This window comes from Acipenser ruthenus, chromosome 2 (genome assembly GCF_902713425.1).
Source record: "Acipenser ruthenus chromosome 2, fAciRut3.2 maternal haplotype, whole genome shotgun sequence".
Taxonomy (NCBI): domain Eukaryota; kingdom Metazoa; phylum Chordata; class Actinopteri; order Acipenseriformes; family Acipenseridae; genus Acipenser; species Acipenser ruthenus.
In genome coordinates, this window is record NC_081190.1 from 83337036 (window position 1) to 83481214 (window position 144179).

At 38.4% G+C, this 144179-nt stretch overlaps 1 protein-coding gene across 2 annotated transcripts; it reads right to left on the reverse strand.

Moving 5' to 3' along the window:
- Positions 1 to 19807: 19807 nt before the first annotated feature.
- Positions 19808 to 96557, reverse strand: spock3 (SPARC (osteonectin), cwcv and kazal like domains proteoglycan 3). Of its 2 annotated transcripts, none has more exons than XM_034013743.3 (11): positions 96418 to 96557; positions 96137 to 96268; positions 71496 to 71535; positions 69023 to 69137; positions 59994 to 60111; positions 50647 to 50755; positions 31994 to 32113; positions 24784 to 25005; positions 24193 to 24255; positions 21746 to 21883; positions 19808 to 21544 (listed from the first exon to the last, which is right to left on the reverse strand). In XM_034013743.3, exons 2-11 carry the CDS (start codon positions 96266 to 96268, stop codon positions 21381 to 21383), a joined length of 1221 nt encoding a protein of 406 aa, XP_033869634.2. In that variant the 5' UTR covers positions 96418 to 96557; the 3' UTR covers positions 19808 to 21380. The 2 variants fall into 2 exon arrangements, with proteins under 2 accessions (XP_033869634.2, XP_058858672.1); XM_059002689.1 differs by having other exon boundaries at positions 96361 to 96502.
- Between the last annotated feature and the right edge of the window lie 47622 nt (positions 96558 to 144179).

A 144179-nucleotide genomic window follows, 5' to 3' on the forward strand; every position in this document is an offset into this window, starting at 1 on the left:
ATTTAAATCATAATACAACAAATACAAAATGTGCACGGGGTGGGGTGTACCCTGTCACAATGTGCTACACCACCGTAGTTCTTTAAGGCTGTAAAATAATCTTTTCGTAGAAAGGTGAAGGTAAATAATAAACAGATTTAGCCATAGTACCAAAAATATTAAAATAATTACGGTAGGGCCTACATAACAAAGTGCTTTTTTTCCCAAACTATGTTTTATGTGTGAACATTCAGGGGAACTTTATCTTTTGCCATAAAAGGGCACGGCATTATACATGTACCTTTCACAAACAAAACACTTTGCAAAAGAAAATGGCACGGTGGCCAAAACAAACACACAGCTACAAAACAAGTAATGTTCTGGTTAATAGCCATCACGAGTAGAATTATTTCTTTATCTCACGACTCGCGTCTTCTCTCGTTCTCCACTCTGAACACCAGCCTCGTTCAGCCAAAGCTGCAGGTTTTTATACTCATGCTCATATTCTTCATGAGTTCAGCATGGATGAGGCATTTTAACTCTATCCATGTTGCAAAACAACAATAACCAAACATTGTGTTTTTAAAACACCAACCCATACATTTAAATAATAATAATAACACAACACAAATACAAAATAATACTTATACATTCCTTCATTACACATACTTGTTCCCTTATAAAAGTTTACCTTTTTAAAGTTTTAATAAAGCATATTTAAAGTGTGAGAAAGGATATTAATAAACATGGCAAACCAGGGTAATCTGTGGTAAATGCATAGCATAACCATAGGAAAAGCATAGTAAAACTACAAAAATGCAGTGCAAAAATGCAGTAGGTTCTTCAATGATCAATGATGATGTTTAGTCAAACTCGCTCTTACATGTAATTATTTACTGTACTCTTTATTTTGCTTTTGTTTGAATTTTATCTTTTTTGCTATTGATTTGATTGTACTTTACAATTGCTCTTATCTGTAATGTGATATTTTGCAATGTAATATTTTGTACTGTGATATTTTGTAACAATTGTAAGTCGCCATGGATAAGGGCATCTGCTAAGAAATAATTATTTTTGTTAAAAAGAAGCAGCCTTTTCGTGAACCTCATCTCATTGTATTCACTCTAAGTCTATTTGTCATCCATGACTATAAAGATCCTCTACTGTTAACGTTTTGACTCTACTCTTGGGATATGAATTGCACTAATTCCCCAAACAAACTTTATTCACAGTATAGGGTTTACAAATGAGCAGTTTAAAGATAAACAAGAAGGATCAGCTGCTAATATATGGAAATTGGAAGTATATAAAAAAATTAAAAGCTGTGTATTTATTTTAAAATAATTAAAGTAATTTGTAAATGAGTTCAACTTTAACACTTCATTTAACTTTCATAATGCACTTGTGTTGACTAGAACCACACATTTAATATCAAACAACATGTAAAAAGAAAATCGAATCAGGAATGTTGCAGGGTTAATAAATGTGGAGCAGAAAATGAAGTGTTGTAAGCAATTTATTCAGTCGATTTAAGAATTTGAAAATGGTGTTAAAAAAGGGGTCTATCACGGAAAAATGTAAAGGAATGTACCAGGGGTGATAGATTACACATGTCTCCATACACCTCCACATAATGATTTTATTTTAGAAAGCAAAAGGAGTATTTTAACAGGAACAAGTTTGACAGAGAAGTGTAACAAATGATCCATAGAGTAAGCATGGAACCAAAGAGGTTGGCTTTGAAGCTGCACTGTACCTCTAAATGACCTTTTTAACCTTTCTACACAGTTCCCATTCTTTACTACAAAGCCCATACTTTTAAATTGTGTGAACCTTTTAAAGACATATGTCTTCGGTAAAGTACAAATCGGTAAAACAGAAACCTTTTTACTGTGGTCTTATGAATCCCAAATACATACTGTGAACACATACCAAATACTTTACTGTGTTGCCAACTCTTGGTCTGGTAATGAAGGTTCCATGTTACATCTTAAATTTTGAAAACAATACTGCAACCCATTGCTCCTGAGCACCGTAAATTGTTTTTGAGCATCTCATTTTCACCATCTGGATTGGCAATAATTTGGCAGAAGATTGATTTTACCTCTGAGAACCATAACCATTTTCTGTCTTCTTGCTACGTATGTTTCCTATAAAGCCACAGGATCAATTGCAGAGCACCGAATTAAGTCCAAATTGATGCAACAGACTGAACTGTGCATGAGAGCTCTGCTCATGATACAAAGCTAATCAGACATACTAACCTCTAAACATATTTATATTAGGGGTTAAGACTTACTTCCCCTCAGTCACCACAGGATTAGGATACCGATCAACATCTAATTTATTGAATACCTTATACATACATGACCCACAGCATTATATTAAACACTGTAAATAATTTGTATGTAAAGGTTTAATAGTCATAATCATACTGATAATCAATTTATAGATATACAGTATGGGTTTATTGAATTCTGTTGAGATAAGGTTGATACCATGCTGTCTGCAATTGGTTGTATTTTATTTGAAGCTGTTACAAATATTGGCTTTATGAGATACATTACTGCTAAACTGTTGGATTTGTAATATATACAGCACTTCAAAGATTGGCAACTTTCATGTTGGCATATATTTGAGGTTTCCTCAATAGACCACTCAGAAGATCTGCTTGTAAGCTTCATTTTTAATCTAAAATAAGCAATAAGTAAGGACTGTTAAGTTCTTGTTTATTTTTAAAATAACAATGGGATTCTAGCTTTTTTAAAGCGATACCGAACACCCTATTGTATTAACAACCATCCCATTAATATGTTTAATTAACATACTGTACCTTGTTTAATTTAAACCAAACACATGTTACAATAGTATTTCCACAATCCTAAGCACAGTGTCCAGTATCTGGTTTAGCGTCCAAAGTAAAGCTCACTCCAACAACAAGGAATGACAGATACAAGAATCTGTGCTGAAGATTTTTCTTATCTGGCCGAACTCTTGTATCATATTTTAAAATGTGTTTTTCCCAGTTGATATATGACCTATAGCAGTGGTGCGCAAACTTCTTATAAGACATCCCCCTTACTTAGCATACATAAATCTGGGTTTTCACAAAGTAAATATTTATTTTGCCAGCTAAATCTGAAGCTAAATGAGCCCCCGCCCATTGAAGCGTTTGAGTTGGCATTGTATGCTGCAGAGCTGCCCTTACACTCTGAGAGCCAATGTCTCCGCTTCCCCGCCTCCTCTGCATGCTACAATGCCAAAAAAATTACACATTTCAAAACTTTTAAGAATGTGTTTGTTAACATTTGTGTATTAAGCTAAATCAGAACTTTCTTTTTGGTTAAATCTAGGAAAAAATACACCATTTACATTAAATCCAGGAAAAACACTTAAAATATTAATGGTTTATTTTTACACTTGTCACCCCATACATGGAAGCTGCCATTTCGGCTCTGTTCACTGCAGTTTCACTGACACTCGCCATATCAAACACCATTTCTCCAGTTCTACAAGTCCTAGAGTGATCGTCAATGGCTCATTTGAAAGGTAATAACTTGGACTAATTAGCTGTAGTTTAAAATAATATATTTTACATTTTTACAGAACTGCCCCTTTAGTCATGGTTGCGCTCCCTTACTGACTCGCCCCACACTTTGTGCACCACTGATCTAGAGTATGTGTACAAAAATATCAAAACAAACATGATTATGTTGAAAACATATTTTTACACAATATGTACATGGCAGGATTAGCAACAGTAAGTAATGTCCTTGTTCTAAACAAAATAAGGTTTCAGTATCTCTTTAAATAATAATCCTTCATGATCTTCAAAGATCACTTAGCCTCTCTGTTTTCTGGAATTGCTTCTTACTATCACAAAAATCCAGTGATGAGATTTGAAATGAGCACAGCTTTTATTTCAGGATTGCCAATTCAACAAAATAAAGTTGGACACAGTTTAATAAAGAATAGTGCAGACTCTGGATCGCTTATCCCTCAGGTAAATAATCCATTCATTATAATCTATTGAAATCACACTGTAGGATGCTAGGGTACCAGTGCAGTGAATGAGTACTTTTATGAATTCTACAAGAAGACAAGCAGCTTTTACAAAGTATCAAAACAAAATCAATTTTGCTTAACTATATCATAAGCAATGCAGTAATTGGGTCATTTGTTAAAATATAGCTTGGGTAGTGACAGCAGGAAACGCTGGTAATGTTTTATTCTGAGGTGTAGCTCCAAGGAAAAATGAACACAGTCCTCCGAGACCCATGATAACCTACAAAGAGGGCAACAGTAATCATACTGCAGACACAACAGATAGCAGTATGGTTTCCTCTCTTTCAGACACAGGTCACAAAGCAGTTGCCTGTAGGATCTAATATTCTAGTTTACTACCTTCTGGGTCGCCATCCTGTGAGGTAATTCTCTTATTCCCATCATTTGTAACCCAAAAGGTGCTTGATTCACAGGGCTTGCGGTACAGTTTAACATCCACCTGTATTCCAGAGGAAGACAGAATAACTGGTACAATCAATAAGATTAAACTTGCATGCTCTATCTTGAGCCCTGGAACCACTGAATAGGATTTTGTCTCAAAGCAACATGAAAAAAAAAAAAAAAAGATCTGAGGGGTTAAGGGGGTTAACATATGTTGAACACATGTCATACTGTAAGATTTACACAGACAAGTATTATAACACTGAATTATAACATTTACAGAGTCCTGAACCCACATCTTGGCTCTTCAGTACCCCCAAGTAATATGGAATAGAGGGTTTGTACCAATAATGTTTTATATTTGGAATACACAGTTAGATTAAATTTACCTAGTAAGTCATATTTGACTCAATAATATGTAGTACATGATCTATCTGTTAAAAGAGTTCACATGATTAAATCATTTAAAATTAGTAAAATGTGGTCCTTGAGTATAAAATACTCAAAATAACTGGAGATGAGTCCATTTTCCACCGTCTGGGCTATAATGAATTAACAAAATTCTATATCTCTTTATAGTCTATACATATTTTAAAAATAAATTGAACATGTTAGTTTATTGTGAATTTCTGCATCAGAAGTGCCATCTCACTAGAAACTAGAGGACTGAGCACAAGCTGTGATAATGGGTGGAGTTTCAAATGACACTAAGGAAGTAAGGGGAGCAGCTGCGATGGAGACTGAAGCTGGATCTTGAAGTGAGTTTGTGAACTCGTTATATGCGAGGCACACATATTCTAGTATGTTTTCATCCTTTTGGATCTCAAAATATGTTTTTGTTAGTTGTCGGACATCTTCGCTTCCAAGTCGTGCCAGATTAAGTTGACGATCGAACCAGACTTTACGCACCAATCCGACCGCGGTGTCAGGGGACAGTACCTCAGTTTCCCACAGACACTTCAAATCCAGGCTGGTAATTCAGGGGGTGGTGTTTGGCCTTGTCTTCACCTGCTTTTCTAAGAGTTTCCTGACTGACAGGAATACATTATTGCTGGTTTTAAACTCGCTGTCAGCAGAGATGTTAAAACTTCTACTGTTAAAATATGTATTTAGTCCAGCTCAGCGTTATAAAACTAGAGACTGAATACTAGTCCCCAATTGAACTTCTTGCACTGGCATAAATTTCCCTTAACATTGTTGAGATTTTTTGGACTTATTTCCATAAAATAAATGTCCATATTTTTTTTCTTTAAGTACATTAACCAGCCCATGCTGTAGTTTTTTTTGGTTGTTTGTTTGTGTTTTTTTCAATCTTTGTTTTCTTCTATTTCATTTATCTGTTCCTCATCTACTGGTATGTGTTTACTCTTGCTGGTGCACTTATTTTATTTATTTATTTTTTTCAGATGGACTGCTGTCTTCACTCAGAAAGTTTGTGTTGTACCAGTTACAGTATGTGGAGTTTCATTCCCAAATATATAAAAGGAAATAGGTGAAATGCCACTCATTTTTGGCTGTGGTTTTGTAACTAGTAACAAATAAAATGGCAGTTTGTCATGGAATTTAGACTGTAGCAGTGCGTAGTGATTTATTCAGTGTGAAGCGGCTCATTAGTATGCAAGCTGTGCTATACGCAATATAGATATACGGACGGTCATGTGATGCTGTTTAACCAATCAGAGGTTATTATTTTTCCATGCAGTGTGTATATATATATATATATATATATATATATATATATATATATATATATATATATATATATATATATATAAACACCAACTATTTTTTATAAAAAGCTTACAAACTGCAAAAATGTGTTACTCACAATTTCTTAAATAGGGAGCATTTGTAAAACTTTGTATTACAGAATTGATAGCCTCTAATAGTGTATTACAGTACATACAGTCGGAGTACCGTCCAGGTATACCCTGTAATTTAAGTATTGTATTAATTAAAATGTTACTTTCTCCATTGAGTAAACGAGTATTTACTGCAGATGTACCATACCCATGGAATATGTGAGTATGTATGCAATGTATTTAGAAAATAAATCACATGACGTGATGCCAGACTGCAGTCAGATTTACATAGATTTTTAGTCAGACAAGACTGATATGTCATCGCAGATTGTTGTGCCATTTACACGTGCAATCTATGGTTGTGTATTATTATGTTGGTTTATTGTTAATCTTCTAACACACTGTTAAATAGCAACAAGTGTGGGCATATGACCAGAGGAAAGGTAGTATGTAAAGAGAGTTGGAACTGTTATGGTGTTACTGTAAACTAAAGTTGTGGTTTCCGTTCTAATTCAAGGCCAGTATAGTTAGTTAAAGTCATCAGCCCAAGTCAACCAATTCTTTCCAGGGAAGTAAGTTTTAGGCAAGAAACATTTAAAAAAGCAAAATATAATCTAAAACTAAAATCCTTTATAACAAAGTAATAAAAAAAAATACAAAAATACAAAAATAAATTACAGTATATTGGGGGGGGGGGGGGGGGGGGGGGGGGGGGGTGAGGATACAGTATCTTTACTTGATTGAGGATATATACACTCAATTATGCTCTCACAAGACAGGCACGCCATGAATAAAAACGGTCATCACCGTGCAAAGAGAAGCAAAAATAAATAACTGAAATATTATCACTGAAAAGGTAAAATTACATAACTTAAATTAAAAAAAACCCCTTTAGAATCTTTTGTATTAATATTGAATTCTAATCACTACTTGTGAAAGTATTCTATTAGACAACTGAGACAACTGAGGATAGCAGGAATGGTTTACGAGACTGTACCTCCAGTGTTGTCTTTTAATTCACCAGCCTTCCACAGTTCAGCAGGTAGAGTAAATGCACATGTACATAAATACCTACGTTTATAATGATTAAGGTGCCACAGTCACCACAATGAGCAGCTTGTCTGTGTTGTAAAATACTTGCCCTAAACCATTACAGGATTTTAATATTTGGTTGTACATTCTATAAAACTATAAAATGATTGCATGTTGTTTTTAACAGAAAGTATAAATATAAATCTGTACTTTTGATTACAAAGGCCCGTATAAAGCGATGCTAATCAAAGACCATGTGCCAACTATGTGGAACAAATATAATGTCCAAGTTTACTAGGTTCAGGAATTACTCGAACTGTAAGTTTAATGAACCCCTCAGCAATTTATATATACTGTAGTAACAAACCTCTAGAGTGCACTATGGTGTTTTAAAACTAAACAAAGAGCAACTATCAATCTGATGGCAACTGCAAGAAATAGAATTCCCAAACAGAGGCAAGACCACCAATATAATAATATAACCCATTTATATACATGAATGTACATTAACATACAGAACAATCTGTTAGTTTGTGACCCTTATCAGATGGTAACAGAAACAATTATAGATAATGATGATAGCACTATTGATCTTAGTAACTCGGTAGTTTGTTTTGGTGTCTTCTACAATGCTATGTTCTGTTGCTATTGCATTCTTAGTTGCCAGGCTAAGACTAAAACAGCAGACTAAAACATTTGCCCTGAGATTATATACAAATGTACACAAGCAAGTACTTTAAATTTTTTTTAATAAATTTACAGGAACTTTATTTTTTTTACATGTGGTAACATTGGAACGTGAATTTAGTAGTTTACACAAGAATTAAAAAGTTCTATTATACATTAAATACCTCTTTGCTATAAGTCATTTAAACAAAAATCTAATTTCCTCAAATCCCTAACATTGTTAAAAGAGCAGGCACATGTTATTTCAAAACAAACACAAGTCAAATATTACACCGCGTAAAAAATTTGCCCGTTTTCTCATTGGAAATAGGTAAATTTCAAAATATCACTGTCCTGGTCACAAAAGCAAAGTTTGTGGGGAATAATAGCCATTTTCTATACTTTTGAGGCATAAGCAATTAGGAAATAACACTTACTACCCAGGAACAAAAATTGTGTTACATAGTGTTATCAGTAAAAATAAAGAAAAAAATAAACAAATAAAAACAGCAACCAAATCTCATATCCAAAAATATAAAGGGCACTAATACAAAAAATTATCAACTACCACAAAGCAACTGGTACTTTATATTTGTCAGGCTATCACATTAACAAACTGTATCAGAATCAATGCACAGTAGTAATACATCACGGTAAAACTACAAGTTTAAAATAAGCAAGTCCTTGTTGTTGCGACAACCTTAAAATAGTTACACACAATAAGTAAAAACACATATATGATACACATTGCCTTAACATGGAGCATGAAGGGTAAGGCTGTTCAGTAATAATTTGAATTTAGTACTTAAATATACAGAATTCCTCAGCTGTGGATCTCTATGAGGTTACAAAATAGTGCAACTGGCACAAGCAGAGAGAACATCTCAATGCAATTAAACAGAAGCCGGTTCCCTTTCAAGTCGAAAATAACCATCAAGGTATGGTATAGGTAAGGTATGGGATATTGCCATCAGGCAGTAGGGATTGGCTGAGCTTTTATAGCAAAGCTGCCGATAGGCCTCTGCGTGAGCTGCCACGTAAGCCCGCCCCCCTGGGAGCTTACTATACACAGCGCGCAGAGACTCTCTTCATCTTTTGCCTTCAGCCTTTGTAGGACATTGAGCTGGTAAGTTTTCTCTCTGAGAGATTTACACCACTGATTGTACTCGTCAGCCTTGAGCTTGAGAAGCTGGCTACCACCCCTTCTCTGAGTTGATTTCAGTGTTCGCTCTACTGAGCATTATATATATATATATATAAAATGTTTATATATATTGTATTCTCTTTCACGCTTTGCTTCGGCATTGCGTTCTTTCCGTGTTGGCTCTCCGTCTTTCTTTCTTACATATATATATATATATATATATATATATATATATATATATATATATATATATATATATATATATACAAATATATATTTTATTGTATTGTTAACATTTGTTATTGGATTTTGGTATTGTCTATTCTCTCCGTAGGTGTAGAATAGAGTTTAGAGGACACGTTGCGCGCCTGGCTAGGCCCGGAGTGCAGCCTGCTGCTAGCAGCCACTCCAATAATTCCACCCCGCGGATTGTAACATCGCCGCGTGGTTGCTGTATGACTGTAGCTACGCTACAAATATAATCTGCACTTTAGTGCGGCTGCAGTTCCTCAAAAAAAAAAAAAAATTCCCCATACAATACATTAGAAAGACTACCGCCAACTACACTTTTCAGTTGCCCCTTTTAACAACAGGTAAGTATAGCACAACACCAGTGTCTTTTAGACTGAGACACTGTACTAGCACTTAGCGTCTCCGCTCTGCGAGTCAGCTGACGTTTCAGGGTCTAGTGCATAGCGCCTTCACGCTCAGTACACGCGCTCCGGCGCACAGCGCTTCGGCGTTTTCTGGTGTCAGCGCCTTGGCGCTTTGGTGTAGCGCTTCGGCACTTTGTGCTTAGTGCCTCCGCACTTGGGGCTCGGTGCACGCACCTCGACGCTCGGCGCTTCGGTGGTCGACGCTCGGTGCACACACCTCGACACTCGGCGCATCGACGCCTTGACGCTCGGCGCATGCACCTCGACGCTCGGTGCATTAACGCCTCGACGCTCGGTGCATGCACCTCGACGCTTCAGCGCTCAGTGCATCGACTCCTCGACGCTCGGTGCACGCACCTCGACGCTCGACGCTCGGTGCATTAACGCCTCGACGCTCGGTGCATGCACCTCGACGCTCGACGCTTCGGCGCTCAGTGCATCGACTCCTCGACGCTCGGCGCACGCACCTCGACGCTTCGGCGCTCGGTGCATCGACGCCTCGACGCTCGGTGCACGCACCTCGACGCTTGACGCTTCAGCGCTCGACGCTTCGGCGCTCGGCACACGCACCTCGATGCTCGACACATCAACGCATCGACGCTCGGCGCATGCACCTCGATGCTCGACGCTTCGGCGTTCGATGCATCGATGCCTCGTCGGTCACGGTCTCGCTCCGTGTCACCCCGCCATAGGGGACGCTCCCGTTCCCCTCGTCGGGACAGGCGTTATAGGGACAAGTCAGGCGTGGCAGAGCTCACGTCAAAGATGTCCCAGTTTATGGACGTGATGATGGGTCAGCAATCACTACTCATGTCTTTGACAAACATGGCACCACAACCCACTGACGCACAGGTTGGGCCGACTGCCAATCAGCCGGCGTTTTCGCCAACAACCCCAAGGTGTGTGGGACACAGATGCCATCTCAAAGGATGCTTCAGAAGGGGAGCCTCTCCTTGAGGAGGACAGTGTGGAAGCTGAACTAACCTCCCAGCACTCAGAGCAAGACACTGAGTTGGAGGTGCTGGACACCAATGATCCCTTGTGGTCACTGGTGGAGCGAGCAACTCGCCACCTGGGGATTGAGTGGCCAGCCGTGGAATTACCTCGGCGGTCACTGTTTGAGTCACCGTCTGTACGGTCTCCACAGCCCAGGACGTCCCCAGCCTTCCCTGATTTTATTAAGGAGGTACAGTCCACCTGGGGGGCCCCAGCATCTTCACCAGCAGACAGTGCAGGACCACGGAGGTTCATTTAAAGAAAGGTTATTCAGCGGCTACAGAGGCAGTTAGGTTGTCCAACATGGCCAGCATCCTTTCAGTTTACCAGGCGTCGCTGGTGAAGTATCTCCCGGAGCACCTATCGGTGTCTCTGAGGGCGGAATTGGCGTTGGACGCTCAACTCCTAGTCAAGATAGCCCAGCTAAATGCACGGGCTCAAGGCAGGAGTATTGCATCCCTGGTAGTCGCCAGAAGGCAGCTCTGGCTCTCACAGGCGAGAGTTCAAGAGCCTGACAAGGCCCCATTATTAGATGCTCCCATTACACCGGGGCACACGTTTGGCCCAGCGGTTGAGGAGATGCTACAACGCTCTGTTAAAGCCCGGGAAGCATCTCAGCAGATGGCGAAGATGTGGCCGCATAAGCCCTTCCAGCCTAAGTGCCAACAGGAGCACCAGTGGCGTAGAACACCACCGCAGCACCAGCCGCGGCCATGGGGTGCTATGACCTCTCCCTCAAGTACAGCAGCGCGCGGTCAACCTCCATTTGCAAGACTGCAGCGTGGAGGGAGGCGCCCTAAAGGAGGTGGCAGGCCACGCCCTCGTGGCTCTGGCCAGGCCTCTCGCGAACGAGCACAGCCTAAACAGCCCTGAAATCTCCAGGCAGCTGTTAACCCACCCCTACACTGTCCCACAGCTCCAGTTCTGGCAACAATGCACCAACGACATCTGGGTGCGCAAAATTATATCCACCGGGTACACCCTTCTAGGGAGTGGTCGTAACTGCAGTGAAGGACTTGGTTCAGTCCTCAGCTCTGAATGTGGAAATACAGGCATTGCTCAAGAAGCGTGCCATTCAACAAGTAGACCCTGCTCTGATCGACCAGGGGTTCTATTCCAAATACTTCCTGGTGCCCAAAAAGAGCGGCGGGCTCCGCCCTATTTTAGATCTGCGAATACTGAACAAATACCTGCGGGTGTTATTGTTCAGGATGCTTACGCACAGGCACATCATCCAGTCAGTCCGACATGGTGACTGGTTCACCACCGTGGACCTGACAGATGCATACTTTCACGTTCCCATCTGCTCGGGTCACAGGAAGTATCTGCGTTTCACATTTCAGAGCAGGGTATACGAGTTTTGTGTCCTTCCATTCGGCCTGTCACTAGCTCATCGAACCTTTTCGAAATGTATGGATGCCATTCTAGCTCCCTTGCAGGCTCAAGGCATCCGACTGCTGAACTATCTGGACTACTGGCTCTTCTGCGCGCAGTCGAAGGAGCAGTTGGCACAGCACACAGTGATGGTTACAGACCATCTTCAGCGGCTAGGTCTGAAGGTCAATTCAGAAAAGAGCCGCCTCGTGCCGAGCCAACAGACCGAATTCTTGGGTCTGCATCTGGACTCAGTGTCCATGGAAGCGACCCAGTCGACACAAAGAGTTGCCTCGCTGGAGCGGTGTCTCTCCCTATTCAGGTTGAGAGAAACAGTCAGCATGGAGCTGTGTCAGCGCATGCTGGGGTTGATGGCTGCCGCCTCACAAGCCCTTCCTTTGGGCTTACTACACCAGAGACCTCTGCAGGCCTGGTTCAATGCCTTCAAGTTGCATCCGCGGAGAGACAAACATCGCAGGTTGACGGTATCCCGAACCTGCTGGGAAGCACTGCGCTGGTGGAAAGTTCAGTCGAACATCCGCCAGGGCGTACGCTTGGGTCCCATCTTCCGATGGGAGGTTATTACGACTGACGCTTCCAACCAGGGTTGGGGAGCAGTCTGGAACGGGTCAGGGACTCGCGAAGTGTGGTCAGGACCCTGGAGGTCAGCCCACATCAATGCTCTAGAACTCAGAGCGGTGGACCTCGCCCTTCGGCACTTCTTGCCAGTGCTTCTAGGCAAGCATGTGTTAGTGCAGTCAGACAACACCACAGTTGTGGCGTACATCAACCGCCAGGGTGGCTTGCGGTCCCCCGGTCTTCACCGGATGGTAACACAGATGTTGCTATGGGCACAACCGCGTTTAACCTCTCTGCGTGCGGTTCACCTACCGAGTCAATTATCTCCTATCCAGAGGAGGCCCTCTTCCCGGAGAATGGCGTCTTCACCCTCAGGTGGTAGAGCACATCTGGGAATGGTTTGGCACAGCGCAAGTAGATCTCTTCGCTTCGCGAGAGACCACGCACTGCCCCCTATGGTTCTCGGTGAAGGACCTCGACAGCCCCCTAGGAGTCGATGCACTGGCTCACGAATGGCCACCAGGGCTCCTATATGCATTTCCACCGATTCCGATGCTTCCCGCCTTCTTGGAGAAGGTCAGGGTAGAGCAAGCGACAGTGATTCTGATCGCTCCTCGGTGGCCTCTGAGAATATGGTTCCCGAGTCTCAGTTGTTACACGGTCGCCCGAGGGAGCTCCCTCTGCGAGCGGACCTGTTGTCCCAAGCCCAAGGAGGTCTATGGCACCCGAACCCCAAGCTCATGCAGCTATGGGCTTGGCCCCTGAGCGGGAGCGCCTGTCAGCCCTAGGGCTTTCTACGGCGGTGATTTCGACCATTCAGAGCGCCAGAGCACCCTCTAATAGGTCGCAATACACGTACAAATGGCAGTTGTTTCAGGATTGGTGCCTGGCAGAGGGCCACGACCCAATATCCTGCCCTATGGCAGTGATATTACAGTTTCTACAGAAACTGTTAGATGAAGGGAAATCTCCCTCTACACTTAAAGTGTATTTAGCCGCCATATCGGCTTGCCATGTATGCATTGACGGTTTATCACCAGGTTGCCATTTTCTGGTATCGCAGTTCCTGAAAGGCGCAAGACGTTTGAGGCCTCCAGGGACGACCAGTTTACCGTCATGGAGCCTTGACGTGGTGCTAGAAGCCCTTACCAAGGAACCGTTCCAGCCTCTCCACAGCGTGGATATGAAGCTCGTGTCTATAAAAACTGCGTTTTTGCTGTCAGTGGTATCAGCCAAACGCGTGAGCGAGTTACATGCACTCATCATGACAGTGCATTCATCATCGTTTCACAGGAGACGGTTCTAAGGTCACCATGCGCCCAAATCCAGCCTTTTTACCCAAGGTCATATTCCCGTTTCATATGAACCAACCAGTCGAGTTGATGGCGTTCCATCCTCCTCCTTTTTCTTCTCCAGAGGAAGAACGGTTACACATGCTCTTCCCCGTGCGGGCATTGAGGTGTTATATTGACCGTACAATGACTGTGAGGCAAACAGAACAATTGTTCATATGCCATGGTTCTAGATCTTTGGGTCAGCCATTGTCTAAACAACGCCTTTCCCATTGGATACTGGATGCTATTAAATTAGCTTATGAATCTGCAGGCCTTCCGCCACCAGGGCAGTTGAAGGCGCATTCCACTAGGGGTATGGCGACATCCTGGGGAGGGGTGCCGGTGTCTGACATTTGCGCGGCAGCCAGTTGGGCTACACCGCATACTTTCATGAGGTTTTACCGGTTGAACGTACTGGATTCCTCTGCTCCACTATTTGGAGCATCTGTGCTACACTGTATGACGCCTCAGGATGCGGACGTATAGAGTGGTTGAGAACATGGTGTTGACTATTCCACCTCAGGACAGGTGTCATTGTGAGCATAGACGCCGAGGCGCAGCTCCGCATATGCGTAGATATATTGCCTACGCAGTTGTGTTATGATGTAAGTCTGTCCTACTGCCGAGAATCCTCCCTCGCGACGGCTTGGGTACATTGTTCCCATACCTTGATGGTTATTTTCGACTTGAAAGGGAACGATAGGTTGCGGATGCAACCCCGGTTCCCTGAAAGAGAAAATAACCATCAAGCCGCGAGGTCGCTCCGGAAGCCTTCACGGCCTGAAGAGCAAAAGAGGAAGTCTCTGCGCGCTGCGTATAGTAAGCTCCCAGGGGGGCGGGCTTACGTGGCAGCTCACGCAGAGGCCTATCGGCAGCTTTGCTATAAAAACTCAGCCAATCCCTACTGCCTGACGGCAATATCCCATACCTTATCTATACCATACCTTGATGGTTATTTTCTCTTTCAGGGAACCAGGGTTGCATCCGCAACCTATCGTTTTCAAGTACTGCCATAAAACAAATCAAAAGTCCTCGCGTCTCCCACTGTCTCCACACTCCGTTCACAAAAAACGTAACAATTAGAACACTTAACAAACAGCCTGTGTTCTCAATTGGCACTTAAGTTCTTAAAGGTATAGTATGCATTTTTTTTCCTCCAAAACCGGAGAGGCAGACTCACCAGTTGTATTGGGGTTTGCAGCCATTTATTGTAAATCACACGTTTTTTTTTGTTTGTTGTTTTTTTTGTTAGAAGTGCAAATGACCTTTACAAACGCCCAAAGAACTAAATATAGACAAGTCTGTTCATTACCATCCTAGTTGATATTTTGCCTAGTCAATCAGCACGTTAGTGACTACAGGGTTCGAAAATGACACCTACATTGACACGTCTAAATCCAATGTTACCTGTAGGAGAGAATATAGTTATCTAGACGAGCATTTTCTAATTCCTTATAATGTTTCAAACTAGTTATGTTCGTACAATGTCAGACAACCAAACCGATATCTTGTTTCAGGTCTGCCGATAGTAGTGTTGTATTTCAATCACGGAAACAAAGCAAATACATTGTGTCAAGTTTACACAGCAGTTAACTCGTTTACATTTGCACATGATACATACACACAGCACTAGCAACAACCAGGGAAAGGAAAGACAGACATACGCATACAGATAAGAGAAGTGGCGCTCCTCTTATGCTGCTCTCTATAAATATTTTCACATAAGTTGGGCCAACGGTGACTTTTTAAGTCTTGTTTACCTTATTGCCTGTGCCCGTTTTCTCCCTACATCCCTATCACCGCATATTTTAGCCATGATTTTATAATTAGAACATTTTATAATTAGAAAGTTTACAAACGAGAGGAGGCCATTCAGCCCATCTTGCTCGTTTGGTTGTTAGTAGCTTATTGATCCCAGAATCTCATCAAGCAGCTTCTTGAAGGATTCCAGGGTGTCAGCTTCAACAACATTACTGGGGAGTTGGTTCCAGACCCTCACAATTCTCTGTGAAAAAAAGTGCCTCCTATTTTCTGTTCTGAATGCCCCTTTATCTAACCTCCATTTGTGACCCCTGGTCCTTGTTTCTTTGTTCAGGTCAAAAAAGTCCCCTGGGTCGACATTGTCTATACCTTTTAGGATTTTGAATGCTTGAATTAGATCACCGTGTAGTCTACTTTATTCAAGACTGAATTGATTCAATTCTTTTAGCCTGTCTGCATACAACATGCCTTTTAAGCCTGGGATAATTCTGGTTGCTGTTCTTGTAACGAGGTGACCAGAACTGAACACAATATTATAGGTGAGGTCTTACTAATGCATTGTAAAGTTTTAACATTACTTCCCTTGATTTAAATTCAACACTTCTCACAATATATTCAAGCATCTTGTTGGCCTTTTTTTTATAGCTTCCCCACATTGTCTAGATGAAGACATTTCTGTGTCAACATAAACTCCTAGGTCTTTTTTATAGATTCCTTCTTCAATTTCAGCATCTGCCATATGATATTTATAATGCACATTTTTTATTGCCTGCGTGCATTACTTCACACTTTTCTCTATTAAATGTAATTTGCCATGTGTCTGCTCAGTTTTGAATGCTGTCTAGTTTGCTTACTATACCAGAATCTAAATCGTTAATGTAGATTAGGAATAGCAGAGGACCTAATATTGATCCCTGTGGTACACCACTGGTTACCTTGCTCCATTTTGAGGTTTCTCCTCTAATCAGTACTTTCTGTTTTCTACATGTTAACCACTCCCTAATCCATGTGCATGCATTTCTTTGAATCCCTACTGCGTTCAGTTTGAGAATTAATCTTTTATGCGGGACTTTGTCAAAAGCTTTCTGGAAATCTAAATTAACCATGTCGTATGCTTTGCAATTATCCATTGTCGATGTTGCATCCTCAAAAAAATCAAGGTTAGAAATGATCTCTCTTTCCTAAAACCATGTTGACTGTCTCCCAGGATATTGTTACCATATAGGAAATTTTCCATTTTGGATCTTATTATAGTTTCCATAAGTTTACATATAATAGAAGTCAGGCTTATTGGTCTGTAGTTACCTGGTTCGGTTTTTTTCTCCCTTTTTGTGGATCGGTATTACGTTTGCAATTTTCCAGTCTGTCAGTACAACCCCTGTGTTTAAAATTTGTACAAGATGTTTGTGTCACTGCAAATTTGCATATGAACTTTTGTTCAACTTTCCAGTTACAAAAAAAAAAAAAAACCTCATTAAGAATGTTGAGTGATGAAGCTTAATTTAAAAACAACTGGGTGTAAGCTCTGTAGAACAATAAAACATACTAATAAGCTTTGGGTTAAACTGTTATACATCACATCCATTCTAATAATAATTTTTCTAAACATTTATGGTGTAAATGTCCACTTATACTGTCAAAAACTTAAGGTTCAATTTCAGTAAGTTTTCAGCACTAAGGAGTTACACTACCCTAGGATAACTAAACTATCCATACTGGAAGAAAAATGAAAACAACCATATATATATATATATACACACAGTATATTAGATCGGTTTACTGCTGTTATTTTTCCTAGACCTGTATACAGGTCTGCAGTGTTGAAAATAGTTAAAACAAAATAATTTGCCTGGGGCCACTGATGCAAACTGTGTACATTCATGCTGTCCCTGGAATAAAAAAAAAACAAAACAAAATAACAACAACAAAAAAAAACACTATCCAAAGTTGTTTGTTTCTGCCTTTTCAAATGAGATGCAATACACTGCTACTGCTGTCAGTTAAAACAAGAAAAGGGTTAGAGGAATAGCTTTACATGATTTGCCTACATCGTTATAAACAGCTATCTACTGATACAATGCATCACACATATTAGTTACAAATCTGATTAACTACTGTGACACAAGTGGTTTGCAGTGCGCAGGTGTAGAGGTGATGCAGTGCTCAAGACAATGACAAACAACAAAGTACTGGTGAAATTATGGTTTATTTGTAATCCAAAGTTTAATGAAAACAGTAAAGAATAATGAGAACTGGCAATACACAACGATGTGTATTGCTCAGTTAAATCCACAGGTTCAGTCCTGAAACAATACGGTATTTAAACACATACAGTAAACACAAACACGGTCACAAGTCCAAAGTGAGTGCTGTAGTGCTTGTGATGAAAATACAATTTATTGTGAACAAGTGCAGTGTTGTCCGGGTTTAGTGCTGACCTGTAGCGACAGCTCCGGATCGTGTTAGCCATCTAATAACAACAAACAAGTAGCTTTTAGACAAAACAAACAAAACACTAACAATAACAATACGCTTCTCCTTCCGTTTCAGCGTTAACCATAACAAAGAAACAGATAACCTCACTACGTCCCCTTATATACCGTCAGTCATGACCCCTTGGTTAGCAATTGCAACTGTTTCTCCTCCAATCTGCGGTTGCCACATCGCTTCCCTTCCGGGTCGATGACTTGGTGTACCGTAGCTCAGCCCCCTGGGAATTAATTGTCGGGCCATCCAGTCCAGGGCACTTTGTTCCCTATACACAGCACCATCACAGGTCGGGAGATTCATCACCAAGAATCGTTTTGTCTCTGTCACACTACTTATTTAAAGAAAATGTAAATTAATATATATATATATAAAAAAAAAAACACCAGAACACGAACCTGATGAAACTAAACTTAAAGTTAAATGGATGTAGATGAACTCTTACCTTTGAGTCTGGTTCATTTATGTATCTACATAAGACGTAACTCCTTGCACGTCCTAGGCTAATTCTCATCCCCGTGAATTTTAGCATAGCCTAATTCTCACTACGGGGTGAGAATTAGCATAAGATAAATTTCACGGGGGTGAGAATTAGCCTAGGCAAAAATTCACGGGGGTGAAAGTTAGCCAGGGGGGAGCATAGGGTGTGACACATATGAACTGTTGCATAATTTGAAATGCTCTTGTTGGTTGCTAGTGATGACGTTAGAACATTTATAATTGTTACATATTACCAGAGTTAAGCAAATAATGGTCTCTCTCTTGCTAGCCTTTAATTATAACTAATGGTAAAGCTGTGTGCAGTGACAGTGCAGATTAGGCAAAAATTAGTTGATTATGCAATTGGTTTTTCAAAACATTTAATCTGGATAACAGTGATCCGGATATTACAGGCCAAAGTCAGATTCTGCCTATTTGCTGCCACTAAGCGCCCCATAATCATATGCCAACGACCTTTGCCTTAGTGTTAGTGCTTTGCCCTGCGATCAAAATTGAGGCCCATGGAGTGTAAATCATCCTCTGCATAGTTCTTTTTTTTTTTTTTTTTTTTTAAAGCAGCCATTGAATATAGATGGTGAAACATATAATATGTTATACATTATCAAACAGTATAATACAACCATTTTGTTAATACGCTTTCTAGAGATGTCACCTCATGTAAACTGATGCAAAATTGTTTCTGTTATAATAAGTGACACCTTACACACACTGCTCTTCAGATTTGGTGCCTGCATAAATCTGCCAACTATCGTGCCTAATTTTGGAGTGTGCGATTTACTCAAATTTTCAGCAACCCACAGCATGATTTTCTTTTTTAAAGACCAAGCAATCTTTTCTTTGCAAACCTCCACATTCATAAAACATACATGAAGAATAATGCAGCTTTTGTAGTGGAAGAAGTATGCATAAAGTAAGCATCATTAACATTTTGTTAAATAAATAAATATCTCTACAAATTTTGGGGGGGGGGGGGGGGGGTTATAATTTTTTTTACGATACTGCCTATGGTGGTGCCTACCATACCGTACACCTACAGTGGCAGAGAACAGGGCAGACAAAGACAACAACATTTGGCTAACATAATCTTTATTATTGCAAATTATACATAAACAGTACAAAAATGCATTATGGCCTTAAAACATAAATATTAATATTCAAATAAACTGGAATTTATTATGATTTTCTTTGTTAAAAATGCAAACAGAAATGGAAAATGACCATCAATACATTTCAGTAACAACCAAGTGTGTAAGGATACACAAGTTGATAAATTCAAATGTGGGCACAAAGCCCAAAGACTTAGGCAGTGGAGTTCCCATGTTTTTACAATCAATTAACATGCTGATAAAAAATAAGACAAATAACTGTGATTAAAGTAATTTCCTCTATATAGTTCAATTCTAGGAGCTACTGCTACACACCATTGTATAATAATAGCCAGCGGGTTAATCAATGTAACAATCAAAAATAACATTATTTTCTTCATTCCAGCAGCAGTAAGTGTATAAATCAGAACTTCTTTAAACAGGGTGTGTGCTTAGCTATTGTCTAAATTCTAGATGTATTATGCATGCTAAAACCTTTCTAATTCTCATCATGAAAGGCATCTTATATTATAGCCTCTAATTATATACCTAGGATAGATTATATTTTGGGTTTTTTTTAACAAAAAAGGGCAAATCTATTGTTTTTATTGGGTCTACCAATTTATAATTAACATTTCTAAACTAACTGAAAAGTTTATTTACCCTAATCACTTTTTTTTCTTTTTAATGTATGCATATTTGTGTTTAAACTCTATATTACTACATAGAATCCCACAGAGGGATACGGGCAAATAAAAACAACACAAGCAATAAACAAAGAGTATCATATAACCTGTTTCATGCTGTTTATTTTAATAACATAACTAATGTATTATACTCCATACTGACTGTAATAAGACATCTGTAGGGTTGGTCTTCCATCTGAAAAGAGAATACCTTTCAGTCACTTGTTATTACATAACAAGTACCTGGTGTTTAAAGGTATTACCCATTTGACAATCCTCTTTAAATTCAGGATAGATTGCATGAACTTTAACAAGTGTCCTATGACTTCTTCCAAAATATCCTTAAGTGGGTGACCACACAATAATTAAGACTTGAAGGACAAAGCATGGTGAACAAAAGATACACCTTTTGTATTATGAAGGCATTTGTAAGGCTGCTAAAAAGTATTAGGAATTCTCACAGAGGGATGGACTGCGTCAAAAGACGTGAAAGTAATTGCATGTTAAAAAAAAAAAACATTTAACATAATTCTGTTCTGTTTTTGTGATGCTGTTTCATATGAAGTGTTGTTTTTCATTCTCACCCCTTTTCTTTTTCTGAGTCCCAACTCATTTGGCCATTCTGTTTGTTTTTCACAACTTGAAAAGGTACAACCACATGGAACCACAACCCACACTTTCATAGAAATGAAAAAATACCTTTGTTGGAGCTTCAATGCCTTTGTTGGAAATACTGGAAGTTAAATTATACATGTTGAGTAGAAGAATCCTTGGGTTGTTAGTATGTTTAGTAAGCTGCATGGGATGTCACCTTAGAAACGTGCAATTAGAAGAGTTTATCATGTGCAAGGACTACGATATGTATCCTCCATCATCATCTTCATCATCATCATCACCCTCATCTTCATCATCATCTTCAATTTCATCTTCTTCATTAATCGCATCTTCCTCACCATCCTCATCATCGGATAAGTCATGGAAATCACCACTTCCAAAGTCACCAGAGGTCTCCAGCTCTACACAGAGAAATATAAGCCCCATTTTAAAGTTAGTCATGTATTCTGATATACAGGAAACAACATTTTACTTTTTTGTACACCTCATTAACACATTTTCTTATGTTGCTTATTTTCACTTTTCTATTTTATTCATTAAAATCTACATTAAGGTGTTTTTTTAATGTAAAAATGCATTTTAATGATTGTCTTTATTCATACCACAGTCTGCATCCCCTTGTGTTTTGGATCCTGTTACTTCATTTCCATATCTGTCAACACACCAACACTGACCCACACTTCCATGGCACTGGTTAGGTTTATAATATCCATCCTCGTCACAGGATGGGATATATAACCCTAGAAAATAGAATTGTGTGAAATAATTTAAAGTACTGCAATATTAAGTGATAATATATTTTGATTAATATGTTATTTTATATATGCAACGTTTCTTAAACACAGCTTTTTTTTTAGGTTGAACAGCAGTTCTAAATAATCTGTCCACAAAAAAAAGAAAAAATGAACAGGAATGAAAACAAATCATTAAAAAAATGCAGTCTTAAAATTGATTTAAATGTTAAAAAGGTGACTAACCAAGTTTATTTCTTGTATCTGGAGTTGTCTGGTTTCTCCAGAGAGCACACAAATTAATATCTTTTTTTAAAGTATTTTAAGCCGTTACAGCCAACCATTTTTTTCAAGGCATCATCCCTTAGCCAATCATTTTTTTGAATTTTAAAAGTACTTTAAACAACCTTTTTGAGGCAGAGATTTAAAAAAAAAAAGAATTTCTTTTTTTTTATTTCCAAAGACTTGTCAGAACAAAATGCTTTATTTTCAAACAAACAAACAAACAAACAAAAAAACATCTAAGGTCATAAACGAGAAGAAAAAACTATAAGGCTAGACCAAATAAATAAATAAATCGTTTTTCAGAATCGCAGCTCCTCAAAACATGATTTTTTACCTTTTGTTTTTCAAATGAGTGCATTCCAAACGTTCCCCTACATTGACCACAATTACTGCTATGAAAGTGCCATCACAATCTCACTGATACTGTATTTTATTTCCCATTCAGGCACTTGGTTCAACACAGCCAGTAATAGTTTGATACTATCCTTTTTCTCCTTTCTACAGTGTTGCTACAGAGTTTCAGATAAATCAGAAACAACCCTAGATATTTGCACCAGGTTAATGTTGTTTAGGCTTGCACATAAATAGGCTTGGTATGAAAGGTTTACATTTTTTTAAAATTTTGCTTGCCATGTTTTGAAAATTTGCTCCAAAAGTCCAAGGAGTGTAGTTTTGCCTTTTTGTTGCATATTAAGTTACTTTAGGTACCCTGGGGGTAATCTGAAAGACATTTTGGATAATTTAACATACATTACCTAGAGTAACAAAACTCAGCATACCAAATCCACCACATGATGAAAGACAAATGTCCATATCAATGCCAATACACTGTATTTTACACAAGTACTACCACGGTATGTACTGCAGGACCCTTCCTAAATTCTGTTACCTATTACAATACAATATGTATAGCCTTAATTATAATACATATCCAGAAGAAAAACAATGTCATCGTAGAAGTCATCCTATTTCCCAAAACACTGCATTCCATCCATGCAATCTATGGTGTTTGACGATGATATACCAGTTTCACAGCTAAAAAGGGAGTCATAGCATGGAATCAAACATAGACACTGGCGGCTGAAAAGGGGTTAAAGTCTTTGGTTTGTTTTTGGTCTGAACCTTATTGAATATTTATGTCTTACTTTTTATGTGTGTGTGTGTGTGAGAGAGAGAGAGAGAGAGAGAGAGAGAGAGAGAGAGAGAGAGAGAGAGAGAGAGAGAGAGAGAGAGAGAGAGAGAGAACCGTTTGTTTACAAATTATCTGTTGGTAGGGAATGGTCAAGAAGTAGGACATTAAACTACTGATTTTTTCCCCCATTCCTACATATGAACATGCAAAAATCTAAGATTTCATTTTTTTTTTGTTTTTATTTGAATAGTACAATTAGATAAGCCACCTGTCAAAATTTTTATATTTTCATGATACATTTGTAATTAAAGCACATATTAAAACAACCATGTTGTTCATTTAAAGTGATATTTACTGCAGAAAAAATTTGAGTATATCATTTGTAAAATGACAATGAGATTAGAAAAAAAATATATATACTAAAAACAGAATAAAATCAATACATGAATACATGAATAGTGATGTAAGCCCCAGAAAAATAAATGTCATAGTGTTTACCATTTCAGATTTGATTACTACGATATGCTGGTAATTACTTTAGCATGTTTGCTATTTAGGCTGGAATCATTACTGCCATATGTTGCTGTAAATATTGTTTTTGTGATTGCAATTTGCAGAGGCTTAAAGAAAAAACTATTTATTTGGGACATATAATAGATAGCATACCATAGTTTGCAAGACACAGGTGGACATAACTGTCTAGTGAGGTCATAAAGCATGTTTAATACCATTTAGAAAAGGGTAATAAAAACAAATGCAATATCATTAAAAGAATGTAACATATTTTGTTACAAGAATTTTATTCAGTCTTTTATCAGTTATTATTGATTTTACATTCTTCCATCACTGGGTGTATTTACGAGTATAATAAAATCTTGCAAAACACTGATATATGACTCACCTAGGAGTTTCTTCCCTGCTTGCTGCTTCTGAATATTGGTGAGTTCTGTCTGGCATGGAGGGTCTGGAATGACATTCAAAACGTTATGTGAAGAGAGACACTTGTGATCAAAAACAGTGAGTACTATGATTGATTCATCTTAGGCCTACAATATATATTTGGTTACTCTGGGGAATCCCAGTACAGGAATATCTCTCAATGATAAGACATTAGGTTAAAATATGCATAACAGCAGACACATGTAATTCATAGTATAGACATAGGCTGCTTTAAAAGACATGTTAAATTATTTCAGCTTTAACTGCACTCGAGTTAAAAAACCTGTTACAAAATGCAAAAAACCTCTTACAAAATGCCTCCTAACCAATTCCTTTCCATAAAACTAAACGAAAAACTGAGGACTATATGAGATTAGTACAACCTTTGAGTTTTAGTACTTAGATCCCTTAAAACATAATTACTCTTGGATGTGTGGGAGCTATTACTGTACGATTTATGTTCTTATGTTATTGCACCAATAAAAGACAAAAAATAAAACAAAAACAAATGATAACAGCAACATGAGGTTGAAATAAGGTTGGAGGTACTTACCTTGCTGTCTCTGAAAGCAGTAGCACCATTCGTTGTTGGAAATCAAGCCATCTCTGTACGTGTCACAAGAGTTAAAGAATGATTTTGTGCAGTGCTCATTCTTGTCAAGGTAAAGGCTTCCAAGCTCTGACTGATCCAACAGAAGGTCATAGTTTGTGTCCAGTCTGTTAAACATCCATCCAAGAGAGTCCTTACAAATAGGCAAGATGCTTGTATCAAACCCTAAAGCGTAAATAATCGAATAAATACATGATTAGAAATACAGGGTGGATGGTGAAGAAAGTCTCCAAAGAAAAAATGCCCTTATCATAGTTATTAAAATAAAAACTTTGGCATAACTTTGTATTAAGGGCCTGGGCGTGTATGTGTCTACACTGTATATAACTTACTGCTTAAAATAATTGAAATTTATCATTTACTTGGGTGATTTATATGATGCCTTAGCTAAAAGCCAATTTTGTGTTGATGAATCATATAAACTGTCTTTGCTAATTTTTCATCCAAATTCAGAATCTGAAGTTTCAAGTCAATGTCTCTTTCTAATAAGATAACTTTTTTTTCACTAAAACCCATGTTTTATTATGTTTTATGATCATGTGTAGGAATAGTGTCAGTCTACTTGGGACAACACTACGGATGTATTAATCTGGCAGGACAAACATTTCCATAACACAACTTTTACGTTATAACTACCTTTCTCTTCTCTCTTTTAATCGGACTGTAGGGCGCTCAAGCGATGTGTGTCAATGATCACTATGTGCAGTCATGTTCAGCTTCCTTAACAAGATTAGAGTTTTTTTATTTTATTTTATTTTTTTAACAGAGGAAACCCCAAATCCATAAAGTAAAGAACAATCGTAAAATGGAATTGAAAAAGACTTCCAGTCAAAACATTTACTATCATTTAGCATTGCAACATCTGTGAGTGTAATCTGGAACTGTAACAGAAAGAAATACACTACACTTGCAATGTGAGAGGTGTTAATTGTCTTAATGATTTAAGTGGAGGTGGTATAAAGATCTGACTATGTTTAGATTAACTGAACACATATTGTGAAATAAAAACATACAAAACACACTATATTATATATACCCTTATATATATCTGTAATACACCATACAACTGTGGGTGCAGCAGTTACATTTTCGTAGAAAACGTACAATATAAATGAAATAGAATACTGGTACAAATCAGCTAAGATGTGTAATATAATTATTAATTAGTCACTTAGCAGACGCTTTTATCCAAAGTGACTTACAGACAAGAGGGTGAACTATGCATCAACAACTGCTGCTGCACAGTCATTTACAACAGGACCTCGGTTGTATGTCTCATCTGAAGGATAGAGCACAATGAGGTTAAGTGACTTGCTCAGGGTCACTCACAGTGATTCAGTGGCTGAGCTGGGATTTGAACCGGGAACCTCCTGGTATCAAGCCCTTTTTTGTAACCACTGGACCACCAAACCATATTTAGAATAAACATTTGATTGTTTAAAAAAAAAAAAAAAAATAGTCAGAAGCTTTACTTTGAATGATTGTATTTGAGAATAGTGTGTAAACTACATTTACAGGTCTCATTTCATTTTCTGATTTTTGAACCATTTGTAGAAATGCATGATGGATCAAATCATAAACCTTCTAAATTGTTTTCGATTTATATAACAGTTCATAGATTAACCTGTGGATTTAAAAGGGATTTATATTTGTGCATAGCACCTCGCTACATACGGTACCCCGGTGCAATCGGTGCCCATAGCGCCCCGGTGGGTACAATACCTGGTGCACACGGTGCTCAGTGCACTCGGTGTGCATAGCGCTCCAGTGCACACGCTACTCGGTGCAAGGCGCTCGGTGCACACGGTGCGTATAGTGTTTCCCGTACGTATGGTGCTCGGTGCACTCGGTGCAAGTGACACTTGGTGTACACCACGCTCTGTGCAATTGGTGCGCACAGTGCTTGGTGCACTCGGTGCGCTTAACGACTCGGTGCATACGGCGCTCAGTGCACGGGGTATCCACCATGACGAATCTTCCGTGGTCCCAGAGCTGCACATCCTGCAAGGCAAACATGCCGCACAATGCTGGGCACTCTCTCAGCATGTGGTGCCTAGGGGTCCAACATGCCACCGAGGCCATTGGGAACGAGGACATCTGCGACATCTGCTCGGCTTTTCAGACCAGAGTCCATCGCAATGGGCTAAAGAGGGCCATGGGGATAGACGTTCCTTCCCCCACGGGGAAGCCATCAGCAGCCCTCAGGCCCCACCCACACTCCTCCAACTGTCGCAGAGCCCCTCGTAGGAGATCCCCTGCACTCAGCCTCCTGCGCCGACACCCCGTAGTCGCTCCCCATCTCCGCACGTGAGAAGAGTGAAGCGCTCAAGGCAGGCGAGGGACATTATGGACCTCAAGGCACAGTTGGCCCAGGTCCTTGAGCTACTGTCTAGGCAGCAAGCTCCTGTGGCGCCGAGGTCCCGGCCCCAATACCACTCGCACCAGCTCCGGTTCCTGGGTCTCCCATGTGAGCCAAGGCCAAGCCGGAACTGCAGCCTTTGATGGCGAAGGAGGATACGCTGTCTATAGCGGCCTCCTGGGGTGAGAGCTCCTTCCCCATGGGATGGAGGAGGGAGAGGAACTAGCGCCGTCGACCGAGGCGGAACCTAGTTCTGAAATTGCCTCGGAGGCTAGTTTGCCACCGTTGTCCATCTCCATCTTGGCATTGTTGGGATGTGCTGCACACTTTTTGCAGATACCCTGGGCGACATCGACAGAGCCCCGCTGGTCCGTGTTTCGGATGCAGGCAGTGGCTCCCAGACTGCAGTCCTTCCCACAGTACCCTGATTTTATGGAAGAGAAGCGCTCCTCTTGGTATCAACCGGTGTCAGCGCCGAGTGTGTTGAAGCAAGCCATTTGGCTTGCTTCACTGGAAGGCGCAGAAAAGCTGGGCCTGGCAGGACTTCCCCCGGTTGACTCCACCATTGCGGCCTTGGTTAAGACTCCGCTGGCGGAGGGATTGCCGAGGGACCCAATGTGGAGGCGCAGGTGACCCGCCTGGCTAACATGGCTGGTATACTGACTGCATATTTGAATGATGTGCTCACAGAGGCCCCGCTCTCAGAGCTGTTGGCAACTGAGTTTCACCTTCTTTGAAGCACGCTGCTCCAGATCTTTGGTCTTCAAGGGCAAGCCCTAGGCTAGAGCCTGGCAAGCCTGGTGGTGGCTTGCAGACAGCCATGGCTGTCGCAGCCAAGGGTACCTGACGCGGATAACGCGGCGTTGCTGGACGCGCCGATATCCCTGGGACATGAGCAAGCTGTGGAGAAGATCTTACAATGCTCTCAGCGAGAGCGCGAAGCATCGCAACAAGTGGTGGCGTTGCTCCCTCCACGTGCTGCGGCGCTGAGTAGGTCAAGCCGATGGCAGGCCCCCCAGTCGTGCACCTTCACAAGGACGGTCCTGGTGCCCACGGCTCCACTGGGTGACTTGAGGCATCGCCTACAGGCCAAGGTGGCGGCAGGCAACCAAGCCCCTCCGCAGGGCAAAGGGAATGCTGGGCGCTTTGCGTCCACGCAACAGCACTCCAGGAGGCAATTCCAGGGCCGTCACCCTAGGCAGCCGCCTCAGCGTGTTCTGCCCCAACCTCAGCAGCCCTAGCAGGGGCCCTGAGGGCTTGCAGCTTCAGACCCATCCCTTCTCCACACACCAGCTGCAATACTGGCGCGCTTGCACTTAGGACAACTGGGTGCTCGCTACTGTGCACAACGGTTACATGCTGCAGTTCCGTTAGGCACCTCCCCCCTTCCGAGGAGTCACGCACACATCTGTGACGGACCCACTTCAAGTGTCCATTTTGCTGTGCAAGTGAGCCATTCATCTCGTAGACCACACCTACTGTGGAGAGGGGTTCTACTCGAGATATTTTCTGGTACCCAAGAAAGACGCCAGCTTTCGCCCCATCCTAGACCTGAGATTCCTCAACAAGTTCTTGAAGGAGAGGAGGTTCCAAATGTTGACTCACCGTTACATTCTCCAGTCAGTCTGGCCGGACGACTGGTTTACCACCATGGACTTATGGGACGCGTATTTTTACGTTCCCATTCGTCCACAGCTTTCAAGGAAGCATTTACTAGTTCTCCGTGCTGCCATTCAGCCTCTCCCTAGTTCCTTGTACGTTCTCAAAGTGCGTGGATGCTATCCTGGCCCCCTTGCAGTTGCAGGGGATCAGAGTACTAAACTATCTCGACAACTGGCTGATTTGTTCTCGGTTGCGAGAGGGAGCAGTGGCCCACACGGCGATTGTGACACAGCATCTGTCGAGGCTGGGCCTCACCATCAACAATGCAGTCGGCTTATAATGGTGCAGTGCACGACATACTTGGGGCTCCAGCTGGACTCCACTATGATGCGCACTTACCTGTCAGACGACAGGGTAGCAGTTATTTAGGGTTGCCTCTCCCTGTTTCAACAGGGATCACAGCTCCCTTTGGTGCGGTACCAAAAACTGTTGGGTCTGATGGCCGCAGCTGTATCAACCATCGAGCTGGGTTTATTATGCATGCGCCCACTCCAAGCGTGGCTCAATGCTTTTCATTTATACCCCAAGTGTGACAGACACCGTCGGCTGACACGTGCTCTCACACGTGCTCTGTGGCCCTGCGATGGTGGAGGATGCCCTCTTACCTGCGCGAGGGCATGAGGATGGGAGTGGTATTAACTTGCCAAGTTGGTTGAGGGGCGATCTGGGAAGGCAGAGGAGTCCGCGGCACTTGGTCGGGCCGTTGGATAGCCCTGCACATAAATATGCTGGAGCTTCAGGTTGCTTTCCTGGATCTCCAGCACTTTCTTCCGGTGTTGCAAGGAACACACATGCTGGTCCCAACCGACAACACATCAGTGGTGGCGTAGGTCAACCACCAGGGTGGTCTCCGATCCCCGGGGTTGCATCACATCGTTCTGGTCTCTGAATTATCTGTAGTATTTTGTACTTAATCATATCCTGATGTAACTATCACTATTTAATCATATCCTGATGTAACTTTCACTATTATCTGTTGTATTATTGAATTGTGGTTTGTCACACTTGAGAATTATTGTATTTCTTGTTCTTATTGTATGACTTATATTGTAACACTTGAATGTATTTGTATTTGCTTGCGATTGTAAGTCACCCTGGATAAGGGCGTCTGCTAAGAAATAAATAATAATAATAATAATAATAATCACATCGCCTTCCGGCTCCTGAATTGGGCACAACGGAACCTGCTTTGTATACAGGCGACACATCTTCCTGGAGTGGCGAACTGGGCAGAGGACCTCCTGTCGAGGGAGGGTGCACATCCGTCAGAGTGGTGACTCCCCAAGGTGATCACAGCCTTTTATATGAATCAGTCTGTGGAACTGGAGTCTTTCCATCCACCTCCGTTTTCTTCAGAGGAGGATAGGAGATTGAACTTCCTCTGCCCAGTACGGGCGCTGAGATGTTACGTGGATAGAACAAGGGCTCTACGTCATTCTACGTCTCCCAGGAAGGGGCCTATCGGCATCTCTTGTATAGAGAGCTCAGATAATAACTACCAATAGGCAGACATATCCCATACGTAATGTTTTGGTGGTCGTCTTCTCTTTCAGGGAACCAGGGTCACGGTAAGTAACCTAACGATATTTGCTCTGCAGTGATTCAATTTGGCGCTGCTTATCTTGCAGGTTAAATACATCAATTAGCTCACACATATTCAAAAACATAATTTGCACAAAAAATAAGGAACATGAAATGAATAGATTTAAACAAACTCAGTAACATGGCAAGCACGATACAGCCAAGTATTGAACACTTTAATTAAACCAGTGGAAATAGAGTCAACATATCTTGGGAGCAAGTCAGTCTCTGCATATGAACCTGATCAAACTTGCTATCCGTCAGAAATGTTCACCTAGACCCGGCAGTGTTTCAGCCCTCAAGATTGAATGATGGAACAACACACTCCAGTATAAGATCTCATTCAGGGGATGCCTGATCAGTCTGTATTTCACGTAAGGTCAAAGGACATCACAAGGTATTAACCCTTTCAGGACCAAGCATTTTTCAGTGGGATGCTCCCCCAGAACCAGGTGCTTTTTGGCTGTAGTTGACTCTTCCTACAAAAAAATCACTAAAAATCCATTTTTTACAGAACACTCTAGGGAACATTTTAAAGTACTTCAGAAACCATACAAACTTTTCACTTTTTTTTTTAACACAATATTTTTTTGTTTTTAGTTAAGTAATTTTTTATTATGTATTCTGCTTAGAGATGCATGTATAAAAGCGTGTTATTCTATGACCCGAGGGACCTTACAATACTTCCTGAAAGTTTTGTTGAAAAATATTGATGTTTGGGCAGATTACAAGACATTGTTTCACCTGAGTGACTGCAATGACATAATACACTTTTATTCTCATGGGCTTTATAAGCAATAATGGACACTACTCGATTTATTTTCTCAAAATAAATATAAATAAAATAATAGTTACTCATTTCATTATTATCAGTAATAAGGAAAAAAAAGTACCTGTTACATTTAGTTCATGAAATAGTATATGCTTTTATTCACTCGTTTTTTGATATTTATAAATGTTGTAAAAACATATATATTAAAACACGAGACAGAATAAATGTTCTATTATAAGTCAAATACAGATTTACAGTGTTTCCACTTTTTTATTAGCTCTAAACATGTTCCTGTGGTGTTTTGTTTCTGCTTTTGTCTCTTCCTGGCTGCTGTAAACAGTCTCAGCCCTTTAGACACCAAATGCCACTCTCAGTGATGTCACACGAAAAAAATATATATCAGGAAGTGAACGTTAGTCTCTCCCCTATCCATTGATGTGTGTTTCAAACCTGTACTGAAAAGTATGGTGGCCCTGTAAGTCTAAAAACAAAGTGCTTTTTTATCGTGTTTATACGATTGCAGTCCCAGAAGCCCATTTTAGTATGATCGTGTTAACACGATCCCGGTCCTTAAAGGGTTACTGGTACCTGTGATGTTGCCTTGGTTACTTTATTTTCCTTTCGATATGTCTCTGTACTGCAATCAATGTCCATTTACATTTTCAAAAACGTATGCTGCTAGCTACAACATTATATGAGTATGTCAATAAGGTTTTTTTTTGTGTGGCACAGTAAGTGCTAAGAGCTTTTTTTAAAATAAAGACAATGTTGCAACTTACGACTTCGTTCTGGTCTCTGAATTATTCTGGTTTTCTTGTTCTGGTTTCCATTATCGTGCAGCACCTTGAACCAGTCCCTCAATCTGTTCACCACTTCCCTGAGTTCCACATCACTACAAACTGGGATAAAAAGAAAGTTATCTACGGTCTATGCAGTTTTCTGAGTATTAGTTTAGAAACAAAAAACAAAATAAAACAAAGAAAAAAGCATTTCATTCATATATTAGTTTTGTAAAACCTTGAAACACCATGAAAACCTTTCCATTAAACCTTGAGGATGTCTCTGTCTCATCATTTCACTTTCACTTCTGTAAAATAATATCTTAATTATGAAACTTATTTTTATTACTAACAAGGGGTTATGCATATCAAGGTGTGCTGCAAGAATGATCACTCATTTATCATTTAATAAATACTTGTTGGGAATACATCTGAAGAAACGATTTATTTTTTAGTTTGTACTGTTACTGTAGGCTTCTACAAATTACAAAGGGAAATGGGGATAATTAACTTTTGCAGGCACTTTGTATGGTGGCATACTTTTTCTGGTGCAAAAAATAAATAGGAATTTGAAAAATGTTCCTACTCAAAAGTGCTTACAGGGCAACTTGCTATAGGTAGGAAATGTCTTAACTAATGTAATTTTTGTTGCTTAGATTTGTGTAAAATTCAACAAATCTTGGAGACTAAAATGCTAACATTGAAAGCTCCCCTTCAACTCTTAACGTGCCAGGTAGTTTTCTCATATCAGACACTTATCAGAATGTTATTATTCAGACGCTGAGCAAAATAATCTGTTGTACAATGACATTAGAAATGCGTGAAGAAAAGGAGAAGCCATACTAATGGGGGATTTCAACTTCCCCCATATAAAATGGGAAAACCCAATGGGGGGCAGGACGGACGAAATTGAAATGGTGGAAATGACAAATGACTGCTTCCTAACGCAATTTGTCAAGGCACCGACTAGAGGGGAGGCATGCCTTGATTTAGTCTTTTCAAATAATGAAGACAGAATAACTAAAACAGAGGTCAGAGAGCCATTGGCAAACTCAGACCACAACATGGTCTCATTTGAAATATTTTTTAAAACCCCAAAAGTAATGACTAAAGCTAAGGTTTACAATTTTAGAAAAGCAAACTACGAAGGTATGAAACAGAGACTAATAGAAGTAGATTGGAGTAAAATAGAGAAAACATCCACAGAAAAAGGGTGGCTGTCTTTTAGAAATGTAGTACTAGAGGCACAAAACAATTACATCCCAAAAGTAGACAAATCTAAATCTAAAACAAAATGGCCAAAATGGTTTAATAGATCAATTAAAAAAAATATTCAGCGAAAAAAGGCACTTTACAGAGCGTTTAAAAGGGACCAAAAACAAAGTACACAGAAAGAGTACTTGGAACTGCAAACACAAGTCAAAAAGTTAGAAAGGCCAAGAGAGAGATAGAAATCAATATTGCTAAGGGGGCTAAAACCAATTCCAAAATGTTTTTCCAATATTATAACAGCAAGAGAACATTCAAAGAGGAGGTTAAATGTCTAAGAGACACAAATGGCAAAATCATAGATGAAGAGAAAAAAATAGCAAATATATTAAATGATTACTTTTCACAGGTTTTTACAAAGGAGGACACAGACAACATGCCTCACATGTCGACCTGTTCCTATCAGCAGTGTGGAGTAGTGGTTAGGGCTCTGGACACTTGACCGGAGGGTTGTGGTTGTGAGTTGTGGGTTCAATCCCTGGTGGGTGACACTGTGGTTAGTTAGACAATTTTCGTTTGCAATTTTCCAGTCTGTCGGTACAACCCGTGTCAAGAGACTGTTGCATGATCTTGGTTAGCGGTTTGTAAATAACTTCTTTCATTTCTTTGAGTACTATTGGGAGGATCTCATCCAGCCCAGGGGATTTGTTTATTTTAAGAGCTCCTAGTCCCTTTAACACTTCTGCCTCCATTATGATAAAGTTATTTAAAATTGGATATTATTATTATTATTATTATTATTATTATTATTATTATTATTATTATTATTATTATTATTTATTTCTTAGCAGACGCCCTTATCCAGGGCGACTTACAATTGTTACAAGATATCATATTATTTTTACATACAATTACCCATTTATACAGTTGGGTTTTTACTGGAGCAATCTAGGTAAAGTACCTTGCTCAAGGGTACAGCCACAGTGTCACCCACCAGGGATTGAACCCACAACTCACAACCACAACCCTCCGGTCAAGTGTCCAGAGCCCTAACCACTACTCCACACTGCTGATAGGAACAGGTCGACATGTGAGGCATGTTGTCTGTGTCCTCCTTTGTAAAAACTTTTGAAAAGTAATCATTTAATATATTTGCTATTTTTTTTTCTTCATCTATGATTTTGCCATTTGTGTCTCTTAGACATTTAACCTCCTCTTTGAATGTTCTCTTGCTGTGTATTAAGTATGGGTATTTTATTAAACCCTAATAACCACGAATGAAAGTAAAGAAAGTCTATTATTTATTTTGTTTAAAATAATAATAATAAAAAAAATAATTGCTCCTTTGACTATTAAAACACATTTGTAATTAATCAAGTTGAACCACAGATGTTTGTAAGAATTGTATTTGCTTAACATTTTTACATTATTTTACACTCAGTGTCAGTTTGAAATATCAGTCAACAAAGCAGCACAGCTTGTATAAAACTTTATTACAACTTATCATTAATAAACATGGATTACATAATGGAGCATGTTTTCAAACTAAAAAGCCCTAAGGTGACAAAAGTTAAAGCATTATTGTACTCGATGTACTGAGAGCTAGACATGATTCTGAGGGCTGTATTGTGGCCACAGTGTGCTTTAAACTTCACATCCTGGTGAGTGTTATGAAGTCACCAGGATGTGATAATTGGAATAGAAAAGTACTGTACAACAAAGATTGAAATACACCTACAAATCCTATTTTTTGTAATCACATTTTCTAGTTATTCAAAATTATATGGCTAGAAAGTGAGTGAAGTTAAAACTATATACTGATTTAGAATGACTAGAGGTGACAGACAGATGAAGCTTTAATGGGAAGAGAGAGACAGAGACGGTTGAAGGTTAGATGGTAATCATTAAAATGCATATGAAATCAGTGCTTCCCACTCAATCACTTTGCCAAGAAGTACTCTCCTCCAACTCACAGCAATTACCAGTGCAAGACACTTTTGTTATGAAAATCATTGACAGCACATGGTTTAGTTTCATCCTTAATTATCTTATGTGATTAAATTTGGTTCCATTGTGAACATTTACAAAATGTACTTATGGCCACAGAACACACTTGACTCCCTAAATTAGGAAATATAAAAGAAAATGAACAGCAAACATAGACTTAGACAAGTTAATCTCTGTTTTAAAAATAATGAACCACTATAAACATTTACAATTCCTTAATTACATATACAATACAGAACTTTATAATATTATATTATTACTGTAAGGTTTTTAATTCACATTTCTGGATAGTTGTACATTATTGTATGTGGTAAAAGAAAATGCAGCATGTTAGGTGCTTTTTTCTTAAAACTGTTTTTTGTTGTTTATTTTGCTGTTTACTTAATTAGCAATTTTCTGACTACCCTTTCCATTGTGAGAAATTATATTCAAATACAGAATGTAACTTTAACCTTGCTCTCATGTTCAGCTGTAATATGAATGTTCTAAACTAGCTCCATGTTCCATGCTTTTATTATTATTATTATTATTATTATTATTATTATTATTATTATTATCATTATTTATTTCTTAGCAGACACCCTTATCCAGGGTGACTTACAATTGTTACAAGTTTCCAAGCTATAGTAATAATAACAGTTTTGTTTGGACTGTATCATAACAAAAAACTAAAGCAGTGTTTTTTTTTTTTTTGGATAAGAATGGAAAGATAAAGCATTATCACATTGTGATTCTAATTTCAATTATGAAAAGGGGAAGCTTCAAAACTGAAAAGAAAATATTCAAGACCACTTGTACCACTTAGTAAACCTGACAAAATTGAAATTGTTGTTTTGTCAGAGGTGACTGTTCAATTTATCTAAATTGTATAAGATGTAAATGCTGTTGTTGTTTATGTCATTAAAATAGGACCCTCCCTGGAATTTTCACAAACATTCTTACACTAAAGAAACTCACATGCACCATTAGATGTTTGTTTTCAAATCATTGACTTATAATAATGATCCCCATTCACCACTTTGTAGATGAACAGAGCAGACCCCAGAATGTTTTCACCAAGCCTCCTCTGTAGAACCTCTATGTTCCCAATTCACTAGCACTTAACTTCTTTGGGAGGGCTCATTTGAGTGGACCAAGAACCAATTGTAATAAATATTATACTATACCTGCTGAAAATGCTCTCTCTACTGGAAGTTTCTATCTAGCTCCAAATATGCAACTCAACTAGGAAATTCCTCAGTGTAGTGAGGGTAAAGGAATTGAACAACTAAGAATGGGAAAAAAAACAAAAAAAAAAAACAAAAAAACAAACAAAAACAACAACAAAAAAAAGCATCCCCAGGAGAATACTGTACTCCAAATAGGTATGTCATATCAGAGCGCATGGTTTGTAAACAAAGCAAAAACAAAATGTGAAAAAGAGGTTAAAGACAGTGTGGCAATGAAACGATTAATGTTCACTGGACACCACCTTTAATGGAACTTTATAGACAGAATCAGAATACAACTGTGTACCAACTATAAAGACCCCGGGCCCTATTTAGCAACATTCGCAAACCCCTAAGGCAATCGCAAAACACTTTTGCGGACAGTTAGCGCCTCAGAATCAGGTGCACGTATGGGCAAACATACTTTGCCCACCTATGTGATTTACAACTGTGTTTTAGTGTCCACTCAGCAAGTCAGCGTTAGCGCTGGTCATGGGCTGAACTTTGGGGTGTCTTCATTTACATACAAATGTAGTGATTTAGCAAACCAGCAACAGTGTTAGTGTTTCCGTTTCTATTGACATGTGAAAACCAAGTCTAAACTGTGTGCAAATTACATGATTGACTATAAATACTGGTAAAACTACCAGAGAAGCAGGCAAACAAAAGAGAGAGAAAAAAGAGAAATACAAGAAGTGCACACTGGATTAATGTGATATTTTATAACGTAATGCTTTGTACTGTGATATTTTGTAAAAATTAAGTCAGATAAGTGCGTCGGCTAATAAATAAATAATAATACATTTCTACGACAGCCAGACAAAGAGAGGAGGAGGAGACGTCCCCAAATATTTCTATGTCATCTTTTCTGAGCCTTTCTGACACACAATGTATGCAACAATTTCACCTGAATAGACAAACAATCACTGACATCTGTCAACTGCTTCAGGCTGACCTGGAAGGAGATATGCCTACAGCACACTGTTTGCTTGTAGCACTAAGGTACAGCCACCAACACAGAATAGGCACCTCTATGTAAATTTTAAGTGGACCTGTTCTGTCAACATGATCTGTGATGCCAACAACTACATCACAAATGTGTATGCAAATTATCACTGCTCCGCTCATGACTTGTTTATCATCCTAATTAGCAGATGGCAGCTGCGTTTCAGCGGGATGATAGTCTGAGAGGATGGTGGATAGGGGACAATGGGTATCCACTGAAGCGGTGGCTGCTGACACTGCTGCTCAACCCCATGACCCCTGCCGAACAGAGGTATAGCCGTACCTAAATGTGCTTGTACTGTAATTGAGCGAACAATTGGAATCCTCAAAATGTGATTCTGATGTTTGGATGTCTCTGGGGGAACACTACAGTACTCTCTTCAGAAGGTTAGAAATATCATCCTAGCTTGTTGTGTTTTACATAACATAGCTCTCCGTAATTGATGTTAAACTTACAGAGAAAAAATTAGATCTTAATATGGCAGCCATATTAGGTCAGAGGTCAAACACATTTAGCATGAAATGTTGATATAATCTGACAAATATGAAGTCACTACTTCAAATGGTTCATGAGATTCAAGGCTTTGGCACTGCGGCAGAAGGATCTTTGCAAAAAACGGACAGAAAAGGTTTCATTATTCTTGTACGACACCCACAATCAAAATTGGCCTAAGGAATCACAGACATCATATGTGTACCAAGTATAAAACGAATATCTGGAAGCGGTAGGTCTTAAACCATAAAGTCACATGACCCCAATTTGGTAGTCATCTTAGGTCACAGTGCAAAGTAAAGGGTGCCATTAGATTTTGCCCATAGACTTCCTACGCACTGAAATATGAAGTTGCCAGCTTAAACGGATATTAGCAATAGTAGTTTTGGCGTCGGAGGGCTGACAAACTCATAGAAGCTCACTGTACGGGGATGCTTAATAGCAACTTGTTAATAACACAGCAAAAAACACAATGTACTATAACATTTTATATTTTATTTGAAAGGTACGGATTTGATTCTTTAATGGAACATATTTAATGTTCTACTCCAGTTATTTTTTTGTGTTCTGGGATAATTAATATAAATGGTAGAGAAACCATATTGGCAAAGCACAGATGCTTATTCATACTGCCACAAAATTAATGTCCCATACACAATACTACATGTGATTAATGTCTCAAGAAATACAAAATTATTGTAATAAATTAGATAAATTAGAAAAAAAAAATGTAATCTTATTCTCTGCACACACTTGCCAGAATAAATCACTATCAATCAGGACTGTTCATTCTCACAGTACTTGCTACAAAACTATTTATTAAATGTGGATCAATCAGTGAAGAGCCACCTTTTTCCTGTCAATATCTACATCATCATATTAACACTGTTTTGCATGTATCTGCTGAGTTAGGCCTACATGTGTGGCAGCAGTGTGGAGTAGTGGTTAGGGCTCTGGACTCTCGACCGGAGGGTCGTGGGTTCAATCCCCAGTGAGGGACACTGCTGTTGTACCCTTGAGCAAGGTACTTTACCTAGATTGCTCCAGTAAAAACCCAACTGTATAAATGGGTAATTGTATGTAAAAAATAATGTGAGATGTGAAATAATGTATAATGTGATATCTTGTAACAATTGTAAGTCGCCCTGGATAAGGGCGTCTGCTAAGAAATAAATAATAATAATAATAATGTGTTGCATTGAAAGAGGACTTAACATAGTACAGGAGCCAGATCCAGAAACTGACCAGTTTTGTGTTATCAGGGTATATATTTGCATATATTTGTGGTATCAATAGAAAGGTGATCACCCCTGGAATAATATTTGACCAATTGTATTCTTGACAAGTCGGCCACCATCGCCATTACTAAAAAGTTCTACCCCACCCCCACCCCCACCCCCACCCCAAATCAAGATCATTGTACTCAATAAACATGATTTTTAAATGCTTGGTATTGATGACAATATGTTCATTAGATGATTTGGAAAAAAGTCAGAAAATGAAAGGCAAAATGAATATTATAAATGTTTACTTGCATTTCATCTTGTTTCATTCTTCCTGAAGGTCAAAATATCCTGCAAAGGTCTTCTGATGTACAGGTATTTGGCACCCACCCTGTCTCTCTGATCCTGTGGAGCCTGTTCAATGTTTCACTGCTGACTAACTGATTGATGCATTTAGTGTGAGAACATCAGTATTTCTAGTTTATTACTATCCATTAAACAAATTGAAGAAAATAACAAGACTACTCGTTCAAACCTCTATCTATCTATTATATAAAGTAACTAACACACACACACACACACGCACACATACATACATGTTAAACCCCAATATCTGTACTGTAATAACTTTGACCCTGTTCAATGGATTTGCACAAAAATTTGGATGTGTGATCCCTTTGGTTAGATATTTATATGTGGGCCATTTCGTTCTGCTCGGATATGCGGATTCTGAGATCCAGATAGTGTGTTTTTTGCAGCTTTTTTTGCAGTTTTTTTGTCAGTCTCCAGCTCCAAAATGATTTGGATTTTTTGTTTGACAATTTTAGGGTACAAGGGGACTGGCATAGTGTTTTTTTCTGGTTTGAGTTATAGGAATTTTAAATTTTGGTTCTGAGCATGCTCTATACAGCTCTTGCAGTTAGATGTTTGATCTCAAAAAAGCCTCACGACAAAATATCCTTTTTCGTGAGGGTCTAATCTTTCGTCAGAAAAAAATCTTGTTCTTGAGGTGGACATTTTGTTTTCAGTTGAAAAAAAAAAAACATGACATGTCGTTATAAGATTGACTGTAACATTGTCTTTTCATTTTGTGAGTGGGAAATGCATTTATTTTATCTTTTAAAACCTTTTTTTGCCACTCATCTGATGAAAAAGGAATTGTTCTCACGAAAAAAGCAGCTGTTCTGGCAAAAATAAAAGTAATCTGGCGAAAAAGGAATTTACAATGTCATTTGTTTTGTCATGAGGGGGATCTTCTTACGTGAGGTTCTTTCGTTCTTGTGAAAAACGATGTACTCAGCCTCTATTTGAGTTAGAAATACAAGACACCCTTCATTGTGTTCCTCTGCTCTCCCTCTACTGGAATATGGGACTTGTTTGTTTGGTTTTGCCAGTGAAAACCACAAAAACAACCATTAACCGCTGCTGGGTCCTTGGCTAATAATAATTCCAAAATTGTGTTTTCCATTCTCCCGTGTTTGTCAAAAATAGCCCACACAGTGCTTTTCGGTAAACCGTGTCTTTCCTTTTTCTTTTTGCTGTATCACTGCCATTTTGAGATTGTTGCTGTACTCTTAGTTTTAACTATTTCAACACAAATTTCCAATGTATTTTTTAGCACTTGATGATTATGTATTTATGTATTCTATAATTATCATCAGGTGTTGGTTTTCACTCATGATAACCGTCATTAATTAGCAACAAATGGGTTTCTAATAAAATATGTTGATTGCCCAAATACTTTTGTCAAAGTATGAAATTAGTTTATGCATGTTATGTAATAATTTGTTGTTTTATTATAAAGCGGAATCTCTGCTTTAATGTATATCTTTCAGCAGAACAATTAAAAATTATAGAAATCACTTTCTTTGTGGTTTTTCTCATTTTTTTTAACTGCCCAAATACTTTTGTCTGAGACGGAAATACACTTCCTTACCTCCTGTACTCCTGTTGCAAATCGTGTACGTCAAAACAGATAATGCAAACAGTCCTTCCCCACAAATGTACTCTCAGGAATTTCAACAGTTACATCTCTAAATAATGTCAATAGGTTAATTTGTTTATACTGTACATGTTTATACATGTACATTATACATGCTACTTCATATACATATAGAATGTCATCTCTTTAAGCACATGCAGAACAAAGGCTACAATAAATTAGTTTAAGTGCCAAATCAGGTAAAAGGTTATTCAGCTTGCATGGCATGTTAAGGGACCAATAGAGGTTCTTGGAAAGTCGTGTTTCCATACTTTTGTTGTGAATAACAGGTTTTTCAAAATGGCAGAGCTGGGCGCACCTCTCACTGTTATTTCACTTAGCTATATCTTCACAAACAATTGTGATATCACCGTGGTGGAATAAATGTTACATTATGCTGGTGATATTGCCACATTGGGAATTGTGCCGATTACCCCAGTACTAGATGATGGAACAGTGTTAACCCCTTTGCAGTCTCCATGGGTTATGTTTGATTCCCCTTGTAATCTTTTGGTAGCCGCCATCGATTTTACGCTACAGCCCCTTCTTAGCAATGTAACTACGGCATTCCATCATTAAACTGCACCAAACTTCGTATAGAGACAGTCAAGCCCTTTGCGAACTTCCAAGACGTCTCTCTTTACTTATACAGCTAGCTTGATTGGTTGTTTGCTTTGTAGATAGTGGCCTTGATTGGGCCTGCAGCTGTCACTCTCTCACAGACATTTTGTGATATTCTACAGTGCCTTGCATAAGTATTCACTCCCCTTGGACTTTTCCACATTTTGTAGTGTTACAACCTGGAATTAAAATGGATTTAATTAGGATTTTTTGTCACTGATCTACACAAAATAGTCCATAATGTCGAATTGGGGAAAAAAATCTACATATTTTTCAAAATTATTTACAAATAAAAAACTGAAAAGTCTTGATTGCATACAGACGTGCTCAAATTTGTTGGTACCCTTACAGCTCATTGAAATAATGCTTCATTCCTCCTGAAAAGTGATGAAATTAAAAGCTATTTCATCATGTATCCTTGCATGCCTTTGGTATGTCATAGCATAAAGCAAAGAAGCTGTAAAAAGAGATGAATTATTGCTTATTCTACAAAGATATTCTAAAATGGCCTGGACACATTTGTTGGTACCCCTTAGAAAAGTTAATAAATAATTGGATTATAGTGATATTTCAAACTAATTAGTTTCTTTAATTAGTATCACACGTCTCCAATCTTGTAATCAGTCATTCAGCCTATTTAAATGGAGAAAAGTAGTCACTGTGCTGTTTGGTATCATTGTGTGCACCACACTGAACATGGACCAGAGAAAGCAAAGGAGAGAGTTGTCTGAGGAGATCAGAAAGAAAATAATAGACAAGCATGGTAAAGGTAAAGGCTACAAGGCCATCTCCAAGCAGCTTGATGTTCCTGTGACAACAGTTGCAAATATTATTAAGAAGTTTAAGGTCCATGGAACTGTAGCCAACCTCCCTGGGCGCGGCCGCAAGAGGAAAATCGACCCCAGATTGAACAGAAGGATAGTGCGAATGGTAGAAAAAGAACTCAGGATAACTGCCAAAGAGATACAAGCTGAACTCCAAGGTGAAGGTACGTCAGTTTCTGATCGCACCATCCGTCGCTTTTTAAGCGAAAGTGGGCTCCATGGAAGAAGACCCAGGAGGACTCCACTTTTGACAGAAAAACATAAAAAAGCCAGACTGGAATTTGCTAAAATGCATATTGACAAGCCACAATCCTTCTGGGAGAATGTGCTTTGGACAGATGAGTCAAAACTGGAGCTTTTTGGCAAGTCACATCAGCTCTATGTTCACAGACGAAAAAATGAAGCTTTCAAAGAAAAGAACACCATACCTACAGTGAAACATGGAGGAGGCTCGGTTATGTTTTGGGGCTGCTTTGCTGCACCTGGCACAGGGTGCCTTGAATCTGTGCAGGGCACAATGAAATCTCAAGACTATCAAGGCATTCTGGAGCGAAACGTACTGCCCAGTGTCAGAAAGCTCTGTCTCAGTCGCAGGTCATGGGTCCTCCAACAGGATAATGACCCAAAACACACAGCTAAAAGCACCCAAGAATGGATAAGAACAAAACATTGGACTATTCTGAAGTGGCCTTCTATGAGTCCTGATCTAAATCCTATCGAACATCTATGGAAAGAGCTGAAACTTGCAGTCTGGAGAAGGCACCCATCAAACCTGAGACAGCTGGAGCAGTTTGCTCAGGAAGAGTGGGCCAAACTGTGTGGCGCAAAGCCAACACTGCTCATCACCCTGAGAACACCATCCCCATGGTGAAGCATGGTGGTGGCAGCATCATGTTAGGGGGATGCTTTTCATCGGTAGGTCAGGATTGAGGGCAAGATGGATGGAGTCAAATACAGGGAAATTCTAGAGGAAAACCTGTTTGGGGCGGAGGTTCACCATCCAGCAGGACAATGACCCTAAACACACAGCCAAAGCTACACTGGAGTGGTTTAAAAACAAGAACCTGAATGTCTTAGAATGGCCCAGTCAAAGCCCAGACCTCAATCCGATTGAGAATCTGTGGCAAGACTTGAAAATTGCTGTTCACCAACGGTCCCCATCCAATTAGACAGAGCTTGAGCAATTTTGCCAAGAAGAATGGACAAAGATTGCAGGATCCAGATGTGCAAAGCTGGTAGAGACTTACCCAAAAAGACCCACAGCTGTAATTGCTGCCAAAGGTGCTTCTACCAAGTATTGACTCAGGGGGGTGAATACTTATGTAACCAACAAATGTCTTTTTTTTTTGTTTAATTAACTTTTGTGTCACAATCAAAAATATTTTGCACCTTCAAAGTGTTAAGTATGTTGTGTAAATCAAATGGTAAAAATCCCAATTAAATCCATTTTAATTCCAGGTTGTAACACTACAAAATGTGGAAAAGTCCAAGGGGGGTGAATACTTATGCAAGGCACTGTAACTCTTAGAAATACATTTATTTGTAAGTAATGCCTGTATAAACTGTAATATCCCATGTACAGTAATCTCTGTAGTTTACTGTATATGTTCATTATTTCCGTTTATTTTATATAATCTGTGAAAATAACAGTTACTGTATTTGCTTTATACTGTGTTTGTTTTTTCCTTTCATTATGTCAGTGCGATAGTGACAAAGTTTATTATATAGGCATACACATGGCAAACGCAGATAAAACGTAATATAACTATGTAATACCTCCTCAAGTGTAAGCACATTATCTATGTTTTATTACTACTATATTGCAGGAATTGCACACTTTTGACAATAACCAGTAAAACACAGCATTAAAAGTCAAATATATGCAGTATTATCTGTAATCCTTGAACACAATCAAATGTGAGTTTTTATGTACTGTATGATATAATCAGATACTATTGAATGTTAGTTTGTTATAATTATGTACAATAAGATTGAATGTAAGAACGCAAAAGCATTAGAGAGTCACACACGCTGCGGTACACTTGACAACCATCTAGTCGCAGCGTGAGCTCAGACTGAGGGGATCCAAGCTCTGAAGGACTTTGACCAATCAGAGAGTTTTGACAAGGATGCCTTATTTTCTATAGGTTGCCTGCTACAGGGACTAGGGGCGGAACAAGGGCTATTTAACCCCGGGAAATGTGAATGAGAAGTTGTACTGAGCTCGGTGCCTGGAGTCAGACCCAGGGATCCTTTGGATTCCTGTATTGAAGATTGTTATTTTGTGTACCTTTTACTATTTGAATAAAGCATTTTAAAAACCAAACAAGACAAAGAGCTTTCCATTAAACACAAGCGTGCAAAGCAGAGTTCCAGAATCCAGTGTTTCCCGAGTCAGAGACGGAACAGGCGGCGACGCGACTTGGCAGCAGCGGATCCAGTGTGGAAGCAGAGTGAGCAGCCATCGATTCCTGAGTCAGAGACGGAATGGCGGCGATGCGACTCATCAGCAGCAGATCCAGTGTGTGAGCAGTGAGGCAGCAATTCCTGAGTCAGAGACGGAACGGTGGTGGGTCCCGAGTCAGAGACGTTACGGCGCCGATGCGGTTCTCATCAGCAACAGCACTCATTAAAATAATATAAATAAACACAACACATCCATCAAAGACATCCAACTACATCAAGGTACACTATATTAATAAAAAATAAAAAAAAACACTAGTTTTTTGTGTATATTTTATGATTTTACAAAAAAAAAGTTTTGTTAGTTTGAAAATATAGTCGTGTGTTCTGGCAAGGGCCTCAAAATAAAAATAAAAATAAAAAAAATGTCCTCTACTGTCTCAGTGTGGTAAAAACAGATATACCATGCTTGAAATTTATGACACAAATGCTTGGCTGTAAAGGAGTTAATACATCCAAAACACCATTACAGTACGTATCCCTTTCAAGATCTTACATTGAGTTTCTGGTTTATTTAGAAGTATTGCTCATTTTCATACTGCCTTTCTACTAAACAAAATGTGCAATTGTTAACAATAAACTAGTGTAAGACAAGATGTTTGAGTATAGCTCTAACTTTAGAATTGTATTAGAATTGTAACCATACAGGTGTAACTGCTGAGCTCTATTGTCAACAGGTACTTTTATAGGTAGTTTTCTGGGGTAAAGATAGTCTTACACATTTCTTTATTTTTGTATTGATTCATGCTTATTTTTATAAGCTTAAATTTAAAAACTAGGGATGTTAAGTCAGCAGTTATTAAGTTAAATATAAAAAAAAAACTGTCAAAAAATGTGATAATGGGAAAAACATAATTTCATGTTTTTCAATTATTTGTAATCTACACATTATTAAACACCTTCTGGCAGTGTGAATTCATATAAAACTATCTAATAGCTTGTCAGAACCTTATCTATTAAAAACACATTTTATTCAAGAGCCAATCACTCTGAATTTTCTAAACAAATTGAGATTTGTGTCCATAAAAGCGAGTTTTGAGAATCACTGGATGTGGAATTTCATTGGATGCATGCATTACAAACGGCTTAAGTCAGCAGACACATCTTGGAGGGCAACAAAATAGCATTTTCTTGTATTAACACTGTTCTATCAGCTAGTACTTCCAAATGTGGCAACGTTGGATACCATGGTGATATCATCAATCAATCAATCTTTATATAGCGCCTTTCATAGTGGACCACCATCACAAAGCGCTTTACAAGAAGAAAATCCATAATACTTTAAATACAGAGAAATGCATAATACATGACATACAGGTTCAGGGCAGCTATATTTAGATACGTTGAGTTTTAGATTCTACTAGAAGGAGTTCAGATTTGCTAGTGTTCAGCTGAAGAAAATTGGCGACATCCAGGCCTCAATGTCTTGAATGCAAGCCGAGAGCCGGACCATGGCAGAGGGGCTACTAGGGTCGAGTTTTTAGTAGAGCTGGGTGTCGTCAGCATATGAGTGAAAATATGAGGCTGTGTTGGTGGATGAGGTGACCAAAGGGAAGCAGAAGGGGCCCAAGAACAGATCCTTGGGGGACTGCTATGCATGTGGCAGACGTGATCCACCCCGACCCGTCCTACGCAGTCCCTAACCGGAAGATATTTGGTCGTTGCCTTCCTGTCTCCAGATCAGGAGAAGGCATCCGACTGGATGGATCACGAGTATCTCTTTGGAACCCTGCAAGCGTTAGGATTCGGGCTGCGCTACACCTCTTATGAATGCTGTACGCCTCTGCCAAGTGCCTTTTAAAGGTAAATTGGTCCCTGACTGCACCCCTTGCATTCAGGAGAGGAGTATGTCAAGGATACCCTCTGTCCGATTAACTGTACGCGCTGTGCATCGAGCCCTTCCTCTGCCTCCTTCGCAGGAGGATCATGGGGATGGTGCTCGGCATGCCGGACATGAGGGTAGTCCTGTTGGCTTACGCCGCAGACGTGCTCCTAGTGGCCTCTGATCCTGTTGATCTGGAGAGGATGCGGAGCTGCCAGGGTGTTTACTCTGCCGCGCTCTCTGCCAGGATCAACTGTAACAAATGCTCCGGGTTGTTAGTAGGTTCCTGGCGGATGGACTCCCTTCCTGTCGCGCTCCAGCACTTCCAGTGGAACGCAGACAGTTTCAAATATCTGGGAGTCCACCTGAGCCCAGCGGAGACCTCGGTCGCAGCCAACTGGGTGGTTGGACGATAAGGTTGCTGCGAGACTGAGGTTGTGGTCGGGTCTGCTAAAACTGCTTTCCTTCAGGGGCAGGGCTCTGGTCATCAACCAGCTGGTGGTGTCAATGCTCTGGCATCCTGAGCCCGCCCTCTGAGTTTGTGGCTAGGGTCCAGAGGAAGCTGACTGACTTCTTCTGGGTCAGAAAGCATTGGGTCTCTGTCAGGGTTCTGGCCAAGGGAGGGCAAGGGTTGGTGTACATCAAGAGCCAGATGCACACCTTCCGCCTACAGACCCGACCCAGCAGTGGTGTGCGCTGGCCTCCCTCCTTGCGCCAGTTGGACGACCTGGGCTACGACCGGCAGCTTTTCTCGATCGATCTCCAGGGAATCCGTCTCCCCGAGCTGCCTGTCTTTTACCAGGACCTGCTCAAGACCCGGAGCATGTTCAATGTTGGCCGAGACACCGTTCCGACCGAGGGGGAAAAATTCACCAACCCTCCTTATTTTTGGGCACCCTGTTCGTGGCTCCACCAAAGCGAGAGACCACCTGGTGAATCTGCTCCTGGCTCTTGGTAGACTGGCCATCTACAAGACCAGGAAGCATAAGATCACTGGGGAGGGTCTCTTTGACTGAGGAGCCATGTTCAAGGCTCTTGTCCGGTCCCGGGTTACGTTAGAGCACGCCCATGCAGAGTCCGCTGGTGACATGACAGCTTTTGTCAACCAGTGGGCTCTTAATGGCGTGTTCTGCACCACCACCCCCTTTTCTCTGACTATTTAATTTACAGTCTTTTTGACCGTTTTTTCTTTTAAATTAGTTAATGGCCAGTCTTTGTTAGCTCCCCCTTTTGCTTAGGGGATGCTAAACCTGAATTTGGTGTAGCTGGTGTAGTCTGCCTATTGGCCATTAAATAGGACTACTTTTGTTACTTCAATTGGTGGTGTTATCCCTATTGATTTGCTAAATAAATAAACAAGTCTCAAAACGTTTCATAAATATTAAACTATTTCATTAAAACAGACTTCTTTAATGATAGTTCTTCAGTGGACTTAAACTAAACATTTTCCTGTTTTTGAGAACAATTTCATCAATTAACACAAGTGACAAAGACAAGTCATAAATGTGACATTTGACAGCTCTGATACATGACACTATGAAAAACCCAGAGGAACTCACACCAACAGGGGGACAGTGCAATGCTAACGACTGCAGGTGAAAATGTGCTATTTTGGGCTTCCATGTGTATGAGAAACTTTTTTTACATTATTAAATCATGCCAGTTCCTGTATTTCTGTTGATCCTCTGCATTTGTATTTTTATTCGCATTTCAATATTATCACTGTTCCATTTAAATGAACCTGAGGTCACAGCCATGTATCTAATCGACATCATCACCTCTGAAGATAAAAAACGTGTCAACAGCTTTTAAAATTACTGGTGATTTACGACTTCAGGCCACTTTAATATACAGCTTTTTCATAACTATCAGTTATTCAAACCCTAACAGAAATACAACTGAACTGTATACATTTTTTTATCTTTTCTTTAAAATCTCTAAATTGTGTTCTGTTTGTGCAGTACCAAATGCAGTTGCAATGGATCCTAACAATGAATGGAGCGCATTAAAAAAAAATTAAAAAGACTGAGATTATTGTCTTAGGGAGACAGTAATCTTAAACCATGAAGTTTACAAATCAATGGGTATAAAACATGCTCGTAAGCAGTTACATTTCTTCACGTTTGCTATTTTGCACTGGCAGAAGAATACATTCAATAAAACTTAACGTTTAAATCTATTTATTTTTATTTTGTTGTTTTGTTTCTTGTCCTTTTTTTATGAATTAAACATAAAGCCATTTTAAGTGCAATGACACTCTCCAATTAAGAAAGCAATAACACACAACAGGGTGTGAGTAAATTACTGCACACCCTGAATCCAAGCCAAGTACCTTCAGCCACACAGGAAGTGCTGTCATTTTATAACCACTGTACACCCTGAAGTGTGTTATTGTGTATAAAAAAAAAATTATTTCATAAAAATGACAACAAAAAAACACTCCATTTTAAACATTAAATTAATTTGTGTTTAATGCATCCTTCCAGGAGTGCAAAATAGTCCCTATACTTAGAGCAGCGGTTTCCAAACTGTGGGTCTCTCCTGCTTGCAAACTGCACAGCACACTGCAAGGCGTAGCTGCCTCTCAACGCAGTGTGACAACCTATCTTGCAGGCAAGTCTGTGTAGGCTCTACTGATCTCCACTAATCACGTAACTCTGTTACAAAATACGGCCCTCCCACGAGCTAGTCTCAAAAGCACGTCACTGAAAGATACCCCATTCCAACCTTGGTTTGATTTGTTTATTGTTATAGAACAGCGCCATGGATTTTTATGAAGAGCATCAACTTCAAACAGTGAGTCTACAGATTTGAATATGACTGGAAAACAAGAGGCGGGCAAGAAACGTTCAAGAAATACGATGAGGCTTTCCTTGAGTATGGCTTCATAAGTGTTTTTGTGAAAAATGAAGAAAAGCCAAAATGCCTAATATGTCACAAGGTGTTATCTATCGAAAGCATGAAGCCAAATAAATTGCAGCGACACTTGGAAACTCTTCACAAGGAATACGTGGGGAAACCAAAACCATCTTTTCAGCACAGGAAAGAGGGACTTTCGCATCAACAAGTGCAATTCAAGAGGGCCATGTCCGTCTCAAGCTCAACAGGCATCATTTATGCTTTGATCTTTAGGCAGTTAATTTAAGTTTTAAGAATGTGATAATGTAAAAAAAAAAAAAAAAAAAGCTTTGACCAGAGCAGTAGGGTAAAAATTCTTGCACGGTCATGTGATTACAAACAACTAATCAGAGCACTTAGTTTGCCAATGTCATTTTATAAGCTAAATCACTCCACTTCCAAGGGCTTGGGTTGTTTAAGATTAATGCATATCGTGTTGTGTGTTATTGCTTACATAATTCTACTGAACTAAAAGCGATAAGAAAATTAAAAAACACACTCAGCATTGTAGTCATCCTCATGCAGTTATGAGTTCTTTAGACAAGGCTGGTCTCCGGTAGTGACTAGGACTTCACAGAGATAACTTCCTGTATTGCTGCTGTCAACTCTGTTACTTGTGAAATGATTTTTGTAGTGAACTGGCAAAGAATACAAAATGTCTCTGTCAGAGAGTTGTGCTGTTGGCAATTAACCTGGGGTGTGCTGTTCATGAAATGTTTCTAGATCCCATTTACTTGATTAATGAATAAGATGTGCATACACAGAGTTGTACCACCTAATCTAATACCAAATGTATTGACATCAACCATTGCACTGGAGAGTGTGTGGATCAAAACTGTGAAATGCTCTATATCATAAACCTTCATAAAAACATACATAAATCAATATCATCACCTTACCTTTATTTTCTTCTTTACTCTTAGATTTATTGGAAAGGCATGGGCAATGTCCATTACACTTTACTGTGATTTGTTTGCCCGAAATGCATGTTTGGTACTCTAGTTTGCACTGAAAAATAAAACAAATAAAACAGATTATTATAAAAAAAGAGAGAGAGAGATTTCCTTAACATTGTTTGAATTAGTCATGTCTTACCTACTGTTATGATCTTTCAACAGTAAGATTGTTTTCCGAAGTGGAACATACAACAGCATGCTGTTAAACTAACTTACCCATTTAATGTAATACTATTTTTCTGATGTCAAAAAATATACCAGACACCAGGATAAAACAAAATAATTGAAAAGATGTATAAAGATGCAAAAAGTAGGTAATAGCTGGGAAGAAAGTTGTCATGGCAATTGTGGGCCCAACTAATTTTTGTGGCCTGGTTGAAATGTCAACAGTTTATTATTGTTTTCGTGAACGTCAGTTGTATACAGAGATATATCTCCTCCTCTCTATTTCGATTGGGGGACGCTATGAAGTTAAATGTAGAGCTGTCGTTCTGAATGATAAATTCATAATACATTAAATGATCTAGGATATGATTGTTTAATTTTTTTATACATTTAATCTATTAATGGCACTGGAAATTTCTTATTGAATCTAACCCTTATTACAGAAAACAGCAAACATCAAATAAACGCACATAATGTTAAGTCTGGCCATGTTTAAAAGAGGAGCAGACAGACAGCTAGGATGAGTACATTTTTGTCAAACTGAAAGTAAAGGGCCATTCAAACTATAGCTTATTTGTTGTGTTTTTTTCGCCAGATTGTTTGCAGTTATTTTTGTATTTTTTTGAGGATTTTTGTATTTACACTGCAACGTCAATATCATTACGCAGCCCCATCTTCATGCCCATTTTCGTGCCATATTCTACTGTGATCACAGGCAAGATGGATGAACATCTCATACTAGCAGTGCATGAATATACAGTACTATATGATAAGCAGCACAATAAACACCTGGATAAAGAATATAAACTGAAAATATAAGCAAGGAAATTTAAATTTCCAGGTAAACAGTATATTTATTGTGTTACAATCGACACACTTTTTGAGTGACCTACACAGGACTGCAATTTGTACACAATGTCAAAATGTTGCTGTATGCTATTATTGTTGTGAAGGTGTCACCGATAACTAGGTATCTAGGAGAAATTAAAATTTTGATAATTTTAAGCGTGCTGAAAGCAGGCCAGATACAAACCTCTTGGTGTATTTTAACACGTTTTGTTAAGTTTTAGACTAAACAATAATTTTTTTTTGATAATGATACTTATTGCTTTTATTGTTCATTTTAAAAAACATTTTACAACTTTGTATTATTATTATTATTATTATTATTATTATTATTATTAACAATGGTAGATCTAATTCTGTTTTTAATACAAATTCATACTTCTGCTTGTTAATTTTTCAACATTTTGCATACCGTATCCTTCTTAACCAGTGCATATAAAAAGACTGTAAAAATACTTTCACTTTATACCTGAGGGTGTACAACACAATGTAATTTTGTTATAAAACACAATTGTTACTTAGTTCCCACTGACACACAACCTTTTAACAAAGTTGCTGGAATGTTTAAATTGAGTTACGATGTTGCTACAAGGTTGTGTGTTAGCGGCTTCTCAATGACCGCATGAAGCATGTGAAGCCAGTGATCTAATATAAACGCCGGTCTCAAATAATCACCAGTCTCCAATACACGCCGGGTCTGCTGGCAAATATTGTGAATAAATGCCTGAGGCGTTTAATTGACGTTTTACGGTATGTTTACTTTCCCTGGTTTTAGTCAGAATTCTAGCGGCATTCTGAACAAGCTGCAAGTGGGATACCACACGTTTTGGGACAGCAGAAAAAGTGCATTACAGTAATCAATTCTAGATTAAACAAAGGCATGCATTAGTCTCTCTGCATCAGATACTGAAATAATTGGTCTAAGTTTGGCTTTCTCAAATGGTAAAAAGATACTTTAGTAACGTCCCTAATAAGAGATCAGGATCAAAGATGACCCTCAAACTCTTAATTTCTAGTTTAAGTTTTAATGAGAGACTGCAAGGGTCGAGCTCATGTAATCCCACATTTCCTTTAATTTGGTCAGCCCACTAGCGTAACCTCTGTTTTATCTGAATTCAACGTTAGAAAATTATGTGACATCCAATGCTTGATGTCTGTAAGGCAAGTAGCTAATAACACCCAGGCAGAAGAAATTCCCAGCTTTAGTGACAAATATAGCTTGGTATCATCAGCATAGCAATGGAATTTCACTCTGTGTCTGCGGATAATGTCACCTAACAGTAGCTTATATAATGAACTGAATATAATGAAGGGACCTAGAATGGAGCCGTAAGGAACACCACAGACAACTTCCGATAATGCTGATTTTACCTCCCCAAAGAGATGAACTGAAACCTATTAGACAGATAAGATTTGAACCAGGATGGGACAAGGCCAGACAGTGCCACTGTGCTTTCAAGATGGAATCATTCAATAGGATGGAATGGTCTACGGTATCAAAGGCAGCACTTAGATCTAGAAGAATTAAAACTGATGGAAAGCCCGTCAGAGCTTATCAGCAGATCATTCACAACTCTGACAAGGGCTGTCTCAGTGCTAGACGAAAACCAGACTGAAACTTCTCGGATATCCCATTAAGAGTTAGACATATTTGTAATTGAATTGCAACAACTCTCTCTAGAATCTCTGTCATTTTCTGAGAATATTCCCTCTGCACGTATTTTAATATTTTAAAAACGATACACGATAATCTCTTGAATTTCAGAACAAAGTGATACAGTGGAATTTGGAGTTTATGTTTGAGTATACACAAATAAATAAATGAATACATTAATTAATATAGTTTTTTTCCTCCCCGATTTTATGAAGCACTAGTTTTGTTGTTAATGAACACCAACGTTTACCTCAATATTCCATGCATTGTTTGGTAGCCAGTTGTTCAGTATCCCAGAGGCGCCGTAATCAACTCAATAGGTTTGCGCGGAGTCAAGTGACTTCCGCTTAGCAACTGGTAGCCGCTGAAAACAAACCGTTGTCAAGCTGTATAACATCCGACTGATGGACATGGCTAATTATGTTGACAACCTACGTGACCCAAAAAAATAATAGATACAAACTAAAATTAGGTATTGTAGGTTTACAGGTTTACATAATGCCCATGCTACCTGCCGACTTAAGAAAGCCCCAAAAGATTGAATCTCTTACAATATTAGTCATACAGTAAACTAATCATACATCTAGTTGGGTTAATTTTACTGGAGCAACATGGGTAAAGTACACACAAGGGTACAGCAGCAGTGTCCCACCGGGGATTGTTATTTGTTTGTCTGTCTGTGGCTGTCCAGCTTCGGCACCACACCCTGAGAGGGTTGGCTAGCGATAGTAGGTTAGCGCTGACCCCCTCGTTAACGTTATTTGGGTATGTACCTGTTAAACTATGAACCTGTGTGATTTCATATATCTTGTACCGCCTAATGTTAATGTAGGCAAACTGGTACGTAGTACTAAAAAAGGCATCGAGTAAACTTTAAGTATAAGCTATGATTGCATATTACTGTAATTTATACTGTAAGTATAACTATGTTTACCATGAATAAAATGTTCACTGCAGATGGTTCTTGAGTCTGGTGGACTCCATTTAGACCCATCTTCACGCTGCTGGTGTATAGCTTGAATGGGCTTAAATGCCTCTTCGGAAGTTCAGAAAATGACAGCCGCTTGTCTTTCATGTAGTCATGGTTGTGGCATCCAACAACCACACAACTCCTCAGCATTGTATTAAAAATAGGTGGTAACAACTCTTCAATTAATAAAGGAAACTTGTTTTCAGCAGCTCTGAGGTTGCTATGCAGTTACTATGTGCGTGCGCACCAAGTTGCCCAGATGTCTGCGCAAACCTATATATAGGTACTAAGAACAATATTCTTAATTTACATAGCGCTAGTACCTTATACACAAAAAATGGTCCTGGTTTGTGTACGGTTTCTCTTTAACTACATGTTATAGGATAAAAGTATTGGAAACTGTCTTTACTACTATTACGTCAAAAAATGTATTTGCGAAAGTAATATAATTGATAATATCTGGTACAGCCAACGTGTTGTTGCTAATCGTGCTTTGTTCAGTTACTTCAGTGTTCATAAAGTTTATTCAAAGTCTGCTGTGATGATATAAAGTTGTTTTATTTTTTACAACTTGCCATTAAAACCAGAGTAGTTGCTATTGCCACATTTTTCTTTGCTATACTAAATTTAAATAGATTGAATACACATACCACATTGACAGATACTGTTCATAGGATGAGTACCAGAAAAGGGTAAATTACACAAGCAAATGCATGCTGTACTCTATTTACGTTTTTTCAGGCAGATTGATTTGGAACGGTGATTAAACAGTTTGAATACTGTAATAATAATAATAATAATAATAATAATAATAATAATAATAATAATAATAATAACTAGAATGCCAGGCAGTTTTATGGCTTCCAAGCTCACTACCAGTTGGAAATTTTGGCAAGCTGTAGCATTGCAGCACAAGTGTCAGCAACAGATCCGTTTTATGGAGCAGTTTCAATTCAAAATACTACATTAGTTCATTATCTCACAATGCTTTATAACTTTAAACACCATGGTAACAATGACCCTATCTACACACTGTAAGGAGTTATAAGCACATTTTACATTTAACCCTTTGCGGTCCTGGTCCGACATCGCAATTTTCCCTTTCTGGTCCAATGCAGAGCTTTTTTTAGATGATATAGTAATAAAATAACGACTTGGATCACATTATTGAGGAGTTTGGTGATAAAACGAGTGATCAGGTGATGATTTATCGGTATGTACTACTATTACGAAGTATGTAAAAAATATAGCGAACAAGGGGTGGGGCGGGGCTGGAGAGTGACCTGTTGATATGCAGTGCCTTTTAAACCTGTTTTGCTGTGAAAAAAAATACTTTTAACAGCGCGTCTGAAATAAACTGCACGTGTGAAAATAAATTGGACAATAAACGTGGTTTTACCGAGCTTTACCGATTACAATCGAAAAGTAGCAAGCCTAGTTATAAGCTACTTTTACATTTGACCGAAGATTTTGAAAGGTTTTTAAAGAAATGCGTCAAGTGGCCATATTGGTTTACGCACAAACACCATTTATGAAAAAGTCAATTGTATTGACACAGGGATGATGGTTGTCAACTTTGGAGTTAATCAAATAAACCATTTTTCAACTGAAGTGGTTTTAAATTTAAGAAGGTAAACAAAAGCAGTTTGAGGTTTGGGGCACGTTTTGGCCAATTTGGTGGCAACTATTTTGATAGTAAAGTTTATCACAACAACTTCTGCTTCGCAAACTTGAAGCGGGTTTGGTTGCTGATGACATATGCAAAGTTTCAGATCAATCAGTTCACCAGTTCCCAAGAAGATTTTGAAAGTTTTTTTCCAAAAAATGCGTCAGGCCACCATCTTGGTTGATGCAGGAGCGCAATTCTTTTTGCATCTGAACTGTAATTTACACGGGATGATACCTGCCAAGTTTCATGTTGATTGGTTACACCGCGTGCAAACAGGAACAGTTTAAAGTTTTGGGAGGAAAAACAACAATAATAATAAAAATAAATAAATAAATAAATAAATAAATAAATAAATACAAACTATTTACAATAACAATAGGCTTCCCAAGCCAGCTTGGAAGCCTAATAAGGCTCATGCTTAAGAAAAATAAGTTAGTTAATTTACTGAACTATGTCCATATAAACAGACCTATAGAAATCACACAGGCATAAATGTTTTTGTTTTTTCCATTCCTGACTATTTACAAATCTATCTCAAACAAAGGGCTGCTCTATATGGTAAAATTTCTTAGCTCATGTAATAAATTGATCAGTGTGCTGGTAAATTTACAGTACAGTTCCTTGGTTATTTTATACATTTAGTAAATGTGTACATTTACTGGTCTATAGATTTACAGATTTTACAAATGAACCATTATATATATATATATATATATATATATATATATATATATATATATATATATAGATATAGATATAGATATAGATGTATAGATATATTCTCCTGGCACCAGCTCAATAAAAAAAGTAGTTTTCTGTTATATTAAAGATTGCCATATACCTCAGGCACACTGAGGTATATGGCTCGATATTCAGGCTCGATGGATTTCTGATACCACAGTGTTCAGGTTTTCAAACTCAATTCTGAACATTTGAAAAAGTAAGTTAAAAACCTACTGTCATCCAATTTTAGCTCTTGCGCAAATCGGTGGACTCCCCTAGGTTTTTCCCGTTGCTTGTTTATTGGGTGAGCCCAATACATTCTATTTTGCCACTTTCTTCTTATTTGAAGCAATAACCATACTGCAGCTTGCACCCGATCCATATTGCTGTTTCAATGTTATCCAAAACGAGGACAGGATGGGAATCGCAGCGTTTTTCGTGCAAAGATCAAACCTTTGATTTTTATTTTTGTAGTGTTTACACGTAAGTGTGAAGGGTTATATGTAAATAGTAAATAGTGTTGGGACAAATATCCGAATATAGAACAAACATTTTTTTTACATGTATTCGGATACAAAAACCAGATGTTCGTATTCGCTACAAATGGGGGTTTAACAGTAGAGTTTTGAGCAAAATATGGGAGAAAACCTATCGTGGGAGATTTTCTAAGATAACAGACAATGAACTAACAGGATATTAAGTATATTATGTTTATTCAGTGTCTATAAAATGCTAATTTAATCTGCCATGGAGATTATTTGGTTATGTTAACCCTGGTTTTACCCACGCTAAAAATGAACACATAATAGGTAGGTAATTATTACTTTATCAATTTTTACTACAAAAAACCCCCCCAAAAAAACCAAAAAAAAACTCAGAGCTACAGCGTTGGAGGACAATGCAGCCCGCAGGCGCCCGGCCAGACTACAGGGGTCGCTGGTGCACGGTGAGCCGAGGACACTATGGCCGACCTAAGCCCCCCCCCCCACCCTCTCGGAGCTCCCGTCCACGGTCGGCAATGGAATGGACCAAACACAGTCACCGTTCATTTTAAAGCTTTATTTTATTGCATTTCTTACACTTTTTGACGAAGAAGCAATACCCACACAGTCATACCATTGCTGGTACCTCAGTGGTGGTATTGCGCCTTCATTTTTTTAATATAATAAATAAAACCTGTGTGCCGTGCAGAATTTGCAATCCAAATCTCTCTCTCTCTCTCTCTGTGCTGTAAACCTTTAATGTTCCACAGGTAAGGACATTTGCAGCTTTTTTAACCACCATCGTTTCTAAGATTGTAGTCATGACATTAAAGTGTATAATCTTTTCACAAAATGACAGTTTCCATCCCCTCTTTCATTAAAAACTGAACAAAGTGGTCCTTGTCTGATTTTTTAAACAATTTTTCACTGGCTCATTGACAGCTTGTAGGCAGACTCATGGGTAAATACCTCCTTCATATACAATCCATTAGAAGAATGCACTGATAATGTCTACATCTGACAGCACACGCATACCCTCTGCCTAAAGCCAATAAACTTGCATCAGGGGAATAGATGTATTTCTAAATCCTTTAAATTAGTTATAATCCTACGGATTGTGACTCTCCTTAAGAATCACAGCAGAGCTCACTCTCATGCATTCTACCCAAATCATTAATGCTGTAGGAGCACTAACAGATTTTGTGATTCACAAAGCAACTCTGAAGGCTGTAACTCACTCCAAGAAACAAAACATCTCGTTGCATTATAAAATGAACTGAAATGGTAGAGGTGGAGGGGGGCAGGCAGTAAGTATGTACAACGTTTATAAAAGTATATACAAAAACTATACTTTTTTTGCAATACTTTTTACATTCTCCTCAGAAGGTTTACACAAGTGTTCACAAATAACGGGCGCACTAATCTACACTGCACAATTGTGACACTACAGGAAACAAAAAATGATTTTGTATGTCAGTTTACAATAATACAAAATCTGAATAGGACATTGCGTGAAAGAGGTGTCTCATGCAAATATACTGAAGTGATGCAGCTAGGTAAATTTTCCAATCCAGCGCTCTAACTTCTGCACATAAAAGGCTGGTCTAATGCCAATCGCTCTGACCACATCTTTACCCACTCAACCAAATTGGAGATAAAAGAAAATAAGCTTGAAACAATAAAAAAGCTATAAAACAGAAGTACATTGTTTCAGTCAAATAAATGCATTAGTATTTAACCTAAACTATTGCACGCTAAACAAACTAATTGCATATTCATTGAACTGTAATACAATGAAAATGTATCAGTATTAAATGGTCTATATTTACCTTAAATAAATAAATACATAGTTACATTTTGTTAAATTAACCATGTCTGCTATTGAATATAATGATACAGTTTAAAATCAAGAACCCTGTAAAGTCATGTGCACATACTGTAAACACAGTACATAATTACAAGTTATACCTGTACTCGAATTGTACAAACCTTCACAGAAACCTAAATATGTATACCATAGAATATAGCACTCCCCTTCCCGGTTAACTGTGATGCTGATTTAGCTAGTTTGAGAATTGTGCAAGATACTGTTGGCATCCCCTGAAATAAACAGATTATAATCTCTGTGGTTATTTTCAGCACAGGTTACATAGTTATCATGTCTGTAACCAGTAAAGGGTACATTTCCAATATTTCAATATTAAAAAATCCCATTTTCAGAATCATATTTACACATGATATGTTTTTACTTTCCTCTTTCATGTTAATTATACCATACAGCAGTTGATGTAGCTATCCCCGTTTAGACAAAATAGTAATAATCCATGAAAACACAACAGGAAATAAACAGTGGTGAATAATAAAAAATAAAAATAAAACATTAAACAACATCACAACTACACTCTCATCCAGATTCACATGACTATCCCTAAGATGTGCGATTAAAAAACACTGTGATTTTAAACTTGAATTAAATTTGCACTTAAAATAGCTTTTTTTCCCCAGGGCAAAGTACATTTGCTTTACGCCACAATTCACACAAAAGAGATACATGCAGATTTTGCTTAAAATGTACTTAAAAAGTAATTACCCAAGTTATGCACAACAAGGCTACGTACTATACATTCATTTTACTCTGGATTGCACGTAGTAGCAATATGTCGACAATTTATAAAATAAAAAACGCTATGAGAAAATCAAGAAACAAACAACATTGTTTTGTAAATCAAATCATGAACTTTAAAAAGTTGTTTCACACATCATAGAAGAATAACTGTTCACCTTAATGGAGTATGTGTGTCCATCAGTTCCACAGACAGGGGCAGGATGGATGACAGAACATTGCTTGCATTTCGAGGAACTAGACCCTGGCTTTTGGGTGAGGCCAATTTCTTTCATACTGAAAGTAAAAAGACAAAAAGTGTAATTGCGAGCATTGCTTTTTTCGTTGTACAGTATCAGGCAGTAAACAGTGCCTAAACAGTGTGAATAAAAATATCCATACATTATTATAGTTTGAAGTGCAGGAAACAACATCATAAGTAATGTGTTTGAAACTGCATAGGATGTTCACATGTTTAAACTCCATATGTAAATACTGTTGTAAGAGTGCTATCTTCAAGTTAAGGTTGAAATAAAGAGTTTATTTTACTCGCATGCCTAGCTAATTTCAGATAAAAATAAATCCTCATGAGGAATAGCTTTTGAAATTGAGCTCATGAACCCTTTCTGAATAACAGCTACTTAAGTGTTCGTCATTATTCAGTGAAGAACAGCCACACAGTGGAAGTGCTCTTTTGGGAACACTTGGGAGTTATATTAAAAAAAAAAAAAAAAAAAAAAAAAAACACTGAAGTGAGCTCAGTCAAAGTTTGATTTTCCTTTCAAATAAAATGGTGTAAATTTTACATGAGCATAAAGACATTGGCCCAATGTTCACAGACATATTATGGAACATGTTGCTTATCCTCCAAGCCGTTTCTCCAATGTAACTTAGTTACAACACATACAGGTGTTTTTAGGCTTGGTGTAACCTTTGCTCTTCATAGACCCCAGAGTCAGCTGAATTTAGGTTTATGACAGACTTGAAGAAATTGTGACTAGCTGCAAAAATGCAATTTAGCTGAAGATTTAGTTTAGATGTGACAATGCAAAAAAAAAAAAACAACAACAAAAAAAAAACACAGTGCAACACATATGAATATATCATGAATTACTATTATTTTTAATTGTGTCCGTATATTTACTAGCAAGGAGCAAATCATTGACCTAGCCTGGTCCAGTTTAAAGCTGAGTACAAAAATAGCACTATTGTACTGTTATCAGTATGTATCAGGGGTGTGTATCTTTGATACAATACAAACCTCGTTATATGGGTTGCAATACAATACGTATCACGATACAATTAATAAAATGTAAAAAACTGTTTGTTATTGAGAACTTGCAAAATACATTCTTAATTTGTATTTGCCCGCAGCTCCAAAACATTTATGTGGAGACCTTCCCACGGGGGTTCCCATACTCCCTGTACCCCCCAAGCCATTCCAGACAGCGCCCCAACCTAGGTTGGAAGCATCTGTAGTCCACCTCTCTCCTCGTGACCAGAGCCCAGAACTGTGCCCAAGCACAGATGAGCTGGTTGTTTCCACAACGAGAGAGCCTCCATACAGTGACGATACACTGTGAGTAAGCGGTGGCGTTCCAAGACAGGGTGCCGGACCCTGTGGTTGAACCAGGCTTAGAGGGCGCATGTGCAAGAGCCCTAAGGGGGTGGATCTGGGGTGATGCTGCCATCAGGACCAGAAGTCTCTGGAATGTCAGTACCCTCACCGCTGTGTTGGGCTGAAACAGCTCCAAGCAGACTGTTATCCTCTGGATTCTGTAGTCCGACAGATTAGCGATCATGTTTCCGGAATTTAGGCTTATGCTGAGATAGACAGTCCTTTCAGAGGGCATTAACCGGCATTTAAATTGGTTCACCACGATACCTAACCACTGGAGGTGGTTGGTGACCAGTCCCGTGCGCAACACTGCATGTTGGTCAAGAGTGAGTGATTATTGATAAACTGGCTGTTGACCATGCATATGATAAAACCAGCGATCTCCAGGCTATAGGGCGCATCCTGCACTCCATGCGGAGCACCTAGTCGAGCACTGGTTGCGCCACTCGGGAACCTCTAGCTCACTGCTTTTTAATAAATGTGTTATCTGCAAAGACAGGCAGGACTTTTTACTATTGGTCTTAATACAGAAATCCTTGTCAAAAATTAAAAATGTAGTCTTTTCAATCTATAGATGAAAAAACAAATGAAAGCTTTAGAAAGATTTCACTGTGAAAGTGAAAATTTGTCATTTAAAAGACCATTACAATTGAATTACTGTTGATTCTGTCTATGCGCTGCATCATTGCAAACAAACAGAGATAATACAACCAATTTGAATCCTTTCCAGGCTGGCAGAATGACAGCACAAATTCTACACAGAGACAGGAAGTGGTAAGTAGACTCAGTAAAGCTGATGTATTTCTCACAAAGCTGCTTAAAACTAGAATTTCAAAAATAAAAACATATGCAGCTGATCTCATTGTAGAGTACTATTATGACTACACATTTGACACTGTCCCTATGCATGGTGTCAAAGCACAGACCAAACATACTTACCAAAATAAACAATGCTACACTTTATACTATATCATTTACTCATGTCTATCATTTAATCCATCTTCATTTTGAATGTAGCTTCTATTTTAATTTTGCTGTAATTAGTTTTCATAGTCAAAATCATTAAGTAATTCCAGGAACACCAAATCACTAAAAAAGTTTGTTTGAAAAATAAGTTCAAATATAGCCCATTGTGAAATAATAATTGAAACTTTTTTTCCACACTAAGGGGCCTAATTTACTAAGCGGCGTTAATATGGCCAGAATTGCGGGAGAAAAACTGAGATGACTGCGCATTGTATTTCCCAAAGTGTCACTCTCTATTTACTAACTAATTAGAAGTAAAAATACCGGATGGAAAAATACTAATTAGCATACAAATTGTGGGTGGCAACAGATCTGTATTTATTCTGTTGACAACAGGTGAAGGAGCTTACTTACTGGTGGCAGCAGGGATAAAAACATGAGATAAAAGAAAATATGCTGAAATAATTTAGTTTCAATTTAAAATAATATTGTATTATCTACGCGTCCTACAAAAAATGTGAAGCCTACAACGCATCAGCATGGTTTGTTTGCCCTCATATTATTTATTTATTTTTTCCTAAAAAACATAAATCGATTGAAAATTAATTAACGTAAAAATAAATATATATAAAAATGTATGAATAACGAACTAACTAAAATACAGATACATGCACTTGGGGTTAGCAAACGTAATGTAGAATCAATTAATAAGCGCTGTTGGGGGGGGGGGGGGGGGGGGGTATGTTTTGGCTCCAGTAAATAGGTACCAGAATTTGAATTCAATTCAACTGTTTGACACAATGTTACAAGATTCATCAACATTAATTGTTACAATGTAACCTCCCAACTTTGTTAAAGCCAGAAAGAATCTACAGAAAAATGTACATTGTAACTATGTTTAGTTACAATTTTAGTAACTATGTTTAATTACAAAGGTAGGCATTTATCGTAAGGTATGTGAAATAAAAGTCTGTTCGGGGCGGGTTTTTCATCAGCACTATGGTGTTCTCGCCTATTTATAATAAGAAATATATATATATTTATTTGATGCTTTTTATCCAAAGCGAGTTACAATTAGTTATTTTATATACAAATTCTGGTACCCATTTATACAAAGGTACAGCAGCAGTGTCTGAGGACACCCTGGCCGACCTAAGCACAGCCAAAATGAAAGCAGGAAGAGATGCCACTAAACCAGTGACATAGAATAAACAAATGTATTGTTGACATTTTATTTTTGCTATTAATTACATATTATTTACAAACGATGACCTGTGTATCACAGTGGTAACACTAGGAAGACATGGTTACATTATACGTTTATTTGACATAAAACAAGATATGTTAAACTAAAATATATTTCACAGTACATAATTTGTATATTGCATAAAACGCCTAGTGTAACAATGTAAGAATTGTATAAAATATTATACCTTATACAAAATATATTTGTATTGCAATGATCAATAAGTATTTAGCAGTGAATCATACAGACCATTTCTAGAATTAACTCTGTTCAGCCAAAATGTAAGCACATTTTTGAGCCCACAGGCGTAAAGCAGATGACCTTGTTTCTCAGGTGGTTATTTAGATCAGTTAACCCTTTTTTAGGCAGACAAACTTGCTAGGGCTTTCTCCCAAAATAAATCTGGATAGAACACTGACCTTGGACCCAGTGTTTCATATTGTTATCCTTTTGCTATTGGTTAACACAAATTGGCGGGAAGGCACGAGATATAAAATCTGAGAGTGGGACTGTGGGCGCACTCTTGTCCCCCCTCCTGTGACTTTAGGTAGGGAGAGTGTTGTTGAGTGTTCAGTGCTCTTGTCATATTTCTTTTAATAACAAATTAAAAAAATTAAAAAACTACCATTGACATTAAGCTGACTGAGTCCGTGCCTGTGTTCACCGCTGGGGAACAATTGGTGTGAAAGCTAACATAAAATATATACACAACTGTGTAGACGTGGTGGTTGTAACATTATTTTGCAAGCCTAAATCAAAACAGTCACATGGCAGACCTGTTAAAGTATTTAAGAAAAGTGTAATAGTTATTTAAATAAATTGGTTTCTTGCATATTAAATTATTAGAAATTAGTGTTTGTATTACATGATCTTTATGTAAAATTCAATATATTGGATGATTATTTTACCAACAATGTTAGAAAAAAGTATGTTCATGATATGAAAAAGAAGAGAAAATTACCCATACGTTTGTTCTAATTGTGAAATTCAACAAGCTTGTGTCTTAAATTCTGCAACATATCAACATAGTACCATAGAAATGTATTAGCCCTTCCCAAATATATTTATTGTGTTTTATTTGTTTTGAAATGACAGGATACATTTTTAATTTAACCAGATTTGTATTTTTCATGTAATACTAAATACAAAATTGAAAAATTAAATATATACATACAACCAGAAGTCATATTTAATGTTACCGGTACTGCGCAGGGAGTCATGACAAAGGGACGGAGACGTCGCATGATAATTAAATCTAGACTTACTATTAATTCAAAATAGGATTTTAAAAAATATATATATATATATATACAGTACTGTGCAAAAGTTTTAGGCAGGTGTGAAAAAATGCTGTAAAGTAAGAATGCTTTCAAAAATAGACATGTTAATAGATTATACTTATCAATTAACTAAATGCAAAGTGAGTGAACAGAAGAAAAATCTAAATCAAATCCATATTTGGTGTGACCACCCTTTGCCTTCAAAACAGCATCAATTCTTCTAGGTACACTTGCACAAAGTCAGGGATTTTGTAGGCATACAGTCAGGTGTATGATTAAACAATTATACCAAACAGGTGCTAATGATCATCAATTCAATATGTAGGTTGAAACACAATCATTAACTGAAACAGAAACAGCTGTGTAGGAGGAATAAAACTGGGTGAGGAACAGCCAAACTCAGCTAACAAGGTGAGGTTGCTGAAGACAGTTTACTGTCAAAAGTCATACACCATGGCAAGACTGAGCACAGCAACAAGACACAAGGTAGTTATACTGCATCAGCAAGGTCTCTCCCAGGCAGAAATTTCAAGGCAGACAGGGGTTTCCAGATGTGCTGTCCAAGCTCTTTTGAAGAAGCACAAAGAAACGGGCAACACTGAGGACCGTAGACGCAGTGGTCGGCCAAGGAAACTTACTGCAGCAGATGAAAGACACATCATGCTTACTTCCCTTCGTAATCGGAAGATGTCCAGCAGTGCCATCAGCTCAGAATTGGCAGAAAACAGTGGGACCCTGGTACACCCATCTACTGTCCGGAGAAGTCTGGTCAAAAGTGGCCTTCATGGAAGACTTGCGGCCAAAAAGCCATACCTCCGACGTGGAAACAAGGCCAAGCGACTCAACTATGCACGAAAACACAGAAACTGGGGTGCAGAAAAATGGCAGCAGGTGCTCTGGACTGATGAGTCAAAATTTGAAATATTTGGCTGTAGCAGAAGGCAGTTTGTTCGCCGAAGGGCTGGAGAGTGGTACACGAATGAGTGTCTGCAGGCAACAGTGAAGCATGGTGGAGGTTCCTTGCAAGTTTGGGGCTGCATTTCTGCAAATGGAGTTGGGGATTTGGTCAGAATTAATGGTCTCCTCAATGCTAAGAAGTACAGGCAGATACTTATCCATCATGCAATACCATCAGGGAGGCATCTGATTGGCCCCAAATTTATTCTGCAGCATGACAACAACCCCAAACATACAGCGAAAGTCATTAAGAACTATCTTCAGCGTAAAGAAGAACAAGGAGTCCTGGAAGTGATGGTATGGCCCCCACAGAGCCCTGATCTCAACATCATCGAGTCTGTCTGGGATTACATGAAGAGAGAGAAGCAACTGAGGCTGCCTAAATCCACAGAAGAACTGTGGTTAGTTCTCCAAGATGTTTGGGCCAACTACCTGCCGAGTACCTTCAAAAACTATGTGCAAGTGTACCTAGAAGAATTGATGCTGTTTTGAAGGCAAAGGGTGGTCACACCAAATATTGATTTGATGTAGATTTTTCTTCTGTTCACTCACTGTGCATTTTGTTAATTGATAAATATAAACTATTGACATGTCTATTTTTGAAAGCATTCTTACTTTACAGCATTTTTTCACACCTGCCTAAAACTTTTGCACAGTACTGTGTGTATATATATATATATATATATTAGGGCTGTCAAGCAATTAAAAAAATGAATCGCAAGTAACCTTGAAATAAAAAAAATGAATCTCAGTTAATCTTGATTTTAATCACATATTTAATTGATACAATTTCTGCATCCATCTCATTTATGTATGTTTTATTACTGATATTATTATTATTATTATTATTATTATTATTATTATTATTATTATTATTATTATTATTATTATCCAAAAAACAACCTAGCATAAAAACCCTGTTTTCCTATTTCTGGATTTTGGATCCTATTTGTTGGTCCCTCTTTATAGTTTTATATTTATTTACAATCCAGCATTTGTTGTTTAATTGTTTGAACCAACTGCTAAATCACAATTGAGTCAGTTTACTCACCTTGCCGCATTTACAATTATCAATTTCCTTTACAGTTTCCTTTACATAAACAGATGTTTTTCATTGCCATTTAAATAATAATAATAATAATAATAATAATAATAATAATAATAATAATAATAATAATAATAATAATAATAATTTAAAATTGTCTTTTATTAATAAATTGAAATTGCCTAAATAAAACAAAACATTCACAAACGGTTATATCCTCCATAATTGCAAATAATACCGCTTAAAAATAAACATGGTTATTGAAATAACACAAAGCTACAATGTTAACGGGTCTGCAGTCGGTAGCTATCCAACAGCACTGGTTATAGTTATAGTATCATAAGAACATAAGAACATAAAAAAAGTTTACAAACAAGACGAGGCCATTGGGCCCATCTTGCTCGTTTGGTTATTGCTTATTGATCCCAGAATCTCATCAAGCAGCTTCTTGAAGGATCCCAGGGTGTCAGCTTCAACAACATTACTGGGGAGTTGGTTCCAGACCCTCACAATTCTCTGTGTAAAAAAGTGCCTCCTATTTTCTGTTCTGAATGCCCCTTTATCATACTTAGCTTGATTCATGGGTTTGCAGCGATCCTGAATTTCTAAAAGAGTACTCTGTCGAAACTGACAGGTTTCATTTGTTGTTGTACTAGAGTGTATTTTGAGAAGTGAAAACATGTTTAGCACGCAGGTGGTAAAGCAGACTAGATGCACTTCTGTAATACTGGAACTCAATGTGACAGTAGATATACCTTTTCTGAGATAACATTAGTTTAGTACTAATAGGGCTACGTGAAACCAGACCTAGGAGAGTACGGTGGAACGAAGGAGTCGTCTAAGATGCTACACTGGTTACTTTCACAGTAAATACAATAACCATCTTTCTATCCAATGAAGAATCAGAAACCATCACTTCAGTTTGAGTGCTTTGCTACATAATGCAGTTCCATGACTAATTTTATATTCAAATGATGACTACACACATTTAATCCTGGCATGCACTAAAATGGTGCCGCAGTAAATTAATTTCGGTATGCTAAGTGGGGCAAGACAGGAGTGCAATTAACGTGCGTTAAAAAAATGTATCTCCCAAAACATTCACGTATTAATCGCAGACGTTGACTGCGATAAATTGACAGCCCTAATGTATTTACATATATTTTGTTGAACAAAATTGTAAAATCAAAAGAAAATATACATAGCGTGTTGCAGACTTTGAACTTGATCTGCTTTTTCTTGCATTGAGGCAGTTACAATAGTAGCCTACAAGTATGCCGAGGAATTTAGTGTTAAGAACTGGTACCTTGGTTGCTAAAACAGTGTGCCTTATCCATAGAAGCGTGGAGTACAACAAACTCATTACTGGAATGACCAAAAGTACCTGGAATGCACTGTTATATCCGAAAACCATAGTACAACATGATGATGGGTGTCTCAGAAGACCAACAAGTGTCACAGATGTTTATAAATACCCAGTAAACAAGAAGCATTGCATGTCATATTTCCCCTAATTTGTAATATTTGTGATTTCTGAGAAGTAGCATGCTCTTTGTCACAGCAGTGACTCCACTGGCTGTGTTTTTTTATGTATTTATTTTACTTTGTTCATAGGGAAATCTATATAGCAATGGCATCACAGAAGACTGCCAACATGGACTCAGAAAAAGGCACTCCTGTCTGACAAACCTCTTTAGACTTCTTAGACAACCGATGTTATCATCTGTTATCTGGTTCCTATGTTTTATATATTCCTACGATATCTTTTTCAACGGAATCACAATTGTTATGATTTTTTAATCACAGTTATTGAAAGGCAACTGCAAGAATAAAGCCTTTAACACTGGACATCAGATTAGACCAAGACATTTTTGGTGACTGTAACAGCTGTTTGTATCAAAATGAAAGCTCACTGAACCACTGTGTTTGGTGTTAACATCTGTTTATATCTGAAAATAAAAGTGTTACTTTCTAACAAGCAATTCTCAAAGTCCAATCATATGGTGCTACTCATAAAAATAACAAATAGTGCTTCACAAATGTTTTGACAGTTAGTTACTATAATAAATGAAATTGTATGAAAACTATTTTTTTACCTTTCTGTCATCCTTCTTTCACTAATACAACTTGCTGTCTGGTAGTCATGGGCAACACACACCTTGTGACGGCTACATTTGACTTTTAGACAGGGATCTTTGGCAGGATCCAAACCTAGAAATTATTTAAGAAACGAAAAGAAAAAAAGAAAGTTATCCAACAGTTCTCATAATCATACAAGTGATTCCTATTAAAGTTGCTGGTAACCTTATCAACTACAACATATCCCAAACTGCATCAAAATGTAACCCCTTGTTTTCCAGCTGGAGCTGCAAAACTGCCATATTGCCTTTTTTAAATACAAAACACAAAGAATTGCAGTATTATATATATAAAAAAAGTTTGACACTGCTAGTTATCCCTTCTTATACATATCAGTAAAATATCTGCATACATTTTCCAGTCAATTTTCAAAAAATCAAGAACATACAATCAAGATTGTTTGTAAGCATTTCAAAGTCAATTTCACTCTCAGTATTGGACCTGAAATCAGCAATCACCAGCACAGCTTGAAGAGAATCTGCTATTCTACTGATGTTTGATTTTTTGTGAGTGAGTATCTATTTATTTATTTTCAGCTAACTTCAAATTAATGTTATTTATTATCTTACAGAAGGCTGCCTACAGTAGGAGAGTAGGAGGAGTAGGGCATAACTACAAAAACAAAAATCTTCTACTTAAGTTTTAGAAAGGTGGTGTTATATTAAAAATAAAAGGGTGCTGTACTACAATTTAATTTGTATTTAGTTGTCTTCACACTGAATGTAGATGTGATAAATACAAACCAAACCGTATGAACACAAGGGGAGAAGTTTGAAAAAGTCTGCGACACCGGAAACTTGAAGGTGTTCACTTACATCATTGAACCAAATTTGCAACCCTATTCAATATTCATCTTCAATATTCATCTGATTATTAATTTGATTACTACTTAAGTGTCTTCCCCATAAACCCAAGTGAGAACTCAACTTTTTCTCACACATTCTCAACAGGTGTGTTTGGGAAACACTAATCTTCATGCCTGAAAGTTGTGTATGTGTTCTCCCAGCGGTGTGTTGTACACGTCCATGAAAATACATGGCTACTGTTGACCTCAAGTAGACTCAACAGGTCTTGGTTACTACCTTACCTGAGATAACATTAGTCCAAATTTAGTACTAATTGGGCTAGGTGAAACCAGACCGGAGGAATTTCTACATGTTGCTTTTTTAAAAAGTTTAGGCAGCATTTTACTTTTACTACTGAAAATAATATAAATGTCTGTTCTCAATGAACCCCAAATAGTTTTTAGAGGTTTAATTTCATGATTGATTTTATTTCTGGTAATGCATTTCAAGACATTTCAAGTCTGTGACAAATAAATCATGTTTATACAGCTACAATAATACAATCCAACCCTGGTATACTTGTCTCTGTGTGTCTTCATGGGGAATTATATTTCTCAGATGACACCTTGCAGTAACAATAGTATTTAGATAATGTATTTTAAACTTGTTTGTCTATCAAGAAAAATATTAAAAAACATGCAAACATGTTATCCAAAAAATATTTGTTATAGAATAAATGTTCATTGATGTGGATGGATGCTTGTTCAGTAAAAAGTGTGTGCACTACATTTGTAGCATATTATTTCATTCCAACCTGTATGCATGTGAACTATCATTTATTGGAAACTGTTACTAGACATGTTTATAGAAGGAATTTAAATTGACTATAGTATAAAAAGGCTTTACAGGGAAAGCAGTGAATGCCACTAAAATTCCAGTGGAGACATTCAATCCTATTTTCTTTTTCAACGGGCAGTGTTGTGTGATGCACTGCCATTACGACTATTACTCGTTTGGTCAGCATTTCTGTATAATTGGTGTTCTGCTACAGCTGATCTGGTTGCTGGCTGCAGATGATGGCCAAGTTAGTTAGAGTGCAGCAGGCAGTGTTGTGTGATGCACTGTCGTAGCAGATATATATATATATGAATACTGCACTGAACTACATTTGAATAATACATTTAAAAGCAATGAAATCTGAAGTCATCTTCATTTGCACTTCACAAAGCTGTCACTTGCAACTAACATTCTTTAAAAAGCTGTCTGCACAGTAAAAAAAAAATGTTTAGGAGGGTATCAGAGCAGATTGTGAAAAGTGTTAAATCAACACTAAAGGGAAACTGAAAGGTTGGCAGGTTTGCAATCTGGAAAGATCCCTGAAAGTTAGCAGGTAAAGTACAAACTCAGTGTCAGTGAAGTGGAGAAGATTTTTTTTTTTTTTTAGAGGAGCATCAAACACAGAATGATGAGACTCAAATCAAGCACAAATAAACCGCAATTAAAATGCAGAAAGGTTGCTGCAGTTTCAGGGGTCAATCCATGCATATTTATATTCCACAATTATAATTTTGAATAATACTTGTACATTCATTACATTTATGTTAAGAAACTGAGCAATCATCTAGTATTGAAATTATTATCTTACCTTGATCAAAAGGTTTTCCAGGGTTCCAAGTTCCGGGTTCCTGAAAAAAAAAAAAAAAAGAAAAAAAAAAAGCACATTATGAGAGAAAGTCTCTTCAATTATTATAATTAGTACACACAATAAAAGAGAAACATGGTTATACACACCTCAACTTCCTACACAGGGAGCAGCATTGACAAAAAAATAAAAAGAGTGTAAATAAATAAGAGAAGTAACAACATGTTTTACAATTTAAAATAAGGTATTTACAATACAGGCATTTAAAATGTATTTTGGCAGGATATATTCTTGTCAACAAAACATACTACATGGTCCAACAGTTCCACATTATAATACCATCAGAAATATGTTTAAATTATGAAATAGTGTAGGTAGCAAAGGTAAATCCCTGATATTGTATATCGGTTTCAACATTAATCATGTAAAATAGGTATGTAACAATCCTATTGGATTAGCAGTTCATGACATTCAAATTTCTACACTGCACTAGCCAAAATTAAGTTAAAATGTTATTGTTTTAATGTTATATTGATACAAGCTTCATACATTCTTGTTATAATAACACTAAAACTATTACCATATAGTTTACAGCACACAATTATGCCTTAATTAAAACAATGTAAACCAAACGTACGCCACTGGATTTATATACATATCAAAATGTAAATGTATTGTTTTTCCTGGACTGAAAGTTTCCATATTTCTTAAACCCCAGGTAATTGGTCTATTACTGTGCTTTTTTCTGAAATGACCAACATCGCTCAACAGGGCAGCAGTGTGGAGTAGTGGTTAGGGCTCTGGACTCTTGACCGGAGGGTTGTTGGTTCAGGCCCAGGTGGGGGACACTGCTGTGCTACCCCTGAGCAAGGTACTTTACCTAGATTGCTCCAGTAAAAACCCAACTGTATAAATGGGTAACTGTATGTAAAAATAATGTGATATCTTGTAACAATTGTAAGTTGCCCTGGATAAGGGCGTCTGCTAAGAAATAAATATTATTATTAACAAAGTGTATTGCTGTAAGCTGGTGAATGTGTTTGATAGCTGGTAGGAAACACTATGCTTGTTTTTTAAAATTTCTTATGCTTGGTTTGTCTCAAATTAGTAAACATTAGAGCTGTGCAAATATCTAGAGAACTTTTTATTCTTTAGCACACATTACTGAAGAGATTACGGATAATATTAAGGTCTGTCTATAAGGCACACTACGTTTTTACATATATCTAGATGAGCGCTCATTTAATAGTGAATAAACCTGGTTTAAACAACAGCAAAAGTTATTAATCATCATGACATGAGGGTATATGAAGGCATTTGTCTGTCTGTAACTGAATGGGATGTAAATCATGGTAATCTACTTTCTCATGTTACCAAAATCTCTAATTTAGAGCCCGTGGCAAGGTTGGATGTTACTGACATGCTTATACGGTATCCAATACCATACATTTGTAGACAGTATCTTTACTGTAGTTTTAAATAAAAGCCCAATGAAAGACCAAATGGAAAATTGGCAAATAACCATGCTTCCAATGCCTATAGTAAAATTTAACAGTAACTGAAGAAAAATATATAATTATTAAGTTGTTAGGTTATAATTACGGCTTCTGATTTTCATTTTTAACCGATACAAACCGTTAAAACACCCCTGATACCTTTTTTTTTTTTTTTTAATCGGTGCATATCCAATAAACACTAGAAATGGTTACTCAATTCCTTGACTTGACCCCTTTTAAATAAATAAATAAATAAAATACAGTAACCTGCAAAAATAAACAATGGCAGTCCATCCTGACTTGAATCTCACATTGATTTGTTCTGAATATTTTAAACCCACCCCAACTACTGATTGACAGCAAAATCTTACATTTCTATTGGAGGATTGTAAAATGCGTGCAAGATTCAATTACTAGAGTGGAAGATTGTTCTTTCTCGCGAGATTTAACCCTTTGCGGTCCATTTATTCAGCATGTCTCAGGCGCGTCAGGTGCAATTTATTTTCACACACACAGTTTATTTTAGATGCGCTGTTTAAAAGTATTTTTTTATTATTATTATTATTTATTTCTTGGCAGACACCCTTATCCAGGGCGACTTACAATTGTTACAATATTTTTTACATACAATTATCCATTTTTACAGTTGGGTTTTTACTGGAGCAATCTAGGTAAAGTACCTTGCTCAAGGGTACAACAGCAGTGTCCCCCACTGGGGATTGAACCCACGACCCTCCGATCAAGAGTCCACAGCCCTAACCACTGATCCACACTGCTGCCACAGTATAACAGGTTTAAAAGGCACTGCCACCCCACCCCTTGTTCGCTGTATTTTTCACATACCTCTTCATAGTAGTGCATACCGATAATCCTGATCACTCGTTTTATCACCAAACTCCTCAATAATGCGATCCAAGTCATTGTTTTATTACTATAACATCTCAAAAAGCTCTGCAAATGTCTGTGATATTCTATGAGCGCTGGATGCAGAAGCAGCTATCTTGTTTGTTTATGTCCATGTTATCTCTGTGGTGCCGGGGCTAAGTGTATTGCTCAGATCCGCCCCCTTTTTTTTCGGCTTCTCTCGGCTCCTATCGGTCTCACTCGGCCATTGAATGGTTTTCTAGGCTTTTTCCTGAGAAAAAACGACTAGAGACCTATTTTTTACGTCTTTCTGTGATGTCGGACAGGGTCCAACATAGGACCGCAAAGGGTTAAAGCTATTATAGTTCCATAGGGAGTATTTACATGCTGGTGGAATTTAAAAGACAATTGAAAATGGTGGTGAAATGTAAAAAAAAAAATGCCTAAACACATAGAAGCCCCAGAAGAATATGTCCAAGACCATAAGGATTTACTTGTGGAAGACATCAAAGGAAAGATTTCCATTACACGAGAGTAGATGTTAAAACTTCATGCTGATTTGAACTCGGCTCTCGCCAAGATAAGCACCAACTAAGACGTAGCTTTACAGTAGACTAATGTGATCCATATGCGTCTCCATCCATTTACGTTTCCTTCCATATGATGATGTAGATATCCTTCTGACTGGTGTTAATGGCTGAAGTGTAATGCTGGCTCCAGGGATCAGCTTATTTTGCCTCCCTGGCGCATCAGCACACACAACGGCTGCGATGCTGGCTCCGGGGATCAACCAAAGTGCGGCCTCCCCAGCGCATCAGCATGACAACCGTCTGGATTGAGCTAAGTAGGGTACATCTCTGGGGTTTTCAAGTGGGCACCTTCCATCCTCAGTGTTTCGTCGACTAGCCCACAACACCTCAAGAGGGCTCGACGGTGATTCTGGCGTCCCAGCATCACCCCCCTCCGTCCCCCACTCAACTCAGCCCAGCTTACTTACCTGTCCCCAGCCAGAATCTTTCCGTCTCAACCACAGCCAGTTGCTGCTCCTCTCTGCTGCTTCAGATAAGTTCTTCACTGTGCGACGCAACTCTTGGCCACTGAATCCGACGTCTCTGAGAAACCGGGTTGTAGAGTGTGCCACAAATCCTCGACAACCCACTTCCACTGGGTAAACCCGAACTCTCCATCCTCGCTGTTCCGCTTCAGTGGCTAGTTGAGCATACCGCAGTTTCTTCCTCTCATACGCCTCATCTACAGCATCCTCCCATGGCACTGTTAACTCTACCAGCTGAACAAGGCGTGCTGATCCAGACCACAAGACAATATCTGGTCGAAGGTTAGTGGTGGCAATCTCAGGTGGAAAAATAAGCCGTTGACCAACATCTGCCAGCATTTTCCAGTCTCTAGCAGCTTCCAGTTGTCCTGGGCGAGGATTGGTTTTAACACCTTTTCTTGGTGGTTGCTCTCCTGGGTGGAGGAATGTTGTCTTTTGTGTGTAATGTTTTGATGGAACAGGTGGCAACTTATTGGTCATGTTACGCTTGTCTTCCAATGCTAAGGCCAAACATCGCAGCACCTGGTCATGGCGCCAAGTAAACCGTCCTTGGCTAAGAGCCACCTTACATCCTGTCAAAATGTGCCTTAATGTTGCAGGTGATGAACACAAAGGACATGAGGGATCCTCTCCTACCCAGAGGTTTAGGTTCTGTGGTGATGGGAGAACATCATATGTTGACCTGATGAGGAAACTGATCCTGCTCTGTTCCATTGACCATAGGTCTTGCCAGCCAATCTTGCGTTGTTCCACACTCTCCCATCTCATCCATTCTCCCTGTTTGGCCTGGGAAATGGCCTTTATACACCTCATCCTCTCCTCCTGCTTTTGCACCTCGTTGACTACCAGCTTCCTTCTTTGAGCTGGGGCCGCCTTGTGCCATGTAGGAGGAGTTGAACTGAAACCAAGACCCCCTCTTCCATGCTGAACTTGCCCCATGATATCACCAATTCGAAGGGCAGCCTTTGCATCTTCCACAGCTTTCTTTGCCGCCCACTTTCTTCCAGTTTTCAACACAGGTGCTGCCTCCCTTACGCATTTATCGCGTGACTCTACTAATGTCATTTCCAATCTGACCTTGGCGCACTTAAACTCCTCGGTTAGAGCAGAGACTGGTAGCTGCAGTATTCCTTTACCATAAAGTCCCACTCTGCTGAGGCAGCGTGGAACTCCCAACCATTTCCTGATGTATGAACTGATTAAAGCTTCCAGCTTCTCTACTGTTGTCAAAGAAACCTCGTACACAGTCAGTGGCCACAGCAACCTCGGCAGTAGACCAAACTGAAAGCACCAGAGTTTTAGTTTACCTGGTAGAGCGCAGCTGTCTATGCTCTTCAACCCTTCCACTGCTTGTTGTCTAACTTCTCCCACACGAACTGTGTCCTTTAGATCCCCGTCGTACCATCTCCCAAGACTCTTCACTGGCTTCTCAGACACTGTTGGTATTGCCTCACCATTAATGAAGAATGTTTTATCTACTACTTTGCCTTTAATTATAGAGATGCTCCTTGATTTAGTGGGCTTGAATTGCATTCGTGCCCATTCAATGTTATTGGTTAATTTGCCCAATAATCGATTAGTGCAGGCTACTGTTGTAGTCATGGTTGTCATGTCATCCATGTATGCTCGAATTGGTGGTAGTCGCATTCCAGAAGCCAAGCGCTCTCCTCCTACTACCCATTTTGATGCCCTAATGATTACTTCCATTGCCATGGTAAAAGCCAGTGGAGAAATGGTGCATCCTGCCATTATTCCAACCTCTAGGCATTGCCATGTAGTGCTGAATTCTGAAGTTGAAAAACTGAATTGCAAATCTCCAAAATAGGCTTTCACTAAATTTGTTATTGTCATCGGTACACTGAAAAAATCAAATGCTGCCCAAAGTAGTTCATGTGGCACTGAACCATATGCATTAGCCAAATCCAGGAATGTCACATGGAGCTCCTTCCTCTCCTTTTTAGCTGATTGAATTTGTTGCCAGATCACATTGATGTGTTCTAAGCAACCTGGGAAACCTGGAATGCCCGCTTTTTGTATTGAAGTGTCAATGAAGCAGTTCTTTAATAGGTAAGCTGACAATCTCTGAGCAATAATGCTGAAGAAAATCTTGCCTTCTACGTTTAATAGGGAAATGGGACGAAACTGACTGATGCTTGTAGAATCTTTTTCTTTAGGTATAAAGACTCCACCTGCTCGGCGCCATGCTCTTGGTACAACCTGTTTTTCCCATGCCACTTTCATCAATTTCCACAGAATTCGTAGAACTCCTGAAGCACTCTTGTACACTCTGTACGGAACTCCATTAGGCCCTGGAGATGATGAAGCCCTTGCTTTTTTCACAGCTTGCTCTATTTCTTTCCACTTAGGTGCACAGTCCTCCATTTGGTATTCTGGTGGATTGATAGGTGGGATGTCTGACGGAATTGACATAGGCTCCTGCCTTTTTGAATCTGTATGTGTTTCCTCCAAATATCTCTCCAGCTCAACCTTAGATGCTTTTAGTGTGCCATTCTTCTCACTGGTGAATAACTTCTTTACAAATTTGAATGGGTCTTTATAAAAGTTAGCTCTCGCACGCTCCTTCTTTTTGTAGCGTTTCCGTAGGCGCTCAGCTCTGCGCAATGTTGCAAGCTTATCTTTTATGACCCTTTGTAAGAGATTGAGTCCCTCCTTCTGACTTTGTTCTGCTCTTCTCCATTGGTTCCTCAGCTGTCTCCTTTCTCTAACTAAGCGTTCAATCTCCTGCTGCCGTCTAGACTTTCCAGGAATAGTTTGTACTTTTTCCTTCCTTTTTTCAACTCCAAACCTCTCACTTCCATATGCGTAGATGATGTCCCCAAATTTATCCAGCTTCTTTTCAACTGTTCCACTTAATCTTTCCAATGCAACGCAGAGATCTGTGTTTACTGTGTCCCATGCAGTTTTCTCACAAGCTCTTGGCCATTTAACTCCAGGCTTGTGCCCGTTGAGGTTCTTTTCTCTCTTATGCTGGTTTGTCTGACCGGGTTCACAAGGATCATTATGTTCATCACTAACTGTGTCCATGCAAGTCCTCCTCACATCTATGACAGGGGTGCTGATATCCTGCGAACTGTGGTTTGCTTCCTGTCGCTGGATTTCATTCGACTGACTTGACTGACTTCGTAAGAAGTACTGATCAATGCGAGGCCCTTGTCCCTTCTCCCTCAAGCATTTCATTCTCCCTTGATGAATCTTCAAACCCCTGACCGTTGTCGCCTTGCTCCAGCCGCAGACACAAACCTGGAGTTCCATGTCTTTGTTAACTGCAGATCTTGAACTAGTCTTTTGTGAAGTACTCTCCATACTCATATCCGTTTCCGTTCCTAAGTCGTTAACCGTGTTGTCCAACGTTGAGTCATCTTCCGCCCCCGCTCTCGCAGACTCTAGGGGTATTTTTCTCTTTAATTTCTTAGAAGCCTTGGGCGGGTGTCTCCAGCATCCTGTAAACACAGAGCTGGATACTGCCGACAAGGGTAGCTAACCCTTACCAGCCCCAATGGGGTCTCTTTCCTCCTGTCAGCTGTCTCTCCAGGCTGTCACAAGGTCTTTCCCTTGTTGCCAGCTGCACTATTCACAGCAGTCACTGGACGTATCCAGATCTTCATGATTTCCATTACACGAGAGTAGATGTTAAAACTTCATGCTGATTTGAACTCGGCTCTCGCCAAGATAAGCACCAACTAAGACGTAGCTTTACAGTAAACTAATGTGATCCATATGCGTCTCCATCCATTTACGTTTCCTTCCATATGATGATGTAGATATCCTTCTGACTGGTGTTAATGGCTGAAGTGTAATGCTGGCTCCAGGGATCAGCTTATTTTGCCTCCCTGGCGCATCAGCACACACAACGGCTGCGATGCTGGCTCCGGGGATCAACCAAAGTGCGGCCTCCCCAGCGCATCAGCATGACAACCGTCTGGATTGAGCTAAGTAGGGTACATCTCTGGGGTTTTCAAGTGGGCACCTTCCATCCTCAGTGTTTCGTCGACTAGCCCACAACACCTCAAGAGGGCTCGACGGTGATTCTGGCGTCCCAGCATCACCCCCCTCCGTCCCCCACTCAACTCAGCCCAGCTTACTTACCTGTCCCCAGCCAGAATCTTTCCGTCTCAACCACAGCCAGTTGCTGCTCCTCTCTGCTGCTTCAGATAAGTTCTTCACTGTGCGACGCAACTCTTGGCCACTGAATCCGACGTCTCTGAGAAACCGGGTTGTAGAGTGTGCCACAAATCCTCGACAACCCACTTCCACTGGGTAAACCCGAACTCTCCATCCTCGCTGTTCCGCTTCAGTGGCTAGTTGAGCATACCGCAGTTTCTTCCTCTCATACGCCTCATCTACAGCATCCTCCCATGGCACTGTTAACTCTACCAGCTGAACAAGGCGTGCTGATCCAGACCACAAGACAATATCTGGTCGAAGGTTAGTGGTGGCAATCTCAGGTGGAAAAATAAGCCGTTGACCAACATCTGCCAGCATTTTCCAGTCTCTAGCAGCTTCCAGTTGTCCTGGGCGAGGATTGGTTTTAACACCTTTTCTTGGTGGTTGCTCTCCTGGGTGGAGGAATGTTGTCTTTTGTGTGTAATGTTTTGATGGAACAGGTGGCAACTTATTGGTCATGTTACGCTTGTCTTCCAATGCTAAGGCCAAACATCGCAGCACCTGGTCATGGCGCCAAGTAAACCGTCCTTGGCTAAGAGCCACCTTACATCCAGGTACATGAAGTGTGCAAGTACTCTCGAGTTCATACATAGTGGGACAGAAGAAAACGCTCAAGAATTTTGGAGAGAAACCAAAAACAATAATTTCATACAGTATATAAAAAGCGAAAGCCCTTAAAAAATATGATTTATGTAACTCAAAAATAGCTAAAAATAAGCACAGAAAAAATGAAATTAATAAAAACCAAAAAATAGAAGCACTAGCTATAATAAATAATGTAAGATTGTTATCCTTATGTTTTAGAAAACATTAAAGGCCTGCACAAAAACACATTGACTTTTGTAACTTTTTTCTCATTACTTAGCCTATGGTTACTGTCTACTGTGTACTTTACTTTGTAGTCTATTTTATATATAAACAGTGTCAAGAAATACATATGATCTTGGGTGATCTATTGAAAAATTATCATTTTGAAAGCTTGATCTATGATTTAGAACCAATTTCAATCTTCACTTCAAAGAACAATAAAGCATAGAATATACAGTACACCTACACTGTAGGAATGATTCATGTTTTTTTTTTCTTTCAAGAACAGTGGTGAGATTGACAAGATTGACTCCAAAGAGGGCTGCTCTAGAAAAAATGTGCTGAGCTAAAGAGTGAGACAAGCTGCTGTGTGCATGTGCTGCTGTGAGAGTGCAAGACTGTTTGTTGTTTTTGATCTGGCCCAGGCTAACGAGGCAGGGAATAATCGTCCCAATAAACCGTGCATTCGAGTACCTGCAAATTGTGTGTCTCCTTCCTTCATTTTCCACCGTACACTACAATATTAATTTGGCTTGTGGGCATTGTAAATCATTTCGGGAACAAAAATGCCAATCTTCGTTATAAGCGAAACACAGACACCGCAGTCTCCTAATTATGGACCCAGACCGGGGTAGCACTGTATATATTTATTAGGGGTGTGCGATAATACCGATATACAGGCATATTGCGACATTCATTAGGCAATACAATAACTGGTATTTGAACAACAATACCGGTATTTTTGGTTAAACTGATTCAGGGGAACTGGAAAATGAAGGCTATTATCTCGCGAGATAATCACTTCCTACAAGAACTCGTAATGCGAGCTGTGCTACCACAAAAGAAAATATGGCAGAAGCACACAGAGATTTTCAGCTGCTTAAATTCTGCAAAGTCACATGTGTAAAATCGTTTCCTAATAAAACAACCTAAGGCTGAAGTAAAATATGCTGGCGGTACCACCAACCTGGACCTCTGCATCCAATAAAATTACGAATTACACAAATGCTAATGTTAGGGCATAGTTCAATCAATTTTTCCACAAATAATGAGGTTTTAATCAAATCGCAGGCCAGAATTTACAACCACTTTACAACCACTGACTATATATAATACATGGATGAAGGCTATAATTGCATCCTGAGCCATTAAAAAAAAATGCACAATTGTGCAGTAGTAACATCAAAATGGCAAATTTCGTCTAGAAGATTATACTTGACCTTTGTTCCATATTTGACTACTGTGCACCCCGAGATCACTTTCAAACTAGGGTTGTAAAATATTAAACGGTTAAACGTTTAAAAGATAAGTATTTATCTTACCGTTAAGTATATGCGTTACCGTTAATCCGTTAATATATTTTAGTTGCTATCTTTAAACTCGGCCCTATTAATTTCAATGCGCCGGCACACCAAACTTTAAACTGAAACTACAGAAACGTAGCTTTCAAATGGCGTCTTACTTGTTTACTACCGCGTTTCGTAGCCTTAGCAATAGCCTTCCGCATCTCAAATCACGTCTCACTACAGAAAGCTACATGACTGTCATTTGCCATTATATTGAAAATTGGGAGCTTCGATCCGCAGTTCTACAAACCGAAAGTATGCCAGAACGACATACAGCAGCAAACCTTGCTGAAAAATTAAACACAACAGTGGAAAGATGGGGTCTGGCAAGCCGTGTCTTGGCGTGCGTACATGATAATGCAAGCAACATTGTGCTCGCCAACACACCGAGGTATGTTACATGGGAATCTGTCAGTTGTTTTGCCCATACTTTGCAGTTAGCCATAAATTATGTTTTTTCTTCAAGTGGTGTGGATCGTGTTGCTGCAGCTGTAAGTAGACTAGTTGCACACTTCCACCACAGCACCGTGGCTGCAAAAGCACTCGAAAGAAAACAAACACAACTTCAGGTGGCGCAACACCGCCTCATCCAGTCGTGTAAAACTCGCTGGAATTCGGTATATGACATGTTCGAAAGACTCAGTGAGCAAAGGTGGGCAATAACAGCTGTGCTTTCAGATAACTCTGTTACAAAACAATCTGATGCCCGAACGCTTCAGCACTGGCAATTAATAGAGGATATCTTACCACTACTTTCCACTTTAAAAAGCGCTACAACTGCCATGTCTGCTGAACAGTCAGTTTCAATTTCAAATATTTATCCCATTTGCAACAGTCTTCTTCAAACTCACCTCAGTGACAAAGCACCAGTCGAAAATGGAAAAGTCGCTGATTTCAAGGCTGCGGTTCGTCGCTCTCTGGAGCATCGTATGAAACCCAACGATCTTGTCATAAAGGCACAATCTGCACTTATTGCCTCTTTGTTAGATCGACACCATAAACAGATGCGGTTTCTTTCGCCTGCTGTCCAGATAGCTGCTAAATCAAGGCTTATGCAACTTGCGTCGATGTTAGAATTAGAAGAACCTTCAAGTGCTGTGGCTGAACCGAGAAGTGCTGAACCGGATGAGCCGATAGAGCCAGCGCCGAAAAAAATGTGTGAAACTGAGAAGAGTGCTATAGTGATGCTTTTAGGTGAAGATTATACAGAGAATGGAGAGAATAAGGATAATACAGTAGAAAACGAACTGCATAATTACTTCAGGGAGCCTTGTCCTTCATTGGAATGCAGCCCATTGGAGTGGTGGAAGGTCAATGCACAGCGTTTTCCAAGGCTTGAAAAACTGGCAAAGTGTTACCTTTGCATTCCAGCATCTGTGCCTTCAGAATGTGTTTTCTCCAACGCTGGCCTTACTGTTAATCGTCTGCACACAAGACTGACTCCAGAGCATGTAAACATGTTAATTTTTCTGAACAGTAGAATTTAAATGCAGGAGTTCTAAATTTTGATTCAAGTGAACTGGACGTGTTTTTGGACGTCTGGGATATTATGTAAAAAGTTGCTACAGTTGTACAATTAGTTGTTGCTGCAGATTTACCCATTGTACTTTCATCTTTGGTGAGTATAATCTAAACTATATATAAAGCTGAGAAGAACATGTCAGTATTTTCTGGGGCTCACAATACTACCGTGGCAGACAGTACCGCTTTACCATATTTGCCTTTATTTAAATCTTATAACTATACAAATTAATTCTCCAGTTACTTTTTATTAGTTAAGTGGTTAACGTTTGATGTGACTCATCTAGTGGTATCATTAGTATTGAGTATCACAATACTAAAATTGGTATCAGCATCGTGGGGCATAATTTTGGTACCACCCACCAGATTAACTCCTTAACGGTTAAACGTTTTAACGTTATAATTTGAATAGTTTAAACTGTATTTTTTTTAAATGATATTTACATCCCTATTTCAAACACAAAGTCTCATTTTTAAATTACTCAACAATACCCACAATTCCTGTTTTTTTAGGCACTTAACAAATCTGTCTCTGTGAGGATTTACAATCACCCACCACCAACGGGAGCACCAGCCAAACGAGCGAGACAAATAACTCTGACAGCGACTAAGAAAAAAAACACCTTTTCTTTAAAAATATGTTCTTTTTTGCAGTTCATTATCTACCCAGTTTAATTCACTGTTCCTGAATTATCAAAAAGAAAAGTATATTTAAGTAATATTTACTTAATTTGCATTAATATTATTATGCATTAAATTCACTTGCAATTTGAACCTTAACACTCGTTTATTGTCTTTTTTTTATTACAGATACTATCATCCACGTATTATAAACAAATAAAAATAGATGGGCTTCAGTGAGTTAACACTATCACCGCCATAGCCGCTTTCTGAACAGCTTTTCCAATTCAAATTTAAATATCTCCACGTATGTGAATATCTAAGTTATAAGCACTTGCTTCTTCAACACCAGACCCACAGTTTATGCGGTATATTGAAATCAATACAATATAGCCGACAATTTATTTTGGGCTTTGTAATAAAATCTAAGTCAAAAGAATATATTATATACTCCTGTCGAGTGCTGAAACACTAATGAAAGTCATTCTACACATCATATGTTATTATTATTATTATTATTATTATTATTATTATTATTATTATTATTATTATTATTATGTATTTTATTAGCAGTTGTCACAAAATATACACATTGAGTCAAAATACAGTGTGATACAGCTATACTACTTACAGATATAAAAAAAGTGCTTATTCTAAATACTACAAATCAGTGACAATGGGGACTGATGCTAAACGAAAGCCAGAGACTGTTGCATTTTACAACGCAACAAAGTATGGTGTGGATATACTGGATCAAATGGCACGGCAGACAGACAGAGCCTTTGAACTCTGTTTCACTCAAAGCGCTTTGGCGTTGCATAAGTTATGTTATATTTTTGTTTTATGCTATTTTTATAAGTTATTTATGTTTTATAATGTTACATGTGCATACAGCTTTCTATACCTGTTTACACAGAAATGTATTATGTACATTTTATTTTATTAGTTTTTCATGTTTATGTATATGCGCTCTTTTTGAAAAAAAGAAAAAACTTTAATTTTCAATGTAAATATGATGATTCTGCTCTCAAAATGTTATGTATGATGTTCATAAATAAAAATATTAAGTTGTAGCCGATTGTTTTTCATTTTCATATCGAAGCTGTGTATCAAGCATGAAGCGTTAGGTCTCTATCATCAGCAAAGCTACAAGTCTAAAGTCTCCATAATACTGAAAATGTCAAGTTGCAAGTGAGAAATCAGTGAGATAATTCATCAAACTCCAGTATCAGATTTCAGTTTGGCCACAAAGTGATATGAAACTATGCGCTTAATATCACCTGCTTGTCAGCAGTAATATATCAGCAGTCTTGTTTTTATTGTACTGTAGGTTTTCATACACATCTTTAGGGCCCTGCTATGTTACACAAGAGAGCTCTAACATCCCCAAGAATATATATCTAGTAAACCCTGTAAAGAGATATTTCATGTACAAACATCCTCCCCTGTGACCCCCATACAATAGCAATCCTACAAGCAAAACCATCCATACAGAATAAGAGCTATTTGTACTTTAACATTAAAAGTAGATCACAATGACCTACATCCACTGTGTGCACATGTAATGGCAGGTTTGGCAGGCAGACAGATGCGTCCATATACCCCCAGATTAAGCAATACATTTATAAAACACACATGTAACAAGATTCACACTTTTCATCATCTATCCATTACACTCGTTTAAATTGTAAGGTTGGATGCTGTTTCTGTATTGACTCAGTTGCCTTAGTCTCACAAAATCAATAAAGCAAAGAGAAGCTAGTCCCCGCCCTTCGAACATAGGAAACAATGCATCCTCTCTTGAAATGAAGAACAATCAGTATGCTACTGTGCAGATTAATGAAACCGTTTTATTTCTATTGCAAACTTACTAATATTCAGGGCTCTACGTTTAGAATTTTAACTACTGGCCCCTTGGGCCACTGAGCTAGTGTTTTTACTGGCCCGGATGCAATTTTATCTGGTCCAATATATTTATATATTTTTTCATGATGGATAAAATTGAAATGGTGGAAATGACAAATGGCTGCTTCCTAACACAATTTGTCAAGGCACCGACTAGAGGGGAGGCATGCCTTGATTTAGTCTTTTCAAATAACGAAGACTAAAAAAAAATCACTAAAGCTAAGGTTTACAATTTTAGAAAAGCAAACTATGAAGGTATGAAACAGAGACTAACAGAAGTAGATTGGAGTAAAATAGAGAAAACATCCACAGAAAAAGGATGGCTGTTTTTTAAAAATGTAGTACTAAAGGCGCAAAACAATTACATCCCAAAAGTAGACAAATCTAAATCTAAAACAAAATGGCCAAAATAGTTTAATAGATCAATTAAACAAAATATTCAGCGAAAAAAGGCACTTTACAGAGCGTTTAAAAGGGACCAAAAACAAAGTACACAGAAAGAGTACTTGGAACTGCAAACGCAAGTCAAAAAGGAAGTTAGAAAGGCCAAGAGAGAGATAGAAATGCACATTGCTAAGGGGGCTAAAACCAATTCCAAAATGTTTTTCCAATATTATAACAGCAAGAGAACATTCAAAAGATGAGGTTAAATGTCTAAGAGATACAAATGGCAAAATCACAGACGAAGAAAAAAAAAAAAAGCAAATATATTAAATGACTACTTTTCACAAGTTTTTACAAAGCAGGATATAGACAACATGCCCCACATGTCGACCTGCTCCTATCCAGTTTTAAATAACTTTAGCATAACAGAGGCAGAAGTGTTAAAGGGACTAGGAGCTCTTAAAATAAACAAATCCCCTGGGCCGGATAAGAGCCTCCCAATAGTACTCAAAGAAATGAAAGAAATTATTTACAAACCGCTAACCAAGATCATGCAACAGTCTCTTGATACAGGGGTTGTACCGACAGACTAGAGAATTGCAAACATAATACTGATCCACAAAAAGGGAGACAAAACCGAACCAGGTAACTACAGACCAATAAGCCTGACTTCTATTATATGTAAACTTATGGAAATTATAATGAGATCCAAAATGGAAAATTACCTATATGGTAACAGTATCCTGGGAGACAGTCAGCATGGTTTTAGGAAAGGAAGATCGTGTCTAACTAACGTGCTCGATTTTTTTGAGGATGCAACAGGATAATTGCAAAGCATATGACATGGTTTATTTAGATTTCCAGAAAGCTTTTGACAAAGTCCCGCATAAAAGATTAATTCTCAAACTGAACGCAGTAGGGATTCAAGGAAATGCATGCACATGGATTAGGGAGTGGTTAACATGTAGAAAACAGAAAGTACTGATTAGAGGAGAAACCTCAAAATGGAGCAAGGTAACCAGTGGTGTACCACAGGGATCAATATTAGGTCCTCTGCTATTCCTAATCTACGTTAACGATTTAGATTCTGGTATAGTAAGCAAACTTGTTAAATTTGCAGGCGACACAAAAATAGGAGGAGTGGCAAACACTGCTGCAGCAGCAAAGGTCATTCAAAATGATCTAGACAGCATTCAGAACTGGGCAGACACATGGCAAATGAAATTTAATAGAGAAAAGTGAAAGGTACTGCACGCAGGCAATAAAAATGTCCATTATAAATATCATATGGGAGATACTGAAATTGAAGAAGGAATCTATGAAAAAGAGCTAGGAGTTTATGTTGACTCAGAAATGTCTTCATCTAGACAATGTGGGGAAGCTATAAAAAAGGCCAACAAGATGCTCAGATATATTGTGAGAAGTGTTGAATTTAAATCAAGGGAAGCAATGTTAAAACTTTACAATGTATTAGTAAGACCTCACCTAGAATATTGTGTTCAGTTCTGGTCACCTCGTTACAAAAACGATATTGCTGCTCTAGAAAGAGTGCAAAGAAGAGCAGAATTATCCCGGGTTTAAAAGGCATGTCGTATGCAGACAGGCTAAAATAATTGAATCTATTCAGTCTTGAACAAAGAAGACTACGTGGTGATCTGACTCAAGCATTCAAAATTCTAAAAGGTATTGAAAATGTCGACCCAGGGGACTTTTTCGACCTGAAAAAAGAAACCAAGACCAGGGGTCACAAATGGAGATTAGATAAAGGAGCATTCATAACAGAAAATAGGAGGCACTTTTTTACACAGAGAATTGTAAGGGTTTGGAACTCCCCAGTAATGTTGTTGAAGCTGACACCCTGGGATCCTTCAAGAAGCTGCTTGATGAGATTCTGGGATCAATAAGTTACTAACAACCAAACGAGCAAGATGGGCTGAATGGCCTTCTCTCGTTTGTAAACTTTCTTATGTTCTTATGTTCTTATGCACAATCACTCCTCATGCAGATTAAAATGGGCATTAGAATGGAAGCACGGGGAGCACAATTAGTTCATGTGCAGATGTACCGAGATTGAATGATTGATTAGCAATCAAGTTTCGGTACAGCTACATAAAAATAGTCAGTTTCACTCACTCAGGGTTGTGTGTTCAAGGGCGAAAGAACGGGAGAGAGAGGAGAATAATAATAATAATAAATAATAACAATTGCTACGCGTGTTGGGAGTGGAACCAGCACGATACTTGTTTGTTACAAGCAGTTCTATCATGTATACACATCTTTGCAGGATTCAACATTTAGCCAAAGTTTTTTAGTTTTGTTATAAAAGATACATTGAGGGAAATTACATATTAGTTATATTTGTTCTGACAACTAAGAAAAAAAAAAACATAAACACAGTATGACCAGTTTGTCAGGGGTTTTGTGTTCAGCGTTTCCACTACGAAAAACTGGGAGTCACAATACAAAACATCATCGTCATTCATGTGACACCGGTCCACTCTTAAAGCGATACACATACACGTAGTTATGACACCAGAATAATTTTACAACCCTTTCCTCAGAATTTTGGCAAAAAATGGAGATTTTGTCTCTGTTTTATTCAAATAAACATAAGTCAAAAACCAAGAAAAATCTATAATTACAAGTTTTTTTTTATTTTTTTTTATTTTAAACAGGTCAAATCATTCTTTCAAATAACACCAAACTTGACAGTTTCGTAAACCTTGTTGTTTTACTTTAACAAATGTAACTGGTTATAAAAAAAAGAAAAAGAAAAAAGGTTTAAAAACTATTTATAAAAATATAGCCCTATACTATACATGGTGTGTTGTATTCATATTTTGAAATAATAATTAAATAAGTACTGAAAAGTATAACTTGATGGGGGAGGGGTCAGTTATTTTCTAACCAAACATTTGGTCACATTTAGAAATGTTCATGTGCATTACAGCATTCCTGAAAGCAGGGTCTCATTTTGCATAGGTGCATGCTGCATGTAGAGCAACCAAAACTTGCCTACACACATCTACCCTGTGTGCTCTGTGGCCACTCCAGATGCATGCAACACAGCCCTTCTTTCTACCTGCAAACTTGACAAGGCTGTGTCCTGGCTCAGGCTGAGGAGATGCATCAATGTATCGATGCATCGTATCAGTTGACAACTATCAATAGTCAAGCCAGTGCATCATTTTTGTGTAAAGGGTTTTAACAAAGGAAAACTTATTTTTTATTAAATTTGGAATCGGCAGTTTTTGCATTAAGCACAGAGCTTCTCTGCTTCCCTCAAGTCTGACTCTCTGAATCTGCATGCGATTGAGCTCACCTTCTCCCCCCTGCTCCGCCCCCTGTGAGTTATTGATGGGATTGGATCTGTGCAGGAGTCTTCAAAGTAACAGAGCAAATTAAGAGCTTTGTGCTAGAATTACAAATACCCTGTCGAGAAAGCTACAATGTCTTTCAATGTTTGACAATTATTTTCTAAAGACGGCAAGAAAGAAAAGTAAAGAAAGCAATGTTTGGGATACTCCGGGAACACAACTAATTTGCGTGACCATTTAATGAGATGCAGAGGTCGCGCTAGCCTTTAAAAATGTGCATTTGTAAGAACATAAGAACATAAGAAAGTTTACAAACGAGGGGAGGCCATTCAGCCCATCTTGCTCGTTTGGTTGTTAGTTGCTTATTGATCCCAGAATCTTATCAAGCAGCTTCTTGAAGGATCCCAGGGTGTCAGCTTCAACAACATTACTGGGGAGTTGGTTCCAGACCCTCACAATTATCTGTGTAAAAAGTGCCTCCTATTTTCTGTTCTGAATGCCCCTTTATCTAATCTCCCTTTGTGACCCCTGGTCCTTGTTTCTTTTTTCAGGTCAAAGAAGTCCCCTGGGTCGACATTGTCTATACCTTTTAGAATTCTGAATGTTTGAATCAGATAGCTGCATAGTTTTCTTTGTTCAAGACTGAATAGATTCAATTATTTTAGCCTGTCTGCATACAACATGCCTTTTAAACCTGGGATAATTCTGGTTGCTCTTCTTTGCACTCTTTCTAGAGCAGCAATATCCTTTTTGTAACCAGAACTGAACACAATATTCTAGGTGAGGTCTTACTAATGCATTGTAAAGTTTTAACATTACTTTCCTTGATTTAAATTCAACACTTCTCACAATATATCCAAGCATCTTGTTGGCCATTTTTATAGCTTCCCCACATTGTCTAGATGAAGACATTTCTGAGTCAACATAAACTCCAAGGTCTTTTTCATAGTTCCCTTCTTCAATTTCAGTATCTCTCATATGATATTTATAATGCACATTTTTATTGCCTGCATGCAATACTTTACACTTTTCTCTATTAAATTTCATTTACCATGTGTCTGCCCAGTTCTGAATGCTGTCTAGATCATTTTGAATGACCTTTGCTGCTGCAACAGTGTTTGCCACTCCTCCTATTTTTGTGTCGTCTGCAAATTTAACAAGTTTGCTTACTATACCAGAATCTAAATCATTAATGTAGATTAGGAATAGCAGAGGACCTAATACTGATCCCTGTGGTACACCACTGATTACCTCGCTCCATTTTGAGGTTTCTCCTCTAATCAGTACTTTCTGTTTTCTACATGTTAACCACTCCCTAATCCATGTGCATGCATTTCCTCAATACAATCTCAAAATCTGCGTTTTTACATATTGCATCAACATACTTATATTATTTTTCCAGTGTAACTATTTCAGATTAACAAAGTTAACATGCAAAACAGTACACAGTATAAATAACGGTACCGGTAGTAGAAATAGACATAAAGCGATTTCTTTTGAAAATCCCCCAGTTCACGATATAAAAATCAGTGTTTTAGAACATGTACCAGTGTCTCTGCGGGTAGCTGTCAACATCACAACTATTTACAGTTTTGCTGTTTAAAAGTTATTTTATTTTTCTTTCAGCACCCAAGTCAAAAAAAAAATACTCGTGCTCTTTCCAAATCAGTCTTAATAATTCTCAGGAGCTTCCATTCAAATGGTCATGTTTTAGATGATCCTCACGTAAGCGAGAGCGTTTGCTGGTCTGCCCTCTGTTCTGACAGCTAAAACCCTGTTCTGCTGGTACACTACATGGGACCTCTGCAGATTTTTTTTAAGTTAATTAATTTATTTTTAAAAAGGATGCAGGGAGCAGTGGAACTTTTACACATTGCATTGCATAAACCTACTTTGTAATATAAACAAAATTATTGGATAGTGATAAAAAAGGGAAATGTTGTCTTTTATATCTGCGTTTTAGAAATGCACTGCTGTTATTGTTTTGCGTTTTATTAAAATGTCCTGCGTAGTTTTTCTCTTGATTGGTTGTTACTCTGACTGGTTATGGATTTTAACAACTTTTTATTTTTATTTTGCTTTGACCCTCAACTGGTACAAATCAACATGAATAAGGTAAAAAACAATAATGTAATATATCTGATTACTAAACTGATGTAATCAATTTAATATGCATAATAGTTTTTAAAGTGTTACTTGCAATGTTACACAGTAATCCACAGCTCCACATGTATTACTGCGTTTTTTTTTTGTTTTGATTTTACCCTTTCATAATGTCAATGAATCAATGCATTGGTATATCGATAGTGAAAAAGTAGGCATTGCCCCAGCCTTAGTCCTGGCCTTATGTTCTTCTGAAGAACAGCACGAGGTACAGTCAATCAGAATCATGGATGAAAATAAAATAAACAAATCCTCCCCTCCAGGAGGAACGAAACGAGGGTGCATGGATTGAATCAGCCTATCGGTCACTTGCTTTGTTAACAAGCATGCGCTAAGGCAGGACCTGCCAAATCACTCATTCGATTGTCTGTGCCTTTAAAGGACGTAGTCTAGAGGTGCACTAGAGAAACACTTATTCGCTCTTGTTAGTGACAGTCAATGCTTCTAGCTGCCTGTCACAGACCTTTTGCTGCCAGTCAAACTAATGGGTGGCTTCAGTCTCTGCCTGTCAACTAGCTTTTAAAACCATCCCTGATGGGTAATTACTAGTTAACAGAAACGCTGTGCGTACACATTTATTTTGCTGATCTCAGCTACATTCAGGACTTTTTTGATGATGTTTCAGTTCTTCTTTCTTAATACAAGAATAATGATGTATTTTTTTAAGATGAAAATGTTGCAGTATTCATTAAAGCAAACATGACATGTGTTGATCAAAAACCTAGTGTAATACTCTTCAAATTCTGCAGTAAGTAACAGCATTCCTCAGTCTCTAAAATTTACAGGGTTATATGTCACTCCAACCCACCCCAGTTTGGTTGTACTGCATTAAAATAAGTTTTTTGAAAAATCAGAAATTATGTTAGCGAGTGTGGTAAGTAAGGACCAGTACCAAGTTGTCGAAAATGTCATAATATGGATGGGTTGGAGTGACATATAACCCATATAACTATCACTATTATCTGCTGTATTATTGAATTGTGGTTTGTCACACTTGTACTTTGCTTGAACAAAAGTTATTGTATTTCTTGCTCTTATTGTATTACTTGTATTGTAACACTTGAAATGTATTTGCTTACGATTGTAAGTCGCCCTGGATAAGGGCGTCTGCTAAGAAATAAATAATAATAATAATAATAATAATAATAATAATAATAATAATAATAATAATAATAATATCCTTTTTGGTTATTGAATGAATATATATTTGTAAATAAATATATTTTCTTCATGCTGTGACTGAAGGATGATTCCTGTTTGCTTTGAATAGAATAACTGGACCAAGACCATACAGAGAAAAGCCTGCCCAAAACATTATGGAGCCGCAATTCACTGAATGCTGATCAAATCGTTACTGTGGTTGGCATTGCAGTCAAATTCGTCCCTCTGACAAGAAAAGGCACGATACACACTAACATACATCCCCTGCAGTGATGAGTGGCTTCTCTGCAACTGTTTAGCCACAGCGTTCCATGTAATGAAGTCAGTCTTTTGGTCTGTGTTTGGAGGTTTACTGTTCAGTTTAACTTGCTGGTCTGTCACAGAAGTCCTGATGATTGATTGGATATCTGAACACCTTTTCACCTAAGTACACTACGGTCTCTCTTAAAAAATTTACCAATAGTAGATTTGGGGATTCCAGTCCACCAGTCATCTGACCACAGTACAGTCGGCGCCACTTAATCAGGACACTGATAATCAGGATTTCTGCTGAAATGGGACAGAACTCTGGGATTTGGTTCTTCCCAATTCTATCACTTTGTTTAATTGGGATACAGTATTTTCCAGTGATGAACGGGGATTGGTATTCAGAGCAAGACAGGTTCATGTAGCACAGTGATTACGCAGTGACTTGCGTAAATTGCATAAACCTGTAATTTGCGACTTGTCATCATGGCTGCAAAGCGAAAACGAGTCGATTTGCCTCTGGCTGTGGAAGGTTGAACTCCTGAAGGAGCTGAAGTCTCCTTTGGTTTCTCAGGCAGCTGTGGCAAAGAAATTTGGTGTGTGTACATTGCATATGTCTCGCCTTGTGAAAGTAAACAACGAAATCCTGCCGCAGTTTGAAAACAATGGCAATCCAAACCAAACTGAACCAAAAACGACAGAGAGCAGGCAAGGAGGAGGAGGTCGGCAACGCGCTCTTCTTGTGTTTTTGACAGAAATTAAGTCAGGAAGCTTGAATTTCTGGCCCCATGCTAAAGCAGAAAATAAAAAACAGCGATTCATTTTGTTTATGAATTTAAAAGAAAATTGACTTGTATCTCAAATTATGCATTTATTCATGTGATTTCATTATTTTTCTTTTCATTTAGAAATAAAAAAGCACTAAAAAGACTTCCTCTCTCTTGTTCATGTCGTAAATTATGAATAATAAGTGTGACTAAGGTCTTCTCAAATGCCTCTCCTTTAATTGGGACAGCCGCTTATTCTGGGTATTTTTACATCTCCCAAGGCATCCCGACAAAGCTGCGCAGACTAATTGTACACTAATATAATATTAATTAACTATTGTGTTCATGCTGATTCACATTTCCCTTCCAAGAGATTTTTTTTTAAATTGTTATTATAGTTAGTTTCTGGTTTTACTAAATGACTTTGCATTCAAGTACAATCTGCTGATCCTGCAATATAAAAAAGAAAGACAAAAAACATGGCTCATAATAACAGTACCACTTACTTAAAACAAAATCGTGTTAGTATTATGAGGGTTAAAACTCTATATAAAAGTGTCTTACATAACTATATTCCTCTGATCCACAAACAGCCTGCAAACCTTTTTTTTTGGTTTGTTTTACCTTTCTAGTACTATTCATCTTGTATCACAAAAAAAACATAGACGCCAGCACAAAAACACGTTTCTAAGCATTTTCTGCACTTCAACTAAATATTATATTTAATTGTTCTGTAGAGAAATGTTTTTACTGAAGTTTACTGGTAGAGTTTCATAGCATTAACAAAAACGGTTACAGCAATACAATACATAAAGTACAGTACATGCAGTACAGTAGGCCACAGTGCTTTAGCAAAATTGTATTTCAGACTCTAGGCACATTTTAAATAAAGTCAGACAACCAGCCATTTTGTATCAAGTAAAAAAAGCTACATTTTGATACATTTTCAATGAAAAATGTATGTAGTCAGTCCTCCCCAAATGTCATACATTCAGTGTGCATTAAATAATACATTCATTTGAAATGTGCTCTAAAAAAGGTCTACAGTAGACTAGTACCTATTTTACATAAGTCTTACACAAATTTACAATATGCAGAATCAAATGCAACTTCTGAGAAACTACTTTGGTGTGGGGCTTAAGTACAGGACTCAAGAGTAATTGATAGGTAACTCAACTTAGATTTTGGCGTTTCTGAGTTTCAAGAATACAAAACAGCATCTCAAATTGCACAGACTTAAGTCTACCTTCTCCACGCAGGAGATTGTTTTAAAGAACCCTTGGTTTTGTCTTTACCACTCCAGTCAGCCATTTACCATCTAGTAGGGAAAATACTGAGTATAAATTAATGTGCCAATAAGGTAAGATGAAAAATGATTGCAGACTAATACTAATTGTTTTATTGACTGGTTAGCATTAGTTTCCAAAAAGAGTAGTTTTGTAAAAAGGAGTTTTGATTAAAAAAATAAATAAATAAATAAATTACTAATCAACAACGACAGAAATTACTTATACTGAAATCAAGAAAATTTATGAAATAGGATGGTTATAACCACATGACAACTGCGAACCAAGAAACCAACATTTAATTGCAATCTTGTACATCAAGCACGTCAATCTGGTCCTTAAGGACCTACAACTACACAGTACAATTATACTAAACAGAACAATGAACCTTTTTATTTGCAGCTCATTACGTTTGCTGACTAAGGTTATCCACAAGCTCTGTAGAAGCAGTTTACACATTATCTTTCATTTACCAAAATGGTGTCATTTTTAATAATTGTAAGCCTGATAAAGGAGAATATTGATAACAAACAACACAACTATTTGACTATTTTATTTTATTTTATTTTATTTGTTTGTTTTACTGGGGAAACACAGTTGGCTCAGGAAAGTGAAATAAAGGATAAGTTGCATGCTGCCACCATGAGCATTCATTAAAGAGATCACTTTGTAAATATGTTCTATGCAACACTTTGTAATATGTAATTTCTCAGCGTTTTACAATGTGGCATGTTCAGACTTGAGCACTGTATAGTTTATATCTTTCTGAAGTTCTGGGTCAAAGCAACTATAATTAAGTACAGTAAGTATTGTGGTTCATTGGAAACAATTGGTCAGCAAACCAATAAACATCAGGTAATACAATTCACACAGGAGTTGAATTTCCTCAGTATAAGCTCTTGAAGTCTATTTATATTAGGACACAATTGTGCCAATAGTGTATTCTGTTATTTGGTAAATAGTTTGTAAGGGTACAACTCAACAAAGAAGTGTCCAACAAAATTGTTTAGTGTCAACTAATTGCACTTAAAACTAGATACGTTTTTACAACCTCTGGTGTTATTTGATGTTTCACCTGTTTATCAATGGAAGTGAGTAAGAGTCAATGGTACTGACATGCACTCCTCAACTTGTATGTTACTATTTCACCCATAATACAATGAATTGTTGTGTTTAAACGATGTTTGGGGATTTATTTTCAGAGCATACAGTACAGATAATTATAAATCCATAATACTTATCTGAGCTACAGTATTTAGTCATGTTTCGGTTTGGGACCATATATTTAAAACTGTCTAGCAAGACTGACTTATTGTATAACCTAAATACAGTAGGTTTAGTCTTGAGTTTGTAGCTGGCAAACAACCATAAAAGTATGTCGCTGCCAAGAAAGAAAAAAATATAGCCCCGTCAACTTAACTTCTGATGCAGGTGTGTAGAGTTATGCATCGATTCAATTCATTTTTAAATATTTTTTATTCTATTTGGTTTAAAATAAATTAAATTTTAAATGACACTTACGTCTCGAAATTTGTCCCAGTGTCCAGTGAGCCATTTATCATCCAGAAAATTACCGTTGTCCGACCTGCTCGCTACTCCGAGAAACTGACTGGTGGCGACTGCACAAATACACAACAAGGCTGTGTTCAGCATCTGCAACACACAGGGAAGATAAAACACCTTGTCAGAGAATAGCTGTACCTTCCATAGCTTATTGCACAAAGGGAAAAAATATAAATAAAAACCTTTATTAGAATTGCATAGATCTATGCATTCATAGCCACAGTGACAAGAAACATCACCTTGCCGTCCTTGCGTTAGTGATCCCGTGCTATCGCCTCTGTATTTATCTCACCACTGCTGCTTCTGCTCCTGTCTGCTCCTGTCTGCACGCGCTGGTGTCTCGTGCCTTCCAGTCCTCAGCTCACTGCACTGAGCGCGAGCTCGAGGAGCCGGTCGCGCGCCTAACAACCCCAGCACATAGGGTACTGAATAAAATGGTTTTGACCAGTAAAAAAAATAAGGTAACGCTTTACATTGCGTGGCATAAATTCATATTAAATAGATATTCAATAAATATGCAATTGCATATTAAATTAAGGTTAAATTATTATTTAATAAATATGCAATAACTGGTTTCTTGTTAAATGTCGATTGAAGATGTAATTGCATATCACGTCCATTTATATTCCGTTTTGTTATCCTAGAAAATATGTAATAATTTCCCATTGTTTACATGTCCTTATTGAAAATACAGTTAATCTAACTTAATGTTAATGGAGAGTAACAAGGAATAATTTAATGTAAATTGAATATGCAATTGCATATCTATTAAATATTAATTTAACATTAATTTAATATGCAATTGGATATCTATTGCATATCAATTTAATATGAATTTATGCCACGCAATATAAAGCCTTACCAAAAAGGGTTACCAAATGCGGGTCTGATTAAGTTAGTATACAAATTTAGTATCTCTTTATCAGCTGCAAAATGCTTTTTTTTTTTCTCATTAGTCCTAATGATTGCACATTTTTCAGATAAGCAAAGCCTATCCAAAATCTCTCTATATATACACAGTATATATGAAGTTATCATCAAGTGTCTTGATACTTTGAGGGAAAGGGTGAAAAAGTAAGTCAGAAAAAAATACTCTAATCTAAATCTTTAATCCTGTCATATCACTCTGCCATAATGCAGTTGAATTTCTAATCATACCTTTGCAAATCACTGATAACTGCACTGGTGCATACCGGCAGATGCACAAGCTTCTCTCCTATAGTGGATTTCCAACTCCCATCATATCAATTATTAATGATTTCAAAATATCTATGTATGTCTGTTACAATATAAGAAAACAAGAAAATAATGGGTTTAGATAACATGTAGCCAACAACAGAATGCATTACCCCCCCCCCCCCCCACACACACACACACTTTAAAAGTTAATACTGTTTTTTTCACTTCCATAATCGTTGTCCTAATTCCTTCCAGTAAAATACAAATTGGTATTACAGTTTGTCAAATGACTAGATTCCTGAGACTTTATTATGACTAGATTTTATTATTAGTAGTAGTAGTCGTAGTAGTAGGCATAGTAAAATAATCAAGAGGGATATACTTCATTAGGAAACTAACAAAAGAAATTTCTCTGAACAGATTTTTTTTTTCATGTTAACCAAAAGCATTATACATGTACTAGTATTATACATGTGACACATTTTGGATTAAAAGGTTAAAAGGTTACCAGTCAAAGTTCTTTGTAATGTGTATATGTAGGATGATTGATATACGGCATGACATGTTTGAAGTAAAATTGTGCCTGTGGATTTCAATAAATGATTTCAATATGGTGGATAACAAACAGGTCATGTCATTTTTTCAACATAAATACGCAAATAAGCAAAACTTACTTAAATAGGTCAGCATAGTAGTAGTGTGATTCAGCTGAGTTTGTGCTTTAAAAAATGAACAAGGACGGATGCCATAAGTATGGTTCCAAAGGCAGGAAAACTGGTCTCCTTTTTACAGCTAAGCAGTGAATGGTCTGGCCTGGGGTACACAGCTCACTCAGTACCAGGCTGCCTTAAAAAAAAAGACTCTGCCCCCCCCTTGTGTTTGGTAAATGTCTGCAATATAAAATGAAGCTGGTTCTAATTCTAATTCATAAACAGCACTTGTTTAATTAGTAATTATTGGAAAACACCTACATTTTTGTATCAATCCCATTTTGGGATCATATCTTTCACACTGTAGTATAAATTACATTTTATAGATATGGGTGGTAACCTAAACTGAAAAATCCACAATCATCCATAATTAAGATGAATCTTTTGTAATGGTAAGGAGACCTTTTTCAAATGTATTTTTCCTTTTTCCTTGAACTATCCAACTTGCTCCACTTGATCAGATCAACTAAACTAATTAACTGGATCTTTTGATTAGTATGCTGCAATTGGGACTAAGATTTTCAGTCCCCAAGTTAGTCCACTTGAAGTGGACTAAAACACTGAAACACTGCAATTGATCCATTACTTTTTTTTTATTGTCGCCCTTACTGTGTTGTTAAATCTAATAGAACAAAATGAAAATATGTTCCAGACATAGCAAGTTGTACATAAAATCCACAGATTATTATTATTATTATTATTATTATTATTATTATTATTAACAATAATAATAATAATACCTGAAATATAATTTCTGCATATTTGTTGTATATTACTTGTTCTCCAGATATATTCAAAAATATGTGAATAAATTGGAATAACTTAAGTTACAAAGAGAAAAAATTATTGTGCATACCCATCACACACTCAGATCATGGCATTGCAGCTGCTGAAGTTATGCAATGTGTATAACATTAAATATCAAAGCCAACCATAGTTTTTAAAAATGCAAAGTATCACTGTTGTTAACACATGCACGTAGGTGATTTTATTGTAATACAATCAGCTAAACTTTAGTTCTGTGTACAAACTAAATCATTAATCCTTTAGTAAAAATCACATAACATGAGTGAGTTACTATTATTGATTATTAGGCATGTATGTGTGAAATTCAAATATATAGGCATGTGCAGAGTAACAAGTACAAACACATATCCGTAGTGAGTATGGCCAGTATGAGTAATACACAAGTGATTTTGCTACTACTCATTATCGGAAAAATCAGTCAAAAAAATGCATTGAATCAGCACCTGGATCCAACAGGGCAATTACGTCTGTCAATCTCAAGTTTAGAGACAGAGAGCCAAACCAGGGGAGAAGGAGGAGGGACTAGTGTGACACAAATTCTAATACAGTGGAACTAAGTTTCATTCGGTGTTGCATGATTGAGGAGATCGGTCAGACAGACAGTATGATTGGCTGAGAATCAAACTCTTTGCAGAGTGGTCTAGCCCTTGTATTCCATTAAGTCCAATGGGCTAAGATGCCAAGCCATCATAATTTATTTCTTTTAAACATCGAAATATATAACTGGCGTTTTTTTTATATATTTTAACCAATTAGGTTGAGTTGCTTATGTGACATTTCATTCCAGCACAAATGCAGTTTTTGTTGAAACAATAAATATTCTAGAAATTCAGTATTTTTCTGGAGCTCAGGTTTAGAATTGAGCTGACCAAACCTAATTTATCAGAAAGGACGCTAAATTGTAGAGATAACAGAGACATTAACACAGAGCTGATAATCACAACTTGAATTGAAAGATTGGATGGTAACACATTTTCAAAGACCAGCAGGTATGATTTAGAATGTAATTTGACTTACAGAAAGAAGTACACTTTTAACCCTTTGCGGTCCAAGTACAAGCTGAAAGCTATATGTTTGTAAGCATGGAGCAACGCACAGAGTTTGGCGCCACCTCTTCGCTGTCACTTAATGTTGATGGTAAATATTCTTCACTTATGTCTTCACTGACACACTCGCTGACATCCGATTCAGTGGAAGAATTGTATGTATTTGAATTTAAATTGGAATCTGAATTCAGTATTATTACTAATACTTCTTTCTCACTGAGCGATTTTCGCCGGTTTACAAACACTGTGGACATTTTGGAATAACAGTGACTGGGATAATTGTATGTAATTCAGTCAATATTGTGCAGAGAAATAATTTATCATTTGTCGTGCGATTTATTTTTATGTGCAATTATATTTGTGTTTAAAATGTAATAATAACAGTTTCTAATACAACATATTATCTACTATTTCTTAATATGTGTTGTTTAATTCCCAGTTTACAAAGACGTGGCAAACTCTCACCAGAGTTGTCATTTTAATTTTTTAATCGCTTCGGATATTTATATTAGGAAATAAATACATGTATAATTTGTATGTAAACAAGTCTCTATGTGTTAAATGAATAACCCATATATATGTGTAAAACAATCTGATGATCTGATTCTGACTAAATACTGTGTTGTAAATTTAACAAATGATAAGCATAAAATACACATTTGTGCATTTTACTGAACTTACTTTTGGTTTCTTGTAATAAGTACACTTTCCCTAATAAGTGTGCTGTGTTTTGTTTTAGTATGTAATTTTCAATCAACATACTGTAAATAACATCTTGTTATTTCTTTGTAGAAACATCAGTCTGGATTGTTTTGTGCACTGGGGAGAACGCTGTCCAGGCAAACGCGGGCTGGATCTGCAGCTGCCAAACTCCTCTGTCCACTGGTTCGGACGGAGGGGGCTTAGGTGGCAAAAATGTAAAGGCATCTCCAAAAATAAATAAAGCACGTAACTGGGTGAACAATGTCATTTCAGATTTTGTAAGGGGTTTAGGGGGGATTCAATTCGGCACCCTAAAATTAATTATGATCAGGATGGGCTTTTTAGGGGGATGGTGTCCATATGAATGACACTGGTAATGATATATTCCAAAAAAACCTCCAGTATGGAATTAAACCACACCTTCTGTAAATATATATTTCCTTCCCATACCCATTCTTACACCTTTGTTTTTTGTTGTATATATTGTTTTGTATTGTATATTTTGAATTGTGTACATGTGTTGTGTATATTGTTTTGTTTTAATAAAAGTGTATGTTTAAATATCTTTGTTATTGAGAAATGTATATAGACATAAGTATTACTGTATGGTATGCAATTAATGCTGTGTGATATCTTTATATTATATTCATAATATCTTTATATTTCATTCATGAGATCTGGTGTAAAACATAATAATTAAAACAAATCAGATAACCGGAACCGGACCGGAAAGGAAAAATTGTAATGTCGGACCTGGTCCGACATGACTGCAAAGGGTTAAGCACAAAGATGTATCTCTAAGCAAAAGTGACATTCAAATGCTTAAACAGTATGAACATTCAAACAGTATGAAATCTGGCCATGAAATTTGACTTTGTGACTGGTCAAGAAGTGGACTGCCAGGAGTCAATCCTACAGAAACAGTTGCTGAAATTGCACATGCCACAGAAGAAGAGGCAGCAATCAGTCGAAATACAACATGCAGGGTCTTTAATGTGGTCCAATATGCAGGTACATCCCTGAAACAGTATCTGTACATGATTAAGCTTACATTGATTACAACAGATCACCTTGCTCAATATGATTGTGCACTGGGGTTTGCCATGCACATGGAACTTGAGTGTTTGAGCAGCATCTTATGGAGTGACAAGACATTTCACACTTCACAAAGCAGTGATTGCACACAATTGCAGGATTTGGGCAACTTAAAAAACTCATGCTCATGTTAAAGAACCTCTGTTGCTCCGTTCTTTTTCAAAGAGGCTGGGCCTAATGGACTGCAGATTTGCATCTCCACAGGTGAATGATACTATCTTCTGTTGTAAGAAGCAGCCATACCAGACCTCCAGGAATGTGACGTTTTACAATGCACTGGCCACCTTTTAATCATGCTGGATTTTGTGATTTTTTTTTTCTTGTTTATATGTATAGTAGTGGACCCAAGGGGTAGGTCTACAAATAACTAAAATGTGTTACAGCTACAAGCATAGCTTACCCTGGAGCAGGCATTGATAGGCACTGGCTTCTCAGCTGCTCCATCCTCAGCATGTCTTTATGCTGCTAGCCAATAGCATCTGATGAGTCCTGGCATGAGGAGCTGAATAAAAGAAGGAAACATCATAGAAATGTGATTTTTTGAAATCCAAATTGACTTGTCATAGGTTCAATGTCGTTCAGGTCCCAAGTGACATTAGTTTAATGGTCTTAGAAGGTAGAGGATGTTATTTTAAAAAATCTAAATCACTGTCAAAATTCAACACAGTTACAGTATTAGTCTAATTTGCCTGCTCAAAGAATGCAGTCAGGAATGAGCTGTGAGTGGAAGCATGTCCAGTTTCTGCAGGAACTGTGTTGACTGTAGCCAGTGTTAAAGTTGTCCCTGATCCTTCATCAGCAGAGGCCATAGACGTATAACCTCCGTAGCAACAATATTTCAAGATATACATGCTTTTTTTTTTTTTTTTTTTTTTTGCACATTTCCAAAAGTTTATTTTTCTGTTTTTCATTATCACTTAAGAAGCTTGATGTACACGTTTTAAGGTGCACTTTTCTTCTTACCTGGCTGAAGGTTGTATGATCTCTTAACAATGTTTTAAAATGTCCGGAATTTGTTGGCATCTGCTACAAGACAAAATATTTTTGGTAGACACATCATTTAGTGTGTCTCGCTGTCGAATAAAGTGCAAAGCAAAGCCTAATTGAATGACTTTGCTCTCCAAGTATTTTAACTTTACAGTGTTTATATTCACTGCATTTGATTGACACAGTGGTTATGTTATTTTGTGTGGGTGAACTTTGAATTCAAATTTAAGGCAATAATATTAGCATCGGTTTACCAAAAGAAGAAAAAAAAAAAGTTTGTGTAACCAGAGACACGCTGTAAGTTAGATTTTTTAAGTGTTTTGTATGTTGTCAGGCCAGAACCCCTCATCTGTTTTACTCCCAAAGCGGTAGACTGATTGTTTCAAAGTACAGCATTTTATATGTAGCTACCTAATTAAACAGTGAGACTTTTGTTAGAATGAATGCTAGTAGGCCAATCACTGTTGACGAATCAATACAGTACTTGGTCGCAGTAGGTGCAGAGGAACGTTTCATTGAAAGGCTTTTCAAATTGGCCTTAAGTTGAGAGTTGGAAATAGTTCAAATAACAACGATAAACATTTAAAATGCTTACCAATAAATTACATCTAGTAATTATGAAGTATATATTTTATTTAAATATTTGTTTCTCTCGATTTGATTGCCCTTTCTGCCTCCTACAACATGGGGGATATGACAGGATACAACACACGTGCTCTTGAGTTTGCACATTGTCTTCCTTTTTTTTAGCGTTCAGCAAAATTGCAGCCTAGTAATTAAAAAAACTGCAGCTACAGGTTTTTTTTTGTCTGTTGCCAATAACAACAAATCAAATGTTACTTATGCAAAACATATTTTATAGTTTGCTCCTGCAAAGGACAAATCAGCAAAACGCTGTAATCCTTGAGATACAAAAAATATATTTGACCTACTTCAAGGCACTTAATTGCACAGTACCAGTACTAGAAGCTGGGTTGATCTAATCTAAAATATGCCATATAGGAAGTTTTGCAGAGAAAAGTTCATTGATTTGAAACTGCTGAGAATTGTATGGCATTGCAAAGGAAGACTAAAGATGCCTCCCTCAAAGATAATGACATCAATCATCAGCAATTGGCAGCTGCACTTGGCTATTTCCAGCAGACCACAGTGTGGACATTTCAAGGCAAAAAGTTTAAAGTTATACGAGCTCTATCAGATGTTCGGTTCTTTGTGTGACAGAATTTCTAATGATCACATATTGAACTGTGCATCATCCTGAAGGTTATAGCACAACAACAAAGTGTAAGTAATAATGGACCGTTTTGCAGCTACTAGAAATGGGACAGTGACACGTGGAAGATGGAAAGCTGATTACCTAATACACATAACATGCTTCAGTTTGTGTAACATAATTGCAAGTTTTATGATTTATAAACATGTTCGACATGTACATTTGAAAAGAGAAAATGTACCCTTTAAAAATGTATATATTAGAATACTACTTCTTTAATTTGAAACATGTTTCAAAAACTAGTTAAACTATTCACTGTATACTGTATTGTAATGTAAGAGCTCAGAGATCGTGTTTATTTATATTTTGTTCCATGTCCATTATTTACGATATGTAATGCAGAGTATTTATGTATAGTTATTTAATTTCTTGCCCGCAGCACATTATTCAATCCATTGTTTTCCAGTATTTCTCTGGAACAAATTTCCCACTTTTTTTATTTTTGAAGCAAACCTGTATGAAAAAGAGTTTACTTTTTGTGTCAGTCATTTGATATTATGTGCTCTTGTGTGTTTTAGTATTTCTAAAAGAACAGCATCATAAAATGAATGAAAGGCATTGCTAAAATAAATAATTAGTTGTTTGTTAATGTAAGGTTGGACTTCAAAGCTGAATCCCCAATGCATATTTCATTTAGTGTGATATAACAATTAAATTACATTTTAGTTACCATGAGCTGGGCTGTTTTTTCTTTATACAGGTTTATATATGATTATATCCAGTGGTTAATTTGTAAACAAGAAGGTACTGAATCTTATAATTAGGGAAGAGGAATAGCATTGTTTTCCGTATTAACGTACCAACCTTGATTTACAGTTGCTTCCACATAAGCTTCATGTTCTCATCTGCTTGTGGATCAAGGTTTTGTGCCTTATTGTTGGTGCCAGTAGCTACATGCCAAACTTTTGCCTAGTCATGTTTTAACATAAGCTTCAGGTCTGAACAATACCAGCGACGGGCCGACTAATCCGATTAACAGGAGCGACGACTCTGTTGTTGTTTAGAACTATTGTTTTTTGCCATTGTTCTTTGCATCTGTAATAAAAATGTAAATGTTTTTACTCCTAGATGTTGCATCCTAAAACATATTGTTACAGTGCACACTCAATTCATGGAACAGAAATATACAGTTCTTTTTAGCAAAAATGTTATTTTATTTTTTTGCAAACTGCAGTATATATAATTCTCACCTGTCAGACAAAAAGGGTACTGGGATCCGGTGCGATCCGGCACAAATTAACCCTAGATTAGATCCATAATAATGAGATCATCATAAAAGAAGACATATTGTCTGGGGAATAATGCATGGGGGTTTAATCAAGTGAATTCATAGTTTTAGGCCACATTGTATTTCAGTCCAGTTAGGCATAAATCTTTTAAAATTACCTTATCAAAGTTGCCTTGTTATCACTTTACAAATAAACCCTTTATTCACAGTAATTTACTGGACCTTTGGGTGGCAATATGTTCTAGTATATATAGCTCCTTAAGACTATGACAAACGGTCCCCACTAAATATGCCATAACCACACTTTATCTAATTCTAGCTTCGGGCAAGCTGCTGTCCTCAGTATAATAAAACTGTTTTTTACTGTTATGACAGACATGATTACTCAGACATGAAAGTTAAAGTGTATACAATGTTTATTTGATACTTTGTTTAGTAGCTGTAGCAGGGCAGAAGAGCCCTGAGTGTGATTAGTGGGGCAGGTCAAAGGCCTGCTGATGTAACAAATTATTATTTAAATAAACCCAATACATTTCTTTTAAATAATAATACATTTCATCAGCAGGGCTCTTCTGCCCTGCTACAGCAGCTCAGGTTTTATTATTATTATTTTATATATATATATATATATATATATATATATATATATATATATATATATTGTAGTGACCCGGGTACCGTTCTGTGTCTGCTGGACTTGCATGTTGTCCCGTTTGTTTGTCTCGTTTACTTGTCCTGTGTATGTGTTGCATGTATTGTGAGGGAGCCGTCAGGCCACTTAGAATGGGTAGGGGAGTGAGGGATAGATCCAGTTGGTCAGTCCAGGTGGAGTGGGCGGGAGTATAAGTACCACCTGCATGGGAGAGAGAGTGGAGATAATTGAAGGTTCGAGGGTTGAGCGAATGATTGAACTGAGCCGTCTAAATTGTAGTGAGAGACAGTGAGTGAGAGTGGGCCTGTGAGACACAGAGAGAGACTAGGGAGTGACATAGAGCAAGAGCCTGGGAGACAGCGAGAGCCTGAGAAAGTGAAAGCTGGGGGTCAGTGAATGAAGGAAGGAGTTAGTTTCTTTTTAATGTTTTTGTGGCATGGTCTTGGCCCAAACAGGGACCGTTTTATTCTGATTAATAAAGTGCTTATTAATTATACCTGGCAACATTCTCCATCTTCTGCTTCATCATCAAGGGCACGGGTCATTACAATATATATATATATATATATATATATATATATATATATATATATATATATATATATATATATATATATATATATATATGTGACAGGATGAATGGTGTAGTGCAAAATATGTGGAATGTCCAGACTGTTGTCTCCCAAAAAATAATCCTTTTTAATGGTAAACACAAATATCACAAAATAATCCAAATGGAAAATAATAATATACCCGCTACCAGCGATGGTATTGGGGTAAAACAGCAACAAGTCCCGACTCAAAAAAGGAAAACAAAAGACACTCCTTAAACCACAATCCTCCATGCACGAAACTGTGCTCTTCTCCTTCGGGGATCTTGGTGCGTGCGCTGTGCTGTGTTGTGCTCTGTAGTGAGGGGCGTGCTCTGGGGTTAATGCTGGCTCTGTGGCTACAGCCTCCCATCCTCCTGCTCCTCTGTCAAAACACAAAACAAACACATAATAAAATAGAAAACAAACCACCATCTCCAGCCGGTCATCTTTCAGTTTCTGAGCGCAAGGGGAGGTACTGACGTAGCTGCTTCCCCTTTGTACCCAGAAAACTCCTCCCTGCAATCAACGCATCACCATGGTTTCTCTAATAGAGGGTTGCCCTGCAGCTGACTGCAATGGAGTCATCCTGAGTACTTGCAACTAAGCGCCCATCCTAATATGGTTACCTTCCGGTTTCCACCTACCATCAAGGTGGCACATCTAGGAGGCAGCATACCTTCCCCCTTACACAGCACCCTTTCTGGTTGGGAGGGAGATTTACAGCATTGACCCTTTCTCTCTCTATCACAATATATATATCAAGTGATATATTTAAGCGATAGTGCCCGCCGATGAGGGCTCTACTGTGTGATAATTTACTGTGACAGGACTTATGCATCCCGAGCCAAAGACGGGGGCGCTAACAAAAGTCAAGGTCAATTATCACACAGTAACGCCTTCATCAGGAGGACTCTTGCTATTAGAAAATGATTTTTACCGTTGTTTTACATGGTTTAAATAAAAAAACAAGGATGTAAATCAGTTTTTTTATTATCTTTTATAAATAGGGTTTTAAACTCCTATTTATAATTTGGACATTGCCTGAATAAACAGAGCAATTACTGAACAGTTCGTGGACAATGGAGTCTGAACTACCAATACAATCTCTCATTAAATACGACTCTCAAATGCCTCCTAACTTACCATGTTTCTACCATCAGCCCCAAAGCCTTTCTCTCCTGAATACAGGAGCAATATTACTGAAGTGTCCGTCTCTCGCTTTGTTGCTGTTGAAAGATGCCGTGTCTGTGACTCCAGTCGAGCTGACAGTCTGTGATTGGCTCTCGGCAGTTGCAGGTAACTTGCAAGATTGGTTGTTTTCGGCAATGCAAAGTATTAATTGGCTGGTTTTGGTGAATAATAAATTAATTTGGACCAATTGTGTCTTTGTTTAGTATTTACTGTCCAATAGATGTGAACTACGCTTAAGAGATACAAAAAATAAAAAAGAAAGCCATCACTTGTGCAGATTGATTTTAAATTTGATTCACAGTTGGTGCTGAGATGTTCCAGTGGGCATCTACTGTCTTTTAGTGCCCGCTAGAGCTGGAAGCTGATTGGCTGAAGGTACTGAATGATTTTCTAAATTTCTCTAGAAAAAGAGCTGGTAAAAAATATCATGAACACTTTATTCTACCAGATTTGCTTGCATAAAGATGCCTATTTAGCAAACCATACGGTAACTGAGATATTCAAGTGATATTCAATAAAATCAAGATGGACAAAAAAATAAAAAGCAGCGGCATCTTTATTATATTCTCCATATCTACAATATATTCCAGTGAAAGTGCATTGAAACCAGCAAAACAATTGGTGTCAATGTTACATTAAAATATTGTAGCAATCCTGGTTCACGCAGGCAGGCGCATCACACAGGGCGAGGCAATCCACACACAGGCAGAGGGCGGGCATGAACCCGGTAACTCTCGCACTAAAGCAAACCGCCGATACCGCTGTACAAAAGAGCTGGCTCCCTTGCAAGGAGCATATATCAGGCTTGTCTTTGTGTGTGATTACGTCACCTACCAGCCCTACTGCTGCCTTCCCTCGTGCACACTACAATATATAGGTATAAGGGTAACTTTCAAAATTGTAAACATCATAATATATTTTGATTTAATGAATGGAGTGTTGATACTGTATCACTGAAAAATGGAGCCTTTAAAGTGTTACTGAACAGGCTGCAGGTTTTAAAACACAACACATTACTTCCCATAGCTTTCTGATTTGCGGTGTGTATATTTGCAATATTTTTTTCAACATAATTAGGCTTCCAAGCCTATTGTTATTGTTATGTTTATTATTATTATTATTATTATTATTATTATTATTATTATTATTATTATTATTATTTTTCCGCACAAATAACATCGCAGAGTTATGAAAACGGATATGTAAGTAGATGCCTATGGCTGGACAACCAAACTGGCGTCACCGAATGAAAAAGTCACATGGTTCGACCGCCATATTGGATCTCGTGGAAATTTTGGGAATTTTTCAAAACTCTTGCCGTTAAAAACAACTTAAGGTGGAACTATGACAACGGCAGCAGATAGTGCAGCAATGGCCTATAAAAAACATATGTTCAATCGAGGTCGATTGAACAATTACTTTGCCCGCTATGCTGGATTGGCGCCAAATATTCAACAATCTTCTTGTCTTAAACCTCAACCTCAATCGACACCTAAACTGGCACGCATGTTCATGACTAGGTCCGTTCTACCATTTGTAAAATCCACGCTTTTTCGTTAAAAAACATGGCCGCGGCGCGCAAATAACCGTTTCACGGCAGCTCTATTTTCATACATTCATGCATAAATCCAAGGTGCAATACACTACAGTCATGAAACTTCATATGACCATAGAAACTCACGTGAAGTACTGGTGATATGAAAATGACACATTTTGGACACATGGTTTGGTGGCCATATTGATAATTGTAAAAAAACTTTTGCATCCCATAACAAGAACACCATTGCACTATGCTCTTCAATGTCAACACAATTGCACAGACCATTGGAAAGTAATAACTGCTGAAGATTGAAACAGATTGCTCACACGGTGCGGCGGCCATATTGGAATTTCCGTTGAAATTTTAACTCCTAGTGCGTGCCGACAGGGTCATAGTTATAATGGAACACGTATAGGAAGTCATATGTGCCCTATGAAAAATGTCATCACCCGTGACCTCTGACCCCTGCTAAAGGTCAAACGGTGATGCATGACATCATCAACATACGCAACTAGCTACAAAACTGCCTATAACAGCAGCAGTGTGGAGTAGTGGTTAGGGCTCTGGGCTCTGGACCGGAGGGTCGTGGGTTCAAATCCCGGTGGGGACACTGCTGCTGTACCCTTGAGCAAGGTACTTTACCTAGATTGCTCCAGTAAAAACCCAACTGTATCAATGGGTAATTGTATGTAAAAATAATGTGATATCTTGTAACAATTGTAAGTCGCCCTGGATAAGGGCGTCAGCTAAGAAATAAATAATAATAATAATAATATAACGTCTTATCGGCTGCACCAAAACGAACGAAATTTGACACAGATGTAAAGGACTATGGGATGCTGTGCCATGGTCAATATGGCGGCCTTTGGTCACATGGTGTGGCAGCCATCTTGGATTTAATGAAAATTTCGGGCAATTTTCAAAAGTCTTCTCATATTTGTGCCAAAATTGACAGATAACAAAGTTGTGATGATAGCGTTTCATCTGTAATAACCAATGTGCTTAAATTTCACGATAACTGCTTGGATGGAAGCCTTTATAGTTGCTAGCAACTCTAGTTGTGATTGTTTTGATATTTGTATTATCATATCTCTGGTCATAAATCAGTTTTGACCAGTTATTTTCGTTTCACATCAGTTATGCATTGAGTCTTCCCGTCAAAAAGTAAACACGTAGTCACTTCTGTGCTCTGATTGGTCCAAATGAGTACGTGTAGCGAATATTTGAAACGTGTACTACACAATGCGTTTTTGACCCAGATGGCCTTCCATACAGTGAGTATGTGATTATGCTGTGACTTGTGTAAATTGTGTAAACCACATTGAACTCTTGAAGAAGGAGGAGTCTTCTGTGGTTTCTCAGGCTGCTGTTGCAAATTGGTGTGTCAACATCGCAGATGCAATTAATTTTGTTTAGGAATAAAAAAAACAAATTATGTACTTAACATTTAATCATAATGTGATGTGATCTTCTTTTTCTTTTCATTAAGAATCAAAAAGGTGTGACTAAATTTGTCTCAACTGCCTCTCGCTTAATTGGGATAGCCACTTATTTGGTATATTTTTCCTTCTCCTGAGGCGTCCCAGTAAAGCGGCGCCAACTGTATTTATGTTTGTATTCGAAATGTGCGTAAGACCGTCACACAGAACACTTTATAACCAAGGCAGTGAAATCTGCTGTCCTTCTAAATGCTGTTTCATGCGTAATTCTCATTTAATGCTTTATTACTGGTTCTTATTCCACTCTAACCCACCAAAATAATTGATTTATTTATTTTTATATGGGGCTGCCGTGCATATTCATAAACCTGCCCCTCTGAATCTGTGCCAGAGTGAGCAGGCAGGTTGGTACTTACCTGAAAAAGATATTAAATCATTAATAAAGCACACATGGCTTCTGCTGTAGTTTTTTCTGTTTAGTTTTGTAGCAGAGTCATGGTTCTCACCACAGGTCAGAGCGTTGACTAGTCTAATCAATTACAATCTTAGACTTATCAGACTTAATTAGCAGAGATCAAAATGTATAGTTTATGATAATAGCATACATTATAGCAGTTTCTTGCACACATAGTTTAACACACTTCAGTCTCTTACATTATCAGTGAGTATTCATTAGTGTCAACCAGCAACTAAACATTAACTTTAATAGATTATTATTATTTTTTTTTTTTACTTCACTTATACTGTATAAAGTTCTGAGATGAGAGTCCGATGGGTTTTGGAATTTTCATAATACAAATGTTCTAATTTGGCGGCTGTCAAATTGAACGAACTGTGCATGCCCAGATTTTTTAAACCTTAATATCTCTTTTAATTTATCATTTTTTTAAACTCTGAATTGCCAATAGGCTCGATTCCTGTTAATGAACTGTGTCTGCGCTGAACAGGTTGTTTTTTTTTTGGAGCTGTGGGCGGCCGCAAGACATGCCATATATTTAACTGCTGTTAAATATGAGTTATTCAGATGTCAAATTTCATGTTTATAACAGGAGCTTAGTTGCAATTTAACTAGAGGCGCGGTAATTAGACAAATGACTCCAGTGTTCTGGAATGCATTGTATATGTAATTGAGTACCTGCAGTACCGCACTACTTAATTGATATTACCATTATAGTCACAGTATGTTTCTTCAATTTTTTACAATGTAATTAAAATATTCACCTGCACATTTTCTAAACCCATAATATAATTATGACAGTGCTTTGTAGCTGCTGACATTGATGGCTGGTCATTAAATATTGTATTCAGTTTTCATCTATTAAATAAAATTAGAACATATATTTACAAATTGTTGTTTAACATGGGTCATATTTTTTCATTTCAAACACAAGTAGAGAATAATAGAACAGATAAAGGGGTTTGAAAGTCTTGTTCAAGACATACATTAGTTATTTTTCCAAAGAGTTTGTGCCCATTCATGTTAAAGTTTACCATGGTATCAAATTTTCGAGGGCACCAAGTTTGCTATGCTTATATTAAGCCTCAATGGGCTTTATCCCGCTGGCTATGATGACTACAATTCTGTATGTTTTTTTTTTTTTTTAAATGTTGTTGTAATTAAACATACAAAAGCAAATGACTTATATAAGTTCTGTGATAGGAAACAATACATTTTTTGTGGGGGGGGGAGGGGGGGTACACATTTCACTGAAAAGTCTTTCTTTGCAAAAAGTTTTAAAATGTAACATTTCTTTTTTTATATACTGTCATGCCATGACAGGATAGTTTTGCACTCTAGAAATTATATACTGGTATCAAGCTTTTTCTACAGAAATTGATCCTCCTGTAATCGTATTTCCCCCCTCTCTCTTGCTCTCTTGCTCTCTCGTTCACTCTTTCTCACTTTTGCTGCTACATCTCAATCACCCAGACAATTCGCTGGGGAGGCTCAGTTTGAATTCTCGTTTCATCCAGTCACACTCAATTGAACATGGATGTCTGTGATCATTAAGGGCCACAGCATTCCACTGACAGGTTTGTGGAAAGGATCCAAATCTTCTACATCTGAATTTCATATTTCACTGCAATCGAGGCCTTTGGTATGCTGCAGCGTGACCTTTCCTTCTTTTTTCACAGGATGAAAACCATCAGATCTTCTGTGTTATGATGCTGAAGAGGGAAAGCATAATAGGCTGTGATGTGAAGGGTCAGAACAGAAACAGAATAATTTATCATGAGAAAGAAACTATTGGGTACACACATTGGATGACTGAATGAGTTTAGACAGGTTATAACTCTTAGTAATGGATTTTCTTAGCATTAAAAAGAAAACATTAAAATGCCTGCTGGGGTGATATCAAATCATTTGCTTGTTTAAATGTTATGTTGTATAAATCAATAAAGCTCAATGATAGAACGGTCCCAAGATTGGTTAATAATATGAATGTCAATAAACAAAAAAGGGATAAAAAAAAGTGGCATTACATTGTACAACATTTGTGAACACACACCTAAACCGTGGAATATCTGGGACTGCCGTACACAGCTCCACCATCACACCCACACAGGTTGTAATTTATAAATACATGTGTACAAATACATGCAAGTTATATGTTACTAGCTGAAGTACCCACCTTTGCCCGGGGAAATTCAATATTTCAATATTTCATGCATGACAAATTGGGGAATGGTAGCCTCATTGTTTACTATAAGTTACCGATCTTGGGTTTTGTACAATATGCCATTTTAAATTTTTGTAAATTTTTGTTCTTTTTATTTATTTTTTTGGTTTTGTAGGTTTCTTTAATTTGAGATACATGGCTACTGTAGTGATCCAGCAATGGAGTTAATAAATAAAGTACCCCAGGGGTCAAAATTCTGGATCAAAACATAGCCCTTGACCTTCCCCTGGATGAAAGAGGAGGCCATGCAAAGTTTGGTTGCATTGGCTCCTGACGGGGTCCAAATGCATAAAGGAACAGACAGACAGACAAACTTTCTTCTTTATATATTAAGATGTGCATAGGTAATGCTAGCACAGCATTATGAAGTTTGTTTATTTTATATTATAATGAAATGTATGTAGTACTTTCAGACATGATATATGATCATGTCCATCAGTGAGGTCGGTATTTTGTAAGGTGTCTGTCTTAAGAACATAAGAACATAAGAAAGTTTACAAACGAGAGGAGGCCATTCAGCCCATCTTGCTCGTTTGGTTGTTAGTAGCTTATTGATCCCAGAATCTCATCAAGCAGCTTCTTGAAGGATCCCAGGGTGTCAGCTTCAACAACATTACTGGGGAGTTGGTTCCAGACCCTCACAATTCTCTGTGTAAAAAAGTGCCTCCTATTTTCTGTTCTGAATGCCCCTTTATCTAATCTCCATTTATGACCCCTGGTCCTTTTTTCTTTTTTCAAGTCAAAGAAGTCCCCCGGGTTGACATTGTCTATACCTTTTAGGATTTTGAATGTTTGAATCAGATCACCGCGTAGTCTTCTTTGTTCAAGACTGAATAGATTCAATTATTTTAGCCTGTCTGCATACGACATGCCTTTTAAACCCAGGATAATTCTGGTTGCTCTTCTTTGCACTCTTTCTAGAGCAGCAATATCCTTTTTGTAACGAGGTGACCAGAACTGAACACAATATTCTAGGTGAGGTCTTACTAATGCATTGTAGAGTTTTAACATTACTTCCCTTGATTTAAATTCACACAATATATCCAAGCATCTTGTTAGCCTTTTTTATAGCTTCCCCACATTGTCTAGATGAAGACATTTCTGAGTCAACATAAACTCCTAGGTCTTTTTCATAGTTCCCTTCTTCAATTTCAGTATCTCCCATATGATATTTATAATGCACATTTTTACTGCCCGCATGCAATACTTTACACTTTTCTCTATTAAATGTCATTTGCCATGTGTCTGCCCAATTTTGAATGCTGTCTAGATCATTTTGAATGACCTTTGCTGCTGCAGCAGTGTTTGCCACTCCTCCTATTTTTGTGTCGTCTGCAAATTTAACGAGTTTGCTTACTATATCAGAGTCTAAATCATTAATGTAGATTAGGAATAGCAGAGGACCTAATACTGATCCCTGTGGTACACCACTGGTTACCTCACTCAATTTTGAGGTTTCTCCTCTAATCAGTACTTTCTGTTTTCTACCTGTTAACCACTCCATAATCCATGTGCATGCATTTCCTTGAATCCCTACTGTGTTCAGTTTGAGAATTAATCTTTTATGTGGGACTTTGTCAAAAGCTTTCTGGAAATCTAAATAAACCATGTCGTATGCTTTGCAGTTATCCATTTTCAATGTTGCATCCTCAAAAAAGTCAAGCAGGTTAGTTAGACATGATCTCCTTTTCCTAAAACCATGATGGCTGTCTCCCAGGATATTGTTACCATATAAGTAATTTTCCATTTTGGATCTTATTATAGTTTCCATAAGTTTACATATAATAGAAGTCAGGCTTATTGGTCTGTAGTTACCTGGTTCGGTTTTGTCTCCCTTTTTGTGGATTGGTATTACATTTGCTATTTTCCAGTCTGTCGGTACAACCCCTGTGTCAAGAGACTGTTGCATGATCTTGGTTAGCGGTTTGTAAATAACTTCTTTCATTTCTTTGAGTACTATTGGGAGGATCTCATCCGGCCCAGGGGATTTGTTTATTTTAAGAGCTCCTAGTCCCTTTAACACTTCTGCCTCTGTTATGCTAAAGTTATTTAAAACTGGATAGGAACAGGTCGACATGTGGGGCATGTTGTCTGTGTCCTCCTTTGTAAAAACCTGTGAAAAGTAATCATTTAATATATTTGCTATTTTTTTTTCTTCATCTATGATTTTGCCATTTGTGTCTCTTAGACATTTAACCTCCTCTTTGAATGTTCTCTTGCTGTTATAATATTGGAAAAACATTTTGGAATTGGTTTTAGCCCCCTTAGCAATATTGATTTCTATCTCTCTCTTGGCCTTTCTAACTTCCTTTTTGACTTGTGTTTGCAGTTCCAAGTACTCTTTCTGTGTGCTTTGTTTTTGGTCCCTTTTAAACGCTCTGTAAAGTGCCTTTTTTCGCTGAATATTTTTTTTAATTGATCTATTAAACCATTTTGGCCATTTTGTTTTAGATTTAGATTTGTCTACTTTTGGGATGTAATTGTTTTGTGCCTCTAGTACTACATTTTTAAAAAACAGCCACCCTTTTTCTGTGGATGTTTTCTCTATTTTACTCCAATCTACTTCTGTTAGTCTCTGTTTCATACCTTTGTAGTTTGCTTTTCTAAAATTGTAAACCTTAGCTTTAGTTATTACTTTTGGGGTTTTAAAAAATATTTCAAATGAGACCATGTTGTGGTCTGAGTTTGCCAATGGCTCTCTGACCTCTGTTTTAGTTATTCTGTCTTCATTATTTGAAAAGACTAAATCAAGGCATGCCTCCCCTCTAGTCGGTGCCTTGACAAATTGCGTTAGGAAGCAGTCATTTGTCATTTCCACCATTTCAATTTCGTCCGTCGTGCCCCCCATTGGGTTTTCCCATTTTATACAGGGGAAGTTGAAATCCCCCATTAGTATGGCTTCTCCTTTTCTACACGCATTTCGAATGTCATTGTACAACAGATTATTTTGCTCAGCGTCTGAATTTGGCGGTCTATAGCATGCTCCTATTATTATGCCCTTTGAATTTGTGTCCATTATTCTGACCCATATTGATTCTGCATTGTTTTCTTTGTCCTGATTTAACACCTGGGCTTCAAGGCTATTTCTTATGTATAGCGCTACCCCTCCGCCTCTTCTGTCCTGCCTGTCTTTCCTATACAGTGTGTACCCACTAATATTATATTCGTCTCCATCACTCTCAGACAACCAAGTTTCTGTAACACCTATCACGTCGTAGTTACTTGTTAGTGCAGTAGCTTCAAGTTCTAACATTTTGTTTCTGAGACTTCTAGCATTAAGATAAATACATTTAATAGTGGTCTTACCTGAGTTGTTGCTCTTGTTTTGATGTAGTCTCCCTTCTGTTTTTTTGTTTTCTCCCCCCTACCTTTCTAGTTTAAATGCTTCTGTACCGCCTGAAGGATCCTTTCTCCGAGTAGATTAGTTCCCTTTCTGTTTAAGTGCAGTCCGTCCCACCTGTATAGATAGTCCTTGTTGTAGAAAGTGCTCCAATGTTCAAGAAAGGTGAAGCCTTCCTGTGTGCACCACGATTTCAGCCATGCATTTTGATTTTGTATTTCCAGCTGTCCATATGGTCCTTTGCAAGGCGCCGGCAGTATCCCAGAAAAGACCACAGTTTTGGTCTTGTCTTTTAATTTCCTTCCTAGCTCTCTGAATTTGTTTTGCAGGGATCTTGGCCTGTCTCTTCCAATGTTGTTTGTACCAATGTGGACGACTACTACCGGGTCATCTCCTGTTCGTTCTAGGAGCCTGTCCACATTCTCAGTGATGTGCTTGACTGAGGCTCCTGGAAGGCAGCACACTGTTGTAGTAAGGGGGTCCAAACTGCGAACTGAACTTGCTGTGTTTCTCAGTATGGAGTCCCCAACAATCATGACCTCCCTTCTTTTTGCTGGCTGGTCAGCACTGTTTATAGGGTCCTGGGTGTTGTTTCTTTCATTCTCGTGATGTTGGTTTTGGTCATCTAAGTGTTGAAGTGGCTCAAATGTGTTGGCTGTCTGGATTTCTGGTGGTTTTATCCACACCTATCGAACATATAGGGGAGGGCTACTGCAGCTGCACCTGGGTGAGACTGCCTTTGACCAGGAGGTCTGGGTCACAGACATCCAGGATCAGTGCACACAACCACCAGAAATGTCTTGTCTTGTAACATGACTGTGCCGACCCCTGCATATGATGTGTTATTTATCAATCAATCAATCAATATTTATTTTATATAGCGCCTTTCATAGTGGACCATCATCACAAAGCACTTTACAAGATAGTGAGGAACAATGCATAATACATTACATACAGTGAAATACATGGCATAGTACATTAAATACAGCAGTAAAAAAACAATGCAAATACATTAAATACAGGCATAATACATTAAATAAAAGGATAGGATGTGAATTCTAAACATTAAGATTTACTGAAAATCTGAAATAGCAATTTAGACAACAGCTAATAACAGATATCAGACTTAGAGAGCATTAAAAGCAAGCGAGAACAAGTGGGTCTTGAGAGTTGATTTGAAGCGAGCGATTGTGGGAGCTGCACGCATTAAAGCTGGGAGAGAGTTCCATAGAGTTGGGGCGAATGAAGCCAAAAGAACGCTTTCCGAGTGTGGCGCACTTTTGCTTGGGTATAACAAGCAGGCCTGAGTCATGAATTACCGTAACTGCTCTGCCCGGTGCTCCCAAAGCAAATTTTTTTTGATATTACAAAAAAACACAGGAGATTCAAGAGTCATCTTTACTTCAGTTTTGTTTCATAAAGATGATTGAAACCTGCTGAATAATGTTAAATTAACATATTGAATTACATATCGCTTTGCAGTTTTCCATATACTTAAGGAAAAACTATAACAAATTAAAAAATGTGACATTTCAAAATCTAACATGAGAGACCGTACTACTATTACGACTTCCGGTAGACTCTTGCGATTTCATTTTGCAGTTTCTTTGATTAAATAAAATATCTAAATTATTTTCATGTAGTTTTTTTTTTTTTTTAAATTATGTCTCAATCCTAAAATTGTAGGTGATGCAAAACTTTTGGCCATAGCTGTAGATTTGGTTGACATATGATATGTTTCATTAAGTTTTAATTAAGTGCCCTGTCCAGATAGAGGTGTTGACCACGTAAATACCTCCATATGACTGAAAAAGAATGTGCTAGCTCATAAAATTTGCTTGGAAAGTATTTCCATTGCATTTGTGCACATCATTTATCGTACAGGATACATTTTTATCCACGCCTATCGAACATATAGGGGAGGGCTACTGCAGCTGCACCTGGGTGAGACTGCCTTTGACCAGGAGGTCTGGGTCACAGACATCTAGGATCAGTGCATCCTGGGGCTTGACTTCCTTCAGCAGACGAGAGGGCAGCTGGATATGGCGAGAGGGACATTGACCTTCGGAGTGGGGCTGCCGCTCCAACCTACCGCGTTATCCGAGGGGCAGTCCTACGAGCTGGACATCTAGCATCGACCCAGGGTGAAGCACGGCAACGGCAACGCACAGTCCAGGACACCATGCAGCAAGGTCGGGTGCAGCTGCTGCGACAGGCCAGAAGCACAGGAGAGGGGTGCACTAGAAGAACACTGGGACGTGGTGACCGTGAGGGAGGTGCAGCCCCTGCAAACGGCAGAGAGGTGAGAACGTCAACAGCAGTACCCCGAGCTTGGTCAGCTCATCAGGTTGAAGGAGGAGGACTGCCGGCATGACTGGGCTGAAGTAGCCCCGCTTTCCCAGCCCAAGAAAGGACTGTGGTCGCAGTGGTCCACCTTGGAATTGTGGGAGGGCATCCTGCACCACCGATGGCAAGTTCCAGCCACAAGTTCCAGGCAACTGCGTAAACAGGTCATCCAATGGCGTTTCAGTACTTAGTAAGTATGCTCATTGAAATTAATTATTATAAGCAATAAGGTACTTCTGATACATATTTATAAATTAAAAGAAACATACATCATTAACATATGCTAAAACATAAATACCGAACAGACGCATATTGTTGTTTAACATTTTTATTATGTTTTGTGTCACAGAAACATTCCCAGTTTTACAAATTTTATATGTTTATTATAATAATCATGGAATGTATTCTTCTGTTAACTATTTGCATAGCTCCCTTTCTCTGACACTCCTCTGCTGTGCCACGCCAAGAGCCTTACCCTTGCCACGAGGTTGATCTCATTTTGGTGTAGAAAGATGCAGATGTTGGGTGTTGGTTGCTGCAGAAGCTGTGGCAGTGCAGGGCTCTAGAGCAGCGGTGGCAGTGCAGGGCTCTAGAGCAGCGGTGGCAGTGCAGGGCTCTGGATCGGCGGTGGCAGTGCAGGGCTCTGGATCAGTGGCGGCAATGCAGGGCTCTAGAGCAGCAGTGGCAGTGCAGGGCTCTAGAGCAGCAGTGGCAGTGCAGGGCTCTGGATCAGCAGTGGCAGTGCAGGGCTCTAGAGCAGCAGTGGCAGTGCAGGGCTCTGGATCAGCATCGGCAGTGCAGGGCTCTAGAGCAGCAGTGGCAGTGCAGGGCTCTGAATCAGCAGTGGCAGTGCAGGGCTCTGGATCAGCGTCGGCAGTGCAGGGCTCTGGATCAGCGGCAGCAGTGCAGGGCTCTGGATCAGCGGCAGCAGTGCAGGGCTCTGGATCAGTGGTTGACATTTTGCTCCATTGCCAGTACCATACGCTCCAGAAGTGCATTTGTTCTGATTAGCTCCTGCTGTATACTTTTGTTAGAACCTACCCCACTGTCTACTAAAACATGGACATCTTTCATTTCTTCTAAAATTGTATTTACTACCTTAACTTGGTTTTTGTTTCTCTTTGTGATGTTTTGTATTTTTCTTTCAAGTACATTTACGCCGTCTTCTCTGGTGAAGCGACAGCCATGTGCAGTACTTTCATCCTGACTTTCAGAAGACTGGGATGTAGAGGGCGAAACTTCTGCTCTTCCCCCCTAAAACCCCAAGAGCTGCACCTTCCTCTTCACCCCCCCATTCCAACTGTGTTTCAGCACACCCAACATCACTTTGAGAAGCCACTGTTGCATCAGCTGTTAAAACCGGTGGCGATTGAGGATGGTTCATTACATCTGTGGGGTTGGTGTTCTCTTTCCGTGGCGACTCCCTTTGCTTTGTGAGAATATTTAACACATATGGACAGAAAGGTACACGAACGCACAGCCCCATATGTGTTACACGAGTGGAGAAAATTACATTTTAAAACCAAAAACCGCCAAAATGACTGCCGCAGGGCTTCTAGTGTTAAGGATAGCTATGACTTCAAAACAGCGCTTCTATTCCCGCACATCCTAATATGCCATTAATTCTCGCTTGGTTGACAAAAGAAGAAAGAAAAAACATTTGGATTTATGTTTTTAGTCTGTCTAGGGTCCAAATTCAAAAATGGGGATCATTATATGCTTATCTCGTCAGTCTGCCTGTCTGTCTGTCTGTCTGTCTGTCTGTCTCACTATACTTTGTGAAAACCGTAATTGCCTTGACATTGCACCAATATTCACCAAACTTGTATTGTACCTAACCTCCTATCGATGTTCCAGATTGCAGATGTAAATATAATCTGACAAACTTCTGATTTTATATGAATTAAACCAGTACATGCACTAATTTACTGTCTTACTGAGCTGTTTTCCACGATGACTCACTCTCAAGCAAGCAATGATATATAGGAATCTGAAAACATAAGCCAAAACAATTCCTTTGTTTTCACAGTATTAATTAATATTATTATCCCATTTATATTTATTTATTTATTTATTTATTTATTTATTTCATTTATATAGCGCCTTTCATACTGAAGTATCACAAGGCAGTGTACATAAATACATAAAAATACAATAAAATACAAAATATACAAATAATAATAATAATAATAATAATAATAATAATAATAATAATTAAAAGCTAACAATTATGTTGCATTAAAACCTATAAGATAAAAATGCCATTTTATAAAAATGTGTTTTAAGTTTAGACTTAAAAATACCCACAGACCCAGCTTCCCTAACACATGGAGTAGTGCATTCCATAGTTTATGGGTACTAAAAGAAAAAGCCCTACCTCTCGTATTGATTTTATTGACCCTGGGAACAACGAGCAGCCCCGCTTCCTGTGATCTAAGAGTAGCTCTTGCAAATAGCTAGGTGCTGCTCCATTCAAGGCTTTATAGGTCAATAATAAGATTTTAAAATCAATTATATATTGAACAGGGAGCCAGTGCATGGAGGCTAAAACAGGGGTGATATGCTAATTTTTTTTGGGGGGTTTTTGTCAAAATTGTAGCAGCGGTATTCTGAACAAGCTGTAGGCGGGACACCGCACGTTTTGGGATGCCAGAGAGGAGTGCATTACAGTAATCAATTCTCAAAGAAACAAAGGCATGTGTTAGTCTCTCGGCGTCAGATAAGGAGAAGTCTCAGTTTGGCTATGTTTCTCAAGTGATAGAAGGATACTGCCCTAATATGAGACTCAAATGATAAATCAGGATCAAAGAGAACCCCCGCATTTTTTATTTCAGTTTTAGGATTTGATAAAAGACTACTAGGGTCAAACTCATGCATTCTTACATTTTTAGTTGGTTATGGGAGCCTACAAACATAACCTCTGTTTTATCTGAATTCAACATTAGGATGTTGAGACATCCAGCACTAACTGAGACAAGCAGCAACTAACACCCCGACAGAAGTATCACCAGGTTTTAAAGACATATACAGCTGGGTGTCATCTGCATAGCAGTGGAAGTTCACACCATGTTTCCTAACGATATCACCCAATGGTAACATATATAATGGAAATAGCAATGGACCCAGAATAGAACCTTGTGGAACACCACAATCAACTTTGGTTAATGCTGATTTTTCCTCCCCAATAGAGACAAATTGATACCTATCAGATAGGTAAGATTGAAACCAGGATAAGACAAGGCCAGACAGTCCCACTAAGTATTTGAGCCGATTTAATAAGATGGAGTCGTCTACAGTGTCAAAAGCAGCACTAAGATCAAGAAGAATTAGAACTGATGGAAAGCCCAAGTCAGAGCTTATCAGTAGGTCATTTACAACTTTGACAAGGGCTGTCTCTGTACTATGTGCAGCACGAAATCCGGACTGAAATTTCTCAGATACACCATTAAGAGTTAAAAAAAACTTTGTACTTGAAATGCAACAACCCTCTCTAAAACCTTGTCTAAAAATGGAAGATTGGAGATGGGCCTGTAGTTATTAATGAGTTTAGGATTCAAGTTGTGTTATATTACATTGCCATAATCTGATTTGGTAGTGAAAAAGTGTAGTTGTGTTCTGCTACTCACTAAACACTGTTGGTTGATCAATAACATTCCCCAGTTTGTTTTTCTACCCTTGTTACTCATGGTGACATTCTAGAAGAAATTCCACATTTATATGTCTGTCATGCTTGTTTTGACAGTTGGAGAGATAAGAAACGGGAAGACGGCTGATTGTATTACCATTTTAAATGGGCTACCATGCCCTGCAGTGCTCTATGATTTTGTTCTTCCCTTACCTGTCAAGCCTGATTAACTGAATCTTGTGGTGTTTCAAACTGCACTTAACCCTCTGTTTAAAAAGCGACCTGCAGTCACTACAATACACAGACATGCTGTTCCTTGCCTTTTTGCCTAATGTCTGAATCAGGCGAAGTTATTATAGTCTGTGTTGAACTAAAGTAGAATTCTTCATCTTGAAGAGCTATTATTTATTGTACTGTATTTTTTGTCTGTAAAACAAAAAAAAAATAAGAATAGATGTCTTCCAATGTTTGGATTTAGGTTCAGAGAAGGAAAATGTCACCCATTTAGAGCTGTATTTATGACGGCTAACACATCTTTGTGCTGTGAAGTAACCATTAAGCTCTGATTTGATGTCATGTCCTGTATTAAATTCTAGATAACACACTCAGATACTGCCAGTCGACACTAACAAAGGGGTTATTGGAGATCTGGACTTCAGTATTAACCCAGTCAAGCTGCATGCCTGAAAAAGTGGGTATGACTGTATGAAAATTAACTGTTTCACCTAAAAAAGTGTGATTACTTATAATGTTAGTGTTTCTGGCCAAAATTATTTTCAAATTAACTTTGTTGCACAGGGGATAGATAGTTGCTCATTGTGACAGAAAGCGAATGAATCCTAGTCAACAATCTCCCTCCTGATCTCTGAGGGTGCTGAAAACAGGAACAGAGTGCCTCGTACTGGATGGTCTAGCAGTTCATTCCAGGGTCAGTCGGAAGCCAGCCATCTAGGAAGGGGGCAGAGTCACAATGCCCGAAGTCATCGCCCCAATGCGGTACGCAATGTGTCAATCATGGATTGGAGGAGATGTGACTGAACTAGCTATCGCAGGAGGCATGACTGAGGGTATAATTGGGGATGTGATGATGTAATCTGTTCCTTTGATGTGGTTATAAGAACATGAGAAAGTTTACAAATGAGAGGAGGCCATTCAGCCCATCTTGCTTTTTTGGTTGTTAGTAGCTTTTTGATCCCAGAATCTCATCAAGCAGCTTCTTGAAGGATCCCAGGGTGTCAGCCTCAACAACATTACTGGGGAGTTGGTTCCAGACCCTCACAATACTCTGTGTAAAAAAGTGCCTCCTATTTTCTGTTCTGATTGCCCCTTTGTCTGTCGGTACAACCCCTGTGTCAAAAGACTGTTGCATGATCTTGGTTAGCGGTTTGTAAATAACTTTTTTCATTTCTTTGAGTACTATTGGGAGGCTCTCATCCGGCCCAGGGGATTTGTTTATTTTAAGAGCTCCTAGTCCCTTTAACACTTCTGCCTATGTTATTTGAAACTGGATAGGAACAGGTCGACATGTGGGGCATGTTGCCCGTATCCTCCTTTGTAAAAACTTGTTAAAAGTAATAATGTAATATATTTGCTATTTTTTCTCTTTGTCTATGATTTTGCCATTTGTATCTCTTAGACATTTTACCTCCTCTTTGAATGTTCTCTTGCTGTTATAATATTGGAAAAAAACTTTTTGGAATTGGTTTTATCCCCCTTAGCAATGCTCATTTCAATCTCTCTCTTGGCCTGTCTAACATCCTTTTTGACTTTTTGCAGTTCCAAGTACTCTTTCTGTGTATTTTGTTCTTGGTCCCTTTTAAACGTTCTGTAAAGTGCCTTTTTTCTCTGAATATTTTTTTAAAATTGATCTATTAAACCATTTTGGCCATTTTGTTTTAGATTTAGATTTGTCTACTTTTGGGATGTAATTGTTTTGTGCCTTTAGTACTACATTTTTAAAAAACAGCCATCCTTTTTCTTTGGATGTTTTCTCTATTTTACTCCAATCTACTTCTGTTAGTCTCTGTTTAATACCTCCATAGTTTGCTTTTCTAAAATGGTAAACCTTAGCTTTAGTCATTACTTTTGGGGTTTTAAAAAGCACTTCAAATGAGACCATGTTGTGGTCTGAGTTTGCCAATGGTTCGCTGACCTCTGTTTTAGTTATTCTGTCTTCGTTGTCAAGGTTGGTGCCTTGACAAATTGTGTTATGAAGCAGTCATTTGTCATTTCCACCATTTCAATTTTGTCTGTCGTGCTCCCCACCGGGTTTTCCCATTTTATATGGGGGAAGTTGAAACCCCCCATTAATATGGTTTCTCCTTTGCTGCAAGCATTTCTAATGTCATTGTATAACAGATTATTTTGCTCGGTTCCTGAATTTGGTGGTCTATAGCATGCCCCTATTATTATGCCCTTTGAATTTTTGTACATTATTCTGACCCATCTTGAGTCTGCGTTGTTTTTTTCTTCCAGATTTAACACCTGGGCTTCAAGACTATTTTTGTTGCATAGCACTACCCCTCCGCCTTTTTTTTCCTGCCTGTCTTTCCTATACAGTGTATACCCACTAATATTATATCCATCTCCATCACTCTCCGATAACCAAGTTTCTGTAACACCTATCACATCGTAGTTACTTGTTAGTGCAGCAGCTTCAAGTTCTAACATTTTGTTTCTGAGACTTCTAGCATTTAGATTACCTGAGTTGTTGCCCTTGTTTTGATGTAGGGTCCCTTCTGTTTTTTTGTTGTTTTCTCCCCCCTTCCTTTCTAGTTTAAATGCTTCTGAACCTCCTCGAGGATCCTTTCTCAGAGTAGATTGGTTCCCTTTTTATTTAAGTGCAGTCCGTCCCACCTAGATAGTTCTATAGATAGTTCTTGCTGTAGAATGTTGTCCAATGTGTGCACAACGTTTTCAGCCATGCATTTAGATTATTTATTTCCAGCTGTCCGTATTCTCCTTTGCAAGGTGCCGGCAGTATCTCAGAAAATACCACAGTTTTGGTATTGTCTTTTAATTTCTTTCATAGATCTCTGAATTTGTTTTGCAGGGATTTTGGTCACTACTACCGGGTCTTCTCCTGTTTGTTCTAGGAGCCTGTCCACGTTCTCATTGATGTGATGCTAAAGAAGGTGAAAGGAAACGGACTGTGAAACGCATACGTGAGTGTTAGGTGTTTTGTTTGTTTGTGGAAACTAATTGTCTGTGTTTGTCAATGTCAGACGGCTAACACAAACCGGGAGCTGTCGCTACAGGCCAGCATCACGCCCGGACTACAATTCACTACTGTCACTTGCCTTGCACCGCACCGCACCTGCACTAAGAGCCCTCACTATCAGGAGAAGTGCCTGTGTCTGTGTTGTGTGTTGTTCTTTGTATTATTATTTTGGGACTGAACCCCGTGGTTTATATGCTGGCAATACACATCATTGTGTAGAGTCAGTATTATCATTTAACTGGTTGCAAACTGGGAAGACACAAAATAAAGAACTATTTTGAACCGTGAACTTTGTGTCTGTCGTTGTTGGAGTACCTGCATCACCTGTACACCTGCACACTGCAATCCACTCGATCACACTCATCTATGCCTATTACCAAAAGAAAAAAAAAATGCAATAAATCAAAATGTACCCTTTTACACACAGAGTGGTAAACTGATAGTAATTTGGGAAAGAATAAACATTTGTATAAGAATTCATTGAAAACAAACTGATTTGATTGATTCATTTTCACCAGCATCCCAAGAGGAAGGCAGTAGGTAGAAATCAGTTAGACTATGTTACCTGACCTGGTTTAATAAAAGAAAGGCTTTATATTTTATTTATACTAGTTCCATGAACTAGAACCTAAATATGATAAGATTTAGACTATTGCGGGTTGTAAATAATGCATTATTTATTGTGTCTTACCTTTGCAAAATGAGAATTATATTTAGCAGATATTTACTGTAAATTGAGGTTCTGTAGCAAGTAAGATATTGATTTCACTGGCATAAATCAAGGTCGCTCAGTGATTGCCCTGCTATCCTGGGTATGAGGTGTTGCTTTTTTGACATATTCTCTCTACACTACAGTGTGGTCAGATCGATTAAGCTGTTGGACAAAACCACTAGAGGTGTGCAGGGGTGTGCAGCGGCTGTCAAAGTGGTATGTTCACTTTTACTTAGAAGAGGGCGAGGTAAAAATGCATTTCTAGCATGTTTTACTTCCTAATCTGGATTTTTGTCATCAGAATGACTTGAAACCAAAGAAATAAACTTTATACTTCTATATTATGTACACAAAAAGTGTCTTATTTGTTACAAATTCTCGTTTATACTCATTACTCAACACACCATTAAGAACCAGCCTCATTCTGACCTAACTAACTAAAACCAGAATGCTACTCAGTCCAATCAAATCACTATTGGGTCAGACAGCAGCGATTACCATTTAAATTAAAAACTGTCTGTGATATTTTGTTCAAAAAAGCTGCTGTACTGAAACTGTTTCTTTTGCCTCACCCACATTGCATTTCTCATGTCATATTATAAACAATTGCCTTTCATTGCTGGCTTTAATTTCCTTAATTAAAAAAATAATAATAATTTGAAACTGATAGGAATATATTTTTTTCACATAAAATATTTGCTCAAATATTTTCAAATTCTGATTATTTACACAACAGGATAATAGAAAAATATCCGCGTTTAATTTTTTTTTTTTTTAAATAGTAGATACATAGATATCTACATGTTGTAAGTCGTAAAGTGATTTTGCATTAAAAAAAACAGCAGGGTGTTGATAGTTATGATCTGCACTGAATACCAGGCAATGAAATCAATCAAAGTTTGTAAAATTATTTGCAAAACACTTGGGTGCTGTAATTCCTATATGAAAGATATAGGGGAAGAGACTGATACATAATGATAGAAGACAGAACATTTGTGAAAGGATTATACAAACTATTCATCATGTTTTCTCCATGCAGTACATAATAGGGAAAGGTTTAAACATTTCTTTACAGTTTTTTTTTTTTTTTTTTTGGTGACAGCCTAATTGCCCCCACTGAAATAACTCAAGATGAATTGCACTGAATTGGTCTGCATGGTGAAAAAGTAGCATGATCAAAGAAATCTCAAGTCATAGGGGTAAGATAACAGCATAAAATAAACTTCTGAGTTATTGTAACTTTGTGTATGTGATTCAGGGGGCAGCAGCTAGGGCTCTTGCCCTCTCACAATTCTGCCCCCACCAAAATATGTCAAACACTGAATTTAAACCCCAGGTCACACCCTTATTCTCTGTCACTTTTTTTTGGTTTGTTTGGTCTTGCTTTTTGTTATGTGTACAAACACAAGCTTTATGGGGCGCCAAGTGTACAAATATTTTATTCTTCCCTTGTAACATGGAATTTGCTTTCCTTTGCTATCTTGTCCAACAACCCATTTTTAAGTTTTGTGCTTTCCAAATTTAATATAGCACACACACACCTGAACAAGAAAAAGTCAATTTAACAAACCATTCTGGAGGAAACTATAAGGTATATATACAAAGTACTGTGCAAAAGTTTTAGGCAGGTGTGAAAAAATGCTGTAAAGTAAGAATGCTTTCAAAAATAGACATGTTAATAGTTTATATTTATCAATTAACAAAATGCAAAGTGAGTGAACAGAAGAAAAATCTACATCAAATCAATATTTGGTGTGACCACCCTTTGCCTTCAAAACAGCATCAATTCTTCTAGGTACACTTGCACACAGTTTTTGAAGGAACTCGGCAGATAGGTTGGCCCAAACATCTTGGAGAACTAACCACAGTTCTTCTGTGGATTTAGGCAGCCTCAGTTGCTTCTCTCTCTTCATGTAATCCCAGACAGACTCGATGATGTTGAGATCAGGGCTCTGTGGGGACCATACCATCACTTCCAGGACTCCTTGTTCTTCTTTACGCTGAAGATAGTTCTTAATGACTTTCGCTGTATGTTTGGGGTTGTTGTCATGCTGCAGAATAAATTTGGGGCCAATCAGATGCCTCCCTGATGGTATTGCATGATGGATAAGTATCTGCCTGTACTTTTCAGCATTGAGGAGACCATTAATTCTGACCAAATCCCCAACTCCATTTGCAGAAATGCAGCCCCAAACTTGCAAGGAACCTCCACCATGCTTCACTGTTGCCTGCAGACACTCATTCGTGTACCGCTCTCCAGCCCTTCGGCGAACAAACTGCCTTCTGCTACAGCCAAATATTTCACATTTTGACTCATCAGTCCAGAGCACCTGCTGCCATTTTTCTGCACCCCAGTTCCTGTGTTTTCGTGCATAGTTGAGTCGCTTGGCCTTGTTTCCACCTCGGAGGTATGGCTTTTTGGCCGCAAGTCTTCCATGAAGGCCACTTCTGACCAGACTTCTCCAGACAGTAGATGGGTGTACCAGGGTCCCACTGTTTTCTGCCAATTCTGAGCTGATGGCACTGCTGGACATCTTCCGATTGCGAAGGGAAGTAAGCATGATGAGTCTTTCATCTGCTGCAGTAAGATTCCTTGGCCGACCACTGCGTCTACGGTCCTCACCGTTGCCAGTTTCTTTGTGCTTCTTCAAAAGAGCTTGGACAGCACATCTGGGAACCCCTGTCTGCCTTGAAATTTCTGCCTGGGAGAGACCTTGCTGATGCAGTATAACTACCTTGTGTCTTGTTGCTGTGCTCAGTCTTGCCATGGTGTATGACTTTTGACAGTAAACTGTCTTCAGCAACCTCACCTTGTTAGCTGAGTTTGGCTGTTCCTCACCCAGTTTTATTCCCCCTACACAGTTGTTTCTGTTTCAGTTAATGATTGTGTTTCAACCTACATATTGAATTGATGATCATTAGCACCTGTTTGGTATAATTGTTTAATCATACACCTGACTATATGCCTACAAAATCCCTGACTTTGTGCAAGTGTACCTAGAAGAATTGATGCTGTTTTAAAGGGTGGTCACACCAAATATGGATTTGATTTAGATTTTTCTTCTGTTCACTCACTTTGCATTTAGTTAATTGATAAATATAATCTAGTAACATGTCTTTTTTCGAAAGTATTCTTACTTTACAGCATTTTTTCACACCTGCCTAAAACTTTTGCACAGTACTGTATATATATATATATATTGTGAAAGATGCCCTCCCAAGAGCATCGTATTTCTGGCAGAAACTGGACGGAGTCGTGTAATTACACCGGTGAGTAACTTTATTAATTTACAAAACAATCTTTGATACCCACCACCCAAAGTTCATGCCCTGTATGGGCCACTAACTATCTCACTTTGATTCCCTGTCTAGGCCTACCCCAGGAAGATACTTCGTTGTATTGGAACAGTCTTAGTATGATTTCTTGACTGCTGTCCCTGGGTGAAGCGATGTTCTTCCTGTTAGAGTACCTGGTACAGGTAAGTGACGTCGTGGGCAACTGCTCCCTCTGCTGGCGCACGGTATGCCCACAGGTAAGTATGCTGGAACCGGCTCCCTCTGCTGGAGCATGGCATGCACACAGGTAAGTTTACTGGAACTGGCTCCCTCTGCTGGAGCACGGCGAGCACACAGGTAAGTTTACAGGAACTGGCTCCCTCTGCTGGAGCACGGCGAGCACACTGGTAAGTTTACAGGAACTGGCTCCCTCTGCTGGAGCACGGCGAAACAGTACAATAGCTGCTGCAATCGTAGAACAGTCAGTAACAAAGGCAAGTTGGCTGGGAGCGTTGAAACAGTACGATGCTATCGTGGAGGAACGGTATCCCAGGTAGGTAAACGGGAGTTCGTTGAAACAGTATGATAGCTCCTGCTATCGTGGCAAACTGTATCCCAGGTAAGTAAACTGGAGAGTGTTGACACAGTATGATAGCTCCTGCTATCGTGGCAAACTGTATCCCAGGTAAGTAAACTGGAGTGCGTTGAAACAGTACGGTGGTTCCTGCTATCGTGGCAAACTGTATCCCAGGAAAGTAAACTGGAGTGTGTTGACACAGTATGATAGCTCCTGCTATCGTGGCAAACTGTATCCCAGGTAAGTAAACTGGAGTGTGTTGAAACAACACGTTTGCTCCTGAAATCGTGCTGAACTGTATTCCAGGAAAGTAGCTGGGGTGCGCTGAAACAATACGATAGCTACAGCAATCGTGAAACGGTGGTAACAACAGTACCAAATTCCGGTGTGTGTTAAAACAGTAAACAGAGTACTAAAACTTTGTCCCATTGTCTGTGTATTTTGTTTGTCCAGTTCCACACAGTACACAATCCCAAAATAAACATTTATAAATCCTGTCCGACTGCCTGGGTGTTTTGTTTGCAGAGTCCTTCACAGCACACCATAACAAAACCAAACATGACCCGACTCTAAACTGTATCAAAGGCGAAAGCCACGCCAGAACCAGAGACGGGCTCTGTGCACTATTTAGTACGCAGAGATTATACTCACTCTCTGCTACAACTAAAAATAAACTGTGATGTCTTCACAACAATAAACAGTAATTCCGTAGTGCACCGAAAACAACAAATAAATTGTACTTGGTCTAACACAAGAAACTTACTTTTCCTGAAGCGCGTAATAACTAGAATTCTTCAGACCATAGACCTTTTCACGCTGTGATTTCAGAAGACTGTAGATCTCTCTGGTGGTGTATTCCACACTGCCACACCCCCGAGTGATCTGCTGGTTACCTTGTATCACAGCAGACTCCTCCCAAAATTCATTAATCCCAGGGCTTCTGGGGAAGGATAAAGTTCTGGAGAAGCATCAATCAGGGTTGGGTTATAAAAAAATATCCCAAACTTTGAACATCCCCCAGAGCACCGTTAAATCCATTATTAAAAAATGGAAAGAATATGGCACAACCGCGACTCTGCCTAGAGAAGGCCGTCCACCAAAAGGCATGTGGGAGACACAGCAAACATGTGGAAAAAGGTTCTCTGGTCTGATGAGACCAAAATTGAACTTTTTGGCCTTAGCGCAAAACGCTATGTGTGGCGCAAAGCCAACATTGCTCATCACCCTGAGAACACCATCTCCACGGTGAAGCATGGTGGTGGCAGCATCATGTTATGGGGATGCTTTTCATTGGCAGGGACTGGGAAACTGGTCAGGATTGAGGGCAAGATGGATGGAACCAAATACAGGGAAATTCTAGAGGAAAACCTGTTTCAGTCTGCAAGAGACCTGGGACTGGGACGGAGGTTCACCTTCCAGCAGGACAATGGCCCTAAACACACAACCAAAGCCACACTGGAGTGGTTTAAAAACAAGAAACTGAATGTCTTAGAATGGCCCAGTCAAAGCCCAGACCTCAAACCAACTGAGAATCTGTGGCAAGACTTGAAAATTGCTGTTCACCAACGGTCCCCATCCAACTTGACAGAGATTGAGCAATTTTGCCAAGAAGAATGTGCAAAAATTGCAGGATCCAGATGTGCAAAGCTGGTAGAGACTTACCCAAAAAGACTCACAGCTGTAATTGCTGCCAATTACAGCTGTGAGTATTGACTCAGGGGGGTGAATACTTATGCAACCAACAAATGTCTTTTTTTTTGTTTAATTAACTTTTGTGTAAAAGTTAAAAATATTTTGCACCTTCAAAGTGTGTTGTGTAAATCAAATGGTAAAAATCCCAATGAAATTCATTTTAATTCCAGGTTGTAACACTACAAAATGTGGAAAAGTCCAAGGCGGGTGAATACTTATGCAAGGCACTGTATATATATAGTATGGAACTAAAATGTTGTTTAGGGATATTGATGTTCAACAATGATACAGGGTACACATTGCTTTGCACTTCAGATATACGTTGGGCTTACCTTTGAAAAGTAGAAATAAAAACTTCAACAAGGAAAACATGCTTTCTGTACATTGACTTTTTCCTGTTCATGTGTGTGTGTGTGTGCTATATTATGATATTGTGCTTGTTGCAATATTGACTTAACAATGAAACATTACTTAGTACTTCTGAAATATATAAATACATAAATCGGATGGTTTGATTATTTTATTAAAAGGATATGTCCGCAGTGCGTTTATTTATTTATTTACTTATTTACTTATTACTTTTTAAATTTTTATTTCCAAAGTATAGTTGGACACATTTGGGGCTACCTTGGAAAATAATTCAAACTAGTCTTTGACACGAAGCAGTGGTCAGGTCTTGTTCTGGTATTTGTTATTCAGGTTGGGTAAAGTAAATTGTCAAGACGAGTAAGATTTTGGTTTTCTAAAAAAGTCAACAAACGGTCCTCAAGGCAAATGAAAAAATCTCTCTCTCTCTCTCTCTCTCTCTCTCTCTGTAGTTGTTAGTGAAAGTTTTAGGTGAGGCAGACAAGCTGTGCAGCAAAATTAAATTTAAATTTAGTGAGTATTTCAGATTTTTGAATGCATAAAAACGGCAGGTACGCAGCTTACATGGACCGTTGGGAACACTGCAAAACACTACAGTGGTTAACTTTAAGGATAAGGGACTATTTGAAACACGCACTATGGTTGTAGCCTACTGTGACAAGTGGTTTGCAGTGTGCAGGTGTAGTTGGTGCGGTGCTCAGGAATAACACACACAAGACAGTGAAAGTTCAATAAAACAGCTCCTTTATTTGGCTGGGTTGCGTGTCAACAACACTTAAATAATACACATGGGTGCTTGTGACAGCGATGACGAGTGGTTTGACGTCAGGGCAGAAACAGGAACACAAACGACAGAGAGAGGTGGAGTTTGGTGGAGCTGAGCGAATGCTTTCACTCAGCATTTAATGAATAAACAGACAGAAAATAAACGGTTGTAACAAAAACACAAAAACAGGACACGGCACTCTACGCCAAAATAAAATAGACAAACAAAACGTACTAAACAGTAAACAGACGGACGGACAAACGAAACACGGTGAGTGAGACACTTCTTATTATTCTTATTATTCTTCTTATTATTCTTTTTATCTCCTTCTCCACACTCGTTCTCCAGTCACCGAACACCCAACAACCAGTGAGTGAAAACATGCAGCTTTTATGCAGTTGTACCGAGACTCGATTGCTAGTCAATCATTCAGTTGGAATCTCGGTACAACTACACGTGAATTAATTAAAGTGCAATTCCCCGTGCTCACATATTATTACTTTTTACTTGCACGTGATGTGATGTGCCATCCCCGTGCCTAAATACAAATATACAATTTACACACACGTGAAACACAGACCCGCTTATATCCCGTGTACCAATGCCTATACACCAACATTTACACACAACATGTAACATATAACATAAACAGGGGGGCACTTTGCCACAGTGCTACACAGCAAACATGGTTACTTCTCTTTTTTTTTTAACAAATATTTTAAATTTATTTAGAAAAGAAGAATACAAAAGAACATAACACAAAATAAAATCCGAAACCAACCCCCCCCCCATCCCTCCCAACACCAACCCCCCCCCCGTTGGTACACCCTTTCCCCTATGGACTTCACCTCACAGGACCTTACAATAATGACCTGACAATGGTCGCAGTTGCACCCCATGCCTCCAGAGTCCATTCGCCATCCCCCTTCCGGCACCATGTATCATAGCAGTAGACAGTTCCATACGAATAATATAAAAAAAAGTGAGGATCCAGTGCTGCCAGGGGAGGGAATGGGGAGGCTCCCAGTGGAGCGCGAGCATCTTTTTAGCTGCAGTGTAGTAGTTCCTGCAGAGCGGACACTACTTTCCTCCTTGATGTAAACAAACACAAGCTTTCACTCAGCTCCAGTCTGTGTAGCAATGGCTATGCAGTAGCCTCAAGCTGTTGCGCTCAATTAGTTCCTTAGCAACACAACCCAGCTGCTTCCATAAAGGCACACATGCACTCCAGAACCAGTGACAGGGTCTCCCTGTCATAGGATGTATAAGATAATGGTATACAGTGTCCCTGGAAGGCACATTGGAATCCTGGGACACTTTCCTAAAAAACAGGGAATGCAGGGACAGGTGGCAACATCACGTACCAGTCTTTCTTTTTCCTATTGTAAACATATCCATTAGTTACCAGATACAAGTACATTTTTACGCATTAAAAACATATGGCGTTTTATCAGGCAGAGCACTGTGCATTTGCACAGCGAATTGATGAAGTGATAGACATCAGAAAATAATGTGCAAAAATCACATCAATAGTCAAAATTGTCTTCTGCAAACATTGACTCTTTTCACATAGATGGGGTGTTAAACTTGAACTGACACAAATGTGTGTGCATTGTTAATATATACTGTTATCCTGACTGTATAATAATATAATTTATCACATATATTTTAATGGAGGTTGAGATAATCTCTATCTCTGCTTTTTCCTTCCAGAGTCAATTGTTGCTGAAGTGAGTTGATGTTTTCCCTTAGGTTTTAACCATTGTAAAGAGACCTGGTTCATCCCAGGTGAATTTAAACCATTTCCATGACAAAGCTGCTTTGGGTTATACGTTTTGTGCACACTATTAATTTGAAAACACAATAGTACACTATTTAGTTATTTATTTTATAACATGCATACTTTGTCTATGAAACATTTTAAAAATATTTTAAAAAAATGAAAAACAAATGCTGGACAGAACTTAGAACCCAGGTTGAGTGAGAATACCTGATCAGCAATGCTGAGATGGATCCTCTTAATACCACTGTGAGATGGAAACCTCAAAGAGAGACAGTCAAAGAAATTAAAAACAAAAGTGATACTGTAAAAACTATCTAGGGCTCTATATAGATGTAACCGATTGTATTTTTTTATTTATAGAAGAACAATCTAGTGTTGCAGCGGGCCCCTAGGCAATACATACTGGCACACTGAGATCATTTATAAATGTGTAAAGAAAAGGGAAGCTTATTGGAGCTGGAAGGGAGGCTAATACAAGTAATGGTCACAAGCCAAGTCAAGGATGTAGAAAATCTGGACAGGATACACAATGTCTTTTTGCATTCAAGTTTACTGATATTTGTAATCAGTGGCTGATGGGAAATGGTTTTCCTTGAGGTTTGACTGTAACAAGCAATGTGAGTAATAATAAAACATGCCAGTCCTATAACTGTAATGTCCCAGGTGTCACAGCAACAGATATATTGCAGTGTTTAAAAGATAGACATGTTGGCTGCCTGGAAGGACCTTCAAAGAGCTGCTTAACATTGACACCAAGGACCCTCTGAAAATACTGCCAGAGTAGTGCCATTACAAATAACTAAAAGTAGTCATCCCTTAAAAGCTTGTTTATCTTCTTCCTGTAATGTCTATGAATGAAGGTAAACATGGAATTAACTACTTTGTTACACTATAAGGATGAGACCAGACCATATTTTATATTTTAGCAATGTTTACCATTTATTAGTTCTGAATACCCACATTACATTCTGCATTGAACATTATTGTTTAGATACAATACATGCCACTAGTATTAACAATTGAGGGGTTGCAGTCACGTGACCCCAACGCCATACTGGCAGGCAAAACAGCCATGACGGCAAATACAAATTACACAGATTCCACACAACACACTAATAACGAACACACTTGCCGCCTCCAAAATAAGGAGTTAATAAGATACAACGAGAAATGTCAAATTCTTGGTATATGTGACCCTGTTTACAGCAATAAAAGACGCATGTTACGTCCATTCATAGGAATGATGTGGATTGTAACTGTGTGAATTTATTTTTATTTTATTTTTTTTATAAATTTAGTCGTCGCCAATTATTTTACCCCGATTTTCACCCCAATTTAGCATGCCCAATTATTATCTGTATCCCCAGCTCACCGCTCGCAACCCCCCCGCCGACTCGGGAAACGGAGGCTGGAACACGCTTCCTCCGAAACGTGCTCCTGCCAAGCCGTCATTTTTCACACTGCAGATCCACAGCAATGCCACCAGACCTATAGTGCCGGAGGACAACACAGATCTGGCGGCTCCGCTGCAGAGCCACAGGCGCCCTATCGGCCACAGGGGTCGCTGATGCGCGGTGAGCCGTGGATTCCCCTGCCGACCTAAGCCCTCCCTACCCGGGCAGCGCTCAGCCAATTGTGCGCCGCCCCCTAGGAACTCCCGGTCACGGTCAGCTGTGACATAGCCTGGATTCGAACCTGCGATCTCCAGGCTATAGGGCACATCCTGCACTCCGCGTGGAGCGCCTTTACTGGATGCGCCACTCGGGAGCCCCTTGTAACTGTGTGAATTGAATTGGATTCAAAGTCAGTATGCCCACACAACGCTAAACCTTGTCGAGCTAGATAGGCAATGCTTGTAAAAATAGCAAAAAGTGCATCACAAGCTTTTGTTTCATGTTGTGTTCGGAAATTTGAACGCTGATATTAACACCACTTTCCAATGAATTCGTTTTTGATGTTGCTTCCCTATGGCACATCATTTTTTCGTGATTTCGAAACCGCTCAGTTGCCTTTTTCCAGTTATCAAAACCTATTGTGATGAAGGTCTGCTCTTTCTTTGTTGAAAATGTAAACATATTCTGCTTCTCGCAAGTAGAACATGTTTTACATAGTGCTTTGTTTTTTTCTTCATCATACGTCAGCCAATTATATGTCCCAATCCATACTTCTCGGAAGTGTCTTTTTCCCGTGGTAGAATCTTTTTTTGTAATTTTTGATGGAGGTGCATCTGAGGTGGCAGCAGTATTTTCAGTTGGTATTGAATGGTCTATCGTTTCGGATACAATGCTAGGCCTACTGCTGTCAATACTACAACTGCAAGGATCCGGTTAAGTTGAGTTACTAGGTTTATGAGGTTTATGAGTTACCCACTTCTCCATAATGCTTTTCACAATAAATAAATTAAAAAAAACTCAATTAAGTAAACTTCAGCCTTAGCCTTAACTTTAGTCTTAACACAAACAAAAAAAAATCGCTAAATGCTCCTCACACATGTCGATTCAACGGCATTGTTTTTCATACTGCAGAATCACATGATCACACTATGCACGTTACGTCCATTCACAGGATATTATGGGATAGGCGTGCTCAGAGCCAGCATGCTGCTATTAGTGTAATAACAGTAGTATACCCCATAAGGCTTTACTTTGGGGGGGCTATTCCTGGGTCAAATGCCCCTTTGTCACCCAGCTCAGTGCCTATGATCAGAACTAACTACCAATATATTACTGCTATTAACCTTTTATGAAGTGCTCACTACACAAACGTGTGTAATGGGTCCAATCTTTTTCGTTTTTTGTTTCCCTTTTAGTTGCTGAAATCCATTTTGCCCTCCTATCTGGAGAAGGATAATCCATATTTCTGTCCTCTTCTGTTGGTGCACCCAACAGCACAACGTGAATCAGGCAATGTTTTGTACCGCGCTTAAATTACAGACAGTGCTTTTTGCCTGCTACATCCTGGAGGTATTGGAGCTCCTCTGTCTGTGTATGCCTCTATGCCTGGTATTTATACTATAGTAGGCTCAGAACATATGTGACTATAGTTTGTTTTTGTTATCTTACTAATTATCTATATAAATTAGTTATTCAGCTGTTACTTCATTCAAGTGCAACCAACCCCTAACTATCATTCTAATAATTTTAAACCTAAGTTACTTTAGTAACTCTGCTTATGCCAAAGTCACCTCTAGCAAAATGGTTTAACCCTTTGTAGTCCATTTATTAAGTGCGTGTCAGGCGCGTTAGGTCCAATTTATTTTCACACGCGCAGTTAATTTTAGATGCGCTGTTTAAAAGTATTTTTTTTTTCACAGTCAAACGGGTTTAAAAGGCCCTGCATATCAACAAAGCACTCACTAGGCATCTCCAGCCCCGCCCCACCCTTTCGTTCGCTATCGCTTTCACATATGCTAAGAAATAAATAATAATAATAATAGTCGTACATACCGATCAATCATCTCCTGATCACTCGCTTTATCACCAAACTCCTCAATAATGCAATCCAAGTCATTATTTTATTACTATAACATCTCAAAAAAGCTCTGCAAATGTCCGTGATAGTCTCTGTGCGCTGATGCAGTATCAGCCAGCTTGTTTCCTTATGACCGCCCTTATGGGATACGCCTTTTTTTTTTTTTATCGGCTTGTCTCGGCTCCTGTCGCTCCCACTCAGCCATTGAATGGTTTTCTTGGCTTTTTCTGGAGAAAAAACGACTAGAAACCCGTTTTTTGCGTTTTTTTGATGATGTCGGACAGGGTCTGACAATGGACTGGATAGGAATAATTGCAATGTCGGACCAGGTCTGACAATGGACCGCAAAGGGTTAACATTACCATCACATTTCCTTTCATATGATTACCAATACATTTTCTACTCTACATTCCTAATTGTTCTACTTTATTTATTAGTGGATGTTTTTAAGTTGAATACAGATGGTGCCCTTTTTGGATAATTTTCAGACAAAGATAAATGTGCCTGAGTAGTGGTTGGGGCTGTGGTGGAGGCAGTCTGCTCCGTTTTGACCCGTCACTCGTCACCAGCTGTAGGGACGGTAACTCCTATTCCTGCGCCTGTCGGGATGGTAGCTCTTACTCTAGCCCTCGGGACAGCAGCTCCTACCCTAAGGATGCAGTTCCTCCTCTGGCTCTCCGGAGAGCAGTTACTCCTACTATTGCCTTCGGGGATGGCCGCTACTCCCTCTCTGGATGCTTCGTCCATGCCTCCAGTTGCTTCCTCAGCAGCACCTCTTAAGCCTTTGCATTTTTTTTTGTTCCTGAGAAAACTGTCTAGCAAGCACATTGGCTTTGTAGTAAAATATGGATCACTGTAAAGCCTAGTTGTGATATATATCCATGTGTTTTGACTCTCCTCCACTATTTTTACAGTGAAGGCCAAAGCAAACTGGAATGACCTGTATTTTATTGTAATAAATTGCTCAAGTCAGAAGGGCAGGTAGTATTAATTGTTGCTTTCAGTTATAACTAGCATGTTGACAAGGGTAACAGGCATAAATTAATTGTTTGCATTGGCACATTCAAGGTCGTTACAAGAAGAAAGGCAAGCTCCCTCCTGATTTGTATTATTAAACTGAAGTATAACTAAGCCTCAGGGTGTAGAAAGTGCATTCATCTTTTCATGGTTCAGATAAATGAAGGTGTCCGCTTGAAGAGAGAGTAGACACAGTGCACCACCAAACAATTCTGTTTTAATACAGATTTCATACAATGGAAAACCAAAATACAATTTGATCTTTACAAGAGACATATCATCGGTCAAATTCCCAAAGGCTTCTTCAGATTCACAAATTACTATTGCCGTATGTTATCACTAACTTTTCAATGTCCCAGAGAAATCAAATAGAAGACCCACCTCTTTTATAAACATTGTCTTGTGATTAAATATATACAGTATAATGCCCACTTCACTGTGTTTAATAAGACAGCCTTTTCTACAAAGCCCCTACTTTGTACTCTCACCCTTTCCATCTAAACTTCATTATGAGAGGAGCTGTCATTATGACTTTGTTAGAGGAGTTTGCAATACAGTACAGTAGTCCCACAAAATACAGAAAAGTGGTACGCAATTCAAGTAATCCTAAGACTTAAGATGATTGTTATTTCTTTTTTTTGTATTGTATCATCAGGGCTAAGAGGTTATGCAATCCTTATCTTTTTTGGTTATTTTAACTTTTAATTAGCAGTAGCATATTGATTGTGCGATAGCTATTATAATACAGATGACAGGAGGAATCCATATTTTTACGAAATGTAGCAGATTACACAGAACCACAGCAAACGCCCATTTCGCACTGATACATTTTGACCGGGCAGAGTTGTGAGATCACTGGAAAATACTACAAGCAAAAATAAATAAATAATTGTACATGGTATGTCTTTTTCAATTACTATACTATACTTACTTTTTTATTTTAGTAGTCGCCAATTAATTTTAACCAATTTTTCTCCCAATTTGAAATGTCCAATTTGTATTTAGGCTCAGCTCACCACTGCCACCCCTGCGATGCCTCTGGAGCGGCGAAGACGAACACACAAGGGCAACAACTCAGGTAAGACAGCCATTTTTATCTAAATGCTAGAAGTCTCAGAAACAAAATGTTAGAACTTGAAGCTACTGCACTAACAAGTAACTATGATATGATAGGTGTTACAGAAACTTGGTTGTTTGAGAGTGATTGAGACGAATATAATATTAGTGGGTATACACTGTATAGGAAAGACAGGCAGGACAGAAGAGGCGGAGGGGTAGCGCTATACATAAGAAATAGTCTTGAAGCCCAGGTGTTAAATCTGGATGAAGAAAACAACAGCGAATCAATATGGTTCAGAATAATGTACAAAAATTCAAAGGGCATAATAATAGGAGCATGCTATAGACTGCCAAATTCAGACACCAAGCAAAATAATCTGTTATACAATGACATTAGAAATGCGTGCAGCAAAGGAGAAGCCATACTAATGGGGGATTTCAACTTCCCCAATATAAAATGGGAAAACCCGGTGGGGAGCACGATGGACGAAATTGAAATGGTGGAAATGACAAATGACTGCTTCCTAATGCAATTTGTCACGGCACCGTCTAGAGGGGAGGCATGCCTTGATTTAGTCTTTTCAAATAATGAAGACAGAATAACTAAAACAGAGCCTTTGGCAAACTAAGACCACAACATGGTCTCATTTTAAGTGATTTTTAAAACCCAAAAAGTAATGACTAAAGCTAAGGATTACAATTTTAGAAAAGCAAACTATGAAGGTATGAAACAGAGACTAACAGAAGTAGATTGGAGTAAAATAGAGAAAACATCCACAGAAAAAGGATGGCTGTTTTTTTAAAAAATGTAGTACTAAAGGCGCAAAACAATTACATCCCAAAAGTAGACAAATCTAAATCTAAAACAAAATGGCCAAAATGGTTTAATAGATCAATTAAAAAAAATATTCAGCGAAAAAAGGCACTTTACACAGTGTTTAAAAGGGACCAAAAACAAAGTACACAGAAAGAGTACTTGGAACTGCAAACGCAAGTCAAAAAGGAAGTTAGAAAGGCCAAGAGAGACATATAATTAACATTGCTAAGGGGGCTGAAACCAATTCCAAAATGTTTTTCCAATATTATAACAGCAAGAGAACATTCAAAGAGGAGGTTAAGTGCAGGATGTGCCCTATAGTCTGGATGTCGCAAGTTCGAGTCCAGGCTATTCCTTTGCCGACCGAGGACGGGAGCTCCCAGGGGGCGGCGCTCAATTGGCCAAGCGTCGCCCGGGGGGAAGGAGGGTTAGGTCGGCCAGGGTGTCCTCGGCTCACCGCGCACCAGCGATCCCTGTAGTCTGGCCGGGCGCCTGCAGTCTTGCCTGTAAGCTGCCCAAGAGCTGCGTTGTCCTCCAACGATGTAGCTCTTGGGTGCCTGCATGGTGAGTCCACGGTGTGAAAAAAAGCAGTCGGCTGACGGCACACGCTTCGGAGGACAGTGTGTGTTCGTCTTCGCCCTCCCAAGTCAGCGCAGGGATAGTAGCGGTGAGCTGAGCATAATAAAATAATTGGCCATTCCAAATTGGGAGAAAATTATAAAAATAATTGGCAACGACTAAATTTATAAAAAAAAAAGAGGAGGTTAAATGTCTAAGAGATACAAATGGTAAAATCATAGATGAAGAAATAAAAATAGCAAATATATTAAATTATTACTTTTCACAAGTTTTTACAAAGGAGGATACGGACAACATGCCCCACATGTCGACCTGTTCCTATCCAGTTTTAAATAACTTTAGCATAACAGAGGAAGAAGTGTTAAAGGGACTAGGAGCTCTTAAAATAAACAGATCCCCTGGGCCGGATGAGAGCCTCCCAATAGTACTCAAAGAAATGAAAGAAGTTATTTACAAACCGCTAACCAATATCATGCAACAGTCTCTTGACACAGGGGTTGTACCAACAGACTAGAGAATTGCAAACGTAATACCGATCCACAAAAAGGGAGACAAAACCGAACCAGGTAACTACAGACCAATAAGACTGACTTCTATTATATGTAAACTTATGGAAACTATAATAAGATCCAAAATGGAAAATGACCTATATGGTAACAGTATCCTGGGAGACCGCATCGTTTTAGGAAAGGGAGATCGTGTCTAACTAACCTGCTTGATTTTTTTGAGGAAAATTTCCAGAAAGCTTTTGACAAAGTCCTGCATAAAGGATTAATTCTCAAACAGAACACAGTAGGGATTCAAGGAAATGCATGCACATTGATTAGGGAGTGGTTAAACATGTAGAAAACAGAAAGTACTGATTAGAGGAGAAACCTCAAAATGGAGCGAGGTAACCACAGGGATCAGTATTAGTTTCTCTGCTATTCCTAATCTACATTAATGATTTAGATTCTGGTATATTAAGCAAACTTGTTAAATTTGCAGATGACACAAAAAGGAGGAGTGGCAAACACTGTTGCAGCAGCAAAGGTCATTCAAAATGATCTAGACAGCATTCAGATACATGGCAAATGACATTTAATAGAGAAAAGTGTAAGGTACTGTATTATTTATTTATTTATTTATTTATTTATTTATTTATTTCTTAGCAGATGCCCTTATCCATATGGGAGATATTGAAATTGGGAGATATGGGAGATACAGACAATGTGGGGAAGCTATAGAAAAGGCCAACAAGATTCTCGGATATATTGTAAAAAGTGTTGAATTTAAATCAAGGGAAGTAATGTTAAAACTTTACAATGCATTAGTAAGACCTCATCTAGAATATTGTATTCAGTTCTGGTCACCTAGTTACAAAAAGGATATTGCTGCTCTAGAAAGAGTGCAAAGAAGAGCAACCAGAATTATCCCTGGTTTAAAAGGTATGTCGTATGCAGACAGGCTAAAATAATTGAATCTATTCAGTCTTGAACAAAGAATACGTGGTGATCTGATTCAAGCATTCAAAATTATAAAAGGTATTGACAATGTCGACCCAGGGGACTTTTTCAACCGGAAAAAAGAAACAAGGACCAGGGGTCACAAATGGAGATTAGATAAAGGGGCATTCAGAACAGAAAATAGGAGGCACTTTTTTTACACAGAGAATTGTGAGGGTCTGGAACCAACTCCCCAGTAATTTTGTTGAAGCTGACACCCTGGGATCCTTCAAGAAGCTGCTTGATGATATTCTGGGATCAATAAGCTACTAACAACCAAACGAGCAAGATGGGCCAAATGGCCTCCTCTTGTTTGTAAACTTTCTTATGTTCTTATGTTCTTATGCTGTCCTCCGAAGCATGTGCCATCAGCCAACCACTTCTTTTCACTCTGCAGGCCTGCCATTTACCAGTTTCAAAGCACTTGAAATAATTATATTTGTGAAATGGTTGTTTTTTAAAAGGGAAATAAAACCAAAACCTTAAGTATGAGTATTGTGATCTTTATTTATGTTCATCAGAGTATTTATAATTCGAAATAATGCAGAAAGATTGTGCTTCACTGATTAGTATTCAATTATACAACAGTTCAAAACTTCAAAGTTCATGAGCATCACCAAGCAGAACTCTCCATAGAGGCAGAATCACCAGACGCGTGCTTCGCCCACCCTAATAATAATGAACAAAACAATGCAATAACTCGGAGACCATGTTCCTTAAGGAGAAAGGACATTATTTGTTAAGATCG

Coding starts and splice junctions, on each gene's coding strand:
- spock3 (XM_034013743.3), bottom strand. CDS start 96,268: ATGCTGAACACAGCCTTGTTGTGTATTTGTGCAGTCGCCACCAGTCAG. Junction 69,138..71,495: donor TGGAAAACCTTTTGATCAAG/GTAAGATAATAA, acceptor AATAATTTCTAG/GTTTGGATCCTGCCAAAGAT. Junction 21,545..21,745: donor ACAAGGGGATGCAGACTGTG/GTATGAATAAAG, acceptor TTCTCTGTGTAG/AGCTGGAGACCTCTGGTGAC.